Source organism: Gymnodraco acuticeps, unplaced genomic scaffold, assembly GCF_902827175.1.
Source record: "Gymnodraco acuticeps unplaced genomic scaffold, fGymAcu1.1, whole genome shotgun sequence".
Classification (NCBI taxonomy): Eukaryota; Metazoa; Chordata; class Actinopteri; order Perciformes; family Bathydraconidae; genus Gymnodraco; species Gymnodraco acuticeps.
In genome coordinates this window covers 4,734,532-4,841,735 of record NW_022990673.1, presented here as the reverse complement: position 1 = coordinate 4,841,735, position 107,204 = coordinate 4,734,532, and the positions used below count along the sequence as shown (strand labels likewise).

Sequence of the window (107,204 nt, the reverse complement as noted above, 5' to 3'; positions counted from 1 at the left end):
TCGGCGTAACCCTCGGATGCACAACTCTCCAATCAACAGAGCTTGAGGACTATCACCGGGGTTTGTCAAACAGAGCACATGGTTGTAGTCCAAACGATAGCTGGGGATTCTGGGTAGTGTAGTTGTCTTCTGCCATCCTTTACTCAGAAAAAACATTTGTTTCTCCGAATCGAAGGGAAGGGAAAAATAACAAAAGCATTGCACACAATTTAAACCAATCAATGTTGTGTAATTAACAAGGATAATCTGGTGTTTTTTTAATCGATGGTAGTAGTGGCAGATATCACTGTAAAATCAATCGACAGTAAGAGGAATACTTACTTCGGGTGTACACTTCTCCGTTATCCAATGGGAATGGACGCTCACATTGCCTTTAAGGGCAGCCGACACAACGAATGCCGTGCTTCCATGAGCGGTCAAATCCCGCCGCAGATGGGAATACATTGCAATCAGTTGAAAGCTATTTGCGTCCCTTTATGACGCTGAAGGAGCCTAGGAGCGTCACAACTGGACGCCACGGACACTGACCAAACGTCGCTCCTGGACGCTTAGGGAGTGAGAGTGTGTTGGTTGGGCAGGTTCTGTGCTCGCTGGGGGAGAATGACTCTCTAATATTGAAGTTTTTTAAAGGATAGGTGTAGTTTTTGTTTTTAAAGTGTGTAAAAGAGGATGTTTTTAAATGGGTTAAAACGCTTTCAAAATGGGGTTTTCAAATGATATTTATTTAGTAGTCATGAAAATCTGTTTATTTATTTATTTGATTGTGTAATGTATTAGTTTTGTTCCGACTCTTTTGCAGGGTGGGTGTATGTTTAAAACAAATGCAAATAAAATTTGTTTTAAAAATCAAAAAAATCTTCTTCTTCTTCTTCTTCTTCTTCTTCTTCTTCTTCTTCTTCTTCTTCTTCTTCTTCTTCTTCTTCTTCTTCTTCTTCTTCTTCTTCTTCTTCTTCTTCTTCTTCTTCTTCTTCTTCTTCTTCTCCTCGGACCATGGGTCCTTCTCACTTCGGTTAAATGGATTCCTTGCGTCCCTCACTTGCGTCGTTTCCCTGCGTTTAGTCCCTCTGACCAGGGAAGCATGGAGGGACGCAAGGAAACCACGAGAAGCAGGGAAATTAGTTTTAAGAGCAATGGGACGTCCTTTCCTCCGGAGCATCACGTGAAGCGACGTTCGTTTGTGATGACGCTGCACAGCTGATTGTCTGACAGCAGCTCTGTTCCCGTTATTTTCACAAACACCCCCGCCTCTGTTAGTACACATTTACTGACACAAACATTTGTATCATCTGTTGTAGACCCAAATAAATAAAATAAAATAAGAACTAATTCTCAAAAAAGATAAATGCCATTCTTAAAATGTATAAACGAACAATAGTTTGATTAATATTGATTAGAGTGCACAATAGAAATACAATAATTGAGAGAAGAAAAAGAGATATGTTATCTATCAAAACCCGGTTAGATTAACATTCATTGGATTGCACACTTTGTTGGTTTGTGTGGATATGTAACAAATTCACATTTTAATAGCACTTAATGACTGATTGAATGGAAATGACAATAAATGAAAATGTAAAACGAAAAAAGCGATCATGAAAATGTTTCCAAATAATGCATAAAATGATTTTTGACCACTTTGTTGTTCAGATATATCACATATTTGTAACTAAATGATACATGAATTGAAACAAAACACGGTATAAACTGAGGAGTGAGTCCCGTGAGGTTCATGTATTTTCTTCACTCCACTGGGAAACTGCTCTCATGTCAAGAAGCATCAGATCAGTGCATGCACTGCATCGTCCAATCAGTGAGCGATACACAGTAAGGGGGCGGGGCAAGTGTCTGAGGATTTCATCGGAGGATGGTCTGATGGTTCCTCGGTTATCGCTCCTCCATTATCGCTCCTCGCTCCTCGATCCTCAGTCCTCCGGCAAAAATAAGGCCATTGGGACGCTACTCAAGATGGCGCAGACAAATCGACTTCCGGTGAGACCGAGACCGAGGAGCGAGGAAATGAAAAATAAGAGAAGTGAGAAGGGCCCCATGCCGTTTCTCTAACGCTAAACCGGAAGTGAGGCTTAGAACGGCGAACTTAAAGATAACAATACCATTAGCACTCCTAGTGGTGACTTTATGAACTGCAAACAAATTATAACATAAAATGCCTTTAAGGCAGCACACTGTTTGAAGCGCTGCACATTATATAAACTAACGTTACACACGGCAACGACATTAACTGCAAACAGTCGTGACTTGTGTGAAGTGTAACATTAAACAATATATTAACATATTAAATACAACATTTATGACACCACTCGTTCCACTCAGTAACCCTCTTTGTTCTAAGACATGTGATAGTCTATACACTATCATCTTCTCCATCCATTTACACAAGTGTGATGTTACTGGGTAATGATCACTTCCTATGGTACAGTCACTTTTTACATACCATTCACACGATTTAACTAAACTATCCGTCACAAGTATAAGGCCCAAACATGATTGTGTCCCCCTATTCACGTCTATTCTTGTGTTTTGTCCATCATTAAGGCAAAAACAATGCCCTGTGAAAAAGTATCTCTTTAGCCCTTTCCAAAGTCCTTTAAAAACTCATGCAGCAGTTGCATCTCAAAAGGCCTTAAGGGAAGGTTTTGTTACATTTTAAGGCATAACCTTTGACATTTAGTTGAAGCAGAGGCATCAATCTGCATCTGCTCTCCGAGACGGTTCCAACAAGACCAAGCTCAAAGCTGTCGGACCTTCCTTTGTGCCGTAAAGGGCACCGTGCGGCATGAAAATGTGACCTCTGACCTCAGTTTTGACCTTGTCGAATGTCACAGGATACCCACATTTTGCAAGCGGGTTCCACACAAGTTAAGCAACACACTCTCAAAGTCTCTGAGCGCCACGGACCTTTTTTCAATTTTTTTCATTTTCTACCCCTCCCCCACCACAAGCCTGTCAGACCCTTAGCTTATGAGAGGATTTTGTGATAAAGTTTGACATTAATTGAATAAACATTTCTGGGTGGGTTAGGGTTCCCATATTTCAGATTCCTGATCTGGGCCCTATTTGGAAGACCCTGAAGAAAAAATTAGGACCCCATATTGGGTTGACGGACACCCCCCCATGCAGTATAAGTACACACTAATGAGAAGAGCGCCATCTATGGTCCAATACATGCATACACACTCATATGCTGTTTGTGTACTCATTTAGACTGCCAAGTGACGGTAAAAAGCCAAGGCGATCCCATGGCCAAGTATGGTGTGCCCTCGAGTGTCAGAACCGACCATGGGGGCGAAAACAACTCTGTCTGCCTAATGATGAGCATCTTTAGAGGCTCTCACAGAGGCAGTGCTCTCCGTGGAAGAAGCACCCACAACCAGACAATAGAACGGCTCTGGGGTGACCTGTGGCGAGGTGTGAGCAATGTCTATTACGACCTCTTTAACTTCCTGGAGAGTGAAGGCATAATAGACATAGACAATGAAATGCACATGTGGGCCCTGCATTATGTCTATCTCCCACACATAAACCATGACCTACGGGTTTTTTGGACCAGTGGAACAATCATGGTTTGAGGATCGAAAGACACCAGAGTCCCATACAACTTTTTGTCCAAGGTTGCCTGGAACGGCAGGGCCAGACCACTTCTGCCATGCAGAGCCTCTTTGGTGGAGGACAGGGAGATGCTCAGGAGGAGCCAGAAAGAGAGGGTAGAGCTGATGCAGGGGATGTTGCATTGGACTGGCCAGAGAGGGTCACCGTACCTCGAAACCAGCACCTGCTAAGCGATGAGGACATGGAGCAACTCACCGCACAGTTTGATCCTCTTGCTGGTCGTAGAGGAGATCTTGGACTGGATGTCATCCAAAATATACTGTCATTCATGGCAACATTGAATGTTGTCTGATTTTGTCACCGACACATATTTCACAGCGGCTCCCCCGCAGGCTGTTCTTTGCCCTTTGAACTCACACTAATTGCCTTTTTTTTTAAACTACTACTTTGCACATGTTTCTAGTGTGCAGTGTATATATGTGTGTACCTATGTTTTTATGTTGTAGTATTCGAGTGAATTTTCCTTAAATAAATTACTTTGTTTAAACAATGGTCTCTGTCATTGATGTTGTGCAGTTACTAGCCCCGCTTGTGGCCTGCACTTTGCCACGGTGACTGGGCTTTATATAGTCATCCATTGGGATGTGTTTTCGACAAATAACAGTCCAGACCTCATGGGGAAATTCAATAATAGCCACTAAATGTTTTTTTAAAGAAAACATAATGTGTTGACATTGATATATTACAAAACATATCCCTGAGTTTAACATTGTTCATTAGTGCCACGGTACATAAGCACATACTGTAGGAAAGCAACAAAAAAAGCTACAGATAAATGCACATATGCATTGCTGCCTGAGAACATGCACAGCTTGAAATGCTATTAATATCTGCATGAAGTTTAAAAAATGCTCTTGTTTCTTTTACTAATTACAATGCTTTTCAACATGTATCTATCCATTTTCATTCAGTCTTCATACGCGATGCTGTTTCTTGGTGAGCTTGACAGTAATTCTTGACTCCAATGAGGTGAAGAGGCTAAAATTAAGTTTATAATGTAATCTCTGGATGTTCTCAGACATCTAGGATATGTTCTTGTGAGTACCTGGGCATAATTGGGAATTGGGAATTGATTACGTTTTCAGGTTTGTTTATTTATTTTTTAAAACTGATAAAGTTATACGTTTGGTGTTCGAAGACCTGGGATGTATGTCATACACGTGTGCCATGGCATACACTGGGAACTACACTGTGTTGTGTGTCCACTTGCACTTCATCCCCTCGTCACCCTGTTTGTATATAAGTCCTGGTTTTCTGTCCTGTTCTTGTCGGTTCCTTGTTTGTCTATGTCATGAAGTTCTGTTTTTTCCGTGTTGATTGTTGTTACTTGAGTTCCTGTTCTGCCTGTTAAATATACATTTTTGTTACGTTTTCTGCTGTCTCCAGTCTCTGCATTTGGGTCCAACCACTCCTTGCTTCACATGACAATGATTGATTTGTACTATATATCGAATTGCTATTTTTGCCATTATTGTATTGTTATTAGTGCTTTTGCAGGGAATTATTATTATTATTACTTTAAATCTCCTAGATATTAACACTATTATACATATGGCTGAAATAATCATCATCATTAATTGTTTTGTGATATTATGTCCCTCTTGTTTTCATATATATATATATATATATATATATATATGTGTCCCCTCTTCCTTCACAAGCACTATATCAATATATAATACTATTCTGAAGCATGCAATGAAATAGAAGCAGAAAATGCTGCAGTGTTTGTGATGAACCTTTGTATACATTTCTGAATAAGTCTCAGAACCATTTTGTGGTACAATTAATTTGATATGGTTGGATATAGTTTTCAGCTGGAGCAACACCAATACTGAGGCTGATACCCACCCATTTCTTTGCCGTGAAACGCAGAAGACAGGCTACCACCTTAATTTGAGGGTGAAGTTCTACATGTTGACTGCAGTGGGATTCAAACTTGCTATCACCTGATTCGAAGTCCAGTACACTACCCACTGAGCCACAGCCCCGCATTAAATACAAAGATTAAAAGTCATTCAAAACAGATAATAAAAAAAGCTGGAGAGAAAAACATTCCACTCCGAGACTCGAACCCGGCCATCTCGAATGTCTGACCCACACTAAGAACATTACTCGACAAGCAGATTGTAGTAATTTTACACCCACGCAGTGCATGATCGAAGTGCGCATATTTTACGTACTTAATCATGGGCAGTACAGACCCATAGCATTAACATCACACTTGTGTAAATGGATGGAGAAGATGATAGTGTATAGACTATCACATGTCTTAGAACAAAGAGGGTTACTGAGTGGAACGAGGGTGTCATAAATGTTGTATTTAATATGTTAATTAAGCAATCATACACGAGAGGCCGTTCTTTAACGTCATTATTGGTACGACAGTACTGCGGCAGGACCGAGGCGCTTGCGCCGAGGTCCGTACGCCTGTACTGGAGCACTTTGCTTTTCAGGCCAAGGGTATACCGTTTTTCTCAGACGCGGAGGGATACTGACTTTTGTGAAAAGGCACGTTCTATTTGACCGTTCTTTGATCGCGGAATCAAACACGCCTATTGACCAATCAGAGAGCTTGCTCACACCTATGTGTTATAGAATATATTGTTTAATGTTACACTTCACACAAGTCACGACTGTTTGCAGTTAATGTCGTTGCCGTGTGTAACGTTAGTTTATATAATGTGCAGCGCTTCAAACAGTGTGCTGCTAATTATAAAGGCATTTTATAATGTTATAATTTGTTTGCGGTTCAAAAAGTCACCACTAGGAGTGCTAATGGTATTGTTATCTTTCAATTCGCCGTTCTTAGCCTCACTTCCGGTTTAGCGTTAGAGAAACGGCATGACAGACAGACGACAGATGGCAGCAACTTTCCCTCCGCTTCATTCATGTCTCCTGTTCAACAGGTTAGTAGTGTGTACACAGATGTTGTCATATTTCGATCTAAGAAGTGTCTTTGAAATTGTTTTATGTGTAGTTAACTTTAATGTCATTCTGTAAGCTACGCTACTAGCGTGTGGCTAATGGCGTCCGCTACTGTCTGTGTTTAAGTGGATGTCATTAAAGACCTTTACAAGAGCAGTCTCAGTGCTGTGGTTTGGACGAAAGCCTGACTGGAACACATCAAAACAGTTATTTAAATGCAAGAAATTACTCAACTGTTGAAAAACAACTTTTTCAATGATTTTACCTAGAAATGGCAGGTTTGATATGGGCCTGTAATTGTTCATTACTGAAGCATCTAGATATTCTTTTTTAAGAGCGGTTTTAATGACTGCAGTTTTCAGGGCCTGTGGAAAAATACCTGAGTGAAGAGATTTGTTTACTATATGAAGTAGATCTGAGGCCATGCAAGGCAAAACATCTTTGAAAAATCCTGTTGGAATAATATCAAGGCAGCAGGAGGAGGATTTCAGAAGTTGAGTAATGTCCTCTAGGTTTTTATCATTAATCTGATGGAATTGTGTCATGATGTCTGAATTGATGTTAAGTGGAGATAGGGACAACACATTTGCTGTTCCTGATGCAGAGGCACTGACTGCTTGTCTGATTTTCTGAATTTTGTCAGTGAAAAAAGAGGCAAAATCATTGCACGCCCTGGTGGATAGAAATTCAGAGGCTACTGACACTGGGGGGTTAGTTAGTCTGTCGACGGTAGCAACAAGGCACGTGCGTTGTTTTTGTTTTGGTAATGATGTCAGAGAAGAACGATTGTCGTGCGTTTTTCAATTCCAAATTATAAAGGCCAAGTCTCTCTTTATAGATTTCAAAGTGAACCTGGAGATTTGTTTTTCGCCACCTGCGTTCAGCTTTTCGACATTCTCTTTTTTCTGTTTTCACGGTCATGGCCTTTCTCCATGGAGATATGTTCTTGCCAGACACTTCCTTTAACCTAGTTGGAGCAATGGCATCTATAACATTTTTAATTTTTGAATTAAAATGATCTACTAGCTCATTTACTGAGATGTTGGCAGGGGAAAGTGTGGAAGAGAAATTCTGAGTAAACATTTCCCTAGTATTTTCAGTTAAATATCACTTTGTGGTTACCTCTTTTTGAACATTTTTGTGAACAGAAATAGAGCTCTCAAAGAAAACACAGGAATGGTCAGAGAGTGCAACATCAGTCACCACAACCTTAGAGATATTCAAACCCTTTGAGATAATTAAGTCCAGAGTGTGCCCCTTATTGTGCGTGGGCTCCGTCACATGCTGAGTCAGTCCATAGCTATCAAGAACACAAAATAGTTCTTTAGCCCCTCTGTCCTGGGGGTTGTCAACATTGTGAAGATAAAACTTCTTTGCAGCAATGTTGAGCCAATCATCAAATGAGGGAAACTGGATTCGCCTGTCAATACACTGATATTTATTGAGAGCCTGAGCGGCCGGAGAGTTCACAGCATATCACAGTTCTCCTGCAAGATACCAGCAAACTCTGAAGACCAAAAGCGCCAAGCACACATCTATACCTCAGAAGAGGAGGGCCCCAAAACACGCGGGTTTTCCTTTAATGCATGCCAGATGTCGAGACAAAGACTTGTTGCATTACAAACCCACATGAGCCCAGCTTCTCCCCCCACAAGACATCAGATGACCTCTTGACCTGTGTCTTCCTGAGAAGCTATGGATCACATTACAGGCAGGAATACACTTCAACCATATTAAACAGATTCCCGAGGACAAGTCACTAAACTCTATATACTTTAACAAGACTAAAATATTCCTTTACAGATCCACCCTTTTATCAATTTATGATAATCAATTAACATTAGTCTAAAGAATATTTCAGTCAATACTTAAGTCAATAAGCGTCTTCAGAGTTGTGTGGGCTCACTCACATTAATTACATCAAAAGTAGAACAAGATTGAAAACACTTCAATCACCATGACAAGATACAATCAATCATAATAAAATCATCTCTCTTCAGTGTTTGGCATCATTTGTCAAAAAGCACAATAGTAAACACGTGAAATACAACAATATTATAGCAAAATATATGTTTCAAAAATAAGATATTTTATCATTTATCCCTCAGTTAATCTCCTTCATCAAACACAAATTCTAAATCAGCTTACATCTCAAAGATTTACTTCAAGGCAATTACTTATTAAAACACAATTAGAATTTAGGATTTATAATAAATCCAATTGAGGTATAAATCAGACTTCAACTATCAATCATTATGTCATCTCAAAATCTGAAGGGAAAACTAAACAATTCTCAAAATGTTTAACAATCTGAAGAATCAAACATTTTATTGTATAACGACCTGAAAAGGAAAAAATCAAAACATCTGTTCTTTATTCAGAGCATCAACTGTAATCAATATCAAAACATCTGTTCTTACCTGGTAATGATTAAGGATAGTAACATTGTCTGTTATAATATTAGAAATATCTTATTGTTCAATACCTTATAAATCTGAAAATATCAATTAATTAATAATCTGTAATCATCTGGTCATTCAATTCAAATGTTATCTTTGTACGAGAGCTAGAAGAACATGTTTTCCTCCTCTCTTTATGACACAGAATGTCTGGTGTGTAAAGGCATCCTGATACTGTAGATTAGCACTGAGGTGCTGATTGGCTCAAAACTCTTCTTCATCAGAGCGCCATATCTCAATCCCCCCCAAATGCTCTGCTTTTGTGGCTCAATTCAGTGAGCACTTTATGATCTCCCAGTGAAACAGAGGCTCATCTGCCTGCATTCCTTCTGCTATCTGCTTGAGAGCAGTGCCTATTCCAAGTGGCACCTCCAGATGCCTCCCCCCGTGATGGGAGAGGTTATGAAAACATCTGCTCCTCCAAGAAACATGGAACCTTGTATGACGCCTCTGAAACCATCGCTCGTCCTGCAGAGTTGTCTGCCTGAGCCCACCGAACAGAAAGATGAAGAAGCATCCCATCTCATCAGAAAGTTGAAGATTAGAATCCTCTCATCTCGAACGACCTCCTTGCCCGTGGATAAGTTGCTCTCTGCAGCCGCAGAGTGTGATCCTCTCTCTCTGACCCTTGGCCTTCAGAGCTGTCCTAGTTATTGGGTTAACACTTGATAGGGATGTTTTCCTGAGTGCAGACAACTCAAGGTAATGGATTAGCACATTATCATTCAATTACAAAAATAGGATAGGCCCCCTCAGAATGATTTGGGAGCCTTCCTGACACATTATAAATGTAAGGTTTGTGTTAGTCATTTAACATGCAAGAATCATATACTCATCAGTCCAAAGCAGAGAAATGTTATTTTAAGTTAAATGTGAGCTAGTCCCTGTGGAATAACCCTTTCTCAATGATTCTAAATGTTATATTAATTCACCATTTACCGTTTGATCAAGGATTAGTTTATCAGAAGTACATTTCCTCTTCCATAAAACATAGGTTTGAGAAATGAATGTTCCAATATGAAATCAATTGCTCAATTTCTCAATATAATTTGACTCTTCCCTCTCTTTTCTTACATATTGTCACATATGAAATAATAACTTAGGAGTCTATCTAAGCATGGTATTGTCTATATAAGCTATTAATCGAGAAAACTCAGAGTGAGTATGCAACTCGCAAATATCTCTCCTCCTTCCTATCCCTCTTTACTCACTTTCCCATCTCTTTCTCTCTTATTTCTGTTAGATATGAAGGAAAAAACATACAAGTCCATGTAAGCATCTGAGTTACCACCGTTACCAAACGGTGTGCCGCGGCACACTGGTGTGCCGTGAGGCAAGTCCGGGTGTGCCGTGGGATTTTGTGACAACCATACATTATTTTTTCAATATACAACTACACAAAAATAATCATTTATTTTTTAATTTACTATATCAGTACTTTGTAGGTTTATATGTACGTAATCTGCGCGACTTGCGCGTCCACATCTCCACGTGCAGTGCTGCATAAACATGGCTGAGTCAGCGATAACTATCGAGGGGTGGAGGTATGCCCATTATTTTTTATATCACGCAGTCTATTCTTCTCTGTCTTCCGGTTGTTGCCTGTATTAAATGACAAATACACACTACCACCATGGATTTGATATGAACGAGGCGGCAGTTATCAGCTAGCGGCTAGCTAGCAATGATCTAGTGATATCGGTAATATTAACTCCATTTAATACAACATTTACGGTACAAGATTCAATCATACAGCCCATGTAGTATGACAATGAATTACAGCAAACATGTGCAATATATCCATTATTACAGCTCCGTGGGATGGCAGTAAGACGATATGGATCCGTTCCCATTGTGCATCCATGGGTAAAGATAAACGCAACTCACATTGGTTCCTCATACAGCATCTCTGTAAACTACGTGTATTCACTGAATTTCACTCTCTGCCTTTAACGCTCGTTGTAGCTCCAAAAGCTCCAGCCCCACCCTCCCTGTGAGCACAGTGTGCTCTGATTGGTCGGGACACGTAACATGAACGTGCCGGGCTGCGCGGTCCCGTGGATTAGATGCGCGTTCATAATGCAGAGGGAAATAACTCTCAGAATAACGTTATTAGCAAATGTTTTACAACTTGAGAAACGAATGTTTTTTAATAAGGGCTATACAAGTGTTCATACTGGGTAGTTTATTTAGTTAAAAAAATTATCCAACGAGTTACAGACCACTCTTTCCCCATGTAAGTCAATGGGAAAAGTGTTTCCGGGCCTGGCAACCAAACCGGAAGTGTAGTACCGCCGTTTGGCCAGCACGAATATTTTCATCTGAGTCCGGCGCACTACCTGGGGGGTTGACTACCGCCGCCTGCTGGTAAGGAAAGTTATTGCCACTCACGCATGCGCAGTTTGTACGTGCTCGGTGAGGAAAGTAACGAGTAAAGCAACGAGTTACTTTATGTAGATAGTAACGAAGTAGTGTAATATATTATATTTTTTAAAGTAATACATTTATAATTTATAATTTGTAGTTCAGGACCATGGACAATGCAGCTTCCTTGCATTGACAGTTGTCTGTGCTGAATTTCTGCTGAGTTTCCTTTGCCTCATTTTCTATTTTGTGACCTGTCTGGTGTAAATGAGTGTGTTGCTGGTTTGATGAAGCCTAATTTGATAAAGTTTCAAATTAATTTTGGAAATATTTCGTAATATAGTTGTCTTTGTCACATTTTATTTGGCATTAGTAAATAATTATGCACATTTACAGATACTTTACATAATATGAGTGATAACACGTGTTATAAGGGCTATCTTTTCACAATAGGTGTGCCTTGAGATTTTTTTTTACTTGTCCTTTGGTGTGCCTTGGGCACAACAAAGTTTGGGAACCACTGGCATAAATGATAGTGGGCGTCTGAGGGTGTCATTACTGAGAAATGTCAAAGAAATTCAAAACCTTACATTTTAAAACAGGTTTGCATTCCTCCACTTAAGGTGACGTTATCATTGGAAACAATAAAAACGAACTATTTTGATGTAGAATCTATAAATGGAATCGTTAGAGCAGAACAAAATGGTTGTATTGTAGCCTGAGTTCCGTGCAGCCCTAGTTTCAACAGGTGGAAACATGGTCCATATAATGTGAATACATGCAGAAGTAGACAGTAAGAGGCCCCTGACATCAGGCCTATTTGTTAAAATAGTAGGGGCTCTTCACTCTGCATAGCAGTATGAATAGCCTTAAAAAAACAAACAACCCACTCCGTGGTAACGAGAGTCATATTTCTGACCCATATGCCCTAAGTGAAGCCGTTAGTCTCATCTAACTGACCCAAGGGTTGGTGCTGGTGTGACAGTTCCAAGTGTTCAGAGCAGACATCAAGCTTCCAGTTCATGGCTCGGTGGGGGGGAGCAGACCCACGTGAGACAGTATCAAGGCTGTAATGTTCAGTGTGAGGAGCGTCATTCTCTCTGGGAGCAGGAAATGGTGTCCATTCTCGGACCAAACCATTAATGTCATGTAGAGCAGCCATAGCATCTCTGTGACTGCACTCAGCCGGACTGTAGCAGGGTAGAACTGGGTGACTCTTAGTGAAGCTGTCCAACGCCATTAGACAAAATGGAACCACGTGCTAACAAAAGGACACAGGGTCATCAATGTCTCTCTTTACCATTGGCCTAATCATAAACAAATTAGTGGGAAAAATGTGGAACACTAATCCATCATGTGGAATGTTGAGTTAATTTAAATAATTACTTATGGGTTGAAATCAAATTAACATTAACATTTGAACTAAAGTAAGTTAACAAATTGGACATGCACAGATCAGTAATCAATACACCATATTTCCAGCTCCGTGATGAAAACGATAACAGGCAGGGATGCAAACTTGTCATCTTTTGGGGAAATTTGCCGTTTTGAATCCAAAATAGGTCGTTTGTGTGATTTGGAATGGGCAGGGTTGCTAACTTTGGGTACCTGGCTGGAGTGAGATTTTGATATCATGGGTTTAATTACACACATGCGCACGAAGTGACTGCTATCGTGTCCGTAGCAGGACCTTAGCATATATTTAGAATATATATAATATATATATACAAATACACAATATTGGACACAGACTATAAAGGGCACACAGTTTCATTAAATAATGAAAGTCAAACACATGTTTGTTTCCACTGTTTTATTGTGTGCCTGTCGCGATAAGCAACTTATTGACTTATCGGCTCCCGAGTATTTGCGTTGGATAATCTATGGTAGGGCTAACCCATACAGTGGTGGGGCTCAAATCAGTATTTTAAATGTAATTACATACACGCTATATCGCCCCCTTGTCAGTGAAACGCCACGCGTGAGGTTCAGATTATTTCCCTGTCTCAATCCAAATTGAACTGTATGAAATAAAAGGCACATTTGTGTTGTAGTAAATAAAAAAATAAAAAGCGACCTGGAGGCACTCCTGCCATTTCCTCACAAGTGAAAGAGTTGACCCCTGCTTGGGATCTGGGGGGATTCTCCCCTAGGAGATTTTTTTAAATACTAACATAAAATACACATTCTCTCTTTTAGAGGAAAAAATAAATCCATCTATTACTACGCGACATATTTAAATGAAGCTGAACCTGCTGCTCGTCGGGAAGAGGCTGTGTGAATTACTTTACATTACCCCATTGTTCTGTGTGTCAAAATGGAAGGTTTCTGGCTAACGTTAGCTTAGGTACTCAGATCTTGTTCTTGAGTACAAGTAGAAATACCAGAGTGTAGGAATACTAAGTTACAGTAAAAGTACTGCATTCAAAATGTTACTTAAGTAAAAGTATAAAAGTATTGTCATCAAAATATAGTGAAAGTAGCGACAGTAAAAGTAGTCACTGTGCAGATTGGTTTATTCCAGAATACTATATATGATATGTTTTTATAATGATTGATCATGAAAGTGTTCTCAAAGCTGGTGAAGGTGCAGCTAGTCCGAATGACCCCGTACACCGCAGGGCAGCTGGTGGATTTACTCCAGGTGGAACTAAAGTCTGATTAAACACTTGATTAGATTTCACATCATTCATCCAGATCTGAAAGTAACTAAAAGGTATTAAATACATGTAGTGGAGGAAAAGTACACCATTTACCACTGAACTGTAGTGGAGTAGAAAAATTAAGTAGCAACACATTTAAATACTCAAATAAAATACCAGTATCTCAAAATTGTGCCCAAGTATAGTACTTGTTGAGTCTATGAACTTAGTTACTTTACACCAGTGGCTATACAGATAGAAAGACTAAGCCTTGCACAGAGGCATGAAAATACATTTTCAAAGTGCTCGACAGTTCTGCCAAAAAAACTGACTGCTGAAATTAGATCTTCCTTTGTGCTCAAGCTCATAAAAACCCCCAACGCACAGTGCTGTGGTCTGCTTCAGATTATCTTTTCCTTCCAGAGGTCACGCCTGTCTCTGACCCTGTGTCTTGCGTTTTATTTTATTTTCTTCTTCTGCAGCACCAAGCAGAGTAGAGAAAATGAGGGGATTTTGACTAGAAATAATTTGAAACAGTTTAATAAAGAATGTTGAACTATATTTAAAACTGTAATTGAACTTCAACTTATATCCATTATCTGATTCCAGTGGCCAGTTGGAAACAGATAATGACAAAGTTTTCATTTTGCATCAATCGTGCAAAAAGGTTTAATCACCATTGTGTCTAAGTCTTGTCTTATCTGCTTTGTTTTCGGAATGTGTTCAATACATTAGGTTATTTTATTTTCATTATTACCATACAATACATAGATTAAGAATAAATGAAACAAATAATACAACATTGACCTATTTGAGCAGACAGATGACCCGCAGTTATGCCTCTGAGGTTCCCGGGTGTAAAACAGAGGCTTTTTGCTATTTATTTTCCTTTTGCGGAAATTTAGATTCATTTTACCCTGGCTGTGGACTGACTCATTATTAGTTGTTACAAAGCATGCACAAGACGGCGGGTGGACAAACAAACACGAAACAATTATACAAACAAACATGAACCCGCAACAAATATCAGGTGACAGCTAAACTCATCCAGCTTAATTTAATCCGAATTAGGGAAACTTCAGCGGGGGCACTGAAATATCTGTTCAATATGGGCTCTTCTCAGCCATATTTAATAGGAATCTTTTGATGAGCAATAAACTACCTTATTCTCAATCAAAACCACTATGCAAATGTAGTGGTAAAACTGCTCAACCGACCGAGAGCAGAGATATTAATTAATTTAATTAATTCAGTACTTTTTATTTTTTTTATTTTAAACAACATCCAATTCAATAATCCGTGAGTTTATTAAACACAGTGTGAATGTAATATTCTGCCAGCACCCTTCCCATTTAATAGCTCAATTTAGTTCTTGAGCTTATGGTGTGATTAACAGAAAATACAAGTCTGTGTTCTTAAACATTCCTCGTGTGCCGTTCACCACAGGGGGGAGGGGAATTCTGTTGATGAGCAATAAACTACCTTATTCTCAATCAAAACCACTATGCAAATGTAGTGGTAAAACTGCTCAACCGACCGAGAGCAGAGATATTAATTAATTTAATTAATTCTAAGAACGGAATCTGCTGAAGAGTAATAACCACATTATTCTCAATCAACAACCACTATGCTAATTTAGTGGTGCTCTGCCCTCCCCGATCCGGAGAGCAGAGACTTTTAATGAATTCAGTACCCTTTATTTTAACAACAGCCAAATTCAACAACCCCTCAGTTTATGAAACACAGCGTGACGTAATATTTAGTAACATCCTAATAAGAGTTATGTTTAGTTCCAAAACTCATAATGGTGCGATTTAAGTAGAATACGACACTGTGCTTTGTTTCTCCTCGTGTGCTGCTCCCCACAGGGGGGAGGGGAATTACCCACACCCTCTTCCTGCAGCAGCAACAGGGTGATTTCGAGGCGAGTTGATTTAACTGGTTAAACCGTTGAAATCTCCAGAAATCGGCGATTCGTTTCAGTACAAATCTCTACATTTCTTTTGAACAGAAGTTCCACATTACTGATGCCCTCTTTAAGATCTCGCCGAATATTTGCAGTGCACACACACAGAGGAAACCAAAAATATTGCCTCTATCTGTTCCACAGGTAATTTTTATACCGTCAATCACAGAGTCTGGCGAGGCAATGTCAAAATATAGATTTGAAATTACACTCACCAGCTCGACGATCTATTGGTAATTGTTCGCAACGCCAATTGTGAAGATAAAACTTCTTTGCAGCAATGTTGAGCCAATCATCAAATGAGGGAAACTGGATTCGCCTGTCAATACACTGATATTTATTGAGAGCCTGAGCGGCCGGAGAGTTCACAGCATATCACAGTTCTCCTGCAAGATACCAGCAAACTCTGAAGACCAAAAGCGCCAAGCACACATCTATACCTCAGAAGAGGAGGGCCCCAAAACACGCGGGTTTTCCTTTAATGCATGCCAGATGTCGAGACAAAGACTTGTTGCATTACAAACCCACATGAGCCCAGCTTCTCCCCCCACAAGACATCAGATGACCTCTTGACCTGTGTCTTCCTGAGAAGCTATGGATCACATTACAGGCAGGAACACACTTCAACCATATTAAACAGATTCCCGAGGACAAGTCACTAAACTCTATATACTTTAACAAGACTAAAATATTCCTTTACAAACATGGATGTTAAAATCACCAACAATGACTAGACGGTCAAAGTCAATACACACTATAGACAGCAGTTCAGTAAAGTCATCAAAAAAGCTTGCACAGTATTTGGGTGGTCTATAGATATTTAGGAACAGAGCTCGAGAGGAGCATTTCAGCCGAAGGGCCACATATTCAAAATAATCAAAGTTTCCATACGATGTCTTCCTGCATTGAAGGGAATCATTGAACAGAATAGCAACTCCACCCCCTTTCTTATGCATTATTTCCTGACTCATAAAACTAAAGTTGGGAGGGGTTGATTCGATAAGAACAGCTGCACTGTTATTTTGTTCAATCCAAGTTTCTGTTAAAAACATAAAATCGAGATTGTGCTCAGTGATCAAATTATTGATTAAAAATGTTTTTCCTGCCAAAGACCTGACATTTAATAAAGCTAGTTTAAGTTTGTTACACACTATCAGTCATGTTTTTTGTAACAAGCTGTGGCTGACATGGAATCACTGCTAAATTAGATACACTCACACAAACGTTTGAGCGCTTCCTGTTTCTATGATTCACCGCTCTTAATCTATTACCTATCAACACAGATATCGGCAAAGCTACTGGCAGGCAGGGCCCCGACATGTCCTGGAAAGAGTTGAGAGTGCCATACGCCCTTGAGCCTGGACCCATCACATATCAGTAAGAGTTTGTTGTGTTTTGTACACACACATCCTTATCAGGCTTCGGATATTATTAACATAAATAGTTGGTTGAAAAAAAAAGTTGTAATGCTCAATTTGTATTTGTACACATCACATGAACCTCAGTATGGGATATGAAGTCATGAATCAGTCCTGATGTAACTTTTCTGTGTTGAAAGTAGAGTGATAGAACTATTTTACTCCAAATTCTAATTTACACATTTTCGTTTTAGACATGAACAACACATTTATATAGGCATATAGTGTAATTCATATATTTCACTACTTTTGTGAACCAAAAACGTTGGTAAACCAAATCTGAAACACCAAAAAAAATGGATGACATGAGTACATCTGTGTTTTCACAAGAGTTTTTAAGTGTTCCAAAAATCTGATTTCTAAGCTAAGTATCTCATAAGACAGTGCTCTAAGTCTAAGGTGAGTGACATTGCATTTCTAGCAAGACCAGAGACTGAACATTTTTGATATCTTACACCATGCCATGTTATACGAACTACATTTAAAAGGTGATTTAAGGAGACATAAATACCCTTCACTTCAGTAAGATAAGGTAAGGCGATTTTATTCCAAAAATCTGATTTCTAAGCTAAGTATCTCATAAGACAGTGCTCTAAGGTGAGTGACATTGCATTTCTAGCAAGACCAGAGACTGAACATTTTGATATGTTACACCATGCCATGTTATAAGAAGTACATTTAAAAGGTGATTTAAGGAGACATCAATACCCTTCACTTCAGTAAGATAAGGTAAGGCGATTTTATTTTAAAAGACAATGAAGGCAGGTTATATTGATTGATATATTTATTATATTGAAAGCCAAATTAATACATAGTCCCCTGAATCTGGAATAACGTACAATTTACAGCCTCACAATGTCAGGAACTTTTCATCTACAGATTGCTTTGGTCTGGTTTTGCTCTTCACTGATTGGTTACTGAGACTTTGAATTTAAACGGACCTCCCCGTTTATAAAACGGACCTCCCCGTTTATTCGCGCGTAGTTTCGCGCGAATAAACGGACCTCCCCGTTAATCCGCGCGAAACTACGCGCGAATTGTGACGCAAATGGCTTTCCATAGCCCTCTTGCTTGCTCGCGGGAGTGTCAGCCTCGCGGAGTCTGTCTACGCGCGCGTGAAAAGTTTCTGGCACTTTGGGGCGGAGCCACTGGACTTTGATTGACAGCTGCCAGGAAACCCGAGGTTGCCAGGTTTGATAAATGCCTGAACTGCCAAGAGCCGAGCTGTGACGGCAGCAAAATCAGTTGGACGAGATTGAATGGTAAAGTTGTCCATAAAAAACTATTATATTCGTAAAGTTTACAGCTAATAGATATATATATATATATATATATATATATATATATATATATATATGATTCTGTTTTCTTCAAGGTTGTATCTTCCTGGTCGAATGTACTTATTGTAAGTCGCTTTGGATAAAAGCGTCAGCTAAATGTAATGTAATGTAATAGAGGGCTCTCTCCACCCGGGACGCGAGGATGAATCCTGCCTCCAATATTTATGATCCCACTGTGTGCATAAATAAAAATGATTGCAATTATTCCGTTGTGAGTCATTCCTTTCCACAATCCCACACTTCATGGTAATGCCTGTACAGATTCCCCCTTCGCCACCCCAGTTGTGATTCCAGTACAGGAAGCAACCAGCGGGTGCGCGCATGTGATAAACCGCAGGAAGCATCAGAATGCTATGCGGGTACAAGGGCATTATGGGCGGCGTGAGGTTGTTAGAAAGCACATCACGCCGAGTGTAAAAACTCCGGTTAATGCTTTTTTCTCCTTGAGAGAAAACAACATTACGGCGGAGCGTGCGCTCTCGCGAGAGCGGGCTGTGGGGCGTTCAGGGACCTCAGTGTAAAATCGGCCATTTTTTTCTCTGGGTGAAAAATGCATTATTGAAAAACGGCCCTTTCTGTGTCAGCCCCCCATGGGTCAAACTTCCTTTTATGGAGGGTTTGACGGCGGAGTGGGCCACCAGGGAGTATCACAGCTTTATAGCTACAGCTCCACAGCTGATGGCACATTCCCTAACACAATGTTATGGGGAATGGAAAAACAGTTGTGTGTTAACAGAGTGGATGGACAGGACACTGAGGCTGGGTTATTCACTCCAGTTCCACAGCATCCCTCCTCCATTCAGAGGCATAAGAGAGGCAAATCTGTCATCCCAGGAGGAGATAGGTTTCCTCTCAGCAGAGGTTCAGGCCCTGGTGCAGAAACAGGCGGTGTCTGTGGTGCACCCTCAAGACAGAGAGAAGGGGCATTATTCCCTGTATTTTCTGGTTCCCAAGAAAACAGGAGAATTCAGGTCCATTTTGGATCTTCGAGGCCTGAACCGGCACATTACGTGCAGAAAATTCCACATGCTGACTATGAAACAGGTGTTGGAGCTGGTGCGGCCGGGCGATTGGTTTACAACCATCGACCTGAAGGACGCTTACTTTCATGTCGAAATTGCCCCGAAACACAGGAAGTATTTGCGGTTTGCCTTCCAGGGAGTAGCCTACGAGTACAACAGGCTGCCGTTCGGCTACTCCCTATCCCCACGCACGTTCAGCAAATGTGTGGCCACGGCGCTGCAGCCGCTGCGCGACCATGGCATGAGGGTGTTCTTTTATCTGGACGACCTCATAGTCATGGCCAGGTCCAGGGAATGGGCAATGTTTCACACAGCCCAGTTGATCCTTCATCTAACCAAGTTAGGTTTTGCGATCAATTGGAAGAAGAGCTCCCCCATACCTCAACAGCAGGTAGAATATCTGGGGATGGTGCTCGATACAGGCAGACTACGGGCCACCCTGACAGAAAGCAGGTAGGCGTCCCTGTTACGGGCGGTCTGCAGGCTGCGTCAGGGGGCAACAGTGACAGCTTTGACCATCATGCAGACCTTGGGTTTCATGACAGCTGCTCACACCGTAGTGCCACTCGGACTCCTGCATGCACGTCGCATGCAGAGGTGGTTTATCGGCCTTCGTTTAGATCTCAAAAGACACAAACGGCGTCTGGTGACCATCCCCCCCTCAGTAGAGAGCAACCTCCGATTCTGGGGATCCCCAGAGAATCTGCGGAGGGGAGCTCCACTGGGGCAAGTGACCTCCTACATCACAGTCTTCACAGACGCTTCGGTGACAGGATGGGGGGGGGACGTGCATAGAGAGAGCTGTGGGTGGTTGCTGGCCTCTGGCAGAGGCGCGGCACAGCAACCTCCTGGAGCTGCAAGCAGTGATGTTGGTCCTACAGCACTTCAAACCCTTAATACAGGGCAAACATGTGCTAGTGAGGAGCGACAACCGCACCACAGTGGCGTACATCAACAGGCAGGGCGGAGTCCGTTCAATAGCCTTGTTGACCGCAGCAGAGAACCTGTGACTGTGGGTGTCACAGATTGTGTTGTCTCCAAGGGCCCTGCATATCCCGGGGCGGGAGAACGGGGGGGGCCGACCTCATGTCAAGAGGCGGACCCCTGCCAGACGAGTGGAGGCTTCACCCGGAGGTGGTGAAGCAGGTCTGGACTCAGTTCGGGAGAGCAGAGGTGGACCTGTTCGCCAATCGGCGCAACAGCCACTGTGCCCTGTGGTTCTCCCTGGCTCGGTGGGACAACCCACCCTTGGGGGTCGACGCATTTGCACACGAGCCATGGCCAAGAAAGCTGCTTTACGCCTTTCCACCGCTGCGCCTTATCCCCCCCCCCTCCTGGAGAGGGTGAGGCGGGAACAGCTGTCAATCATCCTGGTGGCCCCAGATCGCCGCCTGGCACCGTGGTACGTGGGGGTAACACAGATGATGGTGGGCCAGCCCTGGGTGATTCCTCAGGTCTGGGGAGCGCTGTCTCAGGAAGCAGGTGCAATAGGGGCGTTACCCACTCTGGGCCAACCTCTCCAGGCTTGGCTCCTGAGAGGGACAGGCTGAGACAGGTGGGGCTGTCTGACAATGTTATTCAGACTATCCAAGCAGCAAGAGCAGAATCCACCACAGCCTGTTACAGGCCAAAGTGGGCGGGATTCCGGCGATGGTGTGAAGGAAGGAGTCTAGAGCCTCTGTCGTGCACGCTGGGCTCTATTCTTACCTACTTACAGATACTGGTGGACAGGGGGCTGGCTCATTCCACAATTAAGGTGTATGCAGCAGCCATTTCGTCCTGCCATGAGGGATTTGGAGGCAGGTCAGCCTTCAGTCAGCCGCTTATGACGCGGTTTTTGCAGGGGGTCAGGAGGCAGCGCCCAGTAGTGCATGCCTCCGCCCCACAGTGGGACCTGTCGTTGGTGCTCGAGGCTCTGGTCACAGAACCATTTGAGCCACTGGAGCTTTCCTCCCTGAAAGCACTCTCATGGAAGACAGCATTGCTGCTTGCCTTGACTTCGGCCAAAAGAGTGTCTGAGTTGACCGCTCTGTCGGTGCACCCAAGCTGTCTGTTGATCCGGGGTGACCGTAGCGGGGCGACACTCAGGCTGACCCCCTCCTTTACTCCTAAGAGTATGAGGAGTTCATTCAGATCAAGGGCTATTCAGTTAGGTGGCTTTAATCCTCCACCCCATGTTGGGACCAGGGAGGCTAAGCTGCACCTCCTCTGCCCAGTGCGGGCGCTAGCATGCTATGTAGAGCGCATGGCTTCCATTAGACGCACTGAACAACTGTTTGTGTGCTTTGGGGATGGGGTGGCTGGAAAAGCTCTCTCCAAGAAATGCCTAGCAGGATGGCTCTGCGAGTGTATTACACATGCCTATGGACAGGCGGGGAGAGCCCTCCCCACTGGGGTCCGTGCACATTCTACACGGGCTGTGGCTGTGTCAATTCAGCGGCGTGAGTGTAGAAGACATATGCACGGCGGCGTCTTGGTCTACGCCAGGCTCCGGTTACAACCGGATGGGAGGAAGTGGGGATGCAATGGATGTTAGCCAAAAGCCGGTCAGGGACGGTGTGGTGGGCCGATGTTGGTGGATGACAGGGCGTGTATGCATTGGGGCTCCGCCCACTGTACCCATAGAGTCCAGTAGAGGGCGGAGCCTGTGTGAAATATAACAGGGGGTTATGTATTGTAACCCTAGTTATATAAGCACAGGCGGAGCCCTCTACCTGGAGGCCCTGTCTTTCCTAGTCCGCTCGCTGAAGAGTGTAGGATAATGGGCTGCGGGTGTAGCCGCCTTATATACTGTGGGCCTGCGCGCGCATTCAGGTAGGCTCGCCCCGATTGGCCGGCTACGTTTACGTAAAACTCAGTAGGTGAAAGCACGCATAGCATGATAGAGAGTAGTACCCATAGAGTCCAGTAGAGGGCTCCGCCTGTGCTTATATAACTAGGGTTACAATACGTAACCCCCTGTTACTGTGTCAGCTGCACACACAAATACAGCTACAAACTGTAAACCACTGGCAATTTTTTTACGTATACTCGTAAAAACACGGATCATGTAGAGCTCCTGACAGTTAAATGTGTTTCAGAACCGGAGAAGGCAATATATTTGTGATTTGATATGGTCTGAATGTTCAAATTGGACTGACTGTCAGTAGAAATCTGTTGAATTTCAATTAGTTTACTCTTTCTACCAAAGCAGTTTTCAATATAACCATTATCAAACTGAATCAGTCTGAAAATGTATTGTGTCATGTGTTATCATGTTTGTGTGGACACTGTCTGAAGAAGGGAATGACATGAGCTGCTTTAGCATACTAATACAGACATATGTCAGGGGCTGGACTGCTCTGTTTCTGTTATGCATTCGGCTGTCACTCTGTCTAGATTCTAGAAGGATAAGAGACACCACAAGTCAAATAAAACAAAAACATCTATGTACAAATTTGAGTTGTGTGATTTGAAATTGAAGCAAGTGGAAATAATTTGCAATCATCAAAAATGTAATTGTATAAAATGTAATTTCCTTGAAGAATATTGGCATAATTCCTATAAAATGCAATATCGATAGAGCTTAGTCAAGTTCAACATTTACAATTGTCTCTGACAGAACAGTAAGAACAGTCAGGCATCAAGAAAGATATCATTACAAGACCAAACAAGTTCAAGAGAGTTTATGTGCCCATGGTGTTTGCTAGCACAGACCTGTTGTCAAAGTATACAGAGTTGCATGTTAAATGCAACACAGTCACTATGTATGTCACTTATTTAACGTGTTGGAGTTGCAGTGAGACTCCGCCACAAGTCCTTATGCTGACTCTCAGTGTTCCTGTCTGTAGTAGTAGTACCATCATGTGCTGTTTCTTTGAGGAGGTGTTGACTGTTCACCTACCAGATACAGCAGCAATAGTCTTCCTTGACATTTGTCTTCACTTCTCTGTCAACTGTAAGAAAACACTGCACAGCCTCACTAAGCTCTACATTGACATGTTTGTTTTCTTTCAATTCTGCTGCAGAATCAAATCTTTACCAGCACGCTGTTTCTGCTGCACGCCCTGAAGGTAAATATGCTCAAAGTGTTTGACCATGAATCCAGGAAGAAGGAGTTTTTAGAAATACACACTGATATATACACGCTACATAGCACAGGGTAATCATGCCTTACCTCATGTACTGACAATGTAATTAGTGTTAAAGCTGTAATATAAGACCAGGCACTGGACCTTCAAAGCTTTGATCACATTGTTAATGGTGCAGTTTTTGCAATAGGGGATGGACAGTTGAAACACAACTTATTTAACTGCTGCTAAAATGTCTAAAAATCATGCAAACATCGATATTTGTAATAATAATATCTCCTGTCAGATACAACTCATCATGAAAAGATAGGCACGTGTGAGTCTGCCTTCTTCTTACCTTTTGTCTACTTTACTTGCACATGTGAAAGAACAGAGGGGCATGAGTCTTTTTAAAAAGAGTAAACTAATTCAAATGTAGACAAATAAATTATAATTATATTCCAGCAAAGATACATTCTAGCTTCAGGTGTCAATAGGGGTATTTTGATGTCACATTCAGGGGTCAAGGCTGCTTGTTTTTCTGTATAGGGAGAGTTTGCTGGCAGTGAGCTGCATATTTAATGTGTGTCGTTTAGCAGATAAATATGACAAAGGTTTGTGTCGTGAGTATTTGTTATCAGCTCTTCCTCCCACAAAACAAACACTAGCTTGTCTTATGTGTTTAAAACTTAAACAAGAACGATAACTCATGTCTTCAAAACTATTTTACATTAGACAATGACACCATTAAATAGAGAGAAATCATCATATCATTTATTTGAAAAAGCTGATTACACACAAAAAAACTAAATTGGGAAATAATGTAAAGACAAACAGGAAGTTTACTGTTTACTGTGTCACAGGAAGCTCATCCATGAAGGGTTGTTGAGTTCAAACACTCTTTTAAAAAGCACATAACCAATGTTTGGCTTCATGTAAAAATGCCTTTCAACACAGCAGCTTTCTAATCTGTCAAATGTTTGCCAAGCGAGGTTTGGAACATTTACAGTAATTACGCTAATGTGCAAACATCTGTCATCCCTTTTACATGCATCCTTTTTCACACTGAAGCATTGGACTGGGTGTGATTAATGATAAATGAGTAAATATTTACTTATTTAAATAGAGTAGTCTGTTCAAGGAAATGTATATTTCCCCTATTATTAGTAAACACGTTACACAGTTATTTCCAGGAAACTTCCCAGCAATTCCCATGTCATATTATGGACCCATACAACTACATGTTTACAACATAGTGATTGAACAGCACACGGATACTGAGAAAGACAGGTACCACCAGATCAACGCACATTTTAGACGAGCTTCCCCTCTATTTCTCCAGTGGTTTAGATTATTTACAATATGTTTAGAAACTCAGCTTTTCTAAATGTAATTGTATTTAGGACCATGTTATCCATCACATTGAATTGTTAATTGTATTGCTTGGTCACATTGGTAAAGCAGTTGTAAGCAAGGACAACGTAATCTACCTGCATAAAAAGATGCTCATAACGGCAGGAGAGTTGAGACTTGGTAGCTGAATATCTTAAAAGGAACAATCCAAATTCATTAGACTTTTTCACAGTGTCCATGTCTGCATTTTCATACCTGGATTTCACTTTAATTATCAGATGTGTATCCTGTCTGTGTCCTCAAATACACCACTCTTATAACTATAAAATGTTCCACAGCAACACAACAGGATTATGTTTTGTCAAATCAGTGAGTCTCTGCAATCTTCAAAATGCCATGGAAGAAATAGGAAGCAATTACTGCAGGAAATAAAGTAGGTAATATATCCAAAGCTACATATTTGCATTAATTAGATTATGGGCCAACATTTACAAAACCATTGGACTGGTCTTTAAAAAAAGGATAAATAATTCAGGAATATCAATTTACCATCATCTAGTCAACAAAAACCCTTTTAAAGTTGTAAAGTGCAATTAGGGACTGAGAGTTGTTTTTCAGTATTTACTCTATTTTTTGAGAGCTAAGAAGACAAGAGTGTTGTTCTGAAAGAGCCACACAAAACTATTGACCAGCTTCAGGGTGGATTCAAGGGAAGCTAATTGATTTGGGATAATGTTCATTCTCACGAGTCTTCAGTAGCCTTCCTCCGACTCGACTGAAGGTGCCAGCCACTAAGCTGATTCCCTCTGTGTGCACGTGTGAGTTAATGTGCATCACCCTATGGCATCACCTCAGACAATTTCCTGACTGATGAATATCGAGTATTAACATTTCTGGGAATCCGAGTAGCAGTTCAGTGAGCACAGCAAGAAAACTCTGGTGTGGCTCAGTTTTCCAACGTGTGTGTGTTTGGCTTCTGAATATTTATATCAGCCATCATTCTTAACCATTATCTCCATGGCCACTCCTATACTCTGATGGGATTTCTTTTCCTGTGTTTTACAGAATTGTGTAGAATTCAGACGGCTGGGAAATAAACCCATCCTGTTCTACCAGCCACAGAGGAGAGTAAAAGGTGCCAGATGAGCCTTCCCCTGGTGTGGTGCTGTCGGAAGAAAAGGTGACACAGGGGACTTAGGGGCCAATATGGAAAGCTTGAGGTGCTGGGAATCAAAAGGTACAATACTCTTCTTGTTGATACTATTTATCACATTTGCTGACCCTATATTTATTGCAGATAACATTCCAACCTTTGTCAGCAATATTAATTCCTTGTAAGTAGAACAAATAATCACTTATACTATTATATATTCTTCTCAAAACAATTAACAATATTATAGAAATCAAATAATATACAATCAATTGAAAGGACAAAATACTTTTTGGCATTGACAATGTATGACGCATTAGGCCTCATTCATACTGACATTAGCCCTGTATTTAAAAACGATCATTCATGCATGGCTGCAGCACGATGCCATGCAGAGGGCCCCTGCACAGACCCCATCTCCCCAATGCCACATCATTCAGCCAATCAATTACAGACTACAACGTCTTCTTGGTTTATTATTTTGTAACGTGATCAGCATTTTTGACTTTTTAGCCTGTAAATTAATAGATCTGAACTTCATAGATCATATTTCGTCATCTCTGTACCTGAAGAAACCCACCCTTATTATTGCATCTCCTGCATTCCTGAAACACAGGGCTGTGTTCGGCCTGAGTGTCAAAATGTATTCTAAAATGACACCGATAAACACAACATCTGTAGAAGTTGTGTATGGGTGGGCCCTCCAGTGGCCCCTTGACCAGCAGGGGGCAGAGTCTGCGACTATAGCAGCAGCTCAGTGGTCAAGACAGGAAACTGTCATTAAAGTCATGATCCTATCTTCCAAAGCAGGAAAACATTTCCTTTGAACGATATTGCCGATGTCATTGACACCTTTTCAGTTCCAACATCAGTCCAGTGTTTACATCAGTAATCTGGTATAGGGGAGTTACAGTTGCCATGGTAGATATAGACAAGTCCTTCGCAGCGATAATACATCTGAAACACGTCTCCGTACCCGTGGTCCCTCCACCAGGTGCACAGCTGCCGGTTCCACCCACAGGCCAGGGGGTAAAACAGCTCAGGGTGCTCCATACCGATCATGGTGAAGAAGTCCTGGTCCCCCAGGTGGCCCCTGAAGCGATACTGGTCTGCTAGCTTGGCCACATTGCTGGGCTTCAACAGTTGGTTGTAGAGAGCCGACTCTCTCATAGCACCAAGGTCCAATAACATTACCCCGCTGTTGAAGCCCGGGAGCCCCTCAGGGGGAGGGTCGCCCACTCTGGTGCGAGGGTTCTCCTTACGATACTGCCAGAAGGTGTGTCTGAGGAGAGGGACAGAGGTTAGAATTACAATGACAGCACTCAGAGGAATTGTTTGCTGATAGTCGTGAGCTAAAATTCTAAGTACAATGCATCTGTTTCTCAATCAAACCTATCAATTCGTTTTTCTATTTTATTTTTGTTTCAACTTTTCAATATCAATTTTAAGTTATAGTTAGATTTCTTTCGATTTTCAGAAGCACAAAACGACCCCAATTAGTAAACATTAGACCAGTGGTTCTCAAATGGGGGTACGCGGACCCCTAGGGGTACGTTGGAGTACCTCCCTGTCAACGCCTTTGAGGATACTCTTCATTCATCCCCCAGCTCTCTCTACTCTCCGCTCACCCTCTCACCCTCACCCTCGCCCACACCCCTGGAGTTCAATGACCACATGACGGCGACACGCAGGGTTGGCAGCATGTCCTTTACCCCCGCCCCTCAACGACGCCCACCAAAATCACCGAAGCAGAGATGCGCACCATCTCCCCCGGCTTCATCACCATGCCTACCACAATCATCAAAACCACAACAATACAAGAAAGATGGAAGCAGATTTCCAAACCCCCCTTCCTACAGTGTAGCCCTCACCCTGCCCTCCTATGATGAGAGGAGCAGGGTGGTGGGTCCTCCCTCCCCTTCAAATTCTTACTGATATGTGCTGGGTCCAGGCTCAAGGGCGTATGGCACTCTCAACTCTTTCCAGGACATGTCGGGGCCCTGCCTGCCAGTAGCTTTGCCGATATCTGTGTTGATAGGTAATAGATTAAGAGCGGTGAATCATCTTAGAAACAGGAAGCGCTCAAACGTTTGTGTGAGTTTATCTAATTTAGCAGTGATTCCATGTCAGCCACAGCTTGTTACAAAAAACATGACTGATAGTGTGTTTAACAAACTTAAACTAGCTTTATTAAATGTCAGGTCTTTGGCAGGAAAAACATTTGTAATCAATGATTTTATCACTGAGCACAATCTCGATTTTATGTTTTTAACAGAAACTTGGATTGAACAAAATAACAGTGCAGCTGTTCTTATCGAATCAACCCCTCCCAACTTTAGTTTTATGAGTCAGGAAAGAATGCATAAGAAAGGGGGTGGAGTTGCTATTCTGTTCAATGATTCCCTTCAATGCAGGAAGACATCGTATGGAAACTTTGATTCTTTTGAATATGTGGCCCTTCAGCTGAAATGCTCCTCTCGAGCTGTGTTCCTAAATATCTATAGACCACCCAAATACTGTGCAAGCTTTTTTGATGACTTTACTGAACTGCTGTCTATAGTGTGTATTGACTTTGACCATCTAGTCATTGTTGGTGATTTTAACATCCATGTTGACAACCCCCAGGACAGAGGGGCTAAAGAACTGTTTTGTGTTCTTGATAGCTATGGACTGACTCAGCATGTGACTGAGCCCAAGCACAATAAGGGGCACACTCTGGACTTAATTATCTCAAAGGGTCTGAATATCTCTAAGGTTGTGGTGACTGATGTTGCACTCTCTGACCATTCCTGTGTTTTCTTTGAGAGCTCTATTTCTGTTCACAAAAATGTTCAAAAAGAGGTAACCACAAAGCGATATTTAACTGAAAATACTAGGGAAATGTTTACTCAGAATTTTTCTTCCACACTTGCCCCTGCTAACATCTCAGTAAATGAGCTAGTAGATCATTTTAATTAAAAAATTAAAAATGTTATAGATGCCATTGCTCCAACTAAGGTAAAGGAAGTGTCTGGCAAGAAAATATCTATCAGATCTAGCTAGTTCTAGTTAATGATATGACTGCCTGCTTATCAAAGGACCTAAACAATAAGCGTTGCTTGGCAACGGCGTGTGGCCGCAAAGTATAGCGCAGCATTATGCATAATGTTTTTATGAGGAGTCAACATCCCATGCTCATAAAAAGCTCATATATGTTTTTCTCTTCATTCCCCACGCCCCAAAATAAATAAATAAATATACTAATTTTAGGAAAAGTAACGAAGTTTGAGCAGTGTGGGTTTTATATTAACAGAGTTACACATATTTCAAAACGCAAAGTGTAATAACTGCAGTTTGCCTCGCTGACAGCGAGGCAAACTGCAGAGATCAAAGATCCTCAGTGAAGCACAAGCCCATGTTTCTCACTAAATTGTAAGTACAACTTATTAAAAAGATCAGTTCAATGCAACTAATGTCGTCTTAGTGTTATTGCATGATGTTAAAATTGGTTTGCCATGAATTTAGTGATGGATTGTAAACATTTGAAATGTATCATTTAAGTGTTTCTCAGTTACAATGTTGTTGTTTTAATAAATCAGACACTGATGGTGCAGCGCTGTACTGTACCTCTTTATGTAGGCATTTTTTCCCTAACAATTGTTTTTTGCGCTGATCAGGGGGTACTTGGCAGAATTTTTTTTCAAAGGGGGTACATTATTGAAAAAAGTTTGAGAACCACTGCATTAGACCTTATGTGATTAGATTAGTCAAATGACATTAGATCAACTTCAATATTTATTTGAAGTTCATATTTTTTAAGACCAGACTGCACTTAACAAAGGAATTCATTATGAATCAATTGCGGCATAGCGTGATCTTCTTGAATGCCAAGTCGTTTCAACTTATGTAGTGACATTTTTACGAGAGATGACGAAGATTCATGCTGTGTCCTTGATTCATTCAGTAGTTACAATTTGAAGCAAATAAATTGAAGTGAATGTATGTTCCTTTTCTATCAAGATTCAGTTGATTTATTCTGTGAATATATTGGCAATCAGCAGTTTCTGGCGGACTCAGACAGGAACATTTTAACATATGGCCCAATCCTAGGCTGCTGCACATTTAGAAAAGTGAGGGGCAACTCAGTTTCAGTCCACATATGCTGAACAAACAGCACTGCGGCCCAAAACAGGAAGAGAGCCGGTCCAGGAGTGCCAGGGCATGTTGGAGTGCCAGAGGCTCGTGCCAACGCAGCACCCTGTCCCGCCAAAGTACCAACTCTCAAGGAGAAAAAAAACGACACACAAAGCTTCATTCAACAAGCATTTGTATGCACAGACGTTACTGTGTACACACAAGTAAGACCTTTTGCAGGCAAAGGAAAGCTTTAGTGTAAATAGCACTTGTTGTGTAATGTTCTTGGTCCCCTCCTCTTCTCCTTGTACACAAACTCGCTCGGATCAGTCATTAGCCCGCATGGTTTTTCATACCACTGCTACGCTGACGACACCCAATTAATTCTGTCCTTTCCCCGCTCAGAGACCCAGGTCGTCGCACGCATCTCTGCTTGTCTAGCTGACATCTCTCAGTGGATGTCTGCTCATCACCTCAAGCTCAACCTTGACAAGACTGAGCTGCTCTTCCTTCCGGGAAAAGATTGTCCCACTCTTGACCTAACAATCAACATCGGCACCTCAGTTGTTTCCCCGACTCAGACTGCAAGGAATCTGGGTGTGACCCTAGATAACAACCTGTCCTTCACTGCAAACATCGCTGCCACAACCCGTTGCTGCAGATACACGCTTTACAACATCAGGAAGATACGTCCCCAGCTGACACAGAAAGCGACGCAGGTTCTGGTCCAGGCTCTCGTCATCTCACGCCTAGACTACTGCAACTCCCTCCTGGCTGGTCTACCTGCATGTGCCATCCGACCTCTGCAGCTCATCCAGAATGCAGCGGCTCGTTTGGTCTTCAACCTTCCTAAATGTTCCCACACCACTCCGCTCCTCCGCTCCCTTCACTGGCTTCCGGTAACTGCTAGAATCCACTTCAAGACACTGGTACTTGCTTACCATGCTGCGAATGGATCTGGCCCTTCGTACATCCAGGACATGGTTAAACCGTACACCCCAGCGCGTGCACTACGCTCTGCATCAGCCAAACGACTCGCTGCGCTCTCGCTGCGCTCTCGCTGCGAGGGGGACCCAAGTTCCCATCGGCAAGAACACGTGGGTTTGCTATCCTGGCTCCAAGATGGTGAAATGAGCTCCCCATTGACATCAGGACAGCAGATAGCTTGCACATCTTCCGGCGCAGACTGAAAACTCATCTCTTTCGACTCCACTTCGAGCGATAGAACTATTAACAAAGCACTTGTATACTAATAAAGGACTGGCTTATCTAAAGCCAGTTGAGTAGCACTTGAAATGTTTTGGCTCTATGAAACCTGATGTACTTATATGATTCTGTTTTCTTCAAGGTTGTGTCTTCCTGGTCGAATGTACTTATTGTAATTCGCTTTGGATAAAAGCGTCAGCTAAATGCAATGTAATGTAATGTAATGTAATGCATAAAAGGTTCATTTTTCGATGCATTTCAATAACAGACATGCCAGCAACAGTCCTGTTGTATGTGTAGGTTAGATAAAAAATGTGTTGACCAAAATATATACATCATATGAAAAAGAAACGCTGTGGCCGTAACTTTCTTCCAGCAGTAACATTCATTTGTGCTTTTATTGTACTTTATTTATCTTTTCATTGTTTGGGTGAAGTGTTTTGCTTCAAGAAAGTAAAGAAAAGGCTTTTTCCCAAATACTTTTTCATTCTTACAGGCAACAAGAATGAATGGAACTGTATTTGTACACATACAAACTCTCTAGAGAATTGACATTCTTCTCAATACTTGCGGGAACCTTCTATGATACAATGTTTATGGAAAAGTATGTTGCCTTGTGGATATAAGATGGACCAAGCTGTTTTTAAAAACACAACTTAAATTCACTTTAATAAAATCAGCAGAGCTCTGCCTGTGCTATTGATGCAGATAAACACATGTTGGAAATACAGTAGAATAATTACGATTGATATTGTGGAGGATACCTCTCTCCCTCTCTCTGTGCAGCTTGAACAAATCTAGTGGGAGTAGCAGATTCTCTGAGTCAATCTTTGATATTATTAATGACCTATATTTTGCAGCTGTAGCTTGTCCACACAGTGTAATACCATCAGTTGGTTTGGTAGCTGGGGACTTGTGGCCTCTGTGGAGCATTTATCTTTTTAAAGAAAAACACTGGGTCTACGTGCCCTGAGACACATTCTCTGTGAATAAGTACATATGGGAACATTTACACAGGCTTCTCAGCCCTTCTTCCATTTGTATTCAGACCCCCTACACTTTTCTAGCAGTCAGTTAGCAGACAAGACTTTTCTTCCTATCTACTGCTGGATTGAAAGCTCTACTCGCAATCTCTGTCACTTTCTGCCTCTCTCTCACTCGCTCATCCTCCCACACACATTGCCCTAAACCGTGGTGATGAATCCATACATCCTTAGAAACATACTGCATGTGTCATGATGCCATATTATGTGACAGACGGCAGTGGAGGTGTATGCAACGGGTTTAGATTGTGTGAAATAAAAGGTGCAATAAAATGTACCCCTTGAAAATGAATCAATTCGTTTTCCAAAAACTTCAGCTCTGCTTTTCATTTGCCAGACTATTTAGATCTGACCTTTTTCTGTCTGCCTAAAGAGTTTTAGTTATAATAAAATGGTTCATTACAACTGTAAGATTACAGGTACGATATTTTGGGGGAAATAAGATGACTATTAACCAACATTAAATAAACATGTATTTATTTTACAGTTGTGTAAAAAGACAATTTTGAGTTTCAAATGAAGTTATGTGGGGTAATAATTCTAGGTTCAGACCAGTTGCCAGGCAACAGTTGAGTTTCCAGGAAGTTACTGCTCTCACCCACGAAATAGTCTGGCACATAACACCACCTACATTGGCAAATTGATGCTTTTACACTTAGTTTCTTGTAATAATTAAACAAATTAGATATAACGAGCTGTTTCCCATCTTTGTGCTAAACTAAACTAACCAGCTGATTGCTGATGTTTGGAAACTATCAGCAATCTAACTCTCAGCAAGGAAGTAAATAAGAGTGTTTTTTCAAAAGGTCATACTATTTCTTATCGAATATAAAATAAGTAATGGCAACACTGTTTCTACATTATTGGAAAACATAAATGTGGTATATCTGTTCTGAAATGTCTTGTTATCTACAGGCATACACACAGTATATACAGAGTTCAATTCTCACTTTAAATGTTAAACTTAAAAACACCTGGCAGGAATCAGATGTACTCGTACAGATATCAATAAAATACATCAGAAGTATGAAATAGGATTTTTAATATGTTCCAGTCAAGTGCAAAATACCACCAGGAACTTTTTAGAGAAGAACTGCAGTCTTGATATATACAGTCATGTGTTTACAATTGTTGTCTTAATCTCATCCCTCTCGTATCGGGTTGCACCCTTATTTTGAGGCACACAAAACCTGGAAAGAGTTTGACCAAAATGTCTAAATAACTTGCCAGCTCATATAAAAAAAAGATGGATAACAATACTTCAGTCAAATCAATAATGGTTTGTTTTTTCCCTGCTTTAGACTTTGAGAGGTACACAATGCAGCTAGGTTCTCTGTCACTGTGACATTGACGTCAGGTTTCCGCTGTTCCTTTGTACCAGTACACTCACACAGACCAAGTTAAACTAGACGTAAGACCTAAAAGCTTCTCCTCCTACTTCCTTTTCAATGTTCACTGTAAACCTTTCAAGTGAAGTCTCGCTTGAGAAAGAATGAAAAGTATTAGCAGGTGCCGGGGACATTCTGTACTATTGAAATGACTGTTCTTTTTCATACTGAAGTATCTTGGCTGTGTTCTATTAACGGAAATGTGAGCATTGATACGAGAAAGCCTACAGGGCACAAAGGCATCATTTATTTTAGTTCATTAAAATACAAGGTTTGTTATAGGCTTCAACGCCTTCTGTTCCTTGAGGTTTGTGAGGGGTTTGCGGTCGAATAGTCCAAAAACCAGCTCCTATCGTCTATCCCTATCGTCTATTATTTTACCTCTGTGTGAAACGTCACGGGGTTAAGGAATAGTGGATAGGAGAATTCAAAAGGATTTAGGAGAAGAGACTGCGGTGCTTTGAGAATCCGACTGCACTTTCACTATCCGACGTATTTATGATGCGCCAACGGACGTCATAAATGTGCATCTGCTGCTGTTGGGAAACTATGGAAACTTCAGTTTTTTATACAGCGGACTACATGATGTATAATAAGAGCGAGGGACTACTGTAAACTCATCTAGAGACTCTGCACCGTGCTCTGATGGTGTTGTTTTATGCTTTATGAACGTGGACAACAGAGAAACACATTCTTCATGACCAAAGTTGGAATTTAAATAAAAAAGGAAAGTGAAACTTATGCTCATCACCCTCTCCCTCCGGTCCATATTAATACAAATGATCCCAATACGTATGATTGTATGAAAAGATCTTAAAATAAATACAAATGTATTAATTATAAACGTTAGTCCTTAACATCCATCAGTGTGTATATCACCCTTCAAACATCTTTTAAAAGTTGAACAAACCCCACACAGCTCAGTAAAGACTGTAACATGTTGACTTTATTTGATACTTTCAGTAAAAACTAACGTTCATATTTCTCTTTTTGATTATAATACTGATAAACGTTCAAAGCACTTTGGCAACTTACCACATACGTTTTAAAATGCTTAATAAGCACCGTAACTTTCATGATATAATTTCTCGGTCATAATCGGTTGTTTCCGTGAACGGCCGACTGTTGTGTCACGGCAAATGCTGCGGCCGCAAGGCATTGTGGGGCAGCATTTTCTCCTCTCCTTTCGTAAAGGGAGGTCCAGTGGTTCCTAAGCTAAAGGAAGTTTGAAACCTCCTTTTCTATCATCTAGAGAATTCGAACGGCTCTTATCATGGCTGCCACTGAGGTACTTCCGGGTAATTTCACTCCGTTAGGAAGGTTCCTAAGCTAAATGGACTATTCGACCGCAACCCTGGTACAATCTTTTCAAGAACAGTATATCTACACCAGAAGAAAGGCAGACACAAGTAAGTCACAGTGAGAGTGCCACATAGCTTACGTAGTCGTCGCAAAATTAAACATTTCACAGTCACCCTTTAATATCATTCTGTTTAGAGCAAAACTTGGCAATACGTGGGATGTATTACACAACAGGGACTCAATACAAAAAGCATGTAGAAAAACTTGCTTCTGGCTAATGTCTCTCATTGTGTGTGTTTGTGGCTTGGACTGTGACACTTATGTGAGTGGGTCTGGTCTCCTGGGTTTTTAAACCATTACAAATGCAGCTGCAGGGAAAGGACATGGAGCACTTTTTCTAATAATGAACTTTTCAGTGGCAGGATGTGCTCTGAATGCGGCTGGTGGGAGGATGCATTCTTCTGCATAATGCTCTGAGTGGGAGCTGAGAGCCCTCTACACTCAACAGAGGAAAAAACAGCAGGTGATTGCAAGGAGGATTGCACACAATGCATTGCTAAAATCAAGATTGAAAATGAAATATTACTCAAATGTTTTCAGATTTGGCAGGATTATCTTTTAAAGAAACAATTCATACCGACACATGAACTTATTCGATTAAAGCAACACGTACAGTACATTCCAGATTTGTCTAGCTTGTCTCTCGTCACATATTCTCTCCTGTCCCCTATAGAAGCAGTCAATTTTTATAACTGTTATGTCATGAAACACCATTTATTTTTACATACTTGACAGATGATTCATTCTTGGTTTGCTGTTGCAGTCAAGATGCTGGGAGATGTTAGCTTACTACTTGTTTTGACATGTTGTGAAGGTTTTTTCTCCTTATGCAGTTGTCTCTAAATAATACAACCAATCATAATTTTTAAGGAAACAAATCAAAACTCGTTATACAGTTGATGTTGCTCAACCCCACAGTGACATGCATGAACAGCTTGGATTTGTATCCGGAAATGCAACTTGACATGACCAGTCACCAAAGCACAAAGAGACCATCACTTACGAGGTGGACAACTAAATCCTTGACAGTCTTAGTGGCAAGATCTCAAACTGCTGTCAAAACCGTAAGGATTTACTTAAATAAAACAATAGATGAAAATGTTTGCCTGGAATGCACTTCAAAACTCTGAACTCACACATAATGGCAGTACGAGTTGTTGTCTATCAAGACTGCACACGTTCAAACACACCCATAGTGATCCACAAAGACAGAGAAATAGCTTTGACAGTTTGTGTGAACGTTTTGTTAACATCCCTTTAAATTCCAACTGGTGTGGCATCTCATGCTAAGAGGCATGATCTCTTGCTTTGTTGTGGTGCCTTTTTTGAGAGAAGTGTGTCCAAGCCCAAAGGAACAACATTAGCAGGAGATTCCCAGGGCTTGGGACCCATTGAGCAAGTTGAGTTGCAGGGCGGGGATACAGATCTGTTTGGAGAAGCTGGCGCCAGCCGGAGTGTGGCAGGAAAACTACGGCTCCACTTCTAAAACTACTTGACAAACCAGCATATCCAGCCTTATGGTCTCACATGCACAACGATGCAAAGTTTGACAACTGACGATATACTTATTTCATAACATTTTACGTCACGACCTCCATGTTAAACATATCCTGGAAAAAGCTGCTGTTTTTTAGGAGAAATATTCGGGCTGCTCCATCTTAGACGAGTAGACAATAATTTTGGTCTCCGTCATTATTTAATACTTTGTTTCAATCTGGATGACTGATATGATTTTTAATACACTTATGAGCTCATCCTTGGTAAACCCAAGATTAAGAATGGTGCTTTAACAGTATTCTTTGTGGAGTTACTTTAGTGTAATCAACTAATCGCTTAATCCTAATAAATAATCATATGACTGTTAGTCACTTACGGCCCGTCCACACAGCGGCGTGCGTTGAAGCTCAACCAACAAACAATCACATGAATCTCCCACCTGACACACAAGCAGCGGTTTGATTGGCTAGAGCATATGATTCGATTGGCTGACGCTTCTGCAGAGGCTTCAAAAGTTGAACATTGCTCAACTTTTGCAGCGAGCCACGCCAGCAAAGCTCCGCGTCGCTTCCCACAATGCAGTTTGGCGAAAAGTGACGTCACCCCATTCAAAGTGAATGGTGAAGCTTTCAACGCATGCCGCTGTGTGGACGGGCCGTTAGAATTCCTTTAGTCAAGGAGGGCTCTAGTTTAAATAACCAAATTATTAAATGTTGGGTATCTGCTGATCCAATACTATTTAGCTTTTACCTAAATGTTGATAAATATGTATCTGACATCAGATACATTTAGGAATATATTTTTGAAAATGTGGCAACGCTTATTTATGACAACATTTTTGATCTGAATACTAAAGGTCATAAGAAAAACTCTAGATGTAAAATTAAGATTATTAGTATGATATTAATATAATCATATAGCAGAAGGTTTCCGACTTGAGAATGCTAGAATTGGATGTGATTCACTGGATAGAAGTATCACTTCGTTGGAGCTTCTGGAACCAACAAACCTAGCAATAACAGATGTGGACAAAACACAATAGAGTTCAGTAAGTAAAAATGAGATTATTTTGTTATTTAAAGTGGACCTATAATGCTATATTTGAAACATATATTGTAGGGCCATACCTGTAAAGGCAACCGAACAACAAATATTTGCCAGTGAGGGATATGGTGTGAAGCTTTTCCAGACGCGTGGTGTTGACAGCAAATCAGGTCTTCTCTTTGAGTGCATTTAAGATGTTTATTTGGATTGCAGGATGATGACAGCAAAACAAGAGCCGGGTGTTTAACTGATAACTAAACAACTAACTGTGATAAAGAAATAAACTGAAATTAACTCAAAACAAACAGAAAATAAGCGAAAACACGCACGGTTGAATAACTGTGTGGCTTCCCTCTGGTGATTCCCAATCCCTAATGCTGTGCACCTATGTCCTCCCTAAATAGTAGGCTGTACCCTGAAATTGGCTGAGTCCCCGCCTATGCCCAGGTCAATTCAGTAGTATCACAGCACCTTCATATACAAATATTATTTAAAATACATCAAATTGGCTGCAACAATACCTATATAAAGTATATAAATATATATATTTTTTTCAAAATACCAAACAGATCCTGCATTTTAGCCATGCCTCATTTCGCTCTTTCCAGCCCTGTTTTTGCAGGGGGGGGGTTGATTCTGTGAGCTGCAATTGACCACGCCCTCCTGCAGGAGAGGGGAGTTGGCAGTTACTTTGGCATTAGGGCAGGGATATCTAGATACTTTCCAAGGTTTGACATAATGAATTATGCTACTTTTAATGCAAGCAATGATGTAATCTGTAATCAAAAAGCTCCTCAAAAACACTATCGAAGCAGTTCTTACCGTTTCTACGTTAGTTCAAACAGTAACAACGGACTATTTATCTTAGCGAATGCATGTCAATTTAAATCAATACAAACAACTATTTTTTAAATCAATAAAATCATTTTCTAAATCCATAAAAGCATTTCAATTAATATTGGGAGTCATGTCATTACTTTGTTGATAATGTGGCCATGTAATAAGCGGGATAATGTGCAGCGACGCGGTCATTATGGGGAAAAGAACACTGACAGGCTGATCAGGAGCCCGACGCGAAGGCATGAAGGTGTGAAGGGCACATTATCCCTTACATATGATTATAAAGAGTCATTATTCATTTGTTTTAAAGCAGGAAACGCTTGCCTCGGGGAGGGAGAAAAAGAGCCACAGCGGAGAATAAACAGAAGGGCAACCATGGCAACCATGCAAGGGAAGTCTTCTTCGCTGCTTTTGTGGCAGACTACAGCGCCACTTACAGGTCTGGCATATGTACTACAGCGTCTCCAGCGCTTTCGAGCAGCAATGGCCGGCCGTGGCCCAACCTCTCATTCCCCTGATAGGTGGAGAATTGACCAATAGCCGTAGCGCCACCGTCCTGACGTCAGGACAATGTTCAAATCTGGATCAGTCTGTATCAGATCCATTGCAGCCCCTTTTTTTAGAGATCTGGGTATGGAGGAAAATAGAGAGGGTTGTGTTTTCTGACACTTGGTGAGTTCCCTGGAACACCGGGGACACATATTCATGTATAAAAGACGTACAAAAGTGCATTTTGCATGATAGGTTCCCTTTAAGTACATTTAAAAGTTCCGATTTGTTGTTTTCATTCACACATTTTTTATCCCCAGAGGAACCACCCGGCTGTGTGTTAATCTAAGTAAGCAGCTGCTACATGAAATATACCACCTGTCCACACATGTCCTGTTTTGATGCTGTTCCTGGATGGAAAACACTGAAGTAGTCTAAACTAAGCAGGCATGTTTTTTTTCTTTCTTTGAGAGGGACGGAAAAATCAGCTGATGAACAAAGAGCTTAAGAATCGGTGTCCCTCATTTACACCAACGCACGCACGCATCAAATGAGGCTCAAATATGGATTAGCAGATGCCTCTGAAGAAAAAGAAATATGAAAAAGAAAAACTAGCATGTAAAGTGGGACAGATTGTACGGAAAGTTGATTTGTACCCAATTTCAAAACGTCTTACCATTTTCATTAATATGAAGAGATCTGAGTGTGTCTCTTCCACACACATTCTTCCAGCGTGCACAATGATAAGGTATGAGCTGTGTTTACCAAGGATAACCTGACATGTGGCAGTGGCTCAGTCAGTAGGGGCTTGGACTGTGAGCCGTAGGGTCGCCAGTTCAAGTCCCCGACCAGACCTAAATATGGAGTGTGGACTTCTACTTGGAGAGGTCCCAGTTCACCTGCCGTGGTGCCCTTGAGCAAGGCACCGGACATCCCCCTTCCACCCTCACTCCCATTGCTCCCTGGGCGCTGTACACTAGCTGCCCACTGCTCCTAGTACTAGGATGGGTTAAAAGCAGAGAACAAATTGCACTGTGTGTGCTGTGCTGTGTGACCATTAAAGAGGGTTTCATCCCTCCCAATTCTTCTTCTTCTTCTTCTAAATTATTCAGCTTTTAGAGAAGGTTATGTGGATCACATAAGAGTGTTTGTCAGTTCTGGGATCAGCAGATTGTTTATTTACTCCAGACTCCTGTCTAACGAAGAGACACTTTTGAATCAAAGGGTGGGAACAAGACTTTTTCTAACAAGAGGGCACATTTCTGCCAAATCTTCAATTATTAATCTGATAAGATGTACCTAAAATATAGTAATTGTTGTACTATATTGCAACAGTGACTTCACGGCCTCTTCATGGAACACTATCTTGCAGCACTGGCTTTAGGTGTCAGGAAAAAGGAGTATTATTAGTTATTGACTTTGTACAATGGAAACACGGATTCAAGTCAGTTACATTTATTGTCAAACATTTGGTACATTTGGCCTGGTGCGGAAGCTAAAGCATTATACTATATAGACTAGTAATGTGGACATAAAAAAAATAAACCTCCCGCTTTTGTATTGGAAGACAACATGATAATTTGCATTCCTATTCTTATCCAAGTTTTGATTTTACAATCAACCATTATTGAAACACATTTTAAATGTTTCGGGTTGCATAACAATCCTCTAAACAAATCCTGGGCTGACAATGATAACACAAATCATTAAAAAGGCCACTAATTGTCTCTGTTTTGCTAGTAGACGGGAAATGTCAGATTGGTAACACTGCTGAGGTTCTTGTGAAGAAGTCTGTATGGGAGATATCTGATGTTCTTTCTCACTTAAAAACTGTGAGAGAGAAAAAACTGAATATGCAAGTGAGGCGCATGAAAACTAAAATCCATCTGGGGACAAGAGTGAGTGGCTTCATTTTTTTAAGCCACAAATGGACAAGGTCAAAGATACACTGAAAGACGAAGGGATGAAATATCAGCCCAAAGAAAAAGAAAGCATGAATAACAATCTAACCAAAAGTAATTTTATGGTCGGTGCTTTGAAACATTTTATTCCATAATGACAATGCATGGAGGCTTGATATGCAGTTGAAGTTAACAGCCAAATATTGGACTCATGACACAATTATATATTTAGTTGAGACCTAAGACCATACTATGTCTACAGTCATGTAGGACATGTTTATATCCCAAAGCATGTGTCACTAATATCTGATGTGTTGTGCCACACTGCTCACCTGTAGACGGGCTGCATCTCTCTGGTGATGCCTATCACTGCTCCTGGAGGAAACCGGTCAAATTCTTTAAAAAGGTCCCTGATGTTGGTCCTGTATTTCAGATCCAGGTCAAGCTGCACTATGCGCGTCAGACCTGGAAAAAAAGCACATTATTTCCCATTAATAGGGCCGCATCAAACTTAAAAAAGAAACCTGTGTAAACTTATAAATAACGGTTGCCATTTTAACAAAGAACAAGAGTCCTCTGTCCGGTTAGAATAATTGAATTATGAATAAAAACATGTTTTAACTAGTTTATTTCATGACAAAAAAAGAGTTGTCCATTATAAAAACAATCACACTAAATCTACTTCTGAGTAAACTGTCTAACAATGCACATAGTTTGAATGTTTCCAATCACTTCCAAAAATCCTTCGATTCATTCACAGTTCGAGAAAATAGGAGAGGACTACTCTTGACAAGCCATTAAATGGTTTCTCTGAGATTGTGTTTTTGACCACCAGGTGACCGGGTGATTTCAATTTTACCATTGACCTAGAAAAGAAAATTGCAAATGAATTGTGTGGAGAAATCTGGGAATAGACTTCTTTAAAGGAGTGGACGTTTGGCAGTTGTGAGCGTACATATAGTCAATTATTAACACAGCTGTTTGTGGATAAAATGGTAATGGCAGAATCCAGGATATGCAGGCCCTCATCTGTCCATTGTTTCAGCTTCCTATGTTTTGCTGGTAACCATGGGGATGAAATGATGGGAAACACTCAGGAATGGTGTCAGGGGCACAACATGATCATTGAACAGATGAAAACACTTGTCAGCTCAGGACGAACTGTCAAAGAAGACGGTCTCTATTGAGAGCAGTAAACATTTATTGGCAGAAGGTCATTTTGACAAAGACTGCGGAATTGGCACGATTGTGAAAAGGCAGGAGTACTTCAAAAATAATAAGCTGCATGGGCCTCCTGCATTATGGGCCTTCAGAGCTCAATTCAACAGTTTTTCAGTTCTTTAAAGCCATGCTGGGATCTGGCAGCCAACAAATGTGCAATTTGTAGGATATTATAATTCCAATAGCACAAAAGTGTATTATATTTTGAAGGGAAAATGTGTTGCATCATCCATCCAGTTTATAAACAACATATTTATTAAAAGAAAAGGAGGCTACACTTAAAGGTGGGGTAGGTCATTTTGGAGAAACCAGCTCGAGTGCGCTAGAATTTGAAAATACACAGCCGGAGAAAATCTGCCACTTCCTTACAGAGCCCCTCCTCCAACACACACGAACGCGCACATGACCAATGAGGGCACGAGATAAGTTTGTGCACAGACAGAAGGCTGACAGGCAGGTAGGCCATCCAATCATTTTAGCCGGGCCGGCTAAAATGATTGGTTGTGCTTTTTACAGTACTACGGCTTCCACTGATGACATTTTTTAATGGATTTTTTGTCAAAGCACTTAAGATATTCATTGCTATCGGGATGTTAAGAGCATTCCATGGAATATAACAAAAAGTGTATCTCGAGCCGGTTTCTCAAACTTACCTACCCCACCTTTAATAGAAAAAAAAGACAACAAATGACCTATTGGTTTAGTTTATATGTAACAAGGCAGAGCAGATTGAATATCTTCTTCATGGCAGCATGGGCCCCAATGTCACATCTGTACACTGTTTATTTCAATGTTGCTTAAAGGTGGGGTAGGTAAGTTTGAGAAACCGGCTCGAGATACACTTTTTGTTATATTCCATGGAATGCTCTTAACATCCCGATAGCAATGAATATCTTAAGTGCTTTGACAAAAATCCATAAAGAAATGTCATCTGTGGAAGCCGTAGTACTGTAACCTTTAACCCCACCTTTAAGAGTAGTTTGAAAAAAACAAAGCAGTTTCTATATTTGTACGTTTCCTGCTAAAAAAAAATTGTTTTACCCTGAGTTGTAAGACTTTGCATCAAGTCAATAACTCCATGTTTCAAAATGTATTTTGATGTTGTCACTGTTATTGTGAAAGTTGCATATATAATTTAATAAAGATGTTAGTGAAAGAACTCTTGAATCATTCTAATTTATCACAGTAGTCTTATTATATTACGGGAAAAATAGACAGGGATCCAATGCAGGACTGTACTCGAGGTCAAACAATACGAACACCCTATTTTTGGAATTGAAAAAAAATCACAACCTTGGCCTGAACAAAGCCGACTGAAAAGCTAAACATTTCATCAATGTTATATTTGTTACTAATGGAAGATTTAAGCTGTACTACAAGTTTGTGCTGCAGAGATATTTGAGAGGCAGTTTCTGTTTAAACTAGTGATGGAAAAAGGAGACTCAGCAATGCGGAGGCGACCTGTTTTCTATGCTCTCCAAACAAGGAAGCTGCCATCACAATGCCTCCATGTACTGTGGCAACAGAGAGGGGCTCGGGCGGGTAATCCAAGAGTTGTCCTCGCTGTTTGTTGGTACTAGCCGAGCTTAACTAGTGGAGAATAACAGGAAGAGGGCCTGAAGTTGGTACAACACTGAGATGTGGAGAGGTTGATGTCAGATCAATGACTCAAAACAAAGTCCTTTGAAGGTGAAAGTATGGCAGTGTTTGATCCTGGCATGTGATTTCAATAAACAGATGATTTCAATAGATTACAAGACTAGTGCCACTTGCTGCACTTTCTCAAATCAGAAATGTAGTGTTTATTTGACTACTCCTCTGTTATAAATTGTCTGCTTTCATAGTTTGCAGATATCAGACTTTGATACAGCAACTGATGTCTAAACTATCAAAAAGGAGACACGTTTTTATCAAACTTGCTTGTTTTAGGCAAACAATACTACCTGTTGATTTTGCTTTTAGTTAAAAAAACAATATATGTCATTTACAAAAACAATTTTATGATTAACTTTAGGGGGAAAAAATCTGGAAAAGTGAACTGTGCGATTCTGCAGTAGCTGTCATTTAGTGTATTTGTATTTCAGGCTTGTCAGTTTAATTATTTATAGCAAACTGGGTATGAGCCTGAGGCAACGAGAGAGAGAGAGGGAGAGAGACGTCTTATTTTTCTGACACTTGCATCTCTTTTTGTTCCTAAATATCCTCTCAGCAAGGATTACAGGAGAAGAAGCAACACGTTTTTGGGGTGAAATGGAAATTACCGACACAGACAAAACTCTTTCAGTAGTGCTGTCTGTCCCTGTGGACTGCTGCACAGCTGTTCTGTAGTCTATTACTGTCCTACAGTTTAAAATGTTACTGCCGAGTTCACCAGAGATGTACATCAACCTCAACGTAACCAGCGTGCACAACATTAGTTACATTTACTCTAACCCACCCACACATACCCACCATTTCAGTCCCTGGCGGCGTAGTGTGTTACTGATGGTAGCCTTTGTTACTTTGGTCCCAGCTCTCTGCAGGTCATTGACTAGGTCCCCCCGTGTGGTTCTGGGATTTTTGCTCACCGTTCTTGTGATCATTTTGACCCCACGGGGTGAGATCTTGCGTGGAGCCCCAGATCAAGGGAGATTATCAGTGGTCTTGTATGTCTTCCATTTTCTAATAATTGCTCCCACAGTTGATTTCTTCACACCAAGCTGCTTACCTATTGCAGATTCAGTCTTCCCAGCCTGGTGCAGGTCTACAATTTTGTTTCTGGTGTCCTTTGACAGCTCTTTGGTCTTGGCCATAGTGGAGTTTGGAGTGTGACTGTTTGAGGTTGTGGACAGGTGTCTTTTATACTGATAACGAGTTCAAACAGGTGCCATTAATACAGTTAACGAGTGGAGGACAGAGGAGGCTCTTAAAGAAGAAGTTACAGGTCTGTGAGAGCCAGAAATCTTGTTTGTTTGTAGGTGACCAAATACTTATTTTACCGAGGAATTTACCAATTAATTCATTAAAAATCCTACAATGTGATTTCCTGGATTCTTTCCCCCCATTCTGTCTCTCATAGTTGAAGAGTACCTAGGGAGAATGGAACATGTAGAATTATTGACAATAAAGCTGACTTTTTACTTTTTTTTAAAGAGTCTTACTAATTAGAGAGATGGATATATACAGTAATGGCAGGAGCTAAATGTTTAAACTGACTTTCACCTCGTTTACTCAAGCAGCATTAAGAAGTTACTTATTATTCCTGACTTCAGTTAAATTACATGTTAGGATGAAAAACGTAGATTTACTAAATGGATAAGTACAAATAAAGGGAGGTAAAATACATATTGACCAGGTGCATGTATGGGTGTTGTACACTTATTGCAGGAGTAACGTTGTTAAGTGGCTGAAGAGCTCATCTAGGGCTCAGGTCAGATCAGACTAAACCTAAACTCAGACACAGCAACACAACAACAGAGACACTGTTATCTAAAATCACATTTCTTTCAGGAAGAAAGTGGGTCAACCTGATTAAGCACTAATATGTATCTTGATGTGAGTACTTATGGCCTTCTCATATGGTTCATTGTTTATTTTGTCACCAACCGTCATTGGAAAACACCCTTTATCAGAGAAAGGGAATCACCTGATATACATTTTCGCCCTCCCTATGTCCCCATATATGAAATGCTGATGCCTTTCCTGCTGCGAGAATTAACTGTCTAGCCTTGTGTGCAGTAAACTGGGACGTCTAGTCACAGGCCTCTAGGGAAAACATAAACACAAATATGACCATGTGTTTATCATCAGATAAAAATCTAAAGTTACAATGTTGTATCTTTAAATATTGATAGTTGATAATTATCTCCAATAGTGAGAGGAAGTCAGGTAATGTAAACTAACTTTAGAACTTTTGCTTACTATAAAGCATTTTTAGAGCCTGAAAAAGACAGTACATCATGTTTTTATAACTAATAAAAGTTATTAAAAGCTTTTCACAGTATCACAAAACGTCTTGGAATTTCTTGGAAGTCACAACATAAAAAAAATTGCAATAAATTATAATTTTCTTTCATCCATTTGCTGTGTAATTGTAGGCCTGTGGGAAAACCAATAGTTTAGCTACTGTCTCGCTTCCAGGTAACATCATTCTCACTTTAGCAAAGCAATTCACACATCATCCTGTCGGAGGTGGAAAATAGAGGCCAAGGTTGTGGGAGAGACTCAAGTCCCAGCATGTTAAGACCTCTAGAGGGGAAACAAAACAAGGAACACCTCTCCATCAACAAAAACTGTTTCTTAGAAACCTCATCGTTTCCATTGTGCAATATTTCTCATCCTCCAAGGACTGGTGGTGCGGAAATAGAGTCCTTAGAGTCCATTTGTCTACTGACTGCTTTTAACACTGTTAATTCTATACAGTATATCAAACATATGAATGTCTTCTCGCAAATAAAATTGTATTTATAATTGAAAGCTGTTTTGCAAAATCTATTTAGCTTCATCGATTAAAGAAATGTTGAATACACCGAACCAAAAGTGCTTCACATTATCTCTGCTTTATCTTCTCTTTTGACATCATAATTAAACTTGCTGGAATATCCCACTTCTCAAGTTAAAGGATGTTAAATCCAGCCCTCCTACTTGCAGCTGCTATATATTTACTTATTGATAACACGCTTGTTTTTTCACCCTGTATTTAATCATAAATGATGTTCTGCGTCTGCTGCATAGATCCCTGGATGAGTTTCAGGAAACTAGGAAAACCCACACACTCTCTGTTAAGACAACCACATTATGCCCTTTAGAGATAAAAGGATTCTTTAAATAGAAATGTATGACCACTTGGACACAGAGCAGATGGGTGGCACATGGTTGATCGATAATCATTTAAAAAACCCAACGTGAGACACTTTTACAGCCACAGACACCCCCCTCTCATGTGTCTAACCCTTTTATGTTGCAGACATGCTTGCCACCGTGTTTATCGCTGTGGTGTTCAGACTGACAAGAATTTTCTTGACTAGAAACAGTAGGACCAAGGGTAATTTTTCAAATATGGTATTCTCCAGTAGTGAGGTTTAGTTTCACCTAAAAAGTCCCTTTCCTTTGTAGTTCGCCTATTTGTTTGGGTTTATAATAACATACGTTCCTTGTAATTTAAATATCTTTATTGGACTAATTCCTCCTGGTTTGATGTTGCTTCCCCTTTCTCTAGTGAGCTGGGTACAAACAGAGAACATCAGACACACACCTTCAGCTCAGACCAAGTACTGCTCGGGGTAGGGGGGAGGATGTTTATCACATGATGCCACACTGGCAATATGTTTTAAATTCAGCCAAAACAACTCTGGGCTTCACCACAAATTACTTTTCAGAGTTGACAGCGGAGTGAAAGCCACAAACTAAAACATTTTCCCTCCAAGAATAATCTTTTATTTATCATCCTGTTTTGCCTTAAGGCTCTTCTGCTCCTTAAGTGATATCCTGCTTTCCTGAGAAATATTTGACATTACATTGCATTTAGCTGACGCTTTTATCCAAAGCGACTTACAATAAGTGCGTTCGACCAACAAAATACAAACTTGAAGAAAAAAAATATAAACAGCACTTTTGAAGTGCTTAAAAAAAACCTTGGAGAACACCTGAAATTGACCACAGGGGAAGTCAAGCCTTCAAATATGGACAGGCAGCATCTTTCTCTGGGGAAAGCTAATAAATAAAGAAATTCAGCTTCCAGTTCGTGCTGTTGATTCTGATATCCAGTACTGTCATGTTTATGAGAATACTTTATTCATGTAACTGCTGGAAAAACTCTTCACTTCAGACTAAAACAATGACAATAATAAACCCTGGTCATGATAGGACCCTACTATCTTTTCACTATTAATGCCGAAATAACACATTTAAGTTAACCCTAAAGAACCAAAATGTGATGATTCATTGTCAGCAACAGAATTGAAGGAATTGTATTTTGAATATGAATGTTATGGAGCGGTTTTAATGCGGCAAAGTAGGATATTATGTGCATATGAGGTGTGCCTTCTAAGCTCTGAATAAAGCATCATGGGTCTGCGTGTCGATGTGCATAATGTTGTGGATTGTGATACATTACATTGCATTGCATTTACCTGAGGCTTTTATCCAAAGCGACTTACTATAAGTGCGTTCGACCAACAAAATACAAACTTGAAGAAAACAGAATCATATAAGTACATCAGGTTTCATAGAGAAAAAACAATTCAAGTGCTACTCAACTGGCTTTAGGTAAGCCAGTCCTTTATTAGTATACAAGTGATTTGTTAATAGTTCTATCGCTCGAAGTGGAGTCGATACCTTGATATTTGCATTGTTCTTATTAATTTCTTTGCTTCCAACATGTATTTTGGACAGGGATTTATATCATCAATGTTAAAATAGGTTTAACATATAGAGTGTTCCCTCAGTGTAGTCTGAGATCACTTTAAAAACCTGAAATAGTGCAGACAGATACTTCAGGGTTCATTGGTGCCTCCGGTGACTATTGATTTGTGGTTTGGTTCACTTTTGGTGATGCCCCATGCTGCACATCCACTGAAGAGAGGCCCAACAGAGGGGGCCGCTGCCATCAGTCAGCACCAACACAGGGGGCACTAATGTGGGCAGAAGCAACAGGACACATCCCCCCCTCCACACTCTAAAGGGCCTCTGCAGCCCATTATATATCTGTCAGATACCCAACCCTACGCAGTTTAGAGAAGTCATCACCAGAGTGAATTTAAAATATGGACCGCCAGATTAAAAAACATAATACTAATTTGAAAGCTTTATATACTAACAAACAATATTTGTGTAAAAATGAATTGCTTTTTTTTTTAATGATTGTGTATGTTATACAATTTCCTATCCACATTGTGACATTTTTTTACTTAAATGGGCGCAGTTCTTGATCCAAATGTGAAGGACAACACATTTTAAAAACCATTACAAGCTGCTTAAATGACAGGATTTTTAATACATGGAAATTCTAACCATCATTCATCATTAGGTTTGTTTACAATAGTTATGTCTGTAGATATCTTTTAATTATGACCTTGAAAAACATCAAATGCTTTACATGAACTTGACTTATTTGTGACAGATAGACGTGTCTCTAGTCAAATATCCTAAGGACAGATCTTTTCAAACATGCAAATAAAACTAAAACTACTAAAATACTTAAAGATCTATACATCTGATGATCCTTTAACTGAAAAATAAATGTGCCAAAAGTAGCTTTTCCTTACTTTCAGGCATGATTTGATGCATGGCAACAGACAGGAAGAAAATGGCGTCGCTGTAGTAAGCCCCAGAGCCGGCGCTGAAGTACTTCTGCATTGCCTCCACGATGGGGAACAGCTTGTGAGTGAGATCAACCACGTCATGGAACAACACCTGCAGGCACAGTGGAGGCATGTTAGTACAACAAAGAGTCACATATATGGAAAGATTTAAGATATTTATAAATCATTGGTACATATTACCATAAACTAACATATTCTGAAAGCTGTAAATGTGCAGGTTCGGATATACCCTAATTGTGGGAGTCAATGGGAATATTATTTTAGATGTAATATCTGACTGACAATCAGAAAAAAAACATTTATTTATGCCTTTACCATTGAAAATCAGAACACGCACATAAAAGAAAGAAAGGCGCCGTCCAGTGACTTTCAACTAGTAAAAAAAAAAAAATGATGTTACACACTAGCCTTTTGATTCTAAAAGATGTGTTTGTTTACACATGATGCATGGTATCAGATAGTAACACACACTGCCTCTCGCTTCTCCTCCAATAGGCTTCAAATCACACAACACGTCGGTCTCTGTTCTGATCGTGTACAGTTCATATACAGTAGATTACTGAAAGAGGATTAAAAAATAAATATAGTAAGCACTGATTATTGTTAAAGCTTTTCAGCAGGAGGAAAAATATGTGTCGGTTTGGGACAAACAGTATTTCCTGAGGAGATTCAGGCCTTTTTGGTTAAGCTTGACATTAGTTCCTGTTTATGTTAAAGGTCTCACATAAGACCGGGACAATATGGCTGTCGTATTATAAATCAGGCCTGTGTGTCTCAATGGGAAAACATGATAATAAACCCTGGCAGCTTAAGGCAAACCCTCTGTGAAAGCTCAGAGCTGTGTGGGACTGCTTTCGGTCATGTGATGTAATGGCACATAAGTCATTGCTGTGGGTAGAATAAGTGATATTGCTCAAGTCTTGATAAATATTCACTGGGACTGCAACAGAACCATTTTGATTTGCACATTTATTAGATTTTCATAACTCAATCAAGGCTCATTAAAAGTCTTCCCCTATTCCAAAAAATAAAGTACAATATTACTTCTCAAAGCCACAAACTCACTGTTCAATCACAACCTGTTAAAGAGACGAACTAGACTAGAGGAAGGAGAAACTGGGGGAATATTGTGCACAACTGTGTTTCGTGCTGCACTGAATATATCCTTGGTCAAAGAGGATTAACAATAACTATGGTATGAGACAAGTATGTAAGGAAAGATTACCCAAATTCCACCTGTGTATTTTTGGAAGATCTTGAATATTTAATAGACTAAATTAGTATGGCTTTCCATTAACACAGCTAACCCATGTTTACTATTTTCCCCAAATGGCCACAATAAATAATACAAAACATTCTTTAAAAATAGCATTACAATTTTAGCACTGAACAATTTTTGCTCAACACATTACGCTATGTTCATTCAAAAGACTATTGTTGTTTGTCTTTTGAAATTATTAATTTCACAGCATCTTATCAGTTTAATCGACGCTAACCTTTGCCGTCTGACAGCCTTCACAATGGGAAAATAAGACATTATCTATGCTGTCATCAAAGCCACCAGACTCCATTGACAAAAACTGTATTTTCTGCAGAACCCTCTTCATTGGTTAGTTAGTTTCTTCTATGACTGGTATAAATGAACTAACCCCTTGATTCTCTGTGTTTTACAAATGTACTGTTTTAGTTTGTAGTGGATCCTGCCATTTACTATGTCCACTACTACCTAAAGTCATCCAGCAGGATATAAAACGTAGAATACCACAGCACTGTGATCATCTGTGCTAATTACTGAACGGGATGATCCACACTGCTCCAATATGTTGTTTGAACGATGGTCAGCAGTAATGAGAACAGCCTCTGGGCAGTGTGACTCTACAGGCTGTTGGTTGCGAATGTCAAGTGGGTCACTGAATTTACCACTGATGAACTCAAGAGATAGAGGCTAAAATTATTGCATAACAGTTGTCTTATCTTCCTGCTCCTATAGATAAATAATTAAAAAGGAATGCGGCTCGGGATGAGCAGACAAGGAAGTCAACATGCTCATACACTGCCTCCATCGGGGCCCCGGGAGACCCCGAGCCATCTGTAACTTTAGCAGGATTGAAGTGGCTGTACGTGTGTCAGAACATCATTTCATTATTCATTTTCTCCAACCATGTTTAAAAGCACTGGTCTGGAATGATACCATTACAATGATAAAACCACTGTAAAGCCAGCTTGTAAATGTTATGTAACTTTGATTTACAAAAGCAAAAGAGTGTGTAAGAGAGAGATAGAAAAAAAGTTGTTCCTTGTGGCCACTCTGTACTAGACAGAGCTTACTCTGTGATAGTGTTATCAACAGCTCCCGGAAATGTAAGTTCTAATATTACACTAGATAGTAAATTAGAATGTTTTTCAGCCATAAACCTTGAACAATTGAATTCAATGATTCTTTCTTCTAAAACATCAACGTGTATCTTAGACCCGATTCCAACTAAGCTGTTAAAGGAAGGTTTTCCATTAATTAGCACTTCTTTGTTAAATATTATGAATATGTCTTTATTATCAGGCTATGTTCCACAATCTTTCAAAGTAGCAGTGATAAAACCTCTTATTAAAAAGCACAACCTCGATCCAGAGGTTTTAGCCAACTATAGACCTATTTCTAATCTTCTGTTCCTAACAAAAATTATTGAGAAAGCAGTCGCAAAACAGTTGTGTGATTACTTAAAAAACAATGATTTATTTGAAGATTTTGAGTCTGGCTTTAGAACACATCATAGTACAGAGACAGCTCTGGTTAAAGTCAGAAATGACCTTCTAATAGCCTCAGACAAAGGACTTGTCTCTATTCTTGTCTTGCTCGATCTCAGTGCTGCATTTGATACTATCGACCATGATATCCTATTGCAAAGACTAGAGCACTTAGTTGGCATAAAGGGAACTGCTTTAGGCTGGTTTAGGTCCTATCTATCTGAACGCTCTCAGTGTATGTGTGTCAACGATGAATCTTCCATGCAAACCAAAGTTAGCCATGGAGTGCCACAGGGCTCAGGGCTTGGACCTATTTTGTTCACATTATATATGCTTCCCTTAGGCAATATTATAAGGAATCACTCAGTACATTTTCATTGTTATGCGGATGATACTCAACTATATTTATCCATCAAGCCTGATCTAAATAAAATTCAAGACTGCCTTAAGGACTTAAAAACGTGGATGACCTTAAACTTTTTGATGTTAAACACGGCCAAAACTGAAGTTATTGTACTCGGCCCAAAGACTCTACGAAACAAACTATCTAAAGATATATTAACTATGGATGGCATTAATTTGGTCTCCAGTGAGACTGTAAGGAATCTTGGTGTTATATTTGATCAGGATTTATCCTTTAACGCCCACATAAAATCAATCTCAAGGACCGCCTTTTTTCATCTACGTAACATAGCAAAAATCAGGCATATCTTGCCTCAAAATGATGCAGAGAAACTAGTCCATGCATTTGTTACTTCAAGGCTTGATTATTGTAACTCTTTATTATCAGGGTGTACCAAGAAGTCAGTTAAGTCGCTTCAGCTGATTCAAAATGCTGCAGCTCGTGTACTAAACAGAGTTCGGAAAAGGGACCACATTACTCCTGTTCTGGCTGCCTTACACTGGCTCCCTATAGAACACAGGATATAATTTAAAATTCTTCTTCTCGCCTACAAAGCCTTTAATGGGCAGGCGCCATCTTACCTTAAATAACTCATTATACCCTACTGTCCTACTAGGGCATTGCGTTCCAAGAATGCAGGGTTGTTGGTTGTTCCTAGAGTCTCTAAAAGTACAATGGGAACCAGAGCCTTTTCTTATCGAGCTCCACTTTTGTGGAATCAGCTTCCAGTTTGTGTTCAGGCGGCAGACTCTATCCGTTTTTAAGAGTGCGCTTAAGACCTTCTTTTTTGATAAAGCTTATAGTTAGGGCTGATTAGATTCAGCCCCTAGTTTTGCTGCTATAGGCTTAGACTGTCGGGGGACACCTTACTTCTTCCTTCTCTCTGTCTGTACCTGTGCACTCTCATGTTCCGAATAACCCAGCTTCCCCCAAATTTCTTTTTGGTGTCTATCTACGCTGGGATCCTGAGTCATGGCTGATCCTGAGTGCTGATCTGAGTCCTGGATTTCGAGTCGTGGCTGAACCTGTCACTGTGGTCCTGCCTGACTTTCATCATACTACTTCCCTGATGGCTCCCACAGGATTGTTGACATCCTTGTGGATTCATCTTCTTATTATAGACACATGCATTTTCAAACATTTGGTCTACCTATGTTGTAAATGTATTATCTTTTCGATTTACACACGGCATCTATTGCACGTCTGTCCGTCCTGGGAGAGGGATCCCTCCTCTGTTGCTCTCCCTGAGGTTTCTCCCATTTTCCCCTTTAAACTGAGGGGTTTTTCCTTTTTTGGAAGTGTTTCCTTGTACGATGTGAGGGTCTAAGGACAGAGGGTGTCGTATTGTCATACTGATATTCTGTACAAACTGTGAAGTCCACTGAGACAAATGTAACATTTGTGATATTGGGCTATATAAATAAACATTGATTGATTACTCATACATCAGTATGTTATTTTTGGTGATTTTGGGCATATCATAGATATATTGGCACTTTGGCAGCACCGCAAATGTCAGCTGATAAGTAAAATATGCTTAACTGCATACAGCTACATTCCTACTTGTACAACAAATGCATTTCGAATACACAACAAACAGCTCTATCTATCTGAGAAACACTATTATTAATGTTGATGGTGTACATACATAATGTGGGATTGCTATAGCTGATTTCATGAGCTGTTTGGGACTTGTACATTATGAAATACCCCCAACCCCTACGTACTTATTGGCTACTGAAGAAGATTTTGTGTGTACTTTGACAGGTGTTTATATCTCTGTGTCTCTGACTGTGGACAGATTTTTTTGACCACCATAGCATCCCATCCATGTTCTGTATTTTTACTAACTTTAATACAGAGCCTTTATAATTATTGGCTGAGTTATACTTGAAAGAAGTGTTTTGGTTGATAATCTCTGCACGCTAGTATCGTGTATTCTTTAAGAAATAGCTCGTCTTGTCTTACACAGCAGATCAATGTTTTCTGTATTTGACTCAACACACAGTTTTTCTCCTACAAGACTTTTAGCTTGGTCTAAGTACAGAGAGTTAAATGAGCAGCAAGCCATCTGACCCACAGGCTCCAAACTGCCAAGGTGCAAAGCTGAGTAAACCTCGGCCCTACCAGAGCAGGCATGGGATCAGCCTGAGACAATACAAAGCTGAAACAACAGCAGATGTTTTCGATGATGAGACATTCCTAAGAGGAAAGGTCTGGCAGGTGAGGAGGATCAGAGACAGTAAATTGTAAACAGGTTTTAAGATCTTGTGCTCTGAGAGGAATACAAAAGAGGATGAACAAGGCAGGACATTGCATGCAACACAAAGGGAACATAATCCTCTGTTTTGGCTGAGAGAACACAGTAGGGGAGGGGATGTCTGCATCAGTAAGGAATGAGTTTTGCAGGCCAACACTGCCCCCATGTGTTTCAACTTTAAACAGCACCTACAGCATATGTGTTTGTCTTTGACTGATTTATTCCTGTTAAAAATATGTTGGTTAAGTTAACATAATGGTACTCTTTTGCATCCGTAAGAAACTCTACTGTGGGTTCATCAGAGCTGTGTAGTTTAAATACAAGATGTGTTTCTCTGCCACTGTATCACACCAGAGATTTGAATAGCAATACTCACTTAGTTAATTTACTGGGGGAAAATAAAATGAAGTAGTTATTTGAAACAAGAACCCTTAAAAAGGGCACCAAAACCTCTTATATTGAAAGCAATAGATAACAGATTCCTAGTATGGTTTAACTTTTTTAGAATGCTTACCTCATACTTAAACGTTGCATCAAGGAGAAATTCCTGCAGCATCTTCTCTCCCAGTTCTTTGCTGGCTGGATCGCTCACAAAATGAAGGACCAACACTTCTCCTTCCATAAAATCTCCGTGCTTCACCATAGACAACATTGCCACTCTGAACTTGTCCTGCAGACTCCGACTTTTGTCCACCTTGGTGAACATCATGAGTGCATGGTAGTGTTGGTCACCAGAGCCACCAATCTCTCCCTTCCCGGGCCTAAATTCTTCGCTCACTCCTCCCACATCTTGCTGTTCCTCTCCCTGCTCCTCAGATACATCTTTGGGTGAGAGCCTGGTGTCCACAGTTAAATCTGCATCGTTTCTGTTGGTGTTGTGTGTGGACTGGGTCTGCTTGATCCTCTTTGTGGTGCTGGAGAAGTTCTGCCTCTCTGAGCCGAAGTAGTAAAAAGCTGCAACAGCAAGCGCAGCAGCGAGCAGAAGCACAAACTGATAGGACCGGAAAGTACTGATCCTACCCATGATTCTGACCACCAGTCTGAGGAAGCCCATATCTCCCTGTTGGTGTCATAAGAGTGGGGGTGTGCAAGGCATTACAGTCACCAGGTTATGTCCCTCCATGTTGTAGTTATGTATGGTAAATTACCGACATCTTCCTGTAAGAAAAAAAACAATACTTCAGTCTTGAAATACAGAGATGGAACTGCTTGCAATAAACAGTATATAGGTCTACATTTGTGCATTATGTTACCTTTACCTTTAGTGAAACACCACAGTAAAATATGACAGGTACTTTATGTCTTCCAATACTCAAAGCCCGTATGTATACCTTTTAATCGTATTTTTCTTGAATTGGAATACATGGGTTCCATAATATTCATAGTGTTTGGGGTATATCTTTATGTAAACAGTCTATGGGCAAAATATACTAGTTTCCAAGAGCTCTTGCATCGCAGGTTTAACAACCATTCCTCGCCAATGTTGCACCGTGCAAACTTAAGCTCTCAACCTCTTAATCTCATTAGTTAACATGCACACACAATACTATTTGGTTTAACAGATGGGGAAGAAGAACTGTATGTACTTGCCTGTCGTTGATCTCTGCAGTTTCATGTTGCCATCTTGTTCGCCCCGTGTCTCTAGAGCCTCACGTTTCTTAAGTAATGCTGCATTGGCTAACTTAACATTGACAATAATTATACGGTTAAAGTCCACGAAATGCCCCAAAAACTAAATCCCTGCAGTAAGACACCCTGCGGCAAAATGTTGACATGCCAGCTGCTTTACGAAGATGCTAAGTTAGCAGACGTCGACTTTGCGCCTCTATGTTAGTCGTTGAGTCCGACGCTGTTTGCTTAACCCGAGCATAAAGCAAAGCTGTTTAGTTGTTTAAAATGCATATGCACCCTTGCATACATGCGTCGTTCTTTCGGTATTACGGTGTTTGCAGGGCTTTGTGATTTCGAGAGAAAAAATGGCAAAACGACTAGTTGGATAAATCTCTAGCTAACAACCTAGCAACAACATACTGTCTGTGACGCAATTTAGCCACACCCACTTTGGGTTCAGCCATGCTGCCTCTAAAGACTGTTGGAAAAGGGCAATTTTTAACATAAACTTTAACATAAACGACTCAGCAATCGTTGTAGAAGAATTGCACGTTATACATGTATGTATTACATATGAATACATTTATTTTTTTAATAATTCATTGATGATTCGATTCAGTATTTTTAATAACAAAATACATATTCTAAGAACAAAATATAACATGAAAACGTTTTCTTAATATAAAACAACAAATACCTAATAATATATTTAGTAAGAATATATGGTAATGTGACGTGTTCGATTCCCCCCCCCCCCCCCCCACAATAATTAACCAAAAAAATACAGTCATATTTATTTGCACCATTTTACTGGGACACACAAGGTGAACATTCATAAATACGAGTTTAGAAACTGCACCTTAATGCGGCATCAGTGCCTCACGACATTTTCGGCAGCGCTATTGTTGCTCTGTGCTCGCGGCTGTCGTAGACATTAGCCCGCAGCAAACATTAACCAGCTTCTGTTTACAGGAAAAATGCCAGGTCTTGTAATCGCCTGACGCTCTTTTCCTCGTAAACACAACATAGCTCGTCTTTTTTTGTTTTAAATTCAGGCACGTTGCTGGCGCAGAGCTAGCTAGCTCGATTAGCACTCATTGCAAAATGAATTCTAACACGCACGTCATTCAGGTGACTAATGTTTCCCCGAGCACAACGTCCGAGCAAATGCGTACTCTGTTCGGATTCCTCGGAAACATAGAGGAGCTCAAACTGTTTCCACCTGAGTGAGTATTGTGAAATATAAATAAGTACAACGCTATGTTGCCGAGCTAAAGTTGTTAAGGGCTTGGCCTCTCATCAGGCCTGCAGAGCCGAGTAGGCCTCATGCTAATCCTAACGTTTCCCCGCGCCTTTAGTGGAAGCTTCAGCAGGCATGCGGGACTAATACTGATAGTTTCTCATGTTGTGTTTGTTAGAGAGATGTAGGACAGAATGAAATGTCCTATCTTAAACAGACTTAGTGGTGTGATAGCTCCCAGTCGTACATGAGAATTAAACCAGTTGTGTTTGCTTCATTATCTTAGCCACCAATCTGAAAGTAGGTTTACAAAATGGTAAATCAAAGTTTCCATACAAAGTGTTTGTTTAATCTAAAACACAAAGATATTCAATTGACAATTATCATATTTGAGTTATTTATGATAGCGTTAGTATGGCATTTTTGTTTGATAAATGACCCCTACATTTGTATTGATAGTTGGTGCGATTGATTCGTTTTTTCAGCCCTGCACAAAGCCTTTCTCTGCTTAAAAAACTGTAAATGGGATATTTTGTCCATGTCTTCTTGCTATGACTTTCTCTTTGTGATTTGTATATACTAAAAACTGAATTGAGTAATTATCAGATGAATCAATGAGGACCATGACTTTCGTCTCTAGATTCAAGAAGTCACAGCTGCAGTATTTCCTTAAGTAGAAAATCCTGATTTATACGAAGTGGAAAACCAGACTAATTCAATGCTTATAGTGTAATGCCAGTCACTTCCTGTGCCCAATTTCTAAGGTCCCTGCCTCTCACTTGGGATGCTAATACATAATATACAGTATTTCAAAGTTGGCTATAGTAGGAAATAATTGTTCTCTGCTTTGTATTTTCCTGTATCCAATTACACCTGGCTTGTCAGCAGGTAGGAGATGTCGAGGACTAACAACAACAAAGGTTCAAAGCGTCAGTGATTGACAGAGATTCTCAACAAATGTGTCAATGAGAGTTGTGATTACACTATATACGCTACAAAATATATCCTAAGATTCATTGTTTGCCTAAATCGAGGATGTAGAGACTGTATATACCATGATCCATTGTTAAGTTACTTGTCCCTGGGGACACAAAACTCAATCAGGTCAGTTTGAAGAAGGCATGTTTTCTCCTTGTTTGTATTCTTTGCACAACATATCTGTATTTTCTTCCAGTGACTCTCCCTTGCCTGTGACTTCACGTGTCTGTTTTGTAAAGTTCCTTGAGTCTGAGTCGGTGGGAGTTTCCCAACACCTGACGAACACCGTCTTCGTGGACCGAGCTTTGATCGTGGTCCCTTTTGCTGAAGGTGGGTGTCTGCTTTATTACTCTCCTGCTCACATGGCTATCTCTAAACATACATCCCAATGTGTAGGTTATTTTTGATAGAATTGCAAACACATTGAGTTATTTTGTGACCAAGAGAAATTGCTAAGCTTCTCAATGCTTGGCATTATTAGGTATATACAAGGGAAATGTGAATTTGTGTCCATGTCTGACAATCTAGCTGTAAACTTCTCTCTCTGTTATTTGTGTTGTGGTTTCATAGTGGACAAGTCATTTGCAGAGAGCCCCTTCCTTGCTGGCTGAAAGTGGTCCTCTGCTGCCATCAGGAGATTAGAAAAAATAATGGCACCAGGCTCGCAAGCCCCCTTCTCTCTCTTGTTCTCCAGTAAAATATTAATTCTTTATTTTGTTTCTCTCTGTTTAAGGCATCTTTTTTTTTTTAAAGGATAGCCACACAACTCTTAAGCAAAATGAGGGGGTGGTGGGAGAGGGTGCAGGGCAATCTCAATACCTCACATGTTTAAATACATTTTACATTAAAATACATTTCAATGAGCAGCACCAGACTAGGGATGCCCCGAGCAGATCTGCTGGTTTGTATCGAGGCAGATCAAATCGGACAAGACATATTTAAATGTATTGGCTTTGAATCATGCACACTCTCTGATCCTCTGTTTATATTTAAACCTTTTGCACGAAAGGAACACCAGTTGTTACAATGTTCCATTGTGCTTGAACCAATATGCATTCTGCAGTTGTTTCACAGCTCTTTTTAAAAATAAATATATTGTAAGAAATTTGTAGCATACTTGCATGTAGTTTCTTTGCTGCAAAAACAATTAGCTTGCTGTAGGAACACATTAATCCCTGCACATGCACTGCTGTTTTCAGCTGATGGCTGATGAGACATATTTTGTAGGTTTATTGGGCAGGGCTATAGCGGGCACTTTACTAATGTCTCCTAGCTCCAGGTGTAAATTGTCCCGCCCTAATAGATCGGTCCACTCGGTGCTAAAGAGAAGTCTAATCTGCGTAATACCTGATCATTTCTCCTGTGTGGGTGTTTAGGGTGTAGCCTTGTTTTCCTTTAATGCAGAGCTGTTTCCCAAACATATACAAACTGAATCTCATTACTAAGTGTAATATTGGCTTGATTATAGCTGAATAATAAAGGAAAATATAAATATTGGATCGGAACATGGCAGAATGGATATATTAAATGGCTCAGATTGGGGTTAAATGTTCGGGGCATCCCTATACCAGCACAAAGCATGTAGGGTAGACGGACTAATCAGCTGTGCATGCTAGAATAGATTTTGAAGGTGTGTGCCATCCTCTACAGTTAGACTGAACAGGTGTTGTGGAAGTTGATTAACATGATAAGCGCACAAACTGCCTTTGGCATTTACCTGCTGAATGTGCCAAAGCCTTTTGATATTTTAAACTGCATCTGTATTTCCAAATTTTCACTAACACACCAGATGAAAGTAGTTTCTCTGCTTGATGTTGCAGTACAAATGCTTTTTATTGACCCTCTCCACACATGAGTTGAGTGAATCTCACATTTAACAGTGGTGTTTCTTTTGTTGTTGTGTTTTACAGTTCTTTTTCCTGGTTCAGCCAGCCCTATATACCAGGCCCTCCTGAAAATGCCACCAACAGTTTTGTCTTCTGCAGCCTTATCCTGTTTCTCAAGTGTCCTTTCTGTTGTGTGTGTGTGGGCGCGTGTGTGTGTCTCCCTCTCTCCCCCCCTTTTATTTAAAAAAAAAAAAAATTATAAAGTAAAATGTCAGATTATAAATAGACTGTTTTCAGATTGCACCATGGATGATCATCTCCATAAGATTTTCCCTTTAGATTTTCCTGTTTGGTTTCTTCAGCTCTGGGCACATTTGTCATGATTTTGTCACAGCTTTAATAGCCCTTTAATGTTAAGTGCAGTTTATCTTTGATATTGTTTAGTGCTTTTAGTGACAAACTGTTGGATACAATTTAGCAGTATTGTAGCTTGTTGGCAATACTTGATCTGGTCTCCAATTTAAGTTTTTCTGTTTTTTGGTGGGATTGTACAAAGTTAACACCAACAAAAGCCCATAAAAGGTAATATGTGTGAACCTTTTCTGTTTTAGTATAGGTAATGGTAAGTGATGTTGAAATGTATCCTTGTCTACACCCAAATCATGAACTTTGTTTTCTGTATCTCAATGTTTTTGTGTGCTTTATAGCGAAGCAGCCGGCACGAGTCGCTTGTTCATAAAACATCTAATGAAAGTTGAGAGCACATCCCACGGGACAACTGGCTGTGCTTGCTCACGTTTGGTTCATGACTTAAAAATCAAGTTCAGGTGAAAAAATCTTGGCAGTGTTGACCAGTGTGTATTGTGACTTATAAACTCATAGCTGCTAATCCTACAATCATACTTTCACAACAACAAAAAAGTCAGGGATCAAGATTTACAGACAAGACAAAAAAAGTGGATTTTTCATACTTTATTTTTTTACCTCAGAGTAGTAAGAGGAGGCTTGTCTGCAAGTCTTGTCTGAGTGTTTATCGATGTTTGCGCCATGCGTGTACTGAAATGTTTTTGTTTTTCTCCAGGAGTCATTCCTGATGAATCTAAAGCTATGTCGCTGCTCGCTCCGGCCAATGCCGTGGCAGGAATGATGCCGGGGGGGGGCCTTCTTCCCACACCCAATCCTCTGGTGAGCTTTGACTAAACTTTGCATTGAAATTGTGATCGTTTCCTATTACTGTACAGGTTTGGTTGATCAAAAGTGTCATAACATATATTTGAACAGTTTACATTCTGGGTTCATTAGTAGTTAAAACGTATTTGAAAGATATCACCATAGACTTTCATTAACTGTCTATCGACAAATGAAAAGAAGCTTTAGTTGAATCCTCAACATAACTAAGACAAATGATGTAATATTATAAATGTTTTTACCGGCCAGGCTTCTGTGAGTTTTGGACATTTGTTTTTTAGAAGATGTAAACTCTACTAGGTCTGATTAATTGACATTTGATTTATATTTATGTGTTGAAGAAGGTAAACACAAGAGGGTTACATTGTAAAGAGCATGTGTTGTTTCAGATGGGAGGGAATCCATTCGGGGGGCTTGGAGTTCCTAACATGGAGCAGATGGCTGCCATGGGAATGCAGGGCCCCAACATGAACCCCCAGGTGAGCACCTGCTCAGTCGCCCTTAGTCACCGCATGTTTAGATAAGATCATTTCTTTCTAAAAGTCATTTCCTCTTTGTATCTCTTTCAGGCTCTTTCTGCAGACTTCCTTAAGCTCATGCAGTCCATGGACCCAAAGTAAGAGACGATCCACAATCCTGCAAAAATATGCAATCCTAAATATTTATTTGAAGAGAAAAACTAAATCATTGATGGCATTTTCAGAATGAATCCATTAGCAGCCGGACTGGGCATGAATCCAGGGATGAAGAACGATGCCTCCAATAAGGAGATTGAAGAGGCCATGAAGAGAGTCCGAGAGGCACAGTCTCTCATCTCTGCCGCCATCGAGCCAGGAAGTGAGTGCTCTGATCTTCTTTCATTCAGCAGGATAGTACTGCTGACGTCCTGATCCATTAAATATTGTGCTGCAATTTAGTTCAGTGGAATATTTGTTCTATTGTCTGAGTACATGTCTAAAATGAACAACCAAAAAAGATACAAACTATTATTGGTACAAATATTTAGCCACTAGCGTCACCTATAGCCTTCTGAGACTTACTCACCAATATGAGGCTAATTTCAAACCCCTTGGTGAGCATTATGTTTCCTACCATGAAGATGTTTAACTTCTTTCACTGTTTTTGCAGATAAAAAGGATGACAAACGTAAACATTCCCGCTCCCGTTCGCGTTCCCGGCGCAGGCGCTCCAGGTCTCGCTCAAAACACAGGTAAAGACCGCTGCATGACAAACGGTTACTCGCACTGTCAGATGGAAAAACAAAATGGATTGTGGCCTCTACATACAAGACATAAATAGAATATTTCGTACTGACTGAAGTTTTCTGTTATAAAATGTTGAATCTCTTAATTTCGGCAGACGTTCGAAGAGCAAATCTCGTCGGCGGTCCCATTCGAGGAGCAGGAAGAGGTCTAAGAGCCCCCGCAGGAGGAGGACTCACTCTCGAGACCGGAGCCGCCGCAGTAAATCCAGGTCAGCAGCTGCACTGATCCTCTGTACCACAACTTACTTTTATCGGCCACAAAGTGTGTCGACTAGTGCAGAGTCTGTGTTATGACTTTTAACGGCCACCTTTTGAATACACGCTACTTTGAAAAAAAGCTACCAGTAGATCAAGTTTACTGCTGTTTTTTGATGCAATGTTCTGCTGTTTGCTAATGTTGAGCAGGGACAGGAGGAAGGAGGAAAAGTCCAAGAAAAGGTCAAAGACGCCTCCAAAGAGCTACAGCAGTGCCAGGAGGTCCCGAAGCATCAGTCGGTGAGTTTGAGCAGATAACTATTATTTAAGTAATTCTTCTATTGATTAACCAATTGAAATGGTAACAACGTCTGAATGTATACTATTGCTCTTTAATAAAACAACATTTATAAACATCAGACGGTCTCTTGAAATTAACCACTCAAGTAATTAACATTTGTATTGTCTGAATAGAATACAATAATATATTTTAAAACCTAATTATTAAGATGACTTATTACAATTTAAACAATACTTTCCTCAATGAGATTTTACATTCACAACAGAAAATAATTCTCATTGGTAGCAGTACATCATTTGGAAATGACAGATTTCTTAAAGGAGACATGTCATGGCCATTTCCACTGATCATAATTCCATTGTTGAGGTCTACTAGAATAGATTTATATTGTGCAATTTTCCAAACTCACATTGGTTTCTCATACAGCATCTCTGTAAACGACGTGTGTTCACTGAATTTCACTCTCTGCCTTTAACGGCTCGTTGTAGCTCCAATAGCTCCAAACCCTCCCTGTGAGCACAGTGTGCTCTGATTGGTCTGGACGTTGTGAATCGAGCTGAGCTCCGTGGAGGTGTTGTTTCCTTGTTTAGCGATACACAGCCAAACTCATCCTGAGCACTCACAGCCGAAGTAAAAAAAATAAGTGTGGCTTGATATTGACTAAGAAAAAGGTTGATAAACGCTGTGAGAATGGGTCTGCAGAGAGAATTTTGCCGCGATCCCAACTGTCTGTTATCAGCCTGCAGCCAGGGATGAGAAATCAGCAGAGCTGCATGCACTGAGTGTGTGTGTGTGAGGAAGTCCGTGGATTTGTCAATTTGGACCAATCAGCGGGGGCTTAACGTAACTGCTCCGCGTACGTAACGTAACGGCACCACGGATTGGTCCATTTCGTTCCGGGTATGGGTTGACATCATCGGAGGAATCAAATGGACGTATCTCCAATGAGGCGTTTTGGGGAGGTAGAGTTTTACTCGCTACAGGGTGTACTTTGAGGGTTTTGACTCTGCACACCGTTTACATGCATACAAACCTTCATAACACACAAGGGGACGGGTACTAACCAGAAAAGCATGACATGTCTCCTTTAACAGATTTTTCTTTAATGTTGCTTCTCAGGAGGCACAGGCGAAGCCGAAGTGCAACTCGGTCCCCCAAGAAGAAGCTGTCCAGGTCTCCATCGCCCAAACGGTGAGTAGTTCAACACGTTTAACATTCAATGTAATAAATGCAGTTATTTTTAGTATACAAACTAAAAATTATACATTTGTCATGTTCACAGTCACAAGAAGGAAAAAAAGAAGGACAAGGAGCGTGAGAAGGACCGGGAAAGAGACAGGAGGGAGGACAGAGATGAGAGAGAACGCTCCAGCAGCAAGAAGAAGAAGGTCAAAGACAAAGAGCGAGATCGCGATCGCAAGTCTGATAGCGAGAAGGGAGACGTGAAGGTACATTAAGCGCCTGACATTACCATTAAATATAGTCCTAGGTGGCTACATTTCATGGGACTTTGGCTTGAATTTAAGTTACTTGAATTGTTTGGACAGGTTACTCGGGATTACGATGAAGAGGAGCAGGGTTATGACAGTGAAAAGGAAGGACTGGAGGAGGATGACGATGAGAGGAAGACCGACTCTGACTCCGCCTCAACTCCCACCCGCAAAGGCCTGGAGGAGATAGAAAGATCCGAGGGCCAAATCCCCAAAAAGTCCAAACTAAATGGAGACGACCATCACCAGGAAGACATGGAGATGAGCGACTAGGAGCGTCCCGAACCAGACCGTGTTTTCTGTCCACTGTCCTGTTTTATATTTTTAATATAGGCCACAACATGTCAGTGCCTGTTCACTCAAAGTTGAAAAGATTTGTTGTATTAACTGTAGAAGCATTGGGGTGGTTTAAACGGAAAGCAGTTAAATAATTTTTGTAAAGAAAGGAGAAAACAAGGACTAAATATAAATAACATGCAACGTGGTTTTTAATTGTCAATGCTGTACTTTTTTAAGATCCTGTTGAATTTTCTTTTTGTTGCCTTTGTGTTCAAATGTTTTACTGGCAGTAAAATACTCAGCGTTTCCCACTAAAATGCTGTCTGTAAATATTTACTAGTCAGGATCAAGTCCTTTCTTCCCTCAGACTGTTAGTCCCTCACCACCCAGCACTGGCTTCATGCTCATTCTTTTGGTTGCTGAATCATTTTTGTTTAACTGTAATGCACAACGTTGTGTTCGAGCTGACCTGCCTATTTACAACTCTTTGTAAGTGTACACTGTAGATTGAAATGTGGTGTTGCAACGAAGTCAGTAGGTTTTCCAAAGGAAACTAATAAAATTGGGTCAAACTGTCAACTTGTGTTTTAGTAGATGTTCGAAATGTTTTACAGTTCTTGTAACTAAGTTCTTCACTGTTGCATCATATCTCTCACAATAACTGCCCAAAAAATGCTAATTGCTTGATTATACTTCGGGTTTTTGTAAGGCTCAAACCGTAGTATATAACGGTGTTAATTTAAGACGCCAGCATATGATTGATGTTTTCATAAAATACACTAAATATATTTTTCTTCCTCATTGAACAGCACAATTATGGACAGACGTTGCTAACTTTAGCTAGCAGCACTAGCATTGATGACAGAACGCTATTTCAGCGACAGGACGCAAGGACAAGGACGCGGTTACCATGCAACTAGAAGTTCTCTATCAGCTTCTGAAGTCACATGACCAGGGGTGGACCGAACCGACTATTCGGATTGGAACGTATCCCTTGACGTCGCGTACCGCTCGAATGTATTGCACCGAACTCGTTGCCAAGCGCTGTGCTCAAAGTTTAAATACATTGAACACCTCGAGTCCTCTGACTGACATATCGAGGCGCCAACTAGCTGGGGAGGAAACCTTAAACACAGACCGTATGTATGTGGCTGTTATCAAGGTTGTGTGCCCCACCTTTTTCGGACGTAGTCTGAGGCCGCACACACCACCACAGGCCTTAGGGGCTGCACTGGCCTACAATACCAACGTGGCCCTTTCATTTGAGATAATTAAAAACTAAACTTTGATCGTTTTTATTTCATTTCAAAGACATAATATACTATGAGAGTATCACGGTTCGTACGGTCATTGAAAACCTGGAAAAGTCATGGAAATTCAAAATGAAAATTCCAGGCCCTGGAAAAGTTATGGAAAACAATATTTTTCCCAAAGTCATGGAAATGTAACTAAAGTTGCGTCAAATTTAATTTACATTTGATCTAATCGCCGAAATAATCTGCGGTCGCGAGCCATCATTCATGACGCGCATGGTGTTATTTGTTAATAGCCATCCATGCCTATGAAGCGCGAGCTGTGTGCTCGAGTCTTCCTGCCTGTCGGCTGAACTCTGCTGCTCCGGGATGAGGGTCAGCTACATTATCTTTCAGTATCTTTCAGTCTAGCAAGGGTAACAACAGCAGAGGTACTCATTAAACTGAGCGCCCTCCAACCTAACAAGGCCACTGGCCACGACAATATCCCCTCCAAATTCCTCAGAGACTCAGCAACCGCCATCTCACCAGTCATAGCTCACATAATTAACCTCTCCATAAAACAGGGAAAAGTACCCAAAGACTTCAAAATTGCAAGAGTAACCCCCCTGCACAAAAAGGGCAGCAAATTGGACCCAGGCAACTACCGCCCTGTCTCTATACTTACCTCCATCTCGAAAGTCATGGAAAAAATAGTATATGAACAGGTCGAAAAGTACCTCGCGGAAAAGAAACTAATCTATGAATTTCAATCTGGCTTTAGAACATCCCACTCCACTGACACATGCCTTCTTTATTTGAGCGACCACATCAAACAAGAGGTGGACGAGGGCAAGTACTGCGGCATGGTGATGCTGGACCTACAAAAGGCTTTCGACACTGTCAATCACCCCATTCTGATTGACAAGCTAAAAGCAATTGGTTTTGATAAACTATCGGTGAGCTGGATGCAATCCTACCTGGAGGGGAGAGAACAGATGGTGGAGGTAAACGGTACTCTGTCCCCCCCCCCCTCCCAGTGAGCTGTGGTGTTCCACAAGGAAGCATATTAGGTCCGTTACTGTTCCTAATTTATGTAAATGACATGTCATCAGCATGTGACTGCAACTTGTTCCTGTTCGCGGACGACTCAGCCCTGCTGGTCTCTGACAGGAACGGGTTGCAGGTTGAAAAAACCCTCAGCTCCGAGCTCGGCAGAATCTGCACCTGGCTCGCCGATAATAAATTATCTCAGCAAATCCGACGACTTCTCAGTTGCAGTGGGCGACATTATTGTCACAAGTAAGAAGGAAATTACATACCTAGGATCTATTCTTGAGGCAAACCTCTCCTGTGACAAAATGGCATCCAATGTAATAAAAAAAGTCAATCAAAGAACTAGATTCCTATACCGGATCTCCTCTCTGGTAAACAAAAACACCCTGAAAACTCTGGCAGGAGCACTCATTCAAGGGTACTATGACTATGCTTGCACGTCATGGTACCATAGCACCTCCAAGGCGCTAAAAATAAAACTTCAAACATCGCAAAATAAACTGGTCAGACTACTGCTTGACCTTTCATCTAGAACCCACCTCACCTCTGCCCACTTTGACAACCTAGGATGGCTTAGAGTAGACGACAGAGTACAGCTACTTGCAATGGGCCTGGTCTACAAGATCCACTACACCTCTATGGTACCCATGTACATGTCAAAATTCTTCCCAAAGGTCAAGGAATACCATGATCATAACACCAGAGGGAGCTCCACAAATCATGTGAAACCCAGATTTGTCACAAAAAAGGGGGAATACACGTTTCACAATTATGCCACATCAAGGTGGAACGCTCTTCCCACAACTGTAAAGGAAAGTAAAACTATACTTACCTTCAAAACCTCTCTTAAAGAGCACCTTCGGGGGAGAGCATTGCAAAACTGGCCCCGGTAATGGTACAAATCTCAACCTGTCGTTCAATGGACAGCTTCCCCCCCCCCCCCCCCATCTATGTATATACTCGCATTTTAGTCTCTGTTACTAACTGTATATCTGTAGACTTGGTATGTCTTAACTGTCCGGTTAGGATGTATTAGAACGAAATCTAAAATGAAAATTGTAAATAAGCAATCTGTATGTAAAAAACCACCTGTATGTAAATTGTAAATAAGCCATCTGTATGTCAAATATGTCTTATATGTCTTAAATGACATGATGAATTGGAAATGGGGGACCCTGATGTAAACAAGACGAAAGTCTTTCTCTGGTCTGCATCCCCTTAACAATTGTATGTTTTGAGCTGTACTGTACTGTACCCAATATACAAGCTGTTAATAAACTTTTCAATCAATCAATCAATCTACGGTGCGTTCGTTAACTGTGTGGAGTAGTCACTGTGGCACAGACTGAGCCGCTGGTGAACAGCTGTTAGAACAGGCCGTTCAGGTGTTCAGAGCAGAGCGTGATGTGCACTGAAAAGTTTTTCTGTCGCAATATTATTTAAGGAATCGTTGAGCAAGCTAGCTAGCATACATTGTTACTATCTGCTAACGTTAGCTTTAGCCTTCGTTTTCTAATAGTTTTTTTCATAGGCTATAAACAAAGGTGGTATAAATATAGGTGGGTCATTCCAGAATTGGAGGACAATTTAGACACCAACATTTTTGAAAAATGAACCTTTTATTTTATAATTTGTTTTATGTATTCAGGAAAAACAGATAATAAACCATCAAAAAAAGGGATTTGCCCAGCTAGGCATCAAATGTATATTTTTCAATGAAGAATTACCCCTGTTACTCTAATTATAGTAACAGGGTTGAAAGTAACAGGGTTGAAAATCAATGCTAATTTGAGCTTTAACCTCAGGAATTATTGCTAGATGTAGCATGGAATGCTACTTTCAAGGCAAAGACAAACTTGGATATCTAATGCAAGAAAGATAACTTTGAAATGAATATGCTTTATTCTGATAATATCAGTAACAGGGTTGAGTGGGTCAGAGTGCCACACTCTTTTAAGACTGAAAAGATTGTAAAAATATGAAAAATAAAAGAGAGGACTTAGTTTTGGTCTACCCATGGCACTAGCACATGGCTAGCTGATGTCACTTCCACTGTGTCATCTGATTTATAGTTTTTTCACTTCCTGTGCCAATCTAAAAAGGTTTGGGTAACAGGGTTGAACGCATGTTAAGGGACACACCTTCTGTGCAAAATTACTGTTATTTAAAATATGTTTATGATTTAACAATTTGATTTTACCATTACAAGAGACATATATCAATAGAATAATACCAAAAAAAGTAAATAAAATCCCTATTTTAAATGTTATATTTGACATGCAAGTTGGTCACCAAGAAGCGGGGACAAGAGAAAAATGCCATTTTAGGGGATGTTCGAGAGCTATTTGATCATTTAAATAATATTTTGAAACCACTTTTTCTACAACTTTATATACATTTTGTCTCAATACAAGTATGTTTACAAGTGCATGCTTTAGCCTTTTGGGCATGGATTATTAGATTTTTTTATATGGGGGACATGAAATGTCCTCCAATTCTGGAATGACCCAGATATTGTGCTAGAGTAAAAGTAGAAGTACTCAGATCTTGTACTTGAGTAAAAGTAGAAGTACTCAGGTATTGTACTTGAGTAAAAGTAGAAGTACTCAGATCTTGTACTTGAGTAAAAGTAGAAGTACCAGAGTGTAGGAATACTCTATCACAGTAAAAGTCCTGCATTCAAAATGTTCCTCAAGTGAAAGTAGAAAGTATTCTCATCAAAATATAGTGAAAGTAGCGACAGTAAAAGTAGTGATTGAGCAGATTGGTCCATTTCAGAATAATATATATATGTTTTATAATGCTTGATCATGAAAGTGTTCTCAAAGCTGGTAAAGGTGCAGCTAGTTTGAAGGACTTTGTATACTGCAGGGTAGCTTGTGAATTTACTCCAGGTGGAACTAAAGTCTGATTTAACACTTGATTAGATTTCACATCATTCATCCAGATCTGTGAAGTAACTAAAGGGATTAACAGGGATGCAAACTTGTCACCTTTCGGCGAAATTCGCCGTTTTGAATCCAAAATAGGTCGTGTGTGTGACTCATGTAGATCTGCAATAAAAATGTTTTTGGGGTATGGGGGGTCTGAGACCCGGATTAATCTGCGGCCGCGATGATGGTCTAGCTTCAGCAGCTACATTACCTACGGGTGCGTTCGTTAATATTAACTGTGTGGTCGGGAGTCACTGTGGCACAGACTGGACCGCTGGTGAACAGCTGTTAGAACGGGCCGTGCAGGTGTTCAGAGCAGAGCTCCCTGTCGGAGCGGCAGAGCGTGATGTGAACTGAAAAGTTTTTCTGTCGCAATATTATCGTTGAGCTAGCTAGCTAGCATACATTGTCACTATCTGCTAACGTTAGCTTTAGCCTTCGTTTTCTAATAGTCTTTTTCATAGGCTATAAACAGAGGTGGTATAAGTATAGATCTTGTTCTTGAGTAAAAGTAGAAGTACTCAGATCTTGTACTTGATTAAAAGTAGAAGTACTCAGATCTTGTACTAGAGTAAAAGTAGAAGTACTCAGATATTGTACTTGATTAAAAGTAGAAGTACTCAGATCTTGTACTAGAGTAAAAGTAGAAGTACTCAGATCTTGTACTTTAGTAAAAGTAGAAGTACTCAAATCTTGTACTTGAGTAAAAGTGCAAGTACTCAGGTTTGAGTCAAAGTAGAAGTACCAGAGTGTAGGAACAATCATGCAATCAAAATGTTCCTCAAATAAAAGTACAAAAGTATTATCATCGAAATATAGTTAAAGTAGCGACAGTAAAAGTAGAAGTACTCAGATCTTGTACTTGAGTAAAAGTAGAAGTACTCAGGTCTTGTACTTGAGTAAAAGTACCAGAGTGTAGGAATACTCTGTTACAGTAAAAGTTCTGCATTCAAAATGTTCCTCAAGTAAAAGTAGAAAAGTATTCTCATCAAAATATAGTGAAAGTAGCAACAGTAAAAGTAGTCATTGTGCAGATTGGTCCATTTCAGAATAATATATATGATATATAGCTGGTAAAGGTGCAGCTAGTTTGAATGACTTTGTATACTGCAGGGTAGCTTGTGGATTTATTCCAGGTGGAACTAAAGTCTGATTCAACACTTGGTTATATTTCACATCATTCATCCAGATCTGTGAAGTAACTAAAGGTATACATGTAGTGGAGGAAAAGTACACCATGTAGTAGAAGTACACCATGTACCTCTGAACTGTAGTGGAGAAGAAGAACAAAGTAGCAAAACATTGAAATACTTAAATAAAGTACAAGTATCTCAAAATTGTACCTGTTATGGAAATAATTGTCATAGACGCCAAGATGTGACATACAGGACAAACCTTGATGTCTGTTTACCTTTTTTAAGGACACAGGCTGCTTAGCCAATAATGTTATTGTTCCCCTTCTGTGACCGGTCAATACTGGGTCACAGATGGTCTGTGTTGTGGGTACACTGGGACACTTCCTTCTCTGTATTTGTGGACTCCAAGGTGAAATCTTCGAGGTCATAAGTGTCCGACGCAAGTAGCTCAGTGTTCCCACACTGTTTAGGCTATCTCCTCAAATATGTTGTTTACTCTCTGCGAAACCAGTTAGATGGGCTGGCAAGAGAGAGGCTCTCCAGAATTGACGTGGCAACTCTACCGTGGAGTCAGAACCTCTGACTCTTGGACTTGTGATGTGAATCCTCCGGCCGTTAACTCCAAATAAACCACCAGTGTTTGACATCAAAGCTACTGCTCCTACCGTGTCTCCTTCCTGAGTCGGTGACTCCCACTGCATAGCTACACAGAAGTTTCCTCTACAGTACCCAAGTATAGTACTTGTTGAGTTTATGAACTTAGTTACTTTACACCAGTGGCTATAAAGATAGAAAGACTAAGCCTTGCACAGAGGCATGAAAATACATTTTCAAAATGCTCAACAGTGCTGCCAGAATTATAAACTGACTGCTACACAATTAAAATAAATGCTTTTATATATTTCTATGATGAGTTTGCCTCCCTGACTGCAGTTGCTTCAGCGTGTAGAAGCTAGTAAGCCTACTATTTGATTTGTTTTAGATAGGCACAACATGTTTCATATGCAGACCTTATTTTCCTGTTCCATGTTCAAATAAACCATTTTCAGTGGTCATTTTTTTTTGGTCATGGAAAATGAGGTAAAGGTCATTGAGAAGTCATTGAAAATCATTGGTGAAAAAGTGTATGAACCCTGGAGTATACAATTGTTTTATTAGAAACTATAACTTTATTTAGTTATAGAAGTTATACTATGACTTGTTTACAACTAAGTGTATATGACAAACTATATTATTTTCATGTTGTATTTACATACTGACTATATATGACTAATTTAACTTTATGACTTGTTTTACAACAATATACACTATGAATTTTGAAATATTTTTTGCAAAAGACTTTACTTAGATTATTCAAAGACATGTTCTTTTATGTCTATTTTATAGATATACTATTTTATGACTTACATTTCTTTGAAGCCATACTACCATTCTGACGTTCCAATTACAAGAAATAAAACAAATGAAAATGGCAGGCCAAACTATTAGAGATATGTGGAATCTTTATTTTTAGTGCATTTTTTATGAAAATAGTGTTGGAGATGTATACAAGTTTTTGCCCTACATCAGACATGTTGAATGATGAATTTCCTTGAAACATGGACAATTTAAATAGCTTAAGACAGGAAGGAGCATGGAATCAAATGTAAACTTTTATGTCATTGAGGATGTGCACTGCCAAGCTTTGCTGCCCGTACTGAGGAATGTAATGCAAAAAACTAAAAGTGCTGTATTTGATTATAGTGATACTGAAAATAGAGGCAAAAAGGCTAATTGTTTACACTTGAACCTTCACATATGTAAACAGCCCATGAATTACAGCAGCAGCTATAAACACTCGTGAAGGGTTCAACTTTCCAGAGGAAGCTTTGTGCTCTGGGTTTGTCCCCTGTGGAGAAGATTGTTCGGTCACACACCTGAAGGAGGTTCATAAGGTTTATCAGAGATTGGTGAAATAATGACAGAAGAGTTAAGTGATTCACTGGTCCTTTAAAACATTACAAGTATGTACAAAATCACCACCATTTTACAAATCAACAAATTCTTGATTAACTTGTGACGCCACATTAAAAAAAAATCCACAATTCTGCCTAAATTCATCAGCACAAAGAATAATAAAAGAGAACGTAAAAGACAAAAGCTCATAAAACATGTATTTACATATTGTGCAGGGGAAAAGCCTGGTTCTTGTTAGGTGTAAAAATGGCATGAATGTTGTAGACAGTCTTGTATTTCCTAATATCTTCTTGCTATACAATCCCCAGTAGCAAGATTGTACAGTTTGTTACATAGTTTACAAAGGTGTTGTATGAAACAAAAGGCTTAGACATCATTACTTACACTTGCTGCCACTCAAACAAATACAAAAACGTTTCGTTACCACAGAAATTGCAGCATTTGTAGCGTTGCCACGATGAAACTATAATATTTTAAAAAGCAGGATTAAGTGTTGGGTTTCACAAAAAAGTTTATGAACCTAACTGAATGTAGTGGATCTAAATAGTGCCCGAAGGTTCAGTGATGCTACTCCACGCCCAATAAAATCAATGTTACACACACTCACACACAATTTAAGGAATTCTGCAAAAACGGATTCTTAGGAATTTCACTCAATTCCCAATAATGATTTTAATTGTATCTGTTTTTGGAGCATCTTTCAGACCTGTAACAAATTATAAAGCAAGAAAAAGGACCCTAAAAGTCATTTTTGGCAGAATCCCTCCCCAAAATCTTACACAGTAATATCATTGCTTTATTACATGTCAGTTAAACATATTCCCTTTATAAACATTACTTACACACTTAAATACATAGCATCAACTGAACTGTATTTATACCCCGTTTACAGAAAACCCAGTTTAACTTCAATGCCCTTTAATTGATGTGACTGGGATTAAACCCACCTGAATGTGAGAGTACTGTAACACTGAGTTTTTAAAACACTGTCATTATGAGGCGATGTCGACCTCTCTGCAGCAGCTGTCGTGATGTAAAACTCGTTGCAGTTTGTGTTCAGGGATGCGATGGAATTATTTTCCTTTTTAGTTTTAAAAAAGTATGTCTTGTAGCATGATGTTGCCTTGTCGCACGTTTCTTTTCATGTTCCTGCTTGAGATGTTAAAGGTCAGGGAAGCGGCTAGGGTCTTCTTTATACTCGTTGGAAATGGTAAAAATGGTCTGATCGAACTCATCGTAGCGAAACTCCTGAAACGTGACGGTGGCTGTGATGGTGGGAAACACTGGGATGTCTGCAGAGAGACACAAGAGGAATTACTCATTTAATCCGTGGAAATCTTACAGGCATGCTTTTATTTTGTAAGAGCTGTCAACGGTAGATTTCCTTCCATATTTGAAATGCTTTTTGAGTTACTTCCACTCACCCAGTTTGACAGGAAAGCCGGGGGGGAGCTTCATCTGAACAAACTCCCTGAGTTTATTAAAGTGCTTGAAGGGTGCAATGACCTCCAGAACATTCAATAACCTGAGGGAAAACAAAAACACCAAAGCACATAAACAACAACAAATGGCAGGTTATAGAAAGAACACTATTGAAAATAAACGTACATCTGAAATACAGGCTATTGTATTTAAATGCTAACAAGTTTAATTATAATTGCTCTGATTTGTTTATATTTTCTTACATTTTTAATATCCAATTACTTATTTTAATATCCAATTGAGTATTTATTAACTGCTTTCATCAACACCATTATATTATAAGCCTGAGAGGATAGATCTGTAACACATTGCGGAAACACAAACATTCAGAAACAAATGCATTTCTCTTTTTATCACCACTCTGCTGAGAAGATAACATGAGAGCATTTTGTCTGTCTGCGGTTTAATAGCAGTCTGGAGGCTGAGTTAGGAACAGACTTACGATTCGATGCCCAGAGGGAAGTCTTGACTCATGGCTACCGTGGCTTTGAAGTTCTTCTTGCTCTCTTTGCAGACCAGCTCTCTTCCCACATGTGGAGCTCTGAGCGGAGAGAGAAACGACAACCTGTCAGAACGTCACTTCATGCTGAGGAGCTCAGAGATTTTTCATGCAGAAATCTTTTTGACGGAAGTAACTCGCCCTGCCTCGTGTCTCATTCTCTCAAACAGAAACTGAATGTGACTCTTATCAGTGAGAAGAACACCAGCTTTGAACAGCTTTGCAGTTAAACTTTCTGTGACTCTAAAATGTAGATGTTTGCATGGGAAGATTCAATTCAAAATGTGACGGAGCGGGTCACAGAGTGACTGACTCCGCCACTGACAGCACACACACACACACACACACACACACACACCACACACACACACAGCACACACACACCACACACACACACAACACAACACCACACACACACACACTACACACCACACACACACACACACACACACACACACACACACACACCACACACCCGGACAACACACACACACACACACACCACACAACACACACCACACACACACAACACACACACACACACACCACACCACACACACACATAACACACACACACACACACACAACACACACACACACAACACACACACATAACACACACACACACACACACACACACACACACACACAACACCACACACACACACACACACACACACACACACACACACACACACACACACACACACACACACACACCACATCACACACACACAAAACATTTCCCTGCTCTCTTCCGTCAAATGAACCATGCAATTTCTTATTTATTTTACGTTTGTTTAATTATGGGGAATGATTATGTTAAGAGGTGGTTAACCTGTTTATGTTTGGGTCGGATTCTTTTGTTGAAATGTGGTTTTGAGTTGATTGTGTCACCTGTTGACGGTGAGCCTGTGGGAGGGGCTATGGGGTCAAAAGGGACGGTGTTGGTTCCTTGCTTTTTGGACTGTGTCACTCTGAAGAATGTTGCAGTGAAGGCAACAGCTGGGACGTGTTCGGGGGTTTGTTGCAGAGAAGGCAACAGCTGAGACGTGTTCTGGGGTTTGTTGCAGAGAAGGCAACAGCCAGAACACGTTTACTCTGAATGAGTGATGGACGGCCTGTTTTTGTCTTTTATTTTGTTTGTTTAAGGTATGCTGGTTCGTATATATTTTGTTGCTGATATAAATAAAGTTTTTTTGGAGCTTAAACAACCGACTAAGCCATGTATCGAATGGACGAATTGAACCCCGTCACACAAAGAAACATTCGATGTGAGCGAGAAGATAATATAAGCTACAATGGTTTCAGAAATGTAGTTCTTTCATTCACAAATACATGTCTATGATTTACAATACCATTAGTGCTCATAATGGTTCTGTAAAACCTACTTTCCGTTGTCAGCACTGATGTATTCTTCCCAGGATATGGTGTTGGGTGAGGGGGCCGTTAGAGATTGCCTCCTCGCCGGCTGAGGAGCAGAGAGAAAACAATGTTTGTGTTTTGTTGTGTTAAAGGCATCTAAAGACTAAACTGCTGCAGGGTCACACACAACAGACACAACAGTGAAAACAATGGTACACATAAAAAAATAAAATGTCATAATGATTCAACTGAAAAGAGACAAACATTACATTTAACCAGGGTGTTTTAAAATGGGTCGATCAAATATACCAATATACCCCCAGAGCGATGCCATGTACAGCCCAGGCCTGTAGGGGGCCCCGCTGCCTCACTAAACGCACTAACCTCTGTTTGGCATTTACAGCCTCTCAGATTAAATGAAACTGAAGTACTATAATTAAAGACACCACTAAACAGCTGATACCTGAGACATTAACCTATTTCAGTGTTAATCTATTAAAGTACAAATTCCCCTAACTTCCTGAAAAGCAGCATTTTTGCTCTTAACCCTTTTTGCATTCACACAGAGAATGACATTTCTACAGCAGCAGAAAACAGCCAGAAAGAGAAGCATTAAAGACTCAGACAGCAGTCTGTGTCGATACAAGTTAAATGTTTGTTGTCCTGGGAACAACTGAGGATGAGTACACATTTCGGTATTTACTTTTTGTTGTTTACTTTCTTTGCTGTCAATCACCCCATTCTGATTGACAAGCTAAAAGCAATTGGTTTTGATAAACTATCGGTGAGCTGGATGCAATCCTACCTGGAGGGGAGAGAACAGATGGTGGAGGTAAACGGTACTCTGTCCCCCCCCCCCCCCTCCCAGTGAGCTGTGGTGTTCCACAAGGAAGCATATTAGGTCCGTTACTGTTCCTAATTTATGTAAATGACATGTCATCAGCATGTGACTGCAACTTGTTCCTGTTCGCGGACGACTCAGCCCTGCTGGTCTCTGACAGGAACAGGTTGCAGGTTGAAAAAAACCCTCAGCTCCGAGCTCGGCAGAATCTGCACCTGGCTCGCCGATAATACATTATCATTACACCTGGGTAAAACAGAGTCCATTCTCTTCAGTTCGAAACATAATCTCAGCAAATCCGACGACTTCTCAGTTGCAGTGGGCGACATTATTGTCACAAGTAAGAAGGAAATTACATACCTAGGATCTATTCTTGAGGCAAACCTCTCCTGTGACAAAATGGCATCCAATGTAATAAAAAAGTCAATCAAAGACTAGATTCCTATACCGGATCTCCTCTCTGGTAAACAAAAACACACCCTGAAAACTCTGGCAGGAGCACTCATTCAAGGGTACTATGACTATGCTTGCACGTCATGGTACCATAGCACCTCCAAGGCGCTAAAAATAAAACTTCAAACATCGCAAAATAAACTGGTCAGACTACTGCTTGACCTTTCATCTAGAACCCACCTCACCTCTGCCCACTTTGACAACCTAGGATGGCTTAGAGTAGACGACAGAGTACAGCTACTTGCAATGGGCCTGGTCTACAAGATCCACTACACCTCTATGGTACCCATGTACATGTCAAAATTCTTCCCAAAGGTCAAGGAATACCATGATCATAACACCAGAGGGAGCTCCACAAATCATGTGAAACCCAGATTTGGCACAAAAAAGGGGGAATACACGTTTCACAATTATGCCACATCAAGGTGGAACGCTCTTCCCACAACTGTAAAGGAAAGTAAAACTATACTTACCTTCAAAACCTCTCTTAAAGAGCACCTTCGGGGGAGAGCATTGCAAAACTGGCCCCGGTAATGGTACAATCTCAAACCTGTCGGTCAATGGACAGCTTCCCCCCCCCCCCCCCCCCCCCCCCCCCCCATCTATGTATATACTCGCATTTTAGACTCTGTTACTAACTGTATATCTGTAGACTTGGTATGTCTTAAATGTCCGGTTAGGATGTATTAGAACGAAATCTAAAATGAAAATTGTAAATAAGCAATCTGTATGTAAAAAAACCACCTGTATGTAAATTGTAAATAAGCCATCTGTATGTCAAATATGTCTTATATGTCTTAAATGACATGATGAATTGGAAATGGGGGACCCTGATGTAAACAAGACGAAAGTCTTTCTCTGGTCTGCATCCCCTTAACAATTGTATGTTTTGAGCTGTACTGTACTGTACCCAATATACAAGCTGTTAATAAACTTTTCAATCAATCAATCAATGCTCCATTGCAATTTTACTTGCATGAGAAAGACCGAAGCATGACGGTTGGTGAGGTGGAACGACAAATACATAAAGGCAAATGAATAGCTAAATAGGAGCGCCTGAAGGTGTTAATAACCCACGGCTGTAACAACTACAGAAAAGCACCACTTATATGATCAGAATCAGTGTTTTACATAAAAATGGACAAATGTATAAGCCAAAGAAGGCGGAGAATACACTTAGATGGACACTGAGATGTATGTTTAGAAAAAATCCAACAGGTTTTTCCGATCAGTTTTGTTATCAGCTGTGTCTCTATCCACCAGCAAAAAAAATACACCTCTCTAGAGATCAGCCATATAAAACCATATAGGAGTTTCCTCCTCATATCAAATAATATCCAAAGCTTCCTGAGGAAAATGATCCTGCCCTCTTGGATAAAGTGTAAGAGTTCTCCTTCAGCGTCACTTTATTTTAAGATTGCTCTGGCTGACCCTATGAGGAGCTCCATCCTGTTTCTCCTAAAATTGACTTTCTCCTCAAATGAACTCGATGTTCCTGCCAATATTCACCCTGAATCCCGCCAGCTGACCTCTCTTTTATAAGCCGTGATTAAATAAAGCAACTAGGGCAGAATAATGTGGCAAAATGTTGTGAACTACGAGACATAAGATTGTGATAAAAGTCTGCTGCGAATCCAAAAGGAGGCGATATCTTAGTTCCTCTCCTTCCGCAGCTGCAGTCTGAACACAGAGATATTTTGGTGTGTTCACTTCCGGCTGCGGCCTTGTGCTCTCTCACTGTGTGTATGGGTCGTGGCGTGTTGTTGTGACGAGGACAGCGTACACGCAGCCAGCTGAGGCCCTGATCGGTGCCGCTCCCCGCCCTCCATCATTCCATCGCACAAGGGCTTTTAGCCTTCAGCCATGTGATCAATAGTGTCAGCCCTGTTCAAAAGCCCCCACGCTGTCCACAGGCAGCGCTGACCCTCTCCGCATCGCCCCGGTAAACACAGCTACGTCACAGCAGCTGCTTATTTTCTTCTCACCCACATTCCACATATAATTTCACTGCTGCGGTGGAAATAGAAACATTCCCACATCGATACTAATGCCCACAGCTTTGTACAATACACATGGGTGATTTGAATAAGTGGTGATAGTTTGACAGACAATAGAGATGATGAGACAAAGACCAGCACAGAACAAGGGGGAGTGGACACAAAACACACAGAGCAGTTAAAAATCTATTGAGAGGTGAGAGGCTTTCCTCATGTGCGACTGGCTTTATGGTTGGTGTTTAGACAAAGGCTGGCTGGGCAAACTCTAGAACATACTGCAGTGACGGATGATGGGTGGGACTGTCAGAGTGTGAGTGTGAAGGTGCAGCTGTGTAGCTTTCTCCACTAGGTGGCATTGAAGGGACTTCAATCCATGTAGTGGATGGGGTGGACCTGTATAAACTTTTCATCCTGCTTTCATTTCTGAAACCAATCTAACATCAAAGAACGACAGTGGGGAGTAATGCAGGAATGTCTCAATAAAGCATGCAGAGTGGATTGACAGGGTCCCGCAGGGGGTCTGTGATGTTCCTACAGTGCAGTGCAGATACAGTAGTGAGATCTGTGAGGTTTATTTGGTCGGAGACTTCAGTCCTACCCCAAGGTTCCAGCGGGACAGGACAGTTTCAGGACTGGACTGGTGGTTACGCTGCAGGTTTGAGTAAACAGGATGTTTATCCGCGAGAACATTTATTGAAAAGTTCCTCCTCCATTGCTCTCAATTTCAAGCTGCACACTAGTAGACATAACTTCTTCTGTTTCTTACCAAGGACAGCATGACTTCTCAGTATCCACCAACTTTGTTTGTTTTTACTCACCTGGGCCAATACGTTGAAATTGAACCCCCTTGATGGGAATCAGTTTGAGTAGAGGCGATGGAAAGGACACAGTAAATGGCTTAATAAAAGACTAATGTAGTTCCGGAAAAATGGTTGCAGCTGTAAAACCTTTACTTTGTTTGCGTTTGCGAGAATCACTGTGTGGTAGCCCCTTTTTTCCTCAATATACTGTGGAAATTAAAACTCAGCCATATTTGAAAGCTGACTCACCTCATAGTTCTGCTCTATGATATTCCCTCCTTTGCTCAGGCTCTCCATGATGGCTTTGTTCCTCAAGATGTCCTCCTCGCTCAGATGCTCCCGTCTCTTCCTGGACTCGAGCACCAGGCCGTTCACAGAGTAGAAATCTGCCAGAAAGTTTCCCACTCGCTCCTGGAAGAGGAGGAAACAGTTAGATTAACCCCTGCTGAGTCACCAATTTCTCAAAGGGAGTATAACACAAAGCCACATAACTCATCCTCCACCTCCCTGCCCTGTGTGTTAACTATGAGTCTTTCACCTGTTGTTACTTTCTGGGGTTATAGCTGATGTATTTACTGGTATGGGAGATGTAGTGAAGGAAATATGATCAGGAAAAGGGAAAGAGTCTACAGAAAGAGAAAGGTCAGACTAAAACACATAATCGGGACACATTTAAAGGCTCAAAAAGATGGAGAGGAATGGGTGAAAGGACCAAAAATAAAAAAGTCTAATTTAGTCCAGATCAAACTATTGCAAATGTATCTGAAATAAATAAAATGGCATTGTAATTCTACAGTAAAGTTCATGTTAAAATATGAGAGTACAGGGATCCATTCATTTAAGGCAGCACACTGTTCTGGCTTTTAGTTTTTAAAGGTCAGACATGCTGTTGTAAAGAGGTCAACAGTCATTGCTCTTTCCAATAAAGCAGCTGAAAACATATTACATGTGATGATGTGCAACAGATCCTCTGTAATATACCCTTTGATGTATATCGGTGTACCCTCAATTTCCTGCCGTAACCAGACAATTGATCAAATTCTTTTGAACTCTCTGTCTGGGTCAAACCTATAACAATTCCAGAAATTCCACATCCAGGTGGAGCCCTGAGACCCACAGCTGACTTTAGAGGGGTGAGGATGTGGGAGTAATAACACGATAAGAACATCACAATACAACTTTAACGAGTCCCACAGACCGTCTTGTCCTCTCTGAAGAGCCAGCCGGTCTGCGCCCTGGAGAAGGTGATGGACTTGGTGGAGAGAGTGGCCGAGTAAACATCGCTGCTCATCAGGATGTCCACTTCCTCCTCCGTCTCCATCTCAGACTCCTGAAAATACAGCAGAGGGTCAGGAAACCACAGAGGCATCCACACTCTGACTGATGTAACAGTAGCATCAATTGAATGTCTGTTAGCAAGAGCAAGATATCTTAACCACTACTGGCCAGATTAAAAATGAAATACCTAATATGTTGCAACAATGCTATTTAGTCATTTACTGAAAAGAGTTATGCTTGTCATGAAATTGGGCGTCTGTTTTTTTCTTTATTATAGCTTCCCTTTTATCACCACAACCAAACATTTGGAAATGCAGTAGAGCTAAAACAATTAAATCATTAGTTAATATAAAGAAATGAATCTGCAACTATGAATTGAGGAACATGAATAACAAGATATTTCAATATTGCTTTGAGAAAATATTTTCACTATTCTCTGACATTATGTAAACAAAACCATGCATCAAAAGACAATTTGTAAGATAAAATCAATATTACAAATAATCATCAGTGTCATTTTCAGTCTTGTATCAGCATGTCTCACACACCTCGTGGTGTATCCGCTGGAAAACCTTCTGCTCGTTGTCCAGCACAACAAAGGACTCGGAAGGGATGGCGTTGCCGTTGAAGATGAAACTGAGGTCCCCACGCTGACACTTCATGTCTGTGAAGTCTATCAGGGTAGTGTCCAATCTACACACACACACAAGTATGCACAAACAGAGAGTGTGTTTAGTTTAGTGTGGGAACTTTAAATACATTAGAGGAGAAGACAGCCTAACCACGCAAAGGAAACAGAGGGTGACAGAAAAGAGCTGCACTTTGGCAGACACCAGAGTCAATACTGATGTATTTCACACCTTTGCTCTCAGAGTTAAGAGACAATGTGTATGTTAATCATTGCCATGGGCGACCAACAACACATTTCAAGACTCTCTTTTTGCACTTTGTCAAAGCGGGTAGTCCAGGGATGAGGTAGGACAGCAAAGAAAATAGCTGATCTCCATTAAACACACAGTGGTAGGAGCGATGTAGGTATGACAGGCCTGACACTCTGAAGCCCCAGAATGTAAATGAACTTGCTGTGACAGTTTTTCTTTCACTCTCTCCCTCTTTTTTACTCTCTGTTCCTCCAGGATAACGAGAGGGCATTTTGAATACCAAATGAGAGCCAGGAGCAGTTCCACAGAATAATGACATCAAGGATATCTCACACGGCATGCAGAGACACAAACACACTCTGTGCCAAGTTGATTCTTCAAATAGATTTAGTTGGTATGTTATGATGCCCAAATATGGATAAAGGGCTGCCCTGGTTTGTCTCACAAATAAGCTGCTGTGCATCTGTGTCAGAGACAAACTTCTGGTAGTTCAAAACTGCCAAAAGGCCATGAAAAACTCAAAACATGAACAACAGGAAAGAGGAATCCTGCTGTATATTCATTGTTGTGACCATGTGTCATCTTGCGTCTTAGGGTGAGGAATTTCTGCGGAACAATAGTGAAACGCTGCTGTATCTCTCTCCCTAGGAGGCTCCGATTGAAAATTGAAACACAGAAGTAAAAGATCTGTGCCGCCTTTCAGCTTCCTCATACTGCGGGCAATGATTTCACACTCTAGTTAGCCAAACTAGTTCAAAAGAAAACGGGGAGGTCGAGAGGAGAGGTTGGTGTGTGCAGCACAAGATGACAAGGAGACTTGAAAAATGCCTCTGAATTTTCTTGTGTATTTGATCAGATCACAAAATATATTGCTGTCATGAAGCAGCTGTAAGATGCCCTACCTTGGTTTAAAACATCAAACACTTTACTTATATACATTAGTTGACAGGACTTGCCTGATGTTGAGGCCCTGCTTGTAGATCTTACAGGCATCTGAAGGCAGGATTCTGGAGAGCAAAGGCACTGCAACATGAAGAGATACAGTAAGGACATGTGAAACTACGCCTAAATTTAGAAAGCATGCTCAATAATGCAGACCACTGCGCTCCTCAAAGCCTCGGTATCATATAGCTCTGTAACTAGAGGGCAGTACAACGTGAAAGTCTGTGGCTAAATATGTCAGACTCACGAGAGTAACTGAGAGCAAGAAAATTCCCTTGAAGTTATATCATAGCTCAAAACTCAAGAGGTGTTTAAAAAACCAAAACCAAATACTGACACTTTATCATGTGAACACTTAAGCTCTTTAATCTACAAATAATGTATTGCCTACACATTTGACATTTACAAACTGTGTTGCGCAGCAGGTATCCATTTAGTTACAGCCATGTGTATTACATAATACTGCGCTGCTAGTCAATAATTCACATTCAATAAGGACACAGTGAGCTCACAGAATTCTGTCCTTGCTCACAGTGCTGACTAAACCCACATGGTACATTTAATCTGTATCCAGTTACGGTTTATCAGGTGCAATTGTGCGTAAATTCAGTGCAGCTGGAGAACACATTCTGCTTCTGGTTTGAGGATATAATAATAAAAGGAAAGAGGTGGACATCAGAGGGCGGTGTGTCCGCTCATGTCCAGCAGGAGGAGGCATGTTCAGCCTGTAGCCTCTGGTCACTATGAGTCTCTTACCGCACAGATAAACACTAACCAGACAGACTTGGCAGCAGCATCCATTACATTTCTCTGTCTGTAACACATAGTTCTCTTCCAGAGTGGATGATGTTTTCTGCCACTACTGTTAGACAGCAGGTTTTGATTGACTCACCCCAACTTTGGAAGTCCCAGTGAAGCTCCAAGTAAAAGTCTCCAAGCTGCAAACAAAGACAAATACATCTCAATTACAAGTAGAACTACATGAGTGGAAAAGTGGTAAAACTAGTCTAACTAATCAAAAAGAGTGTTGTGTGCATACAACAAATACTGAAACATAAAAACTAGACACATTTTCAAAAATAACAATCAAAAGATCATTGCAAATTACAAATCTATATAGTGTATGAAAGCCGCTCAATGTACATGCACCTGAGAAAACATGAGCTTTTATCTCCATCCAAACAAATCATGCCTGACTGATACAACTCAATACATCCCCATTATCCTGCGAGGTGTACTGAAATGTGATTAACTGATCTCATCATCATCATCATCACTGGTGGTCTCAGTCTGGCATTCAGGGATGATGTCAAGCAGAAAGCAGATCATAATTTCCCAGAGCTGCATCATTTCTGACAAATACAATCTCTGCCTCATCATCCAGGACGGATCTCATCCCAAACGTCACACACAGCTGAATGCCAAGTATCTCGTACAGACATCGAAACCTAGAATTTCTCTTTAAATGCAGCTCAAACACACAGGGTTTAAAAAAGTTGAACTCTTTTGCTCTTGCACATTTGCTCTCTTTCTCCCTGAAGCATTTGTGGGGGTGGCATTGCTTTAAAGCTGTCCTTGAATCTGAAATAGCCAGATAATTATGCCTATTAGTTTAGTGAGTTGCCTCATTAAACTCATGTTAGGCAGAAACAGCAAAACACAGAGGCTAGTAGCTTGGTTAGCACATAACTGTGTCTGTACCAGGCTTGGATTTTCGTCATTTTAGGGGCAAGGCCATGTGGCCTTTGGTGTCACACAAAGGCCACATGCCAGGGCACAAAGGCCATTGAGGGAAAAATTAGGATTTGGAGCTTAAAAATAAATAACTTCACTTTCTAATGACAAAAAACAAATCACTTTTTTAATATCAATAATCGTATCATCATATAGGCCTATGCCTCCTTAGTATTAATGTATCTAAAAATGAAATACTTTACTTTGAATAATTAGTGTTTGGTATGTTTTCCATCTACTACTTCTCCCATTCACAAATCCGAAATGAAATCTAAAAATCTAAAATTCTATTAATATGTAACAAATATATTCCATTTCAGAGCAGAAGAAGGGTCAAACTCTGCACATACATCATTCAGCAGTGCACAGTGAAGCTCCAACATCCAACTGTATGAACAAGCAATACTTTGAAATGCAAAAGTGTGTGCGTGTGACTCAGCGGCGTAGCTGTGGGTGGGCCTGGATTAGATTTCACATCATTCATCCACATCTGTGAAGTAACTAAAGGGATTAAACACATGTAGGGGAGGAAAAGTACACCATGTACCTCTGACTTATGTTCACTGCCAACCTAAAAGTACCTAAAAGAATAGTAAGCCTGGGCCCACCCACATGCACGTCTGGCCCACCCACAGCCAATCAGCGCTTCAAAGCGCAGAGCCGGGAAGCCCAGAAGGAAGTGCCACAAACTGCAGTTCATCTAGTGGCCGACAGGGGATGGATGCAAAAAGGAGCAATTCCCATAGACCCCCATGTTAAAATGCCCAACTTTACAGCAGAAATAAACATGTTTCTAGCCTGGATCCAATAAAACTTATTCTGGATATAGTTAGATTCCACCTTCATGACAATGGAATAGGGAGTGCGTTTTTTTACCGTGAGTTTTTATAGTAAGTAAAGTAACTTTTGCCGTGAGTGAATGAAAGTATTATTTCTTCTTGAGGTCTGCAGTTTAGCGTGTACACATTTGCTGAATATGAAAACACTCAGTGTGTGCCCACTGTGCGACTGTCAAGGATAAACAACCTGTGCCCCCGATATATGTTGTATGCATAGGCGGCGCGTGAGGCTCAGGTTTGGGAAGGCTAAATAACTTTTTTTTACCTGATGCGGCGTCTATAGAAAATACATCAACTCAGTGTGCGGAGTTTAAATCCCTCAAGTCATATTACAGGATAAAGGAAATACAGTTAAAACTGCCGTATGCAGAGAAGACGCCGACGTGTCGCACTTATCATTCATATTACATCATCAATCAGATCATCGATCATATAATATCATATATTTCCTTATCTGAGTCAGCTTCTCCAGCCAGCCGTATCTGGCCGTGCAACACTTACAGTGTCACATACTGTATGCAGCAGAAGTATTATTTTAAGCAACACATTATGTTGACGAAACACTCGAGTCAAATGTAATTAAAGTCAGATCCACTCGTGTCTTAGATGGGGCCGTGATATCAGAAAAGTATACGCTTTCAAACACTCGGTAGGCCTAGTTATTTTTTAACCAGTTGTTCTGTATTCACCTTGCAGCAACTCTGTGGCTTCTATCCTGGATTATATGTTTAAATCATCATGGATGTTTAAAGCTCATATTTGTCTAATATTACTTTACTTTTCATTAATGAAGTATGACGCTGCGCTGTCAGTACACTTGTCCCTGTTTGTGATTGGTCAAATGTAGCTAACCCCGCCCCCGTGAACGCGCTCTCAGCTGGAGAGAGAAACCCTGGCTTGATTTATCGAGTTGATAACCAGCGTCGACCGCTTAGCGAGATCTCGTTTGTTAGTTTGTTGTTGTTAGTTAGTTTGCTACTCAAACATATCCAGGGTCTGTTGAACTAGATTCGTAGTACAGGGCACAGGTGGCTAGCAGCGCTAATGTCAAAGACACAGACATTATACATTATATTTGTATTGTACCAGGATGCAGTGACACAAATATTTGGGAAGGCTTAGCCTTCCCTAGCCTACAGCACCCGCCGCCCCTGGTTGTATGTATTATTGCTACACAAACATTACATTGCAGTTTAAGTGTCGCCAACTCCGTTTAAGAGGTCTCTCCCCCGTCTGTGTGCGAGGGGGCGGGGAAGTTTACACACACGCAGCTGCTACATACAGCAACACACACACACACACACACACACACACACACACACACACACACACACACACACACACACACACACACACACACACACACACACACGGAGGAGATGGCGGAGAGAACGCGCTCCGAGGTGTGGTTAAACTATAGCCGTCTCGATGTGGACAATACTCGTTACCAAAAGTGGAATAAGCGTTTAGCATGTAAGGGCGGTAACACGAGCAATTTGTCTAAACATTTAGCAAAAGTGCTCCACATTCAGACGGAGGAATGCACCGGGTTCGACTGTCTTTCAAGTAGCTCTGTAGCCCCATCCACGAGTAACGTTTCCACGTCAGGTGTTATGTATGCTAGCAGCAACACACCGAGTTAACCACATTATACAAACATGGGTTAATGATTAGAGGTAACTGATTTATTTATTTTGTTAAAGTTTCAGCTATTCTGTTTACAATTCTGTCATCACATTATTTAATACGATTTGTTAAAACATTGTTGTTTCTTTTGATGTGAAATATCATGTATTTAATTTAAATAAAAAGCAATGTTAGTTTTGTTGACAATTTGTTTAGTTAGTTTACCTTATTTTTTTCTCCAAAAGAACCAATAAAAGTAATGTTAAAGGACCGGATTGATAAGACATAGACATACTTTATTGTCATTTCAACAAGACACAGAGTGTACTATTAAGACGACATTTCGTTGTACTGGCTTACAGGAACAGGACAATATAAAAACTTGCTAAGATTGTACATATAAATAAATAATAGTGACGTGGTGCTGATAAAATTAAAGATAAAGTGTGCGTTTAAAATATAAAGACTTACTATACATATAAATAAAATAGACATACTATATAACAAATATGTGCTCTTTACACAGCGTAATGTAATCTTTATGTTACTGGTCTACTTGCTGTTCAGCAGTCTGATGGCATGGGGAAAAAGCTATTGCAGAATCTGGCTGTTTTGCTCTTAATGCAGCAGAACCTCTTGCCGGAGTGCAGCAGGGAGAACAGAGCATGGTGAGGATGAGTGGGGTCTTTCAAAATGTTCTGGGCTTTTGTCAGGCAGCGTTTCTGAGTCTCTGATGGGAGGGAGAGAAACTCCGATGATCTTCTCTGCTGTCCTGACCACTCTCTGCAGAGACTTCCAGTCTTTGGCGTTGCAGTCTCTCGACCAGATGGAGATGCCGCTGGTCAGCACGCTCTCTATGGTTCCTCTGTAGAACGTGGTGAGGATGGGAGGGGGGAGCTGTGCAGGAAGTGTAGGCGCTGCTGTGCCTTCTTAAATAGTGATGTAGTGTGAGTGGACCAGGTCAGACTGCTTGTGATATGCACCCCCAGGAACTTGGTGCTGTCTGTAGTCTTCACTGCTGTGCCGTTGATGTGGAGTGGTGGGTGACGGTGCTTTTTGTTCCTGAAGTCGACAATGATCTCTTTTGTTTTATCGACATTCATGATCAGGTTGTTGGTGTTACACCAGTCTGTCAGATGTTTCACCTCCTCCCTGTAGGCCTGTTCGTTGTTGTCCCTGATGAGTCCCACCACTGTTGTATCGTCCGCGTACTTTATGATGTGGTTGGTACTGAACCTGGAGCATAAGCATAAGCGCTATCGATAAAAATAGTAGTACCGTTGTGTACCCTATGTGGATGTCAGTTTTACACACATTCTGAGGCATTTTAAAAGGTTTTTCGCATGCCGTCTTGTCTGCACACTTGTCAAAGCATTAAAGCATGGTTTTTACTAATCGTTATCAGTATTTAGTTACTTTGGCATCATTTTGAAACGTGTATTACAATGAAATAGGTTAATTTGGTCGTAGTTGGTTTCCACCACAGTATTTACATGGAGATAAGCCCCGCCCCCTCTCCAGCGCGTCCTGTTTGAATGACAGGAGTAAACACAGCTGACAGCCGCAGTGAAACTCCAGCGGTTATAGCAATGCGAGTATTCGCATCGCGTCCGTTGTGAACGCAGCATAATGCAGTTCAGAAACCACTGTTCTGACGCTTTTAAAGCAACTTTTAACAATGCGAGGGGCCCAAAGGCCATGGTGGCCGTAGGACGTACAATTATTTGTGGGGCATAACGGCCAGACCGAGGGGCTACGACGGCCATGGCTGCCGTGAAAATCCCACCCTGGTCTGTACATGACTAAATGTTTACAGTATGCGTATGTAAGTGAGACACAGAGACACATGAAAATGGTCTGTCGGTTGGTAGTAAAATGTTTACAGTGTGTGTAAGTGTTCATGTGACGGCACACCAAGCAGCCACAAAATCCCTGAGCTTTCATTTAACTTTTAACACCACTGACTCTATCTACAAAAAGATGATAGGGGCGTGAAAAGTAAGAAGCTCCGATGAGCCGAAAAAAAAGACACAGCATCCAGACTCACTTCTTTCAGGGCTTTGAGCAGCTTGGGCCTCTTGTCCTCCACTGTCTCCCTGGACTGTTGCTTCAGCTTCCTCAGCAACGCTGTGACTGCAAGACAACAAATAAAGACAAAAGAGAACCATGAGTGAGAACAAAACTGATTTTTGCTGTGTAAAAACACACAATAGTTAGAGCTTTTTCCAAAGGGGAAATTATGTGTACAGAAGAAATACAAATGTTTCAATAACGTCTAACTGATTTTTTAAAGAATAACATGTTGCTTTTACAGAATCTGATCCCGCCACTTAACTTGCTTTAAGATGATTTATTCCCCATTTTCAAACTAATTTCTTTACCAAGTTGCTCTTGTTTTGGCAAACAGGAAGCATCTTTCTCTACACGGCATGGAAGCCAGCTTTTACTTAATCATGATAAGTTGGCTGAGGAAAATTGTGAATTTTTTAAGACTCATTTGTAATATGCCAAAACGAATCCTGCCTAAATGAAGCACTGTACAGGAAAGTTATTATCCCCTCCAACATGGCGGTGGGGAGCGGCGGGTCTCTGTGAAGGTTAAGGCTTAATCTTATGCCTGTGTGAACGTACTACGAGTCACCACTATTATCCTAACAACTGACTCCCTTGGCAAATCCTGTCAGCAATGTGACATGCTAAGGCAAACATCACATAGTAAACAGTAACGATAGCTTTCAGCTCAAGGTTACGCTGACTTCTAGGCGCCAGAGAGGAAACTCCCAGCAGCCCCAGGCCAATCCCTGCACACCGCCTGCAGGGATCAAACATTTCCAGGAAGTTCAAAGGGAGCCAGCCTGGGAGATGTGGAGCTTCCTGCTAATGAGCTGCGTCTGTAACCTCCTTAACGACCCGGGGAGAGACCCTCGCAGGAGACCTTTACCCTGACGGGGCAGATTAACAAGCACTCACAGCTTTTAAGCCCGATGGCTGCAGAAGGAAAAAGAAAAAACGGTAGAAAAAAATAAATCCACACCCAGCTAGTAGTAGCAAGCATTCTTTAAATGTTATTTACTGTTTATAAGGGGGTTGGAGTAACAGTTTCTCACAGATGTAATTAAATTACTACATGATTTATTAACTAATGGAAATGGGAGAATAAAAATTGGCTTCTGACACCTGGACTTCTCTATATTTAAATAGTGGGAATAAGGCATACTCATTAGCCATTAGCAATTAAACGTTACTGCTACATGTGGAGAGAAAACATACAGAAACATGTCGTGCATATTGTCTTATTGATGCTCCCAACGAGAGGGGGCGGAGGGCTCGATGATTAAACAAGGCCAAATGAGAGCACAGGCACACAACTGCACACACACACACACAAGCCCCAGTTGACACAGACACGAGTGAAGGACGAGAGTGTCTCTTTTTGGCTGGGCTGCCTAATGAGTGTGGACAAGCTCCGGACGGGGCTCCTCCTGATCCTCGCCGCCTCTCAGCGGGACGAGGAAAAAGATACAATCTCACCATCTGCTCACAAACCACCCAGCCAACACAGCCCAGAAACAAATGCTGCCCGCTTTAACACTAAACCAGACTGACTCTCCATGCTGGAGATACTTCACCCAGATACTGATGAGGGCACTTCCCTGGCATTAATTAGATGAGTGATCTCAGTGATTTTACCTCCACACTAATGACAAGAGACAGTCAGCTCCATTTTGTATTTACATCACCACAAACTGCTACTATTTAACAATTAGGCCGGGATCTAGCTGGACAACTGCTGCTGGCTGGTCTCCAACGACCTGAGAACAGTCAATATTGACTCCGGATGGCAGTCACTGTGTGTGGGGGAGCAAAGCAGGCAAATGGGTTCATCTTAATTTAGTTTCAAATATTTTATTTAACTTACTGAGGTATGGTCAATTAACTTTACAAGACGTCTAAAAATACTTAAAACTGCTACATTTACTGGATATCACACACCACATGCCGGATAGAGAGCTTTTAATCTTTGATTAGAGTTAATAAGCTACTTAAAATGTAGTGGGGAGGAAGGAATATCCTCTCTAAGTCTCAGCAGGGTGAGCTGGAGCTTTAATATTGAGTTTTTATATTGTTTTGCCATAGATTTTTATTGCGTTTTAAAAGTGCCTAAACCCTACAGTATTTGACTGTAGGTCCATAACTACAGCAGCATGTTTACATTATTTCAAATTGTCTTTAAAAAGTGATTAGATATCAATGAAAAACATTTATTTGGCGTTTTTCTTTGCAGGAATTTTCATGGTACAAATAAAAATATATAAAAAGATTAAATCAGAAAATTATATCACAACCATACCTTCCCCTTGTCTCTGAAGTCCTTTAAGTACATACTGATGATTTACCATGACCTCAAAAAATAACCAAGCTCAACCAAAATCAATCAGAGACATTTGTTTATTTGATCCCAAAACGCAGTAATAATAAAAAGACAAGCATTAATTGTTGCCACAATCTTCTTTTAATAAGGCAAGGAACAATGAAAGCAAGCCGTCTAATAAACCCAAACATGACTGTGGCAGCCTTTCAACAAGATCCAGCAGCCGACAACACTGCTGGGTGAGCAGGACAGATATAGCTCCTATCAAACAAAACACATGACAAAAAACTATTTCTGAGACACATTTTGCCTCCTTGTTCGGATGATAAAGCTGTAAGTAACAAAAGCTGAGGTAAGAAATGGATTGAATCAGAAACTACAGTAAATCTAACAGAGACTCCACTTCCCTTACAGACTCTGGACTGACTCAGCTCTTACTGAATCACCAGTGACTGTATATATAAAAATGAATAAAGGCTGGGCAAGGCCAATAAAGGAATCAACATTTATTGCGCCGAAAATGGGTCACATCCACAGTTTCTGCACTATTGACCTTTCCTGTCATTGTGGCAGCCAGGTGAAACTGTATGTGAGTGTGCAGACTCAGCTGTTTGGAGCTGAGCTGTCACAACAGAGGCCCCGCCCTGTACGTTGGAGCGAGGAACACAACAACAACAGCCCTTCTCAGTGGCACCGTTTTGGCTCCAGTGCAACAGAAGCTGCCGTTACTCTTGTCTGATGAACAGACTGACCTACTGTACCTGTCTGCCAGCAGGTTTCTCCTGTACCTGTCTACTGATCTCTTTCTCTGATCCAGACCACAAACTCCTCTCACTGGCCTGCATCCAGGAGAGGCAGGTATAGTCATAGGGAAACATTCTTTTCAACAAACAGGATTTTTGTATCACTCTTAGTTAGGCTTCTCTCCTAGTGTACACTTGCCATATGGTGTCCACAACCAAAGCTACTATGACAAAGAAAAGAGAGCATTTGGGGGGCATTTAGACCGAAGGCGGCCCTCTTTTTAAAAACAATGCAGAGGGCTGCGTAGGGCGTGATGAAATATGGAAGTCCATTTTTAGCAAGATAATGAGGGGTTATCCAAAATACAAGTACAATGTTTACTTTTTTCAAATCAAATAATGAAAACCCTGTGTTTGTAAGCCTTGAAAAAAGTTTTGACTTGAGAATTATTATTATGGGCACTTAGAGGGTGCACACCTTCACCTGGGCCATTAGTGTAAATATATTGCATGTTCCCCCCATTTTTTTTTCTAGGATAATGCTCTAACCTTCTACTTAGTTTCATGCACATCTGCAAATCTTACCATAATCCTTCAAACAGAAGACAAATAGCAAACACAATCCCAAAAAGTTATTGGCAGAGGTGACAAAGAAATTCTATGATTCTTTAAAAAAATAAAAACCTTAGACACTCTTATATTCTTAAAATCACAAACCACTACACTGCTTTGGTTTTTTGGTATGAAAAGCTGTGTATCTTTTATAGTACAACCGCTTCACTTCACCCGGCTTTACCTTCATATCTTCATAACACTAAGAGATTTTCTGTAGTTCCCAGAATCATAGAAAGTTTGTCATGAAGGAGTCTCTTGACGACCTGTCAACCCTATATTAAAAATGTGTAGCAGAGTTCACTGCAGGCTTCAGACCATAGACAGGTGTTAATCTGGTAAGGTAAGTGGCATTATAGAGTTAAACAGTGCAGTGAATGGAGACAGTTTAAGCGGCTTATTGTTGGCACCAAGCGGCTGTACTAATAGGCCGCAACTATTTCACTCTGATTGACTGACACTTCAATTGTTTTGAGTACATTCCACAATATTTTACCTATTAGCTGCTACTGTAGCCGTGTTGAAAATGTAATATTGCTTCGACAATAGAAATACTCTATTGACTGACTTTATTGATTCTTTTTTCTGAAGAACTGTTTTATTCTTCTATTTTGCTTTATTCTATTTATTTATGTAATATGCCAATATCTGTTTACAGCACAGGCCCTTCAACATCTTTGATGGCTGAAGTTTGGTAGCAATATTGTTGTAGTTCAGTTTGTCAAATTCTTTCTTTTTCACCACTGCTATAGAGCTCCGTCACACAGAAAGAAACCTCAGGCCTTCCTGTTCCAATGGCCAAAATAACAAGAGCTTTAAATAGACAATGGAAAGAATGCACTTATCATAATATAAGTAGGCATAGAGGTATAAAATACATATACAGTCGAAAAGATCTGGTACAAAAATGGGGATAATGTTGTGATCGGTGGTTTGCATTCAAAGCATATTTTGGGAATCACTTCCAGAATAGCTTTTTTTGTAAAGCTAACAGAGGAAGTTCACCCTGTGGATCAGAGCATTGCAAAAAGCAGATCAAAAACTTCCTAAGCAGAAGTTCTTCATTCAATGTGTTAAAAATAAACTGCCAGTGTACAAAGGTGTTCCCATTTAACACCCTGTACCTATAAACATATGTGCTTTCACTTACATGTCAGTAACGTTTTTGTACAAGCCCATAGTCTCAAATAAAAGTAGATATAATAATTTGAAATAAAAATGATTCTGAGAAAAATATTAATACAATTTTGGAAAATGGGCGTGAAAGGGGCTTGAGCATGATCAGCCTATGATGAGAGAGAGAAACATCTAATGAATCGCCTTTTCATTGGAGCACAAAGCCACGGGGCCTTGAGGAATGTCCCACCCCCCTCTCGCTGAGGGACAAAAGAGGCCGGCCTGTGTCGTGGCCTCGCTTGGAAGCAGCGGTGTGGAAGAAGAAAAATGATGATCGGATCTTTTCCTCACACCCATCACTGTTTTCACACCTACAAACTCAAACTGAAACCCAACTGAAGCCACAGAGTTTTCAGTAAATAAGTCCATCTCCGTTGGTAGCAGCAGTGGGGGGGGTTTCACAGTCACAGATACTTACTCATTTGTCGATCTCCGTAGCTGATGGCCTCGGCAAGGGGACTCCACCCCTGAGCGTTCTTCACCTTCACTGGTGCATTGTGGGCCAGCAGTAGGTGGGCACACTCTGTAAAAAGGACAGAGGTTCAGATAGGTAAGTATTTACTCAAATCACAACTTATTTTATTGATTGCTTTTACTAAAGGTGTCACAGGACAGACACAAACATACAATATGAAAAAGACCAGCAGAAAAAAAAAACACAAGGGAGAAAAGAGAGATATCTTTACATGGAATTAAAGGATTGGAAATAAAACTATGTTAATTTGTCACCCATATTTGCATGTAAACAACACAGCAAACAAAGTGGAGTTTGTCCTCTGCATTTAAACCATCCTAGAACGAGGTTACCCAGCAGGTGAACTGAGACCTCTCAAAGGTATGTTTCTTTTGTATAAACAGAGCTTGTGTATTAAACATGAAAATGAAGCACTTTAAAGTCAAAAAGTTTAGTTTGAATGATTACAATTCTCACTATAAATGCAAGAGCGAGAACAAGGTTAACAGAATTAATTTATACCCACAGCGAGGAAGCTTTAAAAGGGGGTTCAGCCAAGAGACGTAGCCTTAGTGGTGAACCTTATTTGACTAGCAGTTTGATTTTTGAATGCTGCTTTCTGCTTGAAAGGAAGCAATGGAACCATCATATAAGCCTAAGGCAATAAAAAGAGAGGTGATAAAAGTATAAAGAGATTCCTCCCCAGTGAAAAATCCAGCCCCAATGAAAGCAAAACAAGACTCTGAACCTAATTATAAACGGTGTCTCACAGGTACCAGGAAATTGCTTTTCCTTTTAACTAGAGACAGAAAAACACAGAGATTCAAATAGGACAGAAGAAAAAGGTTTGATATTATGCAAAACTTAAGAAAGAACGCTATAATGACTTTCCTCATTCGTTTTTTCGGTCTTAGTGCTACTCACCCACAATGCAGGAATACAAAACGTTAAGAGATAGCAGAAAGAAAAGGTGTAGTGTAGGGATGTCCCAATACCAGAACATAACAGTGGAATTACATGATTGTAGGTACCCAATTTATTATCACAGTAAAAAAACTATTTATAAAACAAACATTTGCTTAGAAAAAATAAATTAAAAGAATTGTATAAATGGTAAATGGACTGTACTTATATAGCGCTTTATCAGGTGTCTTAAACCCCTCAAAACGCTTTACATACTACGAGTCGTTCACACCTCATTCATGCAGGGCAGTGCCACTTGCTCTATGGAAGATAACATTCACACACATTCACACTGTTGGCCATGCCATCGGGAGCAACTCAATGTTAAGTATCTTGCCCAATGATACATCGACATGTTAACTGCAAGGACCGGAATCAAACCCACAACCTTCTGGTTGAAAGACGACGACCGCACTCTCTCGCAGCCACAGTCACCCGTAAATATGATTACATTTGAACACATCACGATAATATTGTAATTTACCTTCACCCTTGCCTATACCGATTTCTACTGAATCATAATGGAACTCAATTAAACCGTGCTCCGGCATGGATTTGTTGTTTCTGTAGCATTATCAGTGAAAAACAGGGTAGGTTAAAGGTCATTTTAATTAATTACATTTGGACTTTGGCACTCGGTACTTAAATATTGGTGGTCGTGATTGTTGCACAGGGCAAGTATATTTCAAAACAAAAATGGTACGGTGAGAATAAGTCTAATTTGAAACTGCCCAAACACTCCTCATTTCCTATTAGTTGCATCTCTTCGTCACCTATAATGTTGCTATGGTGACACATTTAATTCATAATCAGAGCCCAAGCAACTCATTTTAACTCCGCCTCAACACTCTTGACTGCCTTTTTATTTTTTACTTACTTGTTTGCCTGTCCTTGTTTGTCTACCCTCCCTCATACTGTAAAGCGTCTTTGAGTTGTGAAAAGCGCTATATATATAAAATGCATTATTATTATTAACACTGTGCTCTAATATTGAGTCCAGCTCGAATCTTAAGACAAACCAGCCGAGAAAACGAAATCAACTCTATTTTAAGGCTTAAATCTTTCTTTGTGTGTTCCCTGTTCCTGATCACATGCTTCCATTTGATCTGATCACACCTGTATCACTTTGCAGTATATATGAGTTGAAAATGTTGCCTGACTGCATGTTCACATCTTTGTGATACACATTTTCTGTAGCATAAATCATCCTGCTTTGATAGAAGGGCAGATTGTGTGTAGGATTGAGATGTCAGCTGACCCATTAACCAGAGAGCCATATGGGAACTACAGTTACACAAGACTGAACATCCCTCTTTAGAATCTGCTGTAAAATGAGGAATTATTCTCAGGAATCAAATGTCAAACTTCCCCTGGCACTGTGCAGAGTCACCCTCAGAGCTGTGCCTGAATTCCAACAATGGGAAAACAGCCAAAGAGCCTCATCCCTCTCTCCATAGCGAGATCAGCAGTAAGTGCAAAATCCCTTCTCTCTCTGGGCAGCCTGTCAACAAACTGCAGCAAGCCAAAAACCAAAGCCTGTTGTTCCGGCTCTGCCGTCATTTTTGTCGTGACATCATTCATTATAGTGTTGGCGTCTGTGTGGCTCTGTCTCAGCGCTGGGCAAGAGCTGTCACAGTCACAGGCCTGTGAGCAGCAAACCAGTGAAATGCAAAGCAGGGGCTGAATACTACAGTCTGCTGCTGAGTGGATATGGACTCGCTCTCGATAGGGCAGGAACTTGATGCAGAAACTCTCAATACAGCCCTTCTTTCATTTCAATCCTTTGAATCACTCATATTAGTCATGCAAACAAATTCAAACTGGTAACTTCCTTCATGTTCAGACTTGTATCTCTGCTTCACATTAGCACGAAAGCCGACGTAGTGGCGTACAGTGCCAATTGGGTGGCCAAGACTACAACTGAAAATCGTCTACCTTTTGAAAAGAGAGCGCAACACATAACATTCTAAAATACCAGATCACACTCTGAGCTACATACTCACAATGTTTAATTAATGAAAAGAGGCCAGGGTCTCATGCATTCTTTATGACAGGGAAGAATAGATTTTGAAACGCTCCTAATTAAACACATTCTCCACACAACATAAGACAAGAGGAGTGTGGCAATCCCACAAGTGCATTTACATGAAAATAAAAAGGCGTGTTGTGACAGGCCCCAAAGCACTTAAGTCTATATTCTTTAATGAAGCAATTATCAGCAACACCATAGCTCTAATGTGCAGCTTGCTTCCATGTGCGAGCATGGCAAAGAACATCTAAACGAACAAAGACAGGCCAATGGGAAGTTATTGTGTTCGTACCAGGAGAGCAGCTCAGGCTCAAAGACTTGGCTTATGACGAGTCGGAATCTGTTGTCTTATCAACTTCTGTCTAATTCTGCTTCACAAAATCTGCACGTTGAACTCTTTCCAGGTCTCAGCACTTTAGAAAGATTGACTAATATCAACTATATGGCGGGCTTTAGTAAAAAAGAAGCCGAGTTAGCACTGGAAAGGGTTGATGTAACTGCAAAGTGCCTCACAAAGAGCTTTACATCAGCAAACAGAAAAGCAGACCTATGTGTTTATGCATTCGTCTGGTCCGTGCTCGGTTTAGGAACAGCTGATAACAGAAGTTGATGTCGGGAAAAGACAGGCAGCAGAGTGCACAAGCGTTTGCATTCTGACGTAGGCCAGCACTCCCTCTGGCCTTTCACCGATATATCACCCTGCTAAAACCAATGATTGTGCAATAATAACGACTGGCAGATATACATTATGTAAGTGTAATGTGTCCTAAGCTGCTGACCTGCTAGCTTCTGTTCTCGCGTCATGCTTTCAGGTACAAGCAGTGGACTCTTTGGCTTTGAGGATTAACTAATATAGCCAAATATATCTCAACTGGAGTTAGGGCTGTACGATATATGATTTCAGCATTGTGTGCATACGCTATAGTAGCATAGCAGGACTTGATGCAAAAGGACAACTTGCACAGTTCTAATTTGACTGATTTACAAGAGAAGTCAGTCTGATAACAAATCATTCGGAGTGGTTTCGGGTCCTTCATGCAACCAATCACAATCATTCTTGATCAATTGATCCAACAACACAAGCAAGCCTCTTTAGTCATCTGTCACATTCTGAAATGAGCAGGAGAACAAACAACGATTTGATTGCAAAAACATGTTTTGAAGTCATCTGTTGAACATTTCTATATTCTGCTCTCAGCATCATACAATACAGTTATGACATAATATTACGTAAATGTGGTTCTTTTGAGTTGGTTTTATTTGTTATGGTAGGAAGTTGGGAAATACTAATCAAACAGCAGTTCATTCATCTGAATGGAATCGAAAGAGCTGCCTTGATACATTAACATGCAGCCTATAACTCAAAGCAATGGGTTTCTGTCTGACTCAATACCCAGTCATGAGGTATTGATAAGGGAAGCCTCCCTGTGGGTTACTGGGTTGATTGAATGTGCAGCAGTTGGGTGGAAGTCCGGCTCGATTCACAAAGAACTCTAACAGAGAAATGAGGGAGGCAGAGCAGGATGGAGAAATAAAGTGCTAATCTAATGCTTCACTACGTGCGGTGGCTACAGATTGGGCACTTGTCAAGAGGCTCTGTGGGCTTTTACAGCCCCCACCATCACCACCCATTCTTGTCCAGGCTGAGTACATTTATAAAATAGCTTTTCTGCCCACCTCGGCATCGATCACACACTTATAGAGCGCATAAAACAGCAGTTGAAGAATCACATTGCTGCAGGCTCTAAAGAAAAAAGTGACACTGTATAACATCACCAATGTTGTTGGTTTTCCCAGAAGTAAAACGAGTGTAAATGAGCCTCTAATATCCTCTCTTGATTCAACAGGCTGCTCTTTTTTTAAGTGATGACCCGATAAAATGTTACTAAGTGCCAATTCAGAGGAAGACTAACCCTGCCAGACTAGCAATTTGGCTCCAAACACTCACTAGGTTGTTATCGTGTGTCTTTGAAACACATTTCAAATATCTAGAGATGTTATCTGTGTGGCCCTGCAAACATATAGTACAACCTCGGGACAAAAGGAAAACAGATTCTGTCCTTTGATGGCACCAAACAGGAAACAGGAGGAAGCTGTGTTAATCGTATTATTCTGACAGTTGAGTCATATTAAAGAAATATGTTTCGAGTACTCTAAGTTTCTTTCTTCAGTTTTTTAGTGTGGCTACAATTTTGTAGCCACCTTATTGTTCTAAATGTTTAGTTATCAATTATGAGAGAGAGTTGATGAAGATTCTGTAGTATATTATACGAAATAAAGTACATGTGCACACTTCTCATTGTTGTTTCAGTTACCAATGACAGAATCATGCCAACTAAATGTATTATGCTCAGTTTTTTTTATTTACCTAACAAGCTGTGCAATAGGAAAATGTCAAATGTAAGAGTCTTTGCACTTCTGTCATTTGCAGTCTGGTGAATAATAAACACACAGCATACACAAAGAGAGCTGTGTCCTGTCCATCCCAACAGACCAGCCACACCCAGACTATGATCTCATGCTGTTGCCTTCAGCCTGTCTGGTCTGAGCATCCCTAGAGGATAGGCTAGCAGCTCAGGCAAGAGATAGGCAACCTCATTAGCTAAATCAAATCCATGGCCTCCCATCCGCCACTACACTTTGGCAATCCACTGTCTGGATTACCGATAGGCAGAGACAGGGACTTCACTCTGTCCACAGGATTGACATTTCCGAATGCGAAATCATTTGAAACCCTTGCTACAATGACAGACATGAAACAATTGGGAACATGAACTACGAGTAACCCTATGCTTGAAATGTTCCCTGAGAACCTGCTGCAGAAGAGGGGGGGATTAATTTTTCAATAGCATGTTCGGAAGTCTCCTTGAAATGCATTAATATTTTAAGCACATGCTTTCAGTCCAGCCAATTCAGCTAAGAAAATAATCAGGTAAACACTTCTACAAGGCCTTGATACATCGTGACATATTCATCTTATACACAAAACTGATTTTTCTTCTAGGACGTGTTACATTAATAAACCACTTTTATTTCCTTTTGGGAAAATGCACAGAGCTGAGACATCTGAGGTAAACACCTTTTGTGACATATTTTTCACAACTGATATAAAATCAACTAGAAACTATGATAATAACTAAGTAACGTCTGATGCACAGAAGATAGCATCAAAGTATTAAGGAGGGCAAATAATATGGAAGTTGAAAATGACACCTCCTATGTAAACTAATTACCACCTTTGCCAGCCTCAAACTATTAGTCTTTGAGCCAGTGGTGGCACATCAATCAGAACAAGAGACTTTAGCCACTGAGAGGATCAGATTTCTTGCTGTCATCATTATCTAATCCCACTTATAGGTTATTTCTCTATAAATGTATGAAATGTAATATTTGTTGTTCAATTCTGTTTTTGACACAATCTTTGTATACATCCATGAGCATCTTGCCATCTGGGATTATTTGTGTTGATCTGTGAGAAATGTCTGGTGGTGATTAGTCAGACAAATGCACACACAAAGCAGGGCAAACAAACTGAAACACACAAATACACAGAAACAAAAACAAGACGACACACAGACCTGCAGAGCGACCAAATTAGAACGCCAGAGACAAACACGAATAAACCATATGGTGGTGCATCTTTAAGCATTACTCACCTTTGTGCCCCATCATGACGGCAAGATGCAACGGTGTGTTTCCTGAAGAAGAAAAAAAAAGATGTTTTTTTTGTCTGCTTTGATAATAACAATAAGAGACGAGTTTCAGTGATAAACCCTGTGCCTCTAGTCAGAGTCAGCCTGGATTAGATGTTTAAATTAGGAGGCAGAATCCACTAACTTCCAAATGACATGGTACGTGTATGCCTATTGTGTGTTCTCCCACCATGACAAGCAATAGTATAGTCCATTAACCGGCCATACCCTTGAAATATGATGCATTTAACAGTCAGGGACATGGCTTGTTAAAATAAATAAAGTCACTAAATGCTACTGGTTGCACAATACAAATGCATTTGAGTGAGGTGTGGAAAAGCCCAGATGTTTTCCCTGTTATCTGAAATGTGCCTCATAAGCGTTGGAGAATCCCTTATGAGGAAGCCAAACTGCCCGCTCAGCTCCTCCAGGCTTCTCTCTTCCAGGAGAAAGTGGTGAGAAAGCATCAGGGCCTGACGGTAAGAGCCCTGATGTGTGTAAAAATACAACCTAGGGATCAGCTAGCAGTCCCACCGGATAATGTTGTAATAAACAGTATGGAGCCGGTGAATTCAATTACATTTGTACTAGCAAATGTGTCTTCCAAGAATCCATATGCTGGTTAATCTAGATACAATTCAGATGGTGCTGTCATGACTGGCACTATATTTTGGAAAAAGTAATAAAATGTTAGTTACAGCCTATTACACTGGACATCTCAGAACACCTGAGCATACAAAGTACAAGTGCAGGTTCAGTAAGTAAATGTTTTTGTGATGTGGATGAATTGACAATTAAACATAGATTAAACTTGCTATTTGTGTGGCTAATAATGTGAATAATGAAATCTTTAATAAAACTGTCCTTGTGTGATGGGCATGCTTTAGCCTGTATCCTGTGGAGGCTAAACTAATGGGCACGTATGCACACAAACTGCTGCTACTGAATCATATCAACCCTCAACAAAAGGCTCAAGTTCCAAAAGCACGCTTGGGCGAACTGTTTGACACCTTGTTGTGGTGCTCCACATCAAAGCTTTGAATTGAAGACAGAGCACATTCCACCATGACACTGAGCACAAGCTGCCTACAGGCCATCCTTTATCTCTGGACATGAACCGGAACTAAACAATCTCGTCCCTTTGTTAGTTCAGGGATGGTTTCTCTGGAAAGTGTGGCGTTATCTGAGCAGACTTTGTCCTGCAGAAGAGGTACTATCAGTCTGGGAAAAGTCTTGCAAACAATCTCTAAATAAACAAAATGGCTATGGTCCATAGCCATTTTGTATTAACGTATTTGGTTAAATGCTTATGTGAAAGTTGGTCCAACTTTCACATAAACAATTAACCAAATACGTTAAATCTGAGAGACTTTTGTGGCTAGCTGTAGTTACTAAGGAATATCAGTGATTTAGGTGGGAGGAGAGCAAACAATCATTCTTACACACGTTTCTACTCTGTAGACTTGTGGGCATTGGGCTGGAGGAAACAAAAAGTGGAGGAATCAAAATATTCCTTTTGGCCTTGGTATGGAAAAGCCTCGCCTATTTGGTACTGCTAAGGACTGATGGCCTATTAGCGAACTAAACATACGCTTCACTGGACCTTACAATTGGGGGATCGTGTTTTAGGGCTGAGGGATAGGCAGCTGGTAGACTCACCATGGACGTCTTTCTGGGCGATATTCTGTGTCCGTATGAGTGAAGACAGGCGGCGGACATCTCCTTTAAACACACACTCATGCACCGGGAAGTCCTGCCCCGTTCGGATGATGGGGTTCTTGTTGTTGTCATCGATGACATCGGATGTTGACAGTGTGTTGGTGTTAGCGTTAACCTGCGACTGTAGGTGCTGCTGCTGCTGTGTGGATGAAGACTTGACTAACTTGTGATTGCTGAAGATTTTACTCGCTCTGCTCTTGTTGTTCGTCTTGGAGGCGGTGAACGTCCCGGTTGCAGCCTCTTCGTCCGGTTCCAGTAAATCCTCGTCCTTGCTCGGCCTGTGGTCCTTGCGCAAGGAACGGATCTTCTCTCCGGTCATTTTCTACACAGGGCACGGAGCTCACGGTGACCCTCCGGGCGAACTGATGCGATCCGCCAGTTGGAGGGCTTTACTCAGGCACAGTAAACTGCACAACATGAAACACACTTAATCTCTACCGGACGGGCTAAAACGATAGTTTACTCGGACAAGTAGAGGCTAAAGTTGACCGGTTTACTATAAAAACAAACACTTCGCTCCCCTCCTATCGTTCAAAACTGACGCTGGTAGCTGCAAAACATAAGCGCCTCCAGTTGACTAGTACCGAAGATTCGGCTAATGTCTTCCGCCTCGTAGTATCGCGAGAGTTCAGGAAAGGTTACCAACGGTCACTAGCTTATTATACCCAGCGCCAGCGCCATATAGAAATAATTAATTATGAATTAATTAATAATTCTATTATATGGCTCTGATTATACCTAATAATAATACAGCTCTGGAAAAAAACAAGAGACGACTGTAAAATTATCAGTTTCTCTGGTTTTACTATTAATATGTAAGTAGAATGCTTTTTTTATTTTATTTTAATTCTCTAAACTACTGACAATATTTATCTGTGTTGGAATTCATCAGACACAGGAAGGTAGAGATTATTATATTATATTAGGCTATAATTATTATCTAATTATCAATTATTATCTAATTATATATTATGTAATTATATATTATATATTATAATTATATATATGAGTATATATATATATATATATATATTTATATATATAATTTTTGGCCCGGAAGTGACCTAGGTGTTACTCTCGTCTATATGCTAATTTCCCTACATTACCATATCAGAAATGTAGATAAAGACAGGTTATTATTTAGTTGACATATTGTATTTGTATAATGATAATCATTATAATTTTTAATATATTTTTCAATCAAAATTATAATAAAGATGCAAAAAATATTCATGTTTGAGTCACTTTGAAATTGCAATATCATCAGTGAAAAGTATAGCGTTTTTTGTATTTTAATGCATATCACACACACACTTTGTTAGAATACAAATACAATACAATATGTTTGCTCTATTGATAACAATATCTTAAAGCAACGATTTGAAATGTTCATGATTTAATTTAAAGTCTTTCCACTTGCTCTTATCAATGTAAGTTAGTCGTTTAATCACCAATAACATCCGAAAGTCAACCTAGTAATAGCCTAAAGAAGTCCAAAGTCTTGATTTAGGCTTAGAAAATATTAGTAAAAAGTACTCAGGATATATTCCACTTTCAGATCCTGTCGGGAAGCAGAGAAAGAGTCTAGTTGAGATTAAAATATTTTTTTTCAAAAGCATTCTTGCCAAGACAATGATGTAGACATAAAAACAAAACACATAACAATTTAAATAAAATAAATCAAGGCATTAAGATTTACTACATTTCAACATTTTAAACCCAATTCAATGAGTGTTCTTATCTCACTTGTGCATGATTTAAGTGAGTGAACTTACTTGGTTTCTATCTTGGTTGTACTTTTCAAGTACACACTGCAGTTTGGACTCATTGGGCCCTTCTCACTTCTCTTATTTTTCATTTCCTCGCTCCTCGGTCTCGGTCTCACCGGAAGTTGATTTGTCTGCGCCATCTTGAGTAGCGTCCCAATGGCCTTATTTTTGCCCGAGGACCGAGGAGGGATGAGCGAGGAGCGATAATAGAGGAGCTATAACCGAGGAACCACCAGACCATCCTTCGATGATATCCGCAGACACTCGCCCCGCCCCCTTACTGTGTATCGCTCACTGATTGGACGAGGCAGTGCATGCACTGATCTGATGCTTCTTGACATAAGAGCAGTTTCCCAGCGGAGTGAAGAAAATACATGAACCTCACGGGACTCACTCCTCAGTTTATATACCGTGTTTTGTTTCAATTAATGTATCATTTAGTTACACATATGTGATATATCTGAACAACAAAGTGGTCAAAAATCATTTTCTTCATTTATTGGAAACATTTTCATGATCGCTTTTTTCGTTTATATTTTAAGAATGGCGTTTATCTTTTTTGAGAATTAGTTCTTATTTTATTTAATGTATTTGGGTCTACAACAGATGATACAAATGTTTGTATCAGTAAATGTGTACTAACAGGGGCGGAGGTGTTTGTGAAAACAACGGGGACAGAGCTGCTGTCAGACGATCAGCTGTGCAGCGTCATCACAAACGGACGTCGCTTCACGTGACGCTCCGGAGGAAAGGACGTCCCATTGCTCTTAAAACTCATTTCCCTGCTTCTCGTGGTTTCCTTGCATCTCTCCATGCTTCCCTGGTGGGAGGGACTAGTCGCAGGGAAACGACACAAGTGAGGGACGCAAGGAATCCATTTAACCGAAGTGAGAAGGCCCCCCAGGTTTCAGCAGGCTGAAACAGAACAGACCTCCAGTGCTCCACTGAGTCAGGACAGAGCACTTCCTCCCCCTATGGCTCAAGAATGGAAACACAGCTAAAGGTCTGTTATGTGTGCCATGAGGACACACATGACATGCACATAACTAAATGTATATGTTAACCAACAAATGTTATCGTGTTGGTTAGAGAGAAATTAACAAGTTGTTGATTCCTTTTAGTTTT

The 107,204-nt window shown here is 40.6% G+C and overlaps 3 protein-coding genes and 1 long non-coding RNA gene across 11 annotated transcripts; 2 read left to right on the top strand and 2 right to left on the bottom strand.

The window, feature by feature from the left end:
- Positions 1-6,459: 6,459 nt before the first annotated feature.
- Positions 6,460-26,335, top strand: LOC117555226. Its single transcript, XR_004570370.1, has 3 exons — positions 6,460-6,536; positions 23,774-23,818; positions 26,234-26,335. It is a non-coding gene; the product is annotated as an uncharacterized LOC117555226 (long non-coding RNA).
- Positions 24,568-57,174, bottom strand: xxylt1 (xyloside xylosyltransferase 1). Its single transcript, XM_034230046.1, has 5 exons — positions 56,719-57,174; positions 55,643-56,286; positions 49,667-49,814; positions 41,534-41,666; positions 24,568-27,600 (listed from the first exon to the last, which is right to left on the bottom strand). Exons 2-5 carry the CDS (start codon positions 56,180-56,182, stop codon positions 27,204-27,206), a joined length of 1,218 nt encoding a protein of 405 aa, XP_034085937.1. The 5' UTR covers positions 56,183-56,286; positions 56,719-57,174; the 3' UTR covers positions 24,568-27,203.
- Positions 57,175-57,594: 420 nt separating this feature from the next.
- Positions 57,595-66,079, top strand: LOC117555223 (serine/arginine-rich splicing factor 11-like). 8 transcript variants are annotated; one of them, XM_034230043.1, is made up of 13 exons: positions 57,665-59,287; positions 59,528-59,650; positions 61,491-61,610; positions 61,865-61,968; positions 62,361-62,450; positions 62,541-62,587; positions 62,675-62,808; positions 63,100-63,181; positions 63,331-63,444; positions 63,641-63,730; positions 64,851-64,922; positions 65,014-65,179; positions 65,279-66,079. In XM_034230043.1, exons 4-13 carry the CDS (start codon positions 61,891-61,893, stop codon positions 65,492-65,494), a joined length of 1,089 nt encoding a protein of 362 aa, XP_034085934.1. In that variant the 5' UTR covers positions 57,665-59,287; positions 59,528-59,650; positions 61,491-61,610; positions 61,865-61,890; the 3' UTR covers positions 65,495-66,079. The 8 variants fall into 8 exon arrangements, with proteins under 8 accessions (XP_034085929.1, XP_034085934.1, XP_034085935.1 ...); XM_034230038.1 differs by lacking the exons at positions 59,528-59,650; positions 61,491-61,610 and having other exon boundaries at positions 57,595-57,965; positions 59,154-59,287; XM_034230044.1 differs by lacking the exon at positions 59,528-59,650.
- Positions 66,080-73,826: 7,747 nt separating this feature from the next.
- ankrd13c (ankyrin repeat domain 13C) lies at positions 73,827-104,918 on the bottom strand. The gene is made up of 13 exons (XM_034229872.1): positions 104,251-104,918; positions 102,556-102,597; positions 95,872-95,976; positions 90,598-90,683; positions 85,244-85,289; positions 84,366-84,432; positions 83,077-83,221; positions 82,449-82,580; positions 81,500-81,661; positions 77,186-77,265; positions 75,738-75,836; positions 75,238-75,338; positions 73,827-75,105 (listed from the first exon to the last, which is right to left on the bottom strand). Exons 1-13 carry the CDS (start codon positions 104,627-104,629, stop codon positions 74,975-74,977), a joined length of 1,575 nt encoding a protein of 524 aa, XP_034085763.1. The 5' UTR covers positions 104,630-104,918; the 3' UTR covers positions 73,827-74,974.
- Positions 104,919-107,204: the final 2,286 nt, after the last annotated feature.

What these genes read in the sequence shown, in the direction of transcription:
- xxylt1 (XM_034230046.1), bottom strand. Translation starts at nt 56,182, where the DNA reads ATGGGCTTCCTCAGACTGGTGGTCAGAATCATGGGTAGGATCAGTACT. An exon ending in GCATCAAATCATGCCTGAAA is followed by an intron (nt 41,667 to 49,666) that starts GTAAGGAAAAGC and finishes CTTTTTTTCCAG; the next exon opens with GTCTGACGCGCATAGTGCAG. An exon ending in GAGATGCAGCCCGTCTACAG is followed by an intron (nt 27,601 to 41,533) that starts GTGAGCAGTGTG and finishes CCCTCTCCTCAG; the next exon opens with ACACACCTTCTGGCAGTATC.
- LOC117555223 (XM_034230038.1), top strand. Translation starts at nt 57,844, where the DNA reads ATGAATTCTAACACGCACGTCATTCAGGTGACTAATGTTTCCCCGAGC. An exon ending in TTCCCACACCCAATCCTCTG is followed by an intron (nt 61,969 to 62,360) that starts GTGAGCTTTGAC and finishes GTGTTGTTTCAG; the next exon opens with ATGGGAGGGAATCCATTCGG. An exon ending in AGCCGCCGCAGTAAATCCAG is followed by an intron (nt 63,445 to 63,640) that starts GTCAGCAGCTGC and finishes AATGTTGAGCAG; the next exon opens with GGACAGGAGGAAGGAGGAAA.
- ankrd13c (XM_034229872.1), bottom strand. Translation starts at nt 104,629, where the DNA reads ATGACCGGAGAGAAGATCCGTTCCTTGCGCAAGGACCACAGGCCGAGC. An exon ending in TCATAGAGCAGAACTATGAG is followed by an intron (nt 77,266 to 81,499) that starts GTGAGTCAGCTT and finishes TCTGCTCCTCAG; the next exon opens with CCGGCGAGGAGGCAATCTCT. An exon ending in TTCCCTCTGGGCATCGAATC is followed by an intron (nt 75,339 to 75,737) that starts GTAAGTCTGTTC and finishes GTTTTCCCTCAG; the next exon opens with GTTATTGAATGTTCTGGAGG.